Genomic DNA, 144,179 nt, shown 5'->3' on the forward strand with positions numbered 1-144,179 from the left:
GAGCAAATGTTTCTCTGCTGTTAGTGATAACTCACAAGTGAAGACGACATAGTAAATAAAAAAGTGTGATTGGTGGTAATACAGGAAGGACTACCTTTCACTATTTTACACTTACAGGATTGCAGTGCCCTGGTGTACAAACTAATAAGAAATTACTCCCCAAGGAATTCTTTTACCAGGCATGTTGTTGAGACTTAACAGGAAGAAACATATTCTAAACATAATCTGTGCTTCAGGAAAAAAAAATTCAAAACAAATATACAATATTGATAGGAATTGAATCCTTATGCTGTGTTTCCTTGTGATCTTAACTTCTTAGTTTCTTATCAGAAACATTATGCAAATTTTTAAATGTTTATTTATTCATTTTGAGAAAAAGAGCTAGAGAGCAACCAGGGAAGGGGCAGAGAGAGAGGGAGACAGAGAATTCCAAGCAGGACCCGTGCTGTCAGAGTAGAGCCCAATGTGGGGCTCAAACTAATAAACTGTGAGATCATGACCTGAGCCAAAATCCAGAATTGGACACTTAACCAACTTAGCCACCCAGGAATCTGGAAGCATTATGAAAGTTTTAATATTCCTTTAGAAAAAGCTTTCCAATTATCTATTTAATCAGAAAGACAAATACCAGGAAACCTACAACCACACAAATTATTAAATATGATGTATGTGTATTACACGAGTTGCATCTAAGAATAGCATCTCTTCAAAGAAACTTTCATGCTAATTTTTAATGGCTTAAACTTTTCATTTGAAATGAAAGAACACATATTAATATTTGGAAGGAAATGTTTCAGAATCAAAATCATAATATTAGAGTTTGTGCTTCATGCATTTATTTAACTAAACAAAAACATTTCTGAGAGAATAGACTATGAATTGGAAAGAAGAGCAATTTTAATGAAAATACATATCGTGAACTAACCTCATAACTTCCGGGTCAATAACTGAAATGTTTCAGGGAGTTATAGAAGCTAAAAACGGGCTCTGAAGGCGGGCTGCCTCGATCTGGATGTTAGTTCTGCCAACTGTAAGTCGTATGACTTTGGGCAAGTAACTTAATCTCTCATTGCCTCATTGTGCCACCTGTAAAATGGGGTAAATCACAACATTGATTTCGTACAGTGATACCTACACACGCAGAATAGTGGCCAATCCTAGGTAAGAGGCTGTTGTTTTCTAAATGTGGGGGGGGTGGGTTGGGGGTGGTGATGGCAGGTGCACAGCCAAAAACGGATGAGAGGGGATCACCGGGAAGGTGAGACTGGAGGTAATAATAGGAGCTGAACTTAATAAAATATCTGCCTCTGTGACAGGCACACAATAAAAATCATTAGCAAGTTTAGTTCATTTGTGGAAAATGCACAAACACATATATATAGATAGATAGATAGATAGATATATACATATACACACATCGGTACCTTTTCAAGATAGTAAGAGAAAAATAGAAATGTATATTGTAATAGAATTATTTACTTTATTTTATTTTAATTTTTTGAATGCTTATTTATCTTTTAGAGAGAGAGAGAGAGAGAGAGGGAGACAGAGTGTGAGCAGGGGAGGGGCAGAGAGAGAAGGAGACAGAGAATCTGAAGCAGGCTCCAGGCTCCAAGCTGTCAGCACAGAGCCCGACATGGGGCTCAAACCCACAAACTGTGAGATTGTGACCTGAGCCAAAGCCAGACGCTCAAACGATTGAGCCACCCAGGCGCTCCTACAATAGAATTATTTTTAAAAGCCCAAATAAATTTTCCTGAATGGAAACTTAGAAAGCAAAAAGCATCTAAAAGAACAAAAATATGTCAGTTTTACAACGTATAGATGTGCATGAAAGTTTAATTCTCTATTGACTTTGATACATTATTTGTGTTAAGGTACAGGGGATAGTTGCTGCTGCTTCTTTTTTTTTACACATTGTTATTCTCTCCCTAAAACTGGAAGACTTCTCAGACAACTTATTTTCAGAGCCGCACTTAAAACTATTCAAACAGATGTTTTCTCTTCCTTCTTAAATAAAAATTTGATACAAGAAGAATAATATCAGCTTCAGGATATTTTACAACTAAAATTTGGCAACCATCCATGAAAAAAGTGCCTCTTGGATCCAGTACAGAGGCCAAGAGGTTTCGCAGGGGTCTCACCCACCTCCCACTGGGTAATAAACACATCCTGGGATGAGCCTGGAACCCGCAGGAGCCTGTGAACTGCTCCCCCACCCTCCGCTCAACGCAGCATGGGGCACCTGGGAAACAGCACCTGTGCAGGTGTACACAGAGGGTGGAGCCTTTATAGAAGTCCAGGCTTCCAGACAAGCTCCAGGACTCCGTGTGAGCAATAACAAAAAACAAAAACAGAAAACAAAAATAGGAGTCTGGACACACTGGAATGGGTAAGAGAGACTTTGTCAGCATTGGCCCTCCCCTCAAGGTGACACAACTTAGAACAGAGGAGACCAGAGTCTTCCTGGCAAGGAAGAGGGAGGGTGGTGAGTGAGCCCTAGTTCCCCAGCTGTGCAGAGGCTGCTAAAGAAATCCATTTTCTACCCACAGTTACCCAGAGTATGAAATTGAGAGCTCTATGATTGGGTGAGGGAAGGCCTGGAAAGAAGCAGATAGAGTGTCAGAGGAGAGTAAAGGGGCATATCTCCTCCTGACTGCCTTCTGGACTCCAACAGGCAACTGACCCATGAGCCACGGGGAAATCTCACCCAGAGATCCCCCAACTGGCCCATGGACAGCTACGATGACCCAGGAGCCCAACACACACCTCACCTGCTCTGCAGCTGGTTCCTGTGTGTGTTCCTAAAGGAGTGGCCAGTGTGAGCGTCAGTGGGCCAGGAGTGTACACAGCAAACAGGTCAGGGTCGGTGGAAAAGGAGGGAACTGTAATCTTGAGGGTAGTGCCACCTTTGGGAAAACAAAAGAGAGATTCCCAGCTGCTTGGTACATTATAAGACAGAGAGAAGATACAGAAGCTTGAGATTCCAGCCACACGAAAGAGCAAGAAGTGTGGAGAAAGCGTATCTATACAAGGTCAGAGAAACTCTCAGAATATGGAGCAAGATCCATGGAAAGTACTTCTCACCTGAAGGCAGCTGGCACAGATTGGAGGAAGCGGCTACCACTTCAAGTGTGAAAACAGCCGTGAGAAGCACCTCAGAATGTGAAGAATGAAGGAAACACGATATCAAAGAGAGATCACACTAATCCTGCAGTGACCAAACCCAAGGATATGGAAACCTGTGGTTCATCTGATAGAGAATGCAAAATAGCTATTTTGAAGAAACTCTAAGAGCGGTAAGAAAACACAAGACAATTCAACAAAATGAGGAAACACAATACACAAACAAAATGAGCAATTTAACAAAGAGATGGAAATCACAAAAAAGAACCAACTAGAAATCCAGGAGCTGATAATTCAATGAATGAAATAAAAAATGCCATCTACATCTGCTGTGGAGGGCATCTACATCACAACAGATCAAGGAATAGAAAGAATCAGTGAGTTAGAGGATAGGAACTTTGAAATAACTGAGTATGAAGAGAACAAAGGAAAAGGAATTTTAAAAAAAGAGCAAAGTAAGCCAATGTGATCTATGCAATACTATCAAATGAGCCAAAACTCGGCATCCCTGGGGGTCCAGAAGGAAGAGAAAGAGAAAGAAGGAGACAGAGAGCTTATTTAAAGAAATAATGATTGAGAACTTCCCAAACTTGGGGAGCAGGTGGACGTCTAGTTCACAAAACTAATATGTCACCCCATTATTTCAATCCAAAATGATCTTTTGCAAGACACACTCTAGTGAAACTACCAAATGTCAAAAACTAAAGACAAAGAAAGAATCCTAAAAGCAGCAAGAGAGAAAAACAATTATAACCCACATAGGAGCCCTCAGTGGGCTATCAGTAGATTTCACAGCAGAAACCCTGCAGGCCGGGCGAAAGTGAGGTTATATATTCAAAGTGCTGAAAGAGAAAATCCTTAGCCAAAAATATTCTATATGGCAAAATTATCCTTCAGGTAAGAAAGAGAAATAAAGACTCTTCCAGGAAAACATTTCAGGGAGTTCATCAACTTTAGACCTGCCTTATAAGAAAAGAAGTTTTCCAAGCTACAATGAAAAGATGCTAATCAGTAATATGAAACAGTACAAAAATACACAACACTGGTAAAGGTTAATATATAGCCATATTTAGAAAACTTTAATTCTGTAATATGATAGTATGTTAACCACTTAACTACAGTATAAAGGTAAAAGGAAAATAATACTAAAAATAACTATACTTACTATAATTTGTTCACAAATATGCAACATAAAAAGAGATCAATTGTGACATTAAAAGCATAAATAGAGAGGGGTATGAAAATATAGATTTTTTTGGTATACATTGAAGGTAAGTTGCCATCAGCATAAAACAGGCTTTTATGTCTATAAGATGTTTTATATAAGCCTAATGGGTGCTACAGAGAAAAACATTCAGTAGATTTACAAAAGAAGAAGAAAGAAATCAGAGTATACCACCATGAAAAAAACAATTCACAAAGATAGCCAAAAAGGGAGGGAAAAAAGGAACTACGGAACTACAAGAAAGCAGTTAATGAAATGGCATTTGTAAGTCCTATGTATCAATAATTATTCTAGATGAAAATGGATTGAATTGTCAAATCAAGAGGAGCAGAGTGGCTGGATGAATTTCACACACACACACACACACACACACACACACACGCACGCACATACACACACGGCCTAACTATGTGCGGCCTATAGGAGCCTCACTTCAGCTTTGAGGACACATAGGCTCAAAGTGAAGCAATGGAAAAAGATACTCAATGCCAGTGGAGAGCAAGAGAGTGGAAATAGTAGTGATTCTATCAGACAAAGTAGAGTCTAAGCCAAAAACGGTAAAAAGACAAAAAGAAGATCATTATGTAATGATGAATGGGTAATTCATCAAGAAGCCATAACGATCTAAAAATATGCATACCCAGCACTGAAGCACCCAAACATTTTAAGCAAAAATTAACAGATCTGAAGGGTGAAATAGATAATGATGCAATAACATTTATTGCAATTTAAATGCCTCACTTTCAGCAATGGATAGATCATCTAGACAGAAAATCAACAAAGAAAAGTTAGACTTGATCCACACTTTAAACCCAGTGGACCTCATGGACATATGTAGAACATTCCATCCAATAGCAGTAGCCTACACATTCTTCTCAAATCCACATGGAATATTCTTCAGAATAAGTCATATGCTAGGACACAGAACAAATTTTAGCAAATTTAACAATACTGAAACCATACCATGTTTTCTGACAATATGAAACTAGAAATCAGCAAGAGGAAAGTGGGAAATTTTACAAACATGTAGAAAATAAACCACACACTCCTTAACAATCAATGGGTCAAAGAATAAATCAATATGAAAATCAAAAAAATACTTCAGAACACATTAAAATGGAAACACAACACGCCAAAAACTATAGGATGTTGCAAAAGCAGTTCTTGAGGGAAGTTTGTAGTAATAAATACCTGTATTTTTTTTAAAAATCTCAAATATAAAAAAATAGAAGGGAAGGGAAGCAAAAATAATATAAAAACAGGGAGACAAGCTGTAAGAGACTCTTAAATACACAGAACCAACTGAGGGTTACTGGAGGGGTGTGGGGCGGGGGGAGGGGGGAAGGGCTAAATAGGTCATGGGCATTAAGGAGGACTCTGAAGAGAGTATGGAGGTTCCTCAAAAAATTAAAAAAGGAACTACCACCTGGTCCAGCAATCCCACTTCTAGGCACATATTCAAAGAAAGTGAAAACAGGATAGAAAAAATATCTGCACTCTCTCAAGTTTATTACAGCATCACTCACATCAGCCAAGACACAGAAGCAATCGAAGAGTCCATCGCCAGGTGCGTGGATAAAGACGACGAGGTATGTGTCCAGTGGGATGTCATTCGGGGACAAGAGAGAAGGATCCCTGCCGTGTATGAGAACGTGGGCAGACCTTGAGGGTGCTGTGCTAAGTGAGGGAGGTCAGGCAGAAAAAGACACATCCCGGGTGGTATGACTGACCTGTGGAAGGTATAAAGCCGAACTTGTAGAGAGAGGGTGGGATGGTAGTTAAGAGGGTTGTGGGTGGGGGGATGGGAAGATGTAGGTCAAAGGGTACAACCTTGCAGGCGGAAGATGAGCAGGTTCTCAGGATCTAACACACGACACTGTGGTGACGGTTAATGCTATTGTAGTATATATTTAAAAGTTGCTAAGAGAGTATATAATTTTTTTAAATTTTTTTATGTTTATTTTTTGGGAGGTAGAGAGCAAGCGGGGGCGGGTGCAGAGACAGAGGGAGACAGAGGATCCCAAGCAGGCTCTATGCTGGCAGCTCAGAGCTCCACACAGGGTTTGATCTCGAAAACCATGAGATCACGACCTGAGCCAACATCAGGAGTCGGACACTTAACTGACAGAGCCACCCAGACGCTCCGCTAAGAGAGTTTATTTTCACTGTTCTCGCAGCAAAGAGCAAACGATAATTATGCGGTAAACTGCGGGTGTGAGCTAAGCTGTGGTGCTGATTGGGTTGCAGGACGTAGTGTATTGAATCAGCAAGCTGGACCCTTCTACTTACGTGATGCTACTGGTGTCAGTTAAACCTCAATAAATAAACAATAGAGAGAACCATCCTGGGGATAAAACATTTTATACAAACTTATTGCAAAAAAAAAAAAAAAGTATGAGAGGGAGTGTGAAGGATGGCAGGAGGAAGAGAACGGAGGGAACAGAGGGGACTTTAGGCCAGATGATGGGACACACACACGGTAGGACAGAAACAGCCCTTGGTCCCCGAGGGAGTGCAGGTGAATCCAGCACAGCAGAGAACAAAACAGTGTGGGAGGGTCACAGGCCACCGATGAAACAAATGTTGATCTATCGATCCGAGAGCAGCAGACGGAATTATGCAGCAGGCAGAGGTTTTCTCAAAACGAAAGCCTCGCAGAATAATTAACATGAAATGAAGGCTCACTGTCTAAACAAGCAGTGGCCTTTGCCACTTGTGATTTTTTTTTATTTTAAATTCTAATCGCTTGATTTGAGATTCCACTTCAATTTTGGCATGACCTTTGTCAGAAATGTTTGGAACAGCCTCACACACGACGTAATGAGACCACTGCTGAACGCTACCAGTGGGGGAGGATGGGGACCTTGGCCCGAGCTGCAGGTGCCAGGGGCTCCCTGGGGTCTGAGACAAGCAGAGCCGGCCCCCAGCTTCCTGCTAACTACAGACTGCTGCCTGTGCTCCTGGATTCGCCTGTGTCTGCACCTCATGCACGACTTAATGGCTAACAGAGTCATAAGTGCTTTTTGAAAAACAATTCATTTCAGGTAAGTCTTTCATCCCGAATTTAAGGGAAACACGTCTACTATTCGCTTTAAAAACAACTTGGGAAAAGCATATACTTTTGGGAACACAGGACTGTAGTGTTCCTAAAATGGTCACCTGTCAAATGATGACTGAAATTTCTTAAGAACCTCTATCTCCAAGATCAGGACTCAAGAGACATTACATAAAATCCATGGAAAATTTAAAACTTTTCCTTTTTTCTTCTTTCTTTTTTAAATGTTTATTTACTTATTTTTGAACGAGAGAGAACATGAGTGGGGGCAGAGCTTAGAGACAGGGAGAGAGAATCCCAAGCAGGCTCCGTGCTGCCTGACGCAGGGCTTGAACTCACAAGACGTGTGATCATGACCTGAGCTGAAACCAAGGGTCCAGCATTTAATCGACTGAGCCACCCAGGTGCCCCAAAAATTTAAGTTTTTAAAAGGTCACTTGCACACACTGTAATTAGATTTATGAAGAACATGCATCTATGAATTCATAAACAGGTATATATATATTAAATGTATACACATATGTGTATAGGATCAGTACGTATTTATAACATCTACAGCAACATATTTGGTTTGACTCAGTAGCAGGGCTTCACTGTGGTGTTTTGTAAACCAGTCGCTCTAGTTCGGTTGTTAAAATGTGCTGTCATAAGCCCGATGAATCAGACGGAAGCATGCTTTACAGAAGTTTTAGACACTCTATCGAATGGAATACACGGTAAGTAGATTCTGCATTTGCCCGATAAATGTGATCAAAACATAGCACAGTTTAAGAAATAATTACTTAAAGTACACCTGTGTTTCTCCTAAAAGTGTTTGAAGTTAGTGCAAAGAATATAACAAAGAATTAAACGAAACAAACACACATCAGTTAAATGGGGGGGGGGAACAAAAATACAGATTATACTCTAAATTTCTGGAATTGCTAACTGAGACCTATTTGTACAGTGAGGCATCACCTCCTCTCTTTTCCTCCTGCTCCTCATTCTTCCTCATCAATTTGAAACCTAAAGAAAAAAAGATATTAGTACTTCTTTATCGACACAGTATTTTATGGCTCTACCAATCTTCAACTTCTTAAAATCTTTCCTGTTGCACACTGGGTGATGGGCTAGAACTTCACCTTTGTGTACCTTCCTTTTACTGGGATTGGGGTGCAGATTATGTAACAGCTGACCCGTGCTCGATACTTACCAGATGCCAGACGCTGGCTAGGAACGTCCCCTGTTGAGTCAGTCTCATGATTCTTTCAACTACCCCATGTGATAAATACTATGATTATCTTCACTTTATGGATCCTGGGGTCCTGAGAGTTTTAGGTTGTAAGCGTATATGGGACATATCCAAACCCTCCACAATCAGAGCCCGAGATCTTAACTACCATGTTATGCTGTGAATGTGCCGGGCATTGAGGTATTTCTCCCAAACATTATAACTACATATAATAAACTAAAACTATAATACAGGACTTGTTCCTAAGTCGCCAATAGTCACATATTGAGTAACTATTATTCACATTAATATGTCATATACATAACGTATTAAGTTATATGGTGAAATGTCCTCTAATGCTTATTTTAAAATATGCTATTATCATCATAATTATAAGCATCATTATTTTATTTGGTTGTTTTTAAAACTCCTCAGAACGGAAGTCATTTTATTTTTATTTCAACAAATGCAAAGAAAAATTCCATACTAAGTATTTATAGTTTTCATAGCTTATTATTGCAGGATCCTAGTCTAATCCAGAATATTAGCCGAGTCTATGTAATTTTCACAGTGGACCCCTGCATCTTTCCCTGTTATCTGCACAAGCTACCACTAAATGAGGTGATGACAAGTGTCTGTCGAGTTTAGTCCACCTTGTCCCGTGCTCTGTTTGTGCTCCTGTCCCGACTCAGTGTGGTGCAGGGACGGCAGCCTGTGGACGCCAGATGAACCTGGAGCCACATGCCGTTGGCCTGTCTCCAGATCTGGGGCGTCGGCGAAAACAGGTGCTCACGGGAGGGTTGGGGGGGATTTAATGAGATAGCATGTCAAGCGATGTTGCGGGGACATAGTGGTTTCTAACAAGCTATTGTCATAAGTTTATAAACCGTATTTAGTAGTGCATGTATCTCTCTCTTGACTAGATCTGTAGCCTGGAAATTCTCCAACACTGGCCTCTTCGTTCTTGGTCTCTATACGGGGTGCAGGCTCCGGGAACGTCACTGTGCTCCAGGCCTGTGTGCAAAGTGCCAGACGTACAAACGTCTCAGCCGGCCCTGTTACTTTACGGCAGATAATTTAGGAATTAAAGCCTGGTTCAGGTTAGACCACAATACTGCAGGCATCTTGGATAAAGCGTTACAGAAAGAGGAACAGGATGTCCCTCTCTTAGGACATTTTATGAGGAAGGCGGCTTACTCCCCACCGCACCACCAATGCACATTTTAGGGACAACTGCACTGGACGTTCTCTTCGCGTTCAGGTACAGATATGTATACAGATATGACACAGGTCTGTATACTTCTAAGGACTTTTTGCCTGCAACATCTTTCTCTGTCTTGTCTCAATTGACCACTTTTACATGCTTCTCAGTTCACTCTCATTCATTTTTGTTTGTTTGCTTGTTTGTTTGGTTACTTGGCTGGTTGTTATTTCCTGACTCAACATGCAACAAAATGTAACAAAATACAGGTGCAAAGTATCTGAACACTCATGAGCTAGTGTTTGATGAATTCAGTAGAAGGAAATCTGAGTAAGTGTCGGATCCGGGAGATTCTGCATCCGTATTTGCAGCATGACTCTGCTGGTCTAGTTCAGGTAAACACACACACACACACACACACACACACACACACACGGTTTTGAGAAGAAGCTGTCCAGGTTGGAAAAAAGGTTTCTATAAGTAAAGGAAATAGGCTTTATTCAGGGATGTTCTGTTTGACTGCTTTCCAAATCTCCCATTAAGCTGGATATAAATGTAAATTTGAACCGCGGAATGGAGAGAAATCACTATTTCCCAAATTCCTAAACGTAAGCATATTCAGATTTATAGTTGTGAAACTTGGAAACCGTGAGGGAAAAATGTCTTTGAGTTACGTCCCTGGATAACTGCATTCCTTTTCCACTTAAAATCCAATGTTGCAAGCAAACCGTTGTGACATTCAACTTGAACCAAAGATCACTGCTTGGGTCAGGACCTAGCGTTTAACTCGATTCCTTTCCTTTCGGTGGAGGAAGGACGGCAGACAGAGAAGGCAGGTGACCACGAGCAGGGAAAAGAAATCAAAACCTAAATTCTCTCTTCAGAAATGCCTGGGTTAATGGCAAACGTGCAAATTGTACAGACATGAGCTCAAAATAAATGCTGAATATTAGTAATTACTGTAGACACCCATGTATCCCTCCCCGCCTCTTGAGATATAAGTACAATGCTTGGAATACACCAATTCCATAGATTCAGGGCACCCGGAAGTATTCCGAGGATTTCAAGTTTCACATGTGGATGTATTATAAATTTGCGTTTATATTTGAAGTCAGAGGCTATTTTATTTTTCTTCTGGATTCCCCACCCTCTCAAATTTCAGAGCAGATAGGAAGGGTTCAATTAAGTGGCATTGATGGTAACACGTCAGGTTAAAAGCATAATATCTTGGGCATGGTAGCATTTAAATCAACATGATTTAAATTCAATTGCGTTAAATTTTAAAAAGAGACTTTGTTATTTGGAGCAATAAATTTTGTAATTGAATTTGATTGTAAATGATCAGGGTGTTAATACTGTTATCAAGGGTTAACCTAAGAAAGGCAAAAACACAGATTTCTGGCTGGTGTTGTAGCTAATGTACATCCTGCAGGGGTGAGTCATGGAGTGTCCAGGAAATCTGAGCATCAGGAGAGAAGGTGCAAATCAAGTCACTGGAAAGCAGTACGGCTTTGGATTTTTCTAGGTGTTTAGGGGGAGAAAGCCAAACGACACAGGGACACAGCCAAACGGGGAAGAGTTGAAGTGGAAACAGAAACCCCACAGCATGCAAGGCTGCTGGAACTGCTTCCTGATCTTCATGCCTGGGAGAAAAGAGCGAGGCTGTCTTCTGCCGGTCTGTCTGCAGCTCGGATCATCTCCCGACACCAGTAGGTAGCAGATCGGTATGTGCATTTGTGCGGAGTGCGCAGACAGAGAGACAGCGGCCTGTGGCCAGGCGGCAGTGACCGCTTAGACCCTGACTCCCGTCCTGCCTTACTTGTTTCAGAAAAGAATCGTTCCAGCTAAAGGAGAGAAAAATACTACAACACTGAACTTGTTTACTTGATGGAGAAGAGAGCTAGAAGGGCCCGGCTGGTAGGACTCCAGGTCCTCTAACCTCGGACAGGACGCAAAGGGTCATGTGCCCCGGGGGCCGCCTGCCTCGGGAGAGTGATATGCTTTGAGAGTTTACCTTTGCATTCCCCACCCCCCTTTTTTCTCAACTGACAAATCCCTGACACACAATATCGCATTATCTTCAGGCGTACAACCTAGCAGTTCAATACTCCTACACATTACAAGATGGTCACCACTGTAAGCGTAAATTGTCACCAGTCGCCACACAAGGTTGTTTCAGCGTTACTGACTGTATTCCACACGCTGCGCTTTCCACCCCCCGACTGACTTGTTTTATAACTGGAAGTCTGTCCTCCTTAATCTTGTTCACCTACTTCATCCACCCCCTGCCCAGTGCCCCTGTGGCAACCATCGTTTGTTCCCTCTGTTCGCCTGTTTCTTTTTTTGTTTGCATTGTAGCTTCCACATCTAAGTTAAATAAGGTAGCATTTTCCTTTCTCTCACTTAGGATCGTGGCCTCTAGATCCATCCATGTTGTTCAAACGGTAAGATTTCATTATTTTTTATGGCTAAGTAATATTGTATTATTTATATATACCCTTTTCCCCTTATCCTTTCATCTATGGATGGCAGCTTGGGCAGCTTCCATATCCTGGTTGTCATAAATAATCCAATGATGCTGCAATAAACAGAGGGGTGCATGTGTCTTTTCAAATTAGTGTTTTCACTTTCTTCGGATAGGTAACCAACAGTGGAGTTACTGCATCACATGGTAGTTCTATTTTTAACTTCTAGAGGAATCTCCATACTGTTCCCCACGGTGGCTGCACCAGTTTGCAGTCCCGAGAACAGTGCACGTACACGGATTCCCGTTTCTCCACATCCTCACCAACGCCTGTTGTTTCTTCTGTTGTTGGTTTTAGCCATTCTGACAGGTGTGAGGTGATATCTCATCGTGGTTTTGATTTGCGTTTCCCTGATGCAAATGTATTCCCTCGGTGCGCTGATATACTTCGAGAGTTTGCTTTTGCATTTAAGTCTATTCCTGTCACTTCAGATGAGCATGTTTTGAACGTACCATCTGCATGTGTAGGCAATATTCACTTCAATACATTCAATAAAATGTCACACTGGTATATTTCTGACTCTGCCAGTAACCCAAATAAGCTATTTTCTAACCCAAATAAGCTATTTTCTCCCTTAAATGTGTTGCAGTTTCTCCAATGGTGAAATGTATCAGCGCGTTTCTTACCGGCTGAGAGTGATGTTGTGAGTACAGAACATTCTGTTAAAGGTCAGAAGCAGGATATAAGTCAGAAATGTGTCTAGTTGAATTTCAGGAGTTTAGACAGAGACATATTTTAATTGGATCAAATAGGTTATAGTACTAGTAAATCCATCTTGGATCCTTCGCAAACATGCTGACACAGTGATTTCTGCAGTCAAACAGTGAAACAACCTTATGTGCAGGTGAACTTTGAGATCATCCCGAAATAAGGACAGAAGTTTCATTTACATTTGCTTATCTGCAGTTCATCTACCTTATTTCTTGTTCTTGCTCTTCTTTACAAAATTCAGTGTTTGCCAGAGTCACGGTTTGAGAGAATTCATCCAATAACAACATGCTCAGTATCTACTTCCATGACGTTTTTATGTTTCCTTTTAGCCCACTTTTAAGAAATCTTGCAGTTTCGGTTTTCTTGGTGTAGTGGGCAGAATAGTAACTCCAAAGCACTCTGCTCCCCGGAACCTATGCATATGTTACTTTATATGGCAACAGGGTCATTCCAGATCTGAATAATTCAAGGAATTGAGTTGGGGGATTACCCCGGATACCGCAGCGGGCCCAGTGGAGTCACGGGACCCCGCATTAGAGGCCAGGTGAGGACAGGAAGAAGACAGCTGCAGCGACACAATGGTGGGCATGGGCCAGGAACTCAGGGGTGCAGGCGACTTTCAGCAACTGGGACAGAAAAGGCAGGGTGGCTCCCAGAGAGCCTCCACAATCGTGCCCACATATTGATTTTAGCCCCGTAATAGTCACTTCACACTTCTGACCTTCAGAGAGATAGGAAAATAAATTTGTTCTGCTTTAAGTCACTACATTTATGGTAAATTTTTACAGCAGCAATGGAAATCTAATCTGACTGGTAATTCATTTTGAGTTCTAAGAGTAGACCATGTTAGTCTTAATAAAAAATTGTGTAGCTCATATGAGATCGTCTACATAATGGATAAACTGTATAGGCAGAGGCTATTTTTCCTCTTATAGAGAAAATCAAATACAAATCAAATCCATGGAGCTTCAAGGAAGAATCTCTTTACCCCCTGACACCATCTCTAAGTCACTATTCCTCATTCCTTAAAACTATTTTTCTGATTTTTATAGAATACATCAGAAAATCCGGCAGACCTCAGAGAAAGCAGTGTCTGTAGTAGAGAGGCTACTAAGCAGAAAGCTTAGCAATATGGAAATTGACAAGCAGGTGAATATTCTCGCATATACACGTGGTGGCAGACACTGTGGAGACACTACTGGGGTCCTGGGGTCCTGGAAGGCACATGGTAGTCTGGGGTATGTATTTAACATCTGAGTTTGGAGCAGCAGATAGAAACTCTAACTCACAAATAAGGCCCTTTCATACAGAAGTCTCTTTCCAGTGCTGCTTGTGGTGGGCCAGGAAGAGGGTGAGACACAAAATTACCAGAAAACCTTGGGCAAACAAAGAAGAGATACCCACATCAGATGCAACAGGGCAGTTTTTTCCACACCCATTTTGAGATCTTTCCCAGTTTCGTTGTTAAGGTATAAAGTTTAAAACCAAACTCCTTACTTATATATCTTCTACATCAGTGTAGATGTAATTTTATCCCATGGATTTTAATCCTTTACTATAATTATTTCTTTTGATACCTAAATTATCCCAGATTTAGGATGGACCAAATATACTACCTTCTACAAAATAAGTGACTTGGACTTATATATTGAAACAAAAGAATTGAGTAATCATTTTAAATTAAAAAGACTAAAGAGACACGGCATCCGAATACAGTGTACCCCCAAGATTTCGTCAAACATAAAGGACCTCATTGGCGCAGTTACTAACTGAATCAGGTCAGTAGATGGAACAGAATTGAATCTCTGAGGGAAAATGAAGAGAAAATCCAATGTTCAGGACAGACAGGTATCTCCGATTCTGTGTTACAAAGAGCGAAGTCAAGAGTCCTCCCAGTCTCTCCTAGCCATCTATTGGCCTTCATTTAGAAGTTTTCATTTATTGTTTTTTTAGCAAAACTCAGGCCTTCTATTTTTACACACCAATTATCCAATTATACATGATTAGCAAATAAAATGACAAGAAGTCTAGCTAAACTCGAATTTCATTCAGCCACAAAAATAATTGGTATGCTCATTCAAAAATGGATACAATTCGAGAACATTATGCTGCGTGAAAGAAGCCAGAAATATGATTCTGGGAAGATGGCAGAGACTTCTGGGAAGGACTTCTGGGACTTCTGGGAAGATGGCAGAGAAGGGGGACCCCAGGTCACCTGGTCCCATGAACACACCTGAAAGCAGCCACATCAGTGTAAATCGCCCAGAAAACGACCCGAAGCCTGGAGGAACAGATTTTCCCAGTGAATCGCAGAGAGGAGGCCACATTGAAAAGGGTAGGAAGGCAGAGACATGGTTCAGAGCCAAACTCCTGGCAAGAATAACCACAAATGGGAGAGATGCGTGCACAGGGAAGACAGAGGAATAGACCGCACACTAGCCACCACCCAGACACCCCAGACACTGGGAAGATGAATCCCCATAACATGTGTCTGTGAGACACAGTGGAAGTAACTTTGTGAGTTTTTACAATCAGCAGAGCTTAACACCTGGAACTCTAGAAATCAATGGCTCAGCTTTGGGAGAGAGCAGCTGAGTCCCTGCCCTTAGATAACCAGCATGGCAAACAACCCTACAGAGATACAGCATGCAAGCAATCGCTTGAAAAGCCACAGGGGAATACTGGAAGATTTATTTACTAATCTCAGTGTCCCCCAGGGGTGGGGAGCAGGGGCATTTGGGAGACTTCTCCAAGAACAACAGTGCTGGCTGGTACCATTTATCTCCCCTGCCCTCCAGGCCAGATACCTGGAAACCCTGGGTAACCAGCTGGGGAGGCAGCACAAACACTCTCTACCTGGCTTCTCAACCCTGAGCCCCTGCCCAGATTCTCTCATGGATCTGCCCCACCCAGCCCACCCCAGTTGGCAGAGGTCACTCCAAAGCAACGCCTGACATGTCTCATTCTGCAAGCAGCCCTGACTGGAGCCAGCACCAGTCCAAGTGACACCTTCCCCAAGGGGAGGGGAGTCAGACAGCTGCCCCAGCAGTGGGCTGAAGGCAGACAACTGGTCTGACTGCAGGCCTCTCCCATCACAGAAATCCTCCAGGGGGATAACACAGGGAGAGTGCCCTGCAGTTTGGTGTGACTCAGTTCTGGCCAAACAGGGTGAGGATAAGCATATGATCTGATCCAACTCAAGGCCAAGGTGGCCGCAAATGGTCCACTAACATCACAAGGACAAAACCCTATCCACAATAGGCAAAGAGAACCACTGCAGACGACAGGACTAAGGAAGGTGCAGCTCAGCCACAACAGTAGGGGCACCCACCGCACACACAGGACACACCCCTGAAACAGCCGGTTCTGGAGAACAGGGGGCACTGCACTACAGGGCACAACAGGACCTCTTCTTCTTTAGGCCACTACTTGCAAGAACAGGAGACACAGCTGACAGTCCTAACACATAAAGACAGACCCAGAAAGTGAGACAAAACAAGGGTACAAAGGAATACATCCCAAATGAAAGAACAGGACAAAAATCACAGCAAGAGTCCTAAAGGAAAAGAAGGTAATTAGTATGCCTCACAGGGAATTTAAAGTAATGGTCATAAGGATACTCACTGGACTTGAGAAGAGTGGAGGACCTCAGTGAGACCCTCAACAAAGAGATAGAAAACATAAAAGAGAATAATTTGGAGATGAAGAACTCAATAGCTGAAATTAAAGATACACAGGAAGGAATAAAAAGTAGACTGGAAGAAGCAGAAGAACAGACCGGTGACCTGGAGGACAGAGTAATGGAAAGCAATCAAGCCGAACAGAAGAAAGAAAAATAATAATAAATGAAAATAGACTCAGGGAACTCAGTGACACCATCGTGTGCAATAACATTCATGTTATAAGGATTCCATATGGGATTAAAGGGGGCAGAATATTTATTTGAAAAAACAATAGCTGAAAACTTCCTCAATCAGAGGAAGAAAACAAAAATCCAGATCCAGGAGACAAAGAGAAGCCCCAACAAACTCAACTCAAGGAGGTCCACACCAAGACACATAGTGATTAAAATGGCAAAAAAAAAAAAAAGTGATGAAGAGAAAAATTTACAAGCAGCATGTGGAAAGAAGACAGTTACACACAAGGAAAACCCCATAAGGATATCAGCTGATATTTAGCAGAGACTTTCCAAGCCAGAAGGGAGTGGCATGATACATTGAAAGTGCTGAAAGAAAAAAAAACTTGCAACCAAGAATACTCTATCCACCAAGGTTATCATTCAGAATAGAAGGAGAGATAAAGAGATTCTCAAACAAACAAAACTTTAAGGAGTTTATCACCACTAAACCAGCCTCACAAGACATTCTAAGGGGGATTCTTTGAGTGGAAAGAAAAGGCTATGATCAGGAATAACAAATTAGGAAAGAAAGAAATCTCACAGTTACATGCAAATATAATAACATACAAATATATGTAGATTAATCACTTATAAAACGAGTATGGAGGTTAAAGCACAAAAGTAGTAGAATCAATTATACCCATAAAAATCCGTCAAGGGATTCACAAAATAAAAGGATGTAAAGTATGATATCATTACATAAAATGTGTATAGGTGGAGTAGAAATTTAGTTTTTTTAGAATAGGTTCAAACTTAAGTGACCATCAACTTAGTATAGACTACTGTATACACAGGATGTTATTTACATATGCCTAATGGTAATCAAAAATCAAAAATCAGTAACAGATATGCAAAAAACAAAGACAGAGGAATCCAAGTATATTGAGAAGACAGGAACATAAAAGACCACAAAACAAATAACAAAATGGCAATAAGTACATACCTGTCAATGATTACTTTGAATATAAATGGAATATTCCAATCAAAAGACTTAGGGTGAAAGAACGCATAAAAAAGCAAAACCCATCCATACGCTGCCTACAAGACACTCACCTCAGACCCAAGACACATGCAGATTGAAAGAGAAGGGAGGGAAAGTGAGGGGATTATACAAAAAAAAAAAAAAAAAGAAAGAAATCTGGGGTTGGGGCGCATGGGTGGCTCAGCTGGTTAAGTGTCTGACTCTTGGTTTCGGATCAGGTCATGATCTCATGGTTCTTGAGAATGAGCCCCATGTGCTGTCAGGACAGAGCCTACTTGAGATTTTCTCTCTCTTCCTCTCTCTCTGTTCCTCCCCTATTCTTACTCTCTCTCAAAAATAAATAAACATTAAAAAAAGAAAGCTGTAGTAGCCATATTTATATTGGACAAAACAGACTTTGAAACAGAGACAGTAACAAGAATCAAAATAAGACAGTATCTAATGATAAAGGGGACAATCTAACACGAGGATACAACAATTGTACATAATTATGCACCCAACACAGAAGCACCTAATACGTAAAGCAACTATTAGCAGACATAAAGGATGAAACTGAAAACAATACCATAATAATAGGAAATTTTAACATGGCACTACATCAATGGACAGATCATCCAGGCAGATAATCAACAAGGAAACACTGGTTTTGAGTGACACATTGGATTAGACGGACCTAACAGATAGATTCAGAACAGTCCCTCCTAAAACAGTGCACTACACATCTTTTTTCAAGTGCACGTGGAACATTCTCCAGAGTAGATCACATGTTAGGCCACAAAATAACTCTCGATACGTTTAAAAGAAGATTGAAATCATACCCATCTTTTCTAATGACAACAGTATGAAACTGAAAATAAATCACAAGAGAAAATATGGAAAGAACACAAATATATGGAGGTTAAATAACATGCTACTAAGCCATGAATGGGTCAACCACAAAATCAAAGAACAAATCAAAAAATGCATGGTGGCAAATGAAAATGAAAACACAATGATCCAAAATAGTTGGGATTCAGCAAAACCTGTTCTAAAAGGAAAGATTATAACAATGCAGTCCTACCTCGGGAAATAATAAAAATGGCCCAAAGCCATAGAATGAAGGAAATAATAAATATCAGAGAAGAAATTAGTGAAATAGAAACTAAAAAAAATAGAACAGATAAATGAAACCACAAAATTGATAAAGCTTTAGCTTGATTCATCAAAAAAGAAGAGAGAGTACTCAAATAAAATAAAAAATTAAGGAGGAGAAATAGCAACAAGCACCATAGAAATACAAAGAATTGTAAGAGAGTATTATGAAAATTATTTGCCAAGAAACTGGACAACCTAGAATAAATGGATAGATTCCTAGAAACACATAACCTTACAAAACTGAGTCAAGAAGAACTAGAAAATTTGAATACACTGATTACCAGCAATGAAATTGAATCAATAATCAAAAAACTCCCAAAAACCAAACTCTAGGACCAGAAAGCTTCACAGGTGAATTCTATCAAACATTTAAAGAAGAGTTAATAACTTTTCTTTCTCAAACTATTCAACAAATAGAAGAGGAAAGAAAGTTCCAAATTCATTCTATGAAGCCAACATTACCCTGATACCAAAACCAGACAAAGACACTACAAAAAAGAGAACTACAGGCTAATATCTCTGATTAAAAAAAAAAAAATCCTCAACAAAATATTAGCAAACTGAATCTAGCAATACATTCAAAAAGTTGTTGGGGCGCCTGGGTGGCTCAGTCGGTTGAGCGTCAGACTTCAGCCAGGTCACGATCTCGCGGTCCGTGAGTTCGAGCCCCGCGTCAGGCTCTGGGCTGATGGCTCAGAGCCTGGAGCCTGCTTCCGATTCTGTGTCTCCCTCTCTCTCTGCCCCTCCCCCGTTCATGCTCTGTCTCTGTCTCAAAAATAAATAAATGTTAAAAAAAAAAATTAAAAAAAAAAAAAAGTTGTTAACCGCAATCAGGTGGGATTTATCCCAAGGATGCAAGTGTGGTTCAGCATTCACAATTAATCAGTGTGAGACACCACATTACTAAAAGGATAAAAAAACATACGGCCATTTCAATAGATGCAGAAAAAGCTTTTGACAGAGTACAACATTCACTTATGATAAAAACTCTCTATAAAGTAGGGTTAGAGAGAACAAACCTCAACATAAGAAAGGCCATACATGAAAAACACAGCTAAAAATCACACTCAATGGTGAAAAACTGAGAGCTCTTTCTTTAAGATCAGGAACAAGATAAGTTTGTCCATTGTCACCACTTTTATTCAACATAGTACTAGAAGTCCTAGCCACAACAATTAGACAAGGAAAAAAAGACATTCACATTGGTAAGGAAGAAGTAAAATTTTCACTATTTACAGATGCCATGATACTATCCATAGAAAACCCTAAAGATTCCACCAAAAAAACTACTAGAACTGATCAATTAATTCAGTAAAGTCACAAAGTACAAAAGTCATACATTAAAATTTGTTGTATTTCTATACACTAATAATGGAGTAGTGGAAAGAGAAGTTAAGAAGACAATCCCATTTATAATGGTACCAAAAAGAATAATATACCTAGAAATAAATTTAACCAAGGATGTGAAAGACCTGTACTCTGAAAACTATGACTGATGAAAGAAATTGAAGATGACACAAACAATGGAAAGACATCCCATGCTCATGAAATGAAAGGACCAATATTGTTAAAATGTCCATATTACCCAAAGCAACCTATAGACTTAATGGAATCCCTGTCAAATACCAAAAGCATTCTTCACAGATATAGAACAAATAATCCTAAAATTTGTACGGAACCACAAAAAGAAAAGTCAAATGACCAAAGCAATCTTGAAAAAGAACAAAATCGCCATTTTGGATCTCAAGATATACTGCAAATCTATAGTAATCCTAACAGTGTGGTACTGGAACAAAAATAGACACAAAGATTGATGAAACAGAATAGAGACCCCAGAAATAAACTCATGATTTTATGGTCAATTAGTCTTCAAGAAAGGAGACAAGAATATACAATGGAGATATGACTTCAACAAACTGAGCTGAACCTGGACCGCTTTCTTACACCACACACAAAAATAAACTCAAATTGGATTAAAGATCTAAATGTGAGACCTGAAACCATAAGACTCCTAGAATAATACATAGGCAGTAATCTCTTTGACTTTAGCCATAGAAACATTTTTCTCAATATATCTCCTTTGCCAAGGGAAACAAAAGCAATATTAAACTGTTGGGACTAGACCAAATTAAAAAGCCTCTGCATAGCAAAGAAAACTACCAATAAACCAAAAAGTCAACCTACACAATGGGAGAAGATATTTGCAAATGATATATCCAATAATAGGTTGATATCCAAAATATATAAAGAACTTCTACAACTCAACACTAAAAACCCCCAAATAATCCAATTAATTCAGAGGATCTGAATATTTTTTCCAGAGAAGACATACAGATGGAAAACAGACACATGAAAAGATGTTTAATATCTAGTCATCAGGGAAGTGCAAGTTAAAAACACAAATTAAGGTATCACTTTATACCTATCAAGAGGCTAAAATCAAAAATAAGAAATAACAAGCATTGGAAAGGATGTGAAGAAAGAGAACCCTTGTGCACCATGGGTAGGAATATAAATGGTGCAGCCACTCTGGAAAACAGTATGGAATTTCCTCTAAAAATTAAAAATAAAACTACCCTATGACCCAGTAATTCTACTACTGGGTATTTACCCAAATAAAGTGAAAACATTAATTTGAAAATATGTATGCACCCCTAGGGCTATTATAAATTTATAATATATTTATATTATATTCACATACAAATAAATAATGGAATATTACTCAGCCATAAAAAATAATGAGATCTTGCCATTTGCAGGCACATGGATGAAACTAAAGAGTATAATACTAAGTGAAATAAGGCAGTCAGACAAAGGCAAATACCATATGATTTCACTCATATGTGGAATTTAAGAAACAAAATAAACAAGCAAAGGAAAAAAGAAACAAACAAAAAACAGACTCTTAAATAAGAGAACAAGCTGACGGTTACCAGAGGGGTGGGGAGTGGGGAGATGGGTGAAACAGGTGAAGAGGGATTAAGAGCATTCTCACCTTGATGAGCACTGAGAAATGTGTAGAATTCTTGAATCACTATAGTGTACAACTGAAATTAATATAACACTGTGTGTTAATTGTAATTAAATTTTTGAAAAAGCCTAGACACAGAAGGTCACATATGACACGATCTCATTTACATGCAATGGCCAGAATAGGCAAATGTATAGAGCCAGAAAGTAAATTAGTGCTCACCAGGGCTGATGGGAAAGGAGTTAGTGATTGCTAACAGGTACAGGGTTTCTTTTGGGGGTGATATAACTGTCTTGGAATTTGATGGTAGAGATGATTGAACAACTTTGTAAATATTATAAAAACCACTGAATTGAACCTTTTAAGAATGCATTCTTTGGTAAATGAATCATATTTCAATTGAAAATACATAATAAAAAATCTAAACAAAACAAACAAACACGCCCAGAAACCTCTCAGCCGGCCACATTTGGTCAGCAGTCCAGAGATGTCAACCCTTGCCCTACTGTCAACAGGGGGCACATGGGGGTGGATCTTAGAGCCTTTAGAAAATGCTGACGCTAGACCCTCCCCTCTATGACACTGATTCGGTTGGTGTGGGGTAGTGACTGTGTGCTCTCTCCAAGTGATTCTGGTATGCAGCCATGACAGAGAAACACGACTGGTCAAGAGCAGTGTTTCTACCCCAGGTGTAGCCCAGATCTTTTGTAAATCACTGTGGTAGGTAGAATAATGGCCCACCAAAGATGCCCAAGTCTGAATCCCAGGAACCTGTGAATATGTCCCTTACATGGCAAAAGGAACTTTGCAAATGTGATTAAGGAAAACCTCCTTGGATTGTGTGTGGGCACAAGCTGACCTCACAGGTCCCTAAAAGCAGAGAGCCTCTCGTGGCTGTGGTCAGGACGTGAACAGAGAAGAGACAGCAGTTTGGCTGTCTGGATGATAGAGAAAGGAGGCCATGAACCAAGGAATGTGTGTGGCTTCTAGAAGCTGGGAAAAGCAAGGAGACAGGTTCTCGCTGAGTCTCCAGAAACAAGCTGGTGGACCTTGATTTTAACCCGCGTTGAACTTCTAATCTACCAGACCTCAATGTAAGCTTCTGTTGGTACAAGTAAAAATAACAGAGAGTTTCAGATAATGCTTCTTCTTCTTTTTTAGTATAAATATGCTGCATGTAATATTTGGAATGTATTTAGACTAAATATTTATATGTTGTTTATCTTTAATTTGAATTAAATTGAATCACCTGTATTTTATCCAGTGACCTCACTAGTGTGTTTATCAAAAAATAATTTTTCAACCAAAAAGTTAATGTTTCTAGATTATGAGTTGATGATAAGCCTTGTTGAATCTTATAATGATGCACATAAAATACACATATGAACAATATAATTAATTAGCCATTCTTTCGGTGCTATGGAAAACCTTGTCATAGCTTGCTTAAGTGATCGATTTGAAAAACTGAATCCCCAGCTAAGATTTAGTTTTGAAAATGTTTTCCTGAATATAGATACTTCTAACTTCAAAATTTTAGGAAAAACACTTCACTTTTTATCATAAATACTAATTAAAATACTTGGCAGATAATATATTAAGTTACTCTATACCACTGAGACTTCTTACATACTGAACATTCACTTTTGCCAACACAAAACTCCAAATGAGACAGGGTAATTAATCACTAACTTCATTAATGTAAATTCAGCTTTGCACTTTATTTCTCAAAAACTTAATTAAGAGAGTGAAAAAAATTAAAGTAATATATAATGTAAATGTGGTTTCTCTCAGGAGATTTAAGCCACTGCAATCTTTTTACCTTAGGGAAATGGGTGATGGAATTTTACAAGTGAGGATATAAATCAATAGCCTTGTCACTGCTCTGAAAGACTACTATACTAATGACAGTAATTATTTTTAAAGGACTGTTTTGAAATGTGTGGAATTGAGCCTTAAAAATTAAGCTGTCTCTTTATAAATGTGCTCTCCCTCATCTAAGAGAATGAAGTGACTTCTCCAACCTCGTCAGCAGTGATGTGTCTGTACTGATTCATCCCTGCAGACCATCCAGGGTCTCCTCTGATGAACAGCACACAGGGGACACCAACTTGTTGGAGGTAGCTACATATATTGCAATGCCACCTGATAAATAAAATGAGGTGCCCCAGACCCGAATCCCTGGAGAATCACAAGATTTCTTTCAGCTCACAGATTCATCAATTTCTTCTAGGGGGTCAGAAGTCTTATTTTATACTGTAGATTTAGCAGGTAAATTGAAATAGGGACACACGGATGTGCTGATCTCGTGATTCCAGGCATAAAGTCAATCCAAACCGGTTGCACATTTTCAAGCTTGGAGATGCAGCTTTTCTCTGCTTTGAGTTGTATACCTGTTCCTGAAGGCTGCTTCCTATCTCGCACTTGCCTTGCAAATTTGGCAGTGGCTCTTGGTCCAAAGCAACAATATTTTCTCTTGTCACTTGGTGTGGTCTGAAGTGTGCTCCTGAAAACTCATTTCTAGTAAGGACACAAATGTATCTCCCATGTGGTCTTGCTGCAGAGCCTCAAATACTCTCATCGCAATTTCATCCTATAGTTTAAGGCAGGGCTGGTAAATTGTTTCTATAACAGGTGAATTAGTATATTTTTTCGGAGTTGTGGGTATAAGGTATCAGTTACAACTACTCAACTCTGTCATTGTAGAACTGAATATATAACTGTGACAGAGAATGGCTGTGGTTGTGTCCCAATTAATTTTATTTACAGATATAGGCAATGAGACAGATTTGACTGTATGCTGTCTATCGCAGTATAAAGTATTACCTCTTTAGAAGATCTTGGTAAATTTCAAGCCCTTTCGTAAGGAACTATATTAAGCCATGACCTGTCTTCCACAATTTATTGTGAATTTTATTAAATTTTCAGCCAATTGTCTGAAGACTGAAAAAATGCAGGACATTTTTGACAGAGGAAAAAAATAAGTTCGAGGACAAGGCCATATTCTACAAAATGTGTTCCTATAGAATGCTAATCATGTAGGACATTAACAAACATAATACAAGGGTCAATTGTAATTGTAAAGCTGTGATTTTTAAAAGTCAGCTTTCTGTACTCTGAGATTTATCAGTCTTTAATATGCTAATATATATCATAGAGCTCCAAGATTGGATTATGATATAGATTTTTGCAAAATAGTACCTTAATTTTGCAGTGTACCTGTAACCCTTAAAAATATTGATCATTAGCACAAAAACATAGTCCGTGTGGGCCACCATGCTTAGGATATACTTAGGTAGCCATGGAGGTGTAAAGGTTTAAGATCCAGAAGAACCAAAATATCTATCTAGAAAGCAGATAACAAACCATTCTTTCACCGCAGAGTGAAATTCTGTGCTTTCAAGAGCTATGATATTTTGAGCAATGAAGATAAAAACGTCATAGAGATATTTATTGTATGGTTGTTGAATGGGAATTGATTTGCAAAAATAGTTTGTATTTAGTCAGAAAAATTTAATGTCAGATGCTCATGAAATTGGACGCAGATTGAAAGAAAGCATATCTTCAAAGAGCCATTAAATAATAAATTACACATATTAGTCCTCCCTTTATCCTCAGGGGCTACGTTCTAAGACCTTCACGGAGGTCTGAAACCACAGAGAGTGATGAATCCTGTATATGCTATGTTCTTTTCCTGATACATACACACCCGAGATAAAGTTTACTTTATAAATTAGGCACAGTAAGGGATGAACGACAATATTAATAAAATAGAACCATTGTAACCGCCTCCTGTAATAAAAGTTACGTGAATGTGGTCTCTCTCAGAATATCTTGTATACTCACCCTTCTCGTGATGATGTGAAATAATGAAACTCCTGCGTGATGAGATGAACTGAGGTGAGTGTCGCAGGCGTGTGACTGAGCGTTAGGTTATCACTGACCTTCGCCAGAGGTGAATGACGTGGATGGTGTCACGTGATGCGAGGCTGCCCTTCTGATGATGTGTCAGGAGGAACATCACCTGCTTCTAGACCCGAGCAAGGTTGACCCCAGGTAACTGAAACCACAGAAAACAAAACTGCAGGTAAGGGAGGACTACTGGAATACGAACACTTATGCTTGATTAGAAATATGCTGTTCACATATCGTACAAGAAAATCTTCCCTCTTTGTCAATATTCTGGTGTCTGTTATTCTGGAAAGAATCTTTGCCTTGATACTCCCTGAACAGGAGAATGAACCCACGGTTGAATGAGAAACAAGTACTTTGCTGCATTAATATCAGAATAACGTTTCTTTTCCTAAATCCCTTTCTAATATTTCTAGAGAAATTCCACTGCACAGGTAAACATATCAGGCCAGCTCTATAAATATAATGCCTCGTGAAGAGGAAAGGCATACAATAACACTCAGTTCTAGTATGTTTGCCATGACGAAAATTACGGCCGTGCAAAGGAGAAAATTGTGATAGGCATTCATACTTTGGAATGATCATTTCCAAAAAGCTATAAATATACAACGGAATTCTGAAAATTACCTTTGGAAAATTTGAGTTACATCATGCTAACTTTAAGTATTTATTTATCTGCCTGTACATTTTTAAAATTTTCAATGAAATGTTTATAATACTGATAAGAAAAAGCTTACTTTTGCCCTGCTCCCACACTTTTTTCACTCCTTTTTGCATTTGGAGTTTTGTAGGCATTGAATGAGGCTTGGGATTTGGAACCGAGCACATTCTTCTTCTAAGTCTTCTTGGGGGTTTCAGGGGCCTTTCACATTATCTGTGATCGTCAGACATGCTTGATAAAGACTAATTCTTCAGCAGCGTGTCACAAACTCCAAAATTACCTCTCACCGCTTCTTGCCTTCCACTGACTCGTGTAATTATTTATTCTGTTTTCTAGGTCTGCCGAGGAAAATAATCTAATTCCTACCAAAGTATATAAACCAATGTTAATTTCTCCATGGATACATATTCATTTAAAAAGTTATGCAAGGGCGGGGTGGGGGGGCACTAGAGTGTCTCAGTCAGTTGAATGTCAGACTCTTAATTTCGGCTCAGGTCGTGATCCCAGGGTCGTGGGATCCAGCCCCACTTCAGGCTCTGTGCCGAGCATGGATCCTGCTTGAGATTCTCTCTCCCTCTCCCTCTGATCCTCTCCCCTACTGGTGCTCTCTCTTCCTCTCTTGAATAAATAAATAAACAAACAAACAAATAAATAAGCTATGCAATAGTAAGTTACCTAAGTCCCTAGTCCCACTTTCATTCAGTGCGGTGTAGAACTCCTGACATCTTTTTTGAAACGAGTAGTCTGCATATTCAACCATAGAATTACAATTTCAGGGTAATGATTATAGCTGCAGAGACATTGTTTTTCCTGGACCTATTCATTTTTGAAAGGAAGAAGTCCAGGTGTAAAGAGCAGAAGTCTAGAGGCCATTAAAAAACTTGTTGCTACAGTTTAGGCAGGCCAGTGTCGGCAACGGGCTACATAACTCTTGATAGATTCCCTCCTATGTATTCTGTGTTTTAAAAAAGTATTTTACATTTCGTTTTCTAATTTCCTGATGTTAATATAGAAAAATACACTGTATTTTTTAGGTTGACCCAGCATCTTGCAATATTGCTAAATTGCCTTTTTTCATTCTAATACACTGTTTATAAATTCTTTGATGTATTTTGCATATGCAATGATGTTGACCTGCAAATAATGACAGTTTTCAGTTTTTTCTTTGAATCGCTATAACTGATATGTCTTTGTCTTGCCTCGGTGCTCCAGCAATAACACGTCATTGTTGGAGAGAAGTGCAGATGATCGACGTGCTTCTTTTCTGACTTGAGAGGAAAGTGTTCAGTATTTCACCATTCAGAATGGTTTTGGCTGTACTTTTTATTATGAATGTGCTCTCTCAGATTAAGGAAGTTCTCTTCATCCTTGCTGGTTTGTTGGGAGTTTTTATCATGGGAGCATGGTGAATTTTGTCAAATTAATCCATTGAGATGATCCCAGGGTCTCCCTCTTTTATTTAACTAATGTGATCAATTACATGAAATGTTTTTCAAATGTTGATTCAACTTTACACTTCCGGAATGAATTCTAGAATCATGACGTGTTTTCCTTTCTGTATGCCGTTTTAATTTGCCAACGCTTAATTTAGATGTTTGTTTGCATCTACACGGATGAAAGGCACTGCTTTACCATTCTGTTTTCCTGCAATGTCCATTTCAGACTGTGACGTCCAGGCACTGCCGGTCTCATGACGTGAGTGTGGTACTTTTTTCTCCATTCTCTGTGTCTGATATATTGTTTCTTCCTTAGATGACTGATTGTATTCATCAATGAAATCATCTTGTCCTGGAGTTTTCTCTGTGGGGTTCTGTTTCGTTTTGTTTTGTCTTGTCCTAGCCTTTTTTAAAGTAGTTTACAAAACGAACCTTTAAACCAGTCCACCACCAAACAAGCTACAGGTGTTGATTTGAATGCTAAGAAACAATGCTTTAGTAGCACGCTTCTAATGTGAATTCAAGTCCATATTAATTAAATTTTCAGATAGTTACCATAGGAACGCAGGAAAAAGGAACCTTGTGTCTTTGTCTTTCATATGCCTGCATTTATATCAAGCTTACTCTTCTAAAGACATTGCAAAACTATCAAGAATTAATTTAAGAGATCTCTCTACATACCCCAAACTCATGTTAAATTTCCATTAACAACTATAAAAAAATGGTATCTATAAACACTACCGGAAATTCTGATATCATTTCCCTCTACTTACGATGACAGTTTGATTTTTATTTTGTGTGCCTGTAGCCGTCACGGCCCCAAGCATGACAGAGGTGGCCTCTGGACCATCAACTCTGTTCATATCAGCTTTGTTTTCTTTTGTCTTTTGTATTGTATGTATTTTTGCATCTCTGTACTTTCAACCAACTAAGGTCTTGATATTTAAAATTTGCCTAGTATAAACTGTATACAGTAATTTCTTGGTATTTTCTTATCCAATTTTACACTTTGTCTCCTTCAATAGACGGTAAACATTTAGGAAAGAATGGCTTAAGGTAGCCTCTCGGCCTAAAAGTGCATAAACTTTCATAAAGGGACAAGTTCAGTAACATTCTCAAAACTAGAATGGCATAAAGTTCAAACACGAAACAAAGAATAGAACTCGAAAGATATTTTGGATCATTTCCACGGCTATGCTTTTATAACAAAGCAGACAAAATTGTAACGAAAGTTTGGAGGAACAGACAAATGCTTTTATTCTGTCTTTCCCGGAGCAATCATTTAACAGCCAAGCTTTGAAGTAGATGCGTTATAAAGCATTTATATTTAAAAAGAAAAAAGAAAAATATGTAGGGTGCGATTGCTTTCTAATTGCAGTAGATTTCTCTTATAAAACTGTCAGACCACACAAGATAAACTTAAGAGTCGAATGAGCTCCACATATAAATTTGAGTTGAAGGCAGTGATTTTCCTACCTAGTTTTAATACATAATAAACAAGTGGGCAATAAAATCTTCAAAGGTGATTTCTAAAGGAATGATTTGCTTTGAATTATGATAATAATGAACACGGCCTTCATTCGCCTCCAGTAAACCCAGAGGCAAAAGTTACTAACACAGCGATTTGCGAATATCCCTGGCAGGCAAAAAACGACGTGTCATAGCTGCTCACCTGTCACACACAGAGTACCTCCGAAAATGGCACATCAGTGGTGAGGGGAGGCGGTGAGATAAGGCAGGGAGTCCAGAAGGTGGGGCACGGGACCCTCATCACACTTCTCCCTGTCTCCTGACTGGCTCAATGCCAACATCGGATCTGATCATTTCTGCGCTCTCTTCTGGTACGAATAAGCTAACACGTGATGTCTTTAGGAAGTGGTCAGGCTTTGTATTCAAGCGTGCAAAAAAATATAAATGTAACTTCAAAGTTTCCTGTATCAAGCTGAATATTTTATGGCTACTGTGTTTGATGGGACTACCTAGGGAGTAGGGAGTCCAGGTGAAAACGTGTTCAGGTTAAGTTTCAACGCACTTTTGGAAGGGTTTTCTCCCCCCTCCCTCTCTGTTGCTTGTGTGGCATCTCTCTTGTCGTAAGGTTCGCTGTGTTGTCCGAGCATCCGGCGGCCCCTGTCAGGGGTCACCTGCCAAGGGACGAACGTTTTCCGAGCTGGACCTCGTCGTGGGCACCGTCCACACTGCTACCCTCTTGTAACAGACCTACAGTGTGTTCCCTCTAATGTAAACAGCTGTAAACTTTGGCTCTCCCCTCACGCTCTTCTAGAAACAGGAGAGACTTGCCAGCTCCTTGGTTCATCTCAACTCCGGTTGCTTCCGTGTAGCACTCCGTGGATGTCCACACAGCGGCTGGGGAAGGCCCCGGTCGGCCTCTCTGTCCTGTCTGGAGGCCCTGCTGTGTCCCTCACCACACATCCTCCCAGAGGGCGGGATGAAGACTTTCTTCACAGAGAGACACCTCAGGGTCCTACTTCGTCACGTGGCCTCCTACTTATAGTCTTATTTCTTCACTCTCCTTGGGCTTATATGATTTTTATTTAATTCCAGATGCCTGTGCTTGAGAGGGAGGAAGGTCAAATAAGTCAGATCAGATATTCGTCTCTTCCAAATTATTGAGATGGAGCTTTAGCCTTCCGTGCTCAGACTTTGACACGCATTTTATTTTCCCTCAGAACTATTGCCATACTCCTCAAAATTCTGTTTCGGACCTTTCGCCTGTTTCTTTGCTGCTCTTCCTTGAGGGACTGAAGGTGGCCGGTTGGATTCGGTTTTGGGACTTGAGGAAAACAAAACCCACAGAGAGAGAACAAGTCGAAATGTGCCCAGTGAGAGTCGCCACCCTCTCTCCTCCCACAACCCACAATGGCTGCCCTTCACCTCCATTTTCTAAAGTAAGATACTTTTGGCCAGTGAACATCACTGAGCCTGGTACGGCACATAAGGTTGCTGGAAGTGGAGTGTTGTGTGTAGTTTTTAAGAATAGAAGGGCTGAGAAATTCCGAGGACACTTCGCTCTCTCCATGGAGTACAACAGTTCCTATCTGTGGCCCTGAAAGTAAGCAGGGAGATGGAAACGGCGTGGATTAATTTATATTCAACTTCTTGAAATAGGCTTGTCATAGATTTGTTGTTTAGGAAAACATAATAATGATTTGGGCCTAAAACTTTAACTCTCAATAAACAATGTCAAAAATAACTCATAACAACTCTTTATAACCCAGATGTTTACCGATAAATCTATTCATAAGTCTACAAATACTAAATATTGCTGAAGCCCAAACCCAAAGCAGCATCAGAGACAGAAAATACTGCAGTCAAAGGGGGGGAGGGGGCTCATACAAAGGGGAAAAAATGTTGTTAAATCACAGCATAGGCTATCAACGATTTATAGACCGTCAAATACAGCAAGTCTGTGAAGTTATTTGATCATTAGAAAGATTTTAATATAGGACAAAGTCCCATCCTGCTTTGTGATTGCATTTTTGCCTTATTATGTTTCATTGTGTTGGTTCGTTAGCAGTGCTATGAGATGGTTATCCTCTAAAGAGATAATCTTTGGCCAATGACTGAGAATTAGAAATGATTGGAAATACAACGTAATAGAATAAACAAATTTATCATCGGGGGACTGGAGTGGAATTTGGTTTTCTGCCAATAAGTCTTCATTTCTTGTCATAACTGATCTGCTAGAAGCTCTCAGAACATCATCCAAACCCTTCTGAAGACAGCCCTGTATGCATGGTCATTATCACTCAGAGACATGATTGATTTAACTTGTTATCAGATTACAACGAACGAGTTAAATGAGGTATACACGAATACTAAACCGAGTTAATTTTGTTATATTTGAAACAGAAGAAATAAAAACAGCATGAATATGCTCTTGTTATAAACAGGAACAATACACTTTATAAATTGCTGTAATTTAAATGTTTTTCAAATGATAATTTTCCATTTCTGAAATACTGAAAAATAAGATGGTTTCCATTTGCTTTCTCAATACTTTAAATAAAAACAAGTGGAATGATTGAAAGAGAACAGATCCCAAGAGTGCGTGTCTGTGTGTATGTTTGCTAACCTATCCAATCTGTCTTACTTCAGGCCCACAGACGAACTTCCATTTTCATAAATCAAGGCCAATATTTGCCCCACTTTTTCTTTTTCCTTTGTAAGTATTTTTTAAGTATTAACATGATACATGGTTTGTATATAAGGTTTGAAAAATAAATATAAACCTCTAAATTCAAAGTTGATTAGAATTACATACAGTTAAATATTTAGTTCATTAGTCTGACTAGTCATGCTGCAAAGGTTCGGGGAGGTATGTGTGACTTTGGCTACTGTAATGATCCGTGCAGATACAGAATATTCCATCATCGCTCAAAGTTCAATTGGACAGGGCTACTTTAAATAATTTGGAACTTTTTTATGGCTACAAAGTATCCCACCTTGTTGGGTACAGTAATGACTTAATACTCCTACATTGTTTTATATTTGCCCTGCTTACAAGGTGACTTCTTTCTTTTGGTTGCTGTCGTGGTTGTTATTATTAGAAACAATGCTATAATGAATTACACATAACTTTTTCACATTTTTATTTTGGAAATATTCATACACTTACAATTTTTTTCCTCGGTGGTCATAACTAAAGCTCGTAGGGCAGAATCATTGCTAGAGAACAGCACATGAGAAAACTACACCTTTAGGTGTGGGGGAAGATTATTTTGAGTTACTTTGAATTTTAAATCGATGTTGTGGGAGATTTTTAAACCATTATACACTGGCGTTTTTAAACTCTTTGGGGCTTAAGGTAACTATAAATTCCCAGTTTATTAAGTACTAAGGGAACTAACAAGATTTGAATCGTTTCAGGCTTGTGGCTTCATGCACTATGGATCTTAGAGACAGAAAAAAATCCCAAATAACCAACTTTTGTCCGGATAATTGTTCTGAATAAATCAGGGCAAAATCTAGAGTTATGGCCACTAACAAATCTTTTCAAGAGGAAACACAATCACTCCACTGTTACTCCAAAGCACATGCTTCACATAGGAAAGATTGTCGATGTTTTTGGAGGCCTCCAATATTCAATTTTATGATCTGTACATCGGTTCCATGGGCATTTGTTACATAATTACAAATTAAACTGCACATTTATGCCCAGGTACGCAAAATAAAACAAAATTAAATTGCTGTGAGGTACCATTAAAATTATTATTGTAAAATTAATGACAACAAAGCCTCAAACCACAAGGCTGACACAACACTCTGATAGATATGTTATTTACAGACCTCACGGATTTTCCTCTTCAATTATCTGCTGAGGTGCGGATCAGCTAAGTTTACAATGCCTGAGGAAACAATGGCATTTTATCGGCACGTATGGAGAGGTGAAGAAGTGGACCTGAAGAGCATTTTTCAAAGACTCTAAGACTCAAGGAAACTCCCTTGTGAGGAGGCTTTAGCCTTTTTTGCCAGGATTTTCCAGAGACCCTGATTCTGAGAGAAGGAGTTGAATATGTCAATCAAGCTTTTCCTAAACGTAACGAAAGTCGAATACGCAGAAAACACAGTAGTCTCCTAAACTAAGGGACTGTTGGTCATGTGACACAAATGGCACCGTTGTAATCCTGCTGATCCCATTGTAATCATGCTGATCCAAGTCCTCCACAGGAGTCGTGTTTACCTGGAAAGTTGTGAACTCAGATTAAGAAGCTAACACCAGCACACTTTCATATTGTATCTCATACGATTTTCAAAGCACTTTCACATGACGATAGAATTAATTTTTGACTAAATGTCAGACTTAGAGCCAAGAGAAGTGGGGATTGGGGAGGGGAATGCGTCTTGTGGGCAGCCCCAGGTCTCCTCGCCGCGAGCCCAAAGCTCACACTTACCCGTGATGTTAAGAATATAAAATCAGACAATGACTTACAATTCCATCTCCTTCAACTTCCGTGATTTTGATTTGGGCGACCATGTTAGTCATCCTCAGTCTTCTTACCTTCAAAGGGAATTAACCTGGTTAATACTTACATCATGTTGTAAATGCATGCCAAACTTTAGTGCAGATTTTATTCGGTGTATCTTTCTTGTAGTATGACTACGACATTAATTTTTATCTTTAATTTTGGAATTCACATCTGCCTCTGTCAAATTTTCATCGTTGATATCTTTTTACTTTTTTTTTTTCATCTGGGGATATTTTATTCATTTATTCATTCACACCACAAATCCCCACGAGTATTTATTATGTGAGGGGAGGAATGTGAGACCCTGGAGATACCACAGTGAACCCAAGGACAGGCTTCCACACCCTCCGGCCCGCAGACCTGTGCATGGCCTGTTAGATGCAAGGAGCAGAATGTTGTGTTTGTAAGGTGCTGGTGTCCAGGCGTTCTCTGACCTGTAACTGAACATAATCCATTATTTCTCACGCTCCTCAGGGTTCTTGCTAAGGTATCTACTTTGCCAGTGTTTTTTTTTCCAGTAAGGGGTTCTTGCTGGTAAACTCTTTGGCTCTTACATATTTTAAAATGTATTTGTTTTAACCCTGCTCTTTACAGCAAGTCTGGCTGGCCAGCGAATTTCATGTGGCCAGAAGTTTTCCTTCAGCATCTTGAGACTATGATGCCATCGACCTTCTGATGCCTATTGTTAATGGAAACTCCACTGTCGATCTGTCATTTCCTTGTATGCAATCCACCTTCTATCTTTTGTCAGCTGTACTTTCCTTTCTTGCCTCCTATTGTACAGTTAGGCTGCAGTGTTTCTAGGTTGAGAGTTATTTTTATTTTCTTGCTGATCATTCACTGAGGTTTTTAACTCAAGAGTTCATTCATTTCATTTCTGGAAAATTATCAGTCATTTTATTCTCAAATGTCATTTCTTTTCCATTCTCTCTCATTTCTTCTACAACTTCCACTGGGTGTATTTCTGAACTTCTCAATCTACTGTCCATGGCCTTTAACTTATTTCATAATTTCCTTCTTTGTCTTACTAATTGTACTATGATCCAGAAACTTCTCCCTTGGTGCTACCTTTCAACTCATTAACCCTCTCTTAAGATATTTCCATTATACCATTGAGATAATCTATTGAGAGTTACTGTGATTATTATTTTACTTTCAATAATTATATTTTTCAGTTTCAAGATTTCCTATTTGGTCTTTTTGAAACCTTTCTGTTCTTGTTTCATAAATGCTACTTCCCTCCATATGTTTTTGAGCAGTTAACATATTGCTTTTAAGTTCTCAGATGGATCTCTACATCCTCAGGGGTAAATTCTTCCAGTTGTTGAATTTACCAACTATTTTTATGATCGTATACTTATTCCCTGCTTCTTATGCTTAAATTATTTTTTAAAGAGCTATTCTTGCTCGGTGGTTCTCCTTTATCCGTACCCTTACTTTTCACATGATCTGTATTTGCCTCAGCCTCGGCCCAGATGGGTTTCACACATCCAAACCTGGTCTTATACAATCACATAAATTTGAATCTTTTTCTCCATATTAATGGTTTAATTTTGGACCTTACATGAGTACGGTATAGACTCAGTGCCTATGTTTCATGGTTACTTTGTCTCTTTACTTTTCACATATAAATTCAATGCCCTCAAAAGCAAAATCAACCCCCAAGATATTTTAATAAGTTTCATATTTTATTTAGGAAAACGTTGTATTTTTTTGGATAATCAACTTGAGGATAAATGACTAAAATGTATTAACTAGAGGTGGGGAAGGGACATCAGGTATCTCCCGGCTCTCCACAAATCTCTTCTCAGTGTTGTACTTTACGCTGTGAGGGAATCCAAAGTTCTCTGCCTCTACCTCCCAATCCCCCTATAACATTTCCACCACAGATCCCTCAGATCCATGACTTGTTTTTATGGATCAACTAGGACGTACTTAGCAATTCCGTCTTCAAATGTGAAGTTTTCTGGCGTGATCTTGTAAATGCCCAGCCCACATGCTAAGTTGGTGCCCTGAGCCTTCCCCTGTATGGGGACCCGTGATACAGAGCTGAAGTGATCGATGAGAATCTCATAAGGAAAAGTGTGTGCAGGAGGAGGAACCCCACACTGAAAGATCTGGAGAGGATGTAACATTGTCATACTTTGAGCAATGGAAATGGAGGCTTCCAGGCCTTCTGAACTTCCCCAGGAGGACCTACGGGCGGAAGCTGCATGACGCAGACCTTGCCTCCGTGGAGAAGACAGTTTGAAACTGGAAGTAACAAAAAATGGAACATGACTTTTTACCGTGCCATGAATTTCTGGTCATGAAAATGGGGCCAGACGACCACCTGGTGATGGAGACATAGACAAATCAGAAGTTTAATTAGAAGTTAGGGAGGTGCCCTCTGCAGGCTCTCTCCAACACTTTCCCTCAGATTCTAGTATTTTATTATTTAATTTTTGTAAACGTTTCTTTTTGGGAGAGCGAGTGCGCATGGGATGGGCAGAGAGAGAGAGGGACTGAGACAGAATCCCAAGCAGACTCCACACTGTCAGTGCAGAGGCCGGCGTGGGACTTGATCCCATGAACTGTGAGATCATGACCTGAGATGAGATCAAGAATCCAAAGCTTAACCGAATGAGCCACCCAGGTACCCCTAGTATTTTATAATTTAAATGCTTTAACAATCCTTCTGAAATTATCCAAAGTGATAAAAATATCATTCACCAGTAGAATTTGATTAGTTAACGTTAAGGATTTATTAACATACAAAAAATTTACTCACAGATTCGCTGGTATAGCAGAGGCACATTTCTCTTTAAACATCAACCCCACACCACCAAGTTAATGAATGCATTTGCTAAAAGACATACGAATATATATTATATACAGATGTAAGTTTTCCCTATTGTTCACATAAAAGTTGTAGAGAGTCTCTATGGAAGACGTTTGCTTCTTGTTATATATCTGATTTGCTACAAGATAGAGCATATGATAGTCTTTTCATTTCCAACAGCTTTGTTGAAAAATTGGATTATTTTTAATACTTTGATTGTTGACTCATGCTTTCAGAATCATATAGCCAAGAGATGGCTTTAAACAATATTCTTTCATGAGAATCTTTCATCTTTAAAGATGATGCAGTTCAGGGGCTCCTGGGTCTCCGGTCTGTGAAGCATCTGACTTCAGCTCAGGTCATGATCTCATGGTTCGTGAGTTTGAGCCCCACCTCAGGCTCTGTGCTGGTGCTTACGGTCTGAAGCCTGCTTCAGATACTGTGTCTCCCTCTCTGTCTGCCCCTCCTCTCCTCACTCTCTGTCTCTCTCTCTTTCTCAAATATAAAATAAACATTAAAAAAATATCTTAAAGATGATGGAATTCTGGAGTTTAGACACTACGACTTTCCCTTTCATGGAGATACCAAGCAGTGTAACTATAACCGTGAACACAGAAGTACACTAAAATTATTAAAATTTAATAATTAAAATTAAAATTAAAAATGCATTTGAGAATGCTCAGAAAACTATTTTCCTTGTCGCTGGATAAATATTACTTACTTTACTGTCTTCAGAAATCAGTTTCAAGTTTTCTTCTGAAAACTTTCTTAAGGTACTGGAAAAAATAGATTCTTGAATACAGTTTCTTTCCTCAAGCACATCTGAGTACCTAAATGCTTTTGCTCAGAAACTATATTACTTATACTTTCATTAATTTCAGCTGAATCTGAGTCATGTTGGTTCTACAACTTAATCTAAGTGTGAAAAATGGAAGAAAAAATTGAAAGAAAAAGGATATGAAATACTACTAAGAATTAATTTCCTTACCCAACCATAGTGGTTGTGATTAAACTGGCTTATCTTGTCCCTAATGTCAACTGCAGGAAATAATTTGTCAGACCACGCTCTGATTATATAGTAAACAGAAAAATAATTGATGTTGAGACTAAATCTGCTTATTAGGTAGTTGACGAGTGGCAAAAATCCATATTTTCTTTGTTCAAATAGCAAGTTAAGTGGCCCAACTGTGGGTCTTGAATCACTTTCAATGAATATGTCAATTTTATCCTAGCCTCCATTGCTTTGTTCTGACTCTGTGTCAAGATACTAACAGTCTTACATTGTTCTCCTTTATCTATCCCATTTGTGGTCATGTGTTTATACTAAAATACCAGTTGCGAAAAGACTCTTTCCCTTTTCCTTGTCATCAGTGACCTGACAGCTCTCACCACGGAGTGTAGACACATGCTGTGTCCATAGCAGATGATTAAACCTGGCTGACATATTTGCGCTTTGAGGAAACTTAAAATTATAAAATCACTTCCCTCCCAATCAATGAATAAATCACCTCTTCCCTTGCCTATGGCATGCCTTCTACCTACCAGAACAAAATAACCAAAAAGAAGGGAAAATTATTTTTTTTAACCATTGGATATACACCCTTTTGCTTCTTAGAACTATAGTGGATTGGCATGCAGGACATTGCATGTGGGTCATGAGACTAACAGCATAGACTGAGAAGCTTTGCCACATCTCTCTGTCACACACATATTTGTGGATGTGTATATTGTTTTACTTGACTAGATAAATGTTTGGATTTGGAATCAGAAAGTTACGTCTTTTTTTCTTTGGTTTGTTTTAGTTTAAGTCAACTTAATCTGGCTAAGGTTCATATTTCCCACGATAGAACAAGTGTAATAATATTTTATTCACTATGTTACAAGGTTTACAACAAGATAATGTATGTAATAGGAGGTACTCCATGTCTGATAAGATTGCTTTCATCCTTTCTGATCTGGCTAAAACACACAAGTCTTTATTCCCAGTTGGGGTTCTAAGACTGAGTTATTTGTCTTGTTCATATATTACCCAACTCTTCACTGTCATTCCTTTCAGTTTCTAACTCCTAACAATCTCATGCTTTCTTGGGATTATTGCTAGAGGAAGAGGGAGAGATTGTACCTTAAAGCAGTATCGCTCTTGTCATACTTGCTGTAAAAACATTCTTTGGGGCAAATTGGAAGGTATTGTCTCAATGAGCATTTTGTGCTACCTATTGATTTGGGTCATTTATATTGACCCTCCAGGTTCCTTCTATCTCTCTATTTCAGCATATTTCATATATATTTCAGATCTATCTCTCTACCTATCTCCTCAAATACAGTTCATAAAAGCAGAGACTATGTCACTAATTTTTTCTTGTACCCAAAAGGATACCCCAAATCCTGGTGCACAGAAGATTGCTCAATAAGTGTTTGTTTAGTAAGTGGATAAATGAAGGTACAGATGGCTGGCTGGCACGATGGGATCATTATTCTGCAATCTAGTTGGAAAGAATTGTCTGGAATCCCACCACATGAAAATTACTACATGTAGAAAACACAAAGCAGGCTTACACCATGGGACCCCCACAAAAGTGTCAGATACCTTCAACAATTTTTGTGGGAATGCCAATATGTTTTGATATCGTATTCATAATTAAAGAACACTTTTGTAATATTTATATGTATATACTGATGTCTTGGTTTTTAAAATACTTCTTTGAGCATTTTAAATTGAATCTTTTCATCTATCATGGAATTAGAATAGATACTTGGTTTCCATTTTCAGATGAGAAAGTTCACTGAAGGCATTAAACAGCTTGAACGTGTTCACTCGTCTGAGAATTGTAGCTCTGTTACTTATACCCAGCATATCTGATTTTCACTTGGAGTCTCTTTTTCTTTTTTTTTTAATTTTTTAAAAAATGTTTACTTATTTTTGAGAGAGAGACAGACAGAATGTGAGCAGGGGAGGTGCAGAGAGAGAGGGAGACACAGAATCCGAAGCAAGCTCCAGGCTCTGAGCCCTCAGCACAGAGCCCAACGCAGGGCTCGAACTCAAACGGTGAGATCATGACCTGAGCCGAAGTCAGACACCCAACCGACTGAGCCACCCAGGCGCCCCTATCTCTTTTACAAACTAGCAGTTCTGTAGTACTCAAATACTTATACCCTAATCAGTTAAAAACACATCATTTGGGTCATTGGAGACTGAGACATTGAGGTTAAAAATATATTCCCAATTAATTTTTTAATGAAATAAAATGTCCCGTGCAATTTAAAAATACTAAAATAATGTACTATTTGTACGAAAATAATGTACTATTTGTAATGTTGAACTTTTCGATCTCATTGTTTCAACCCTCTTTCTTCCTCTGAGCATTTAACTGATAACAACAATTTATTGAATATATGTAAATGATACCAGCAAAGCAATTACATGCATGGAAATATACAATCCTAGGAAATCCTAAGGTAAACATGAGGCTAGAGTGTGGCTGGCCCATGCAAAGTATCTTTGACAGTCCCAAATGATTTATTGTGTGATTAACTTTAGGAGGAATCATTAATGACTTAATGTACCCAGTGAATCTCAGAGTCAAGGAGTGAAACCTACCTGCACTAATCAATATTTGTGAAAGTAGAGAAAAATTTCATAATCAATCTTTATTAAATGCAGGCTAATCCCTAATAAATCAGAGATAATGAAACACTCTACTTCAGATCAGAAGCTCTAAGTCATAGAATAATATATGAACTCTGAATGTATTCATGAAGAGAGGCCAACAAAGAAGCCTTTTATTTCTTAAAGTTCATTACTGACAATACGAAGATTGGCCCAGTGAGTACATATTTTTCACAGTAAGACAAGGAATTTTGTGTTTTGATGGAAGGATCTAGTTCCTGATAGTATTCACTCAGGTATGCATGCTGCATGAGAGAAATTTGAATTCTCAAACAACAGGATAAAGTAAATAAACGAATGCAAATAATGGCAATGATATTTGGATAGAATTTTAAATTAATGCCATACAATTGGTATGGAGTCCAGAACACGTTTCAGCATCAATTAGGAGAAACATAAAGAAAAGTATATATATGCGGGGCGCCTGGGTGGCCCTGTCGGTGAAGCGTCCGAATCTTGGTTTTGGTTCAGGTCATGATCTCACGATTTGTGTGATTGAGCCTCACTTTGGGATCCTTGCTGACAGTGTGGAGCCTGCTTGGGATTCTCTCTCCCTCTCTCTCTGCCCCTCCCCTACTCTCTCACTCTCTCTCTCTCAAAATAGGTAAACTTTAAAAAAAAAAAAAGAAAACTATATATACGGGCAGGAAGAAAGTGAAGAGAACAAACAGAAAGATATACTTGTCTTATGCTTTCTGATTATAAGAAGAAGGAAAACCTTGGGACCAAAGTTTGGCTGAGATCTAATTGACTCTACATAGAGCAACTTTTTAAGCTGCTGTGGAGCATTTGGCTGTCTGAAGACACGTTCGCTCACACAGGAACACGCACCTCGCTGAAACGTGCGACTGGATTCACCCTCCAGCCACAGCACCCATCCTCCGGGCCAACAGAGGTGGGCATCTTTCTCCAGCCCCAGGCAGATGGCGTGGGGAAGTCAGGAGAGACTGTGCACACTCAGGACACCGCCAGGGAGATATGCCCATGTCATAATCTGTACGGGGGAAGGCGTTTCCTCGAGGGCAAAGAGGAAGAGCACTGAAGTGAAAGAGGAAGTCACCCCATGAGTCTGTGTTCACGGTGGGAACATTGTCACTAACCAAGAGCTGGTTAGAGGTACAGAATCCAGGCTCCGTCCAGGCCCATGTTGTCAGATGACGTGTTTTAGCATAGTGCCCGGGTAATTCATAAGCACGTGAACTTGGGAAAACACTGCTGTACCCCAGGGGTTCCCAGCCAGGACTCTCCTGCTGGCGTCTTGTCTACAGGCTCTGATGCCGCCGGCCTGGAGCGACTCCTGGACGTTTCTGCTTGTTTGTTTGTTGATGCCGTGCCTACAGGGTGACCAGGAAGCAAGGGCAGCAGGTGGGGAAGGTCCGTGGTGGTAGGGGCTGGGTAAAGCACACTGCTGATGAACTCACAAGTGGCTTGAGATGGAGTGCCGATGGTGGGATGATTCGGAGACGTCGAGCGTGAAGGTAGGAAGGGGAGGTGGACAGTCCGGACGGGTGGAGAGCAGGCTCCGAGGTCAGGATAAAGGAACTGAGCTGTGCGGCCGGTCCCTGGGTTTTCTGCTTCACAACCGACAGGACTCAGTGCTTCCTTCCGACTCCACCTGACCTCGAGGGAGCCCCTCCCGGAGGCGGGAAGAGCCTGCAGTCTGCCAGGAAAGAGGGGTGACTGTTACAGCGAAAGGCTGCGTAGTTCAACTTTCATTACCTGCCCCCCACCGCGACCCAGCCCCCCCCGCCACCTCGCACCAGAGGATCCTCCGCCCTCTCTCTGCTCCTGGCAGCTCGGGCTCCATCTGGTTTGATGTGCAACCATCACTCCACCAAAACCCAGTTTAGTGACTGGACAGTCTTTTCCAGAAGGCCAATTAGCTAAAAGTGCTTGGTGTCTTCTTTGTTCGTTTTGTCTTCTCTCGGTTTTTTAAATACAAGCTACAGCGGTTCCAATTGGATTACTGCATGGTTTTAACAGCTTTTGAGATCTCTATAATGTTTCCACTGTCTCACGTTCCTTTTAACCTATAGAGAGCTTTTAAAGATTTTCTTAACATACTTCTCCGCCATGTCCTTGCAGATGAATCTGGCGGGAGCTGAGGAGAGAGGGAGAAAGCTTTCGTCTGGGGGAAAAGCTGGAGAGTTCATTCAGAAAACTGTCTTTTTGATAATGTAGCCATTAGGATAATTGGCTTTTGGCAAATTAACTCAGAGAATTGGCCCACTTTCTGCAACTTTAGGCAATAAAGCTAAAAGTTTTGCCTACCAACGTTCAGAGAAAGTTCTTTTTTTTTCCTTTGAGTTATACGTCAAGTTTCTAGAAAACTATAGAATAAAACCTCGCAAGAGAAAGGAGTGACACACAGCAGAAGTCACTGTATATTTTGCAGGCTTACTGCCAATGTTGAAATATACAGTAACATAAAAAAAAAAATTAGCTTGTTAAACTAAACAAAATGAGACCAAATTCTTAAGGAGACAGTATAATGGGAACCTGGATATGAGTGAAATTGATTTGTGCTGGAGAAAATAAGAGTTCTCCGACAACAATTCTTGGAACCCCAGCAGGGACAGAGATGGTTTTAGAGCTTACTTAAAAGCAGAGTCTTTTCTGTTTAAAAGGACTTTTGTCTTCAACCTGCAAGAGAAAATCCTGATGGAGGAGTGGCCAAGCTAAGCGACCCAGCAGGGATGAGACTTTCCCAAGCAGCAGCGGTTGGCGTGACTAACAGGAATTTAAAATCAGACTGTGGTCGGGGTTTGGGGTCTGATGACGACCATAATCCTACAGCTGGGAGTCCTGCCTCTGGGAGGTGCACACGCTGTTCACAAGTGAGAGCATTCAAGCGTGAGGTCCGGACATGTCCTCGTTTGCTCCTGTCCAAGATCCCGTCACCAGTGTGTGAGTTAATCCTTGATATGTCAAAATTCGGACTTGCCTTCCGCTAACTTGCCTATTTGCCACATTGCCAAGTAGCTTTTTGAAAAATTAAACTAAAATTAAATTAGTTTGGAGGCTATACATATGTTGCTGATATAATGGAGAGATGGTTGCACTTTATAATATTGTCAACTTATTTATTGATTGAAGGTGACCTGAAAACACAATCTTGTTAAAACGAAGAGTAAAGACCCTTATTTTCCCACAGATATTCAAGTAATTATTCATATTCGTTTCCTGTTTCTTTCCAAATAGGATTAAAAATTGGGAAATAAGCAGAAGGCTCTGATGACAGCAATGTAAAATTTGCATTTCAGAGATTTATTTTCAATGTTCCATGAGGTCAAACGGACAGAGGATTTTTATAAATTTCAAGTGCACATCCTCCACGTTATCCGACCTAGAGCTTATATGCGGTCTCATAGTTTAAGGAAGTCTGTGTGGTGTTTGCAAAATACAATGTAAAGCGAAGGAGGTCAGGGTGGTATAGAAATCGGGGAGTTTTAGCTCATGGTAAGCATTTGAAGCGGGACTTTTAAGAATTAGTGGCACTAGGGGAGGAGAGGGCAATTCTGAAGGTTGCTTTTGCCTATTTTTGCCCTTCCCTGACTTGCATCCAGTGGGAAGGCGAGCCCCGCGGCAGAAACGGATGAGGTATTCTCCACGGCACGGGGCCTCAATTGGTCCTGCAGAGATGAACCTGCGTCCACCCGCGTTTCCTCATGGCGTTGCGAGGCTGCGTGCCTACCTGCCCTCACCATCTGCTTGTCACCAGCTCTTTAAAGGCCGTGTCTGCCACCTTTCAGTCTGTGGATAAAGTGTAAGGTGATCCTCTCTTCTTTCACCTGACGTGACTCAGAAAATCAGCGTGGGGAAAATCTCCTCCTAAACATTTATGGTCACAATTTTCTAAATGTTTGTTGGGGTTTTGTTTTCACTGTTTTAAAATAATGATCACAAATACTTTTCTCAGCTTTTCACTCCTACTATTGTACTTCACAAACTTACATTTACTCAATCTCTAGCCCTTTGAAATTTATGACACATTTATGCTTGGGTTACTTACCTAGCTCCCGAAGAGCGTCTCCTGAATAGAAATGGATGTTGTTACAATATCCAATAAAGATACATAAGTCAAATTGATTTACTTTACAATCTCTACCCACATAAAGTGTATAAAATGAAGTAGATTTCTGCAGATATTTGACTGCTCGGGTGAAAATTATAAGAAGTATAAGAATCATCCAGGCACAGATGTTGAAAGAGCCACTACATAAAAGTCTCTGTATCTTCTTCTCAAAGGATGAGATAATTTGCTAAATTCAAAAATTAATCGTAATACATGCTAAATCATCAGGCACGGTAACAGCTGAATTTTATGGCTTATGATAATTAATTTGGGGAAGTGGAGGGTATCACTAAATAGACCTGTGACAAGAACTTAGGATGGCGATTATTTTGGGTTCAGATTCAGCAGTCAAGGCAGATGCTCATAAAAAATTTTTAAAAAGTCAACTAGATTTATTCAAAAGTTGTACAGTCCTAAGTTTTGAGTCATGGAGCCTCAGAATCACATGGGAATTGAGGTGTGACCTAGGAGAGAAACAAACTACTGAGCCAACAAGCTAAGAGAAGCTGGATTGCGTTTTTCTCCACACCTTCCTGGCCATTATCATAGCTCCTTGTGACCAATGTCTTTTTCCAGTCTTCTGGCTACACCCTACAAGAGGATTTAGAACAATAGTTTGTAATACTGTGAGTCCCCAGCTTGCCACCCTCGGACAAAATTCACAAGAAATATGAGCATCACATCTGTCCTTCCAAATTCAAGGGAGTAACTGAAGTATCTCGTGTGTGCTTCAAATGGTTTGGACGCGTGTTTTCCTCAGCTCACGTGTCTGTCACTCCTTCCTTATCCTCACACATTGTCTGTGAAGGGATTTTGACTGAGCTGGATTCTGGCATCATTCATGGGCAATATGGGGCTTCCTTGTCTCTGAATTTGGAAGAACTGTTCTTTTGCCCCAGTTCGAGACGTGATGTTGGTAAGAGAGGAAGTATCTTCCCCCATCGTGCGTGCCCTTCCCTGTGCTCTTCCTGCTGATTTACAGAGACCTACGGACACAGCCCTCTGACACCACTTTCCCCTATCTTGGTGCAGCTGGGACTTTCTTACACGTCACTACTGTAGTCCAAAACACAACCCGACTGACACACACACACGGATGGACTCAAAATCTCCGCTCCCTTTCGGCCCTATTGTGCAATCTCTACACCAAGCCCTCGGCACCTCCCTCTCCCTGAGTTCCTGCTTTATCAAGGACACCTTTGGGGGGGGGGGTGGATGCAAAAGCAGCCCGTATGATTGAGGAATTAGAGGTATTTTTTATGATGGACTAATCTTTAGCCCCAGTGAATCTGGTGGTTTCTATGGGACAACTCAACACATCGTGAAAAACAAAACAAAACAAAGAACAAGTTAATGAAAAGAACGTTTTGGAGATTGAGTGTTAATATCTTTCTTCCTCCAGTTAATTCAATGATAAGGCAAATCTATTATCAGGAACAGTATCAGACATGTCTGATTATGCGATGGTTACAAAGCTTGAGATGTCATTGTGTGAAACTCCCAAGGCACGGACACGACTATCTTACAAACCAAACTACGTTTCCTATTACTACAATACTCCCCAAAGCTTTACACACCACCAAGAGACGGACATCTACCCTTTTCAATTATTATCTGACTTATCGTATGAGAATAAATAGACTTAATTTAAATTGAAATGCTATTGTAAGTAGAAAAACATACTATTGCATTTAGCCCTTAACATTTGTACTCTTTTTGACCATCATCCATTTTAAAATAACTGTAGGCCAGCCTTATTATTCTTCATTTTGCTGATAAGAAAATGCGTGACATAGAGAGATTGAATGAGTGACCTCGAATTACACAGAAAGTCAATGGCAGAACTAGAACAGAAACTAATGTTACTAAAAGCCTTGTGTCCTTTTTTGTTCTACAGAAGGGTGCTGTCTCTTATTTAAATGGATAACCGTAGTTATCCCATTCATAAGCTTGGAATAATTTGGTACAATTTGGTATTTCACATTGATTAAATGATTCAAAAATTATTTAAGTACAATTTACATTATTTATCAATGGCTTTGAAGATGTTGTTTTTTCCAGGCCACAAGGCAAACCCCTTGTAAAACTAATCAGTGAGTGAATATCACAGATGTCCCTATCATTATGTCCGTCAGCAGAGCAGACATTAGGCAGTTATGTTATTTACTTTTTGGGGAGTTAATGAATTTACATAACTTTCATGACTCTCTAAATTCAATCTTTCACCAAATGATTCTTGAGCACCTCCTATGATCAGACATATTCTAGGTGTCAGTAGTACCTCGTACAGAAAACAGAAAACATCCAGGCCTGGTGGAGTTAACTTTGCAGGGGCAAGGGAAACTGAGAATGAACAAGATAAGCAAACAAAATGTATAGCGTGTTACCTAGTTTTAAATAGTGTGGGCACAAACAAGAGAAAAGGGGATTGGAATCATCGGAAGTTGGAGATTAGGCACCACAGAAGGTGAGGAAAGTCCTGGAGAACGTGAGGTGTGAGGCATCTATGAGACTTCGGTGGGAAGTGCATTCCAGGCAAAGGAAGCCTTGGACGTCAAGGTCCTAGCAGGAGAGTGTGCCTCATGTGTACAGGGCACGACGGAGTTTCCGGGGGGGTGGGGGCTGGACTAAAGAAAAGACAGGATAGTTAGAGAGAGGTGATGGAGGAAAGATAGTGTGGAATCTTGTGGGAGTGGTAAGGAGTTGAGCTTTAATAAAACTCCAAGGGAGATGGGGGTAGAAAAGTTGAATAAAACTCTGGGAGTGGAATAGTAGCTTGAAGGTTTAAAAAGTTAACTCCAACTGCGGGGTTGAGAACGAAGTCCCAGACACCAAAATCAGAAGCAGGGAATTCTCTGTTTCTTATGGCTCTAGAGACACGCGTTCCTGCCATTGGATGGGTCTCTTGGAAATGAAGGTCTGTGTGCAGTGATGGTGCACAGTTATTAAAGACCAGTGGCGTCTCGTGCTGGATAAGTGGCTTGGTGTGCAGTGGAGGGCGGGGGGGAGGCGGTTCTAGAAATGTTGTCTGTGGTTCACTTCTGTTGACCACTCGTTGACAAATGATGCTAGACCTGCCTTGAGAAGTGGAAGATGAGTTTGACCAGCACAGGTGCCTCGGAGTTGAGGTCGACTCACACATAAACCAAACTGAGCGCCAGGTACTGGGAACTATCAGGTAATAATGACTGCAGTGTAGACAGACTCTGTCCTGACAGGAAGCTAGAGATGGGTGTTCAAGCAGGCAAGTAACAAGTATTCATTGTCCAAGCCCACGTTTCAAGAGAAGTCCACATGATGCTAAAACTGTTGCCATACCGTTTGGAAGTAACAAAGGAGTTCTTGCCAGATACTTACACCGGCCTCCTTGCAGATTAAGTGTTCAAAAAACGGCCCAATCCTGTGTTGAAGACCGTCGGTAAAGAACAAGCATCCTCACCCCTAGAGTGAGTGACATGGAACCAACAGTCAGGATCACTAACGGGGTGATAGGTACAAATGATCAAAAGTGTTTTCCAAATGGAAAACGTGACCTGAAACATTTCTGTCAGCACAGACTATTGGCAGAAAAGAGCTCTGAGTGCATTTCAAAAACCAGTTTTGCATGAGTTACATTATTCCATTTTTAGGTTCCTTTTGATAGTGCTTTCTCATTTGTAAGCTCTTTTTCAAAAGACTGATTAAAATTCTGGCTGCTTCTGTTCTGAATGCTTCCCTCTCACCAAGACATAAAAGCTGTGAAGTTATTTTTTTCCAGGTTTGTATCTCAATTGTCAATCTCTATGTATTTGATTTTCCAGGTTCTGACTTTTAATTTTCATCTTTCCCCCTTTATTAGCTTTGTTTAGGATTATATATCTATATATCTTTGTCTCTATTTTTCTCCCTCCTCCTTCTTTTGGATGAATACTTTTTTGAAACTCCCTGTGGACAAGGCAATAAAATTAATTTTGACAGAACAAAGATTAGTTACAAGTGTCTGCCTTTGTTTCTGAGAAATATCAACCCTAGAAAGTGTTGCTCAAATAAACAACATCCATCATTTTTATTTTGAGCTTTATTCCACTTTTGAATTAGGTAAATTAGCAGGAAGCAATCCCAAATATGTCAGAGGTCAGTGGAAAACAATCTGTGATCTCTTCAATGCTGTCGTTGTTTCTGATACTATTGTCATTGTGATTTTATAAATAGAAAAGATGACTTCATAAATGCAACTGTGTCTAACAATTAACAGATCCAAATGAAATTGTAGAAAAATGGATTTAACAGATAAATGATGGCTAAGGATCGCACCATCAGGTTCAAATGTTACAAAAATAGAATCGATTAATGAGTCTGTAAGCATTTATTTAGAACCTAGGCCTGTGACCACAGAGCATGGGACAGTCAGGAGTTCACAATGTTACCAGAGAAGCAGAAAGGAGAAGGAAGTGAGTCTCAAATGAAGGCATAAAGATCCATTACATGGTCTCATGTCAGCTGAACGAGAGCTTTAGAAGAATATTCAATTACCCCACAGAGTGTCTATTTAGTGTGCCTTATTTATTTGTTTCTTATGCTAAATTGAGACCTTTCTCCCCCCAAAGCACACATTATTTTTAAGTCATGTTAAGCTGAGTGGCATCTGCTAAAGACAAGAAATTAGAGGAGATGTCTGGGTGGGAAACGCATGATGGGGCCAGTAAGTCACAAAGACGTGGATGTCAGTGCTTTGCTGTGCGGTACTTTTAACACGGACAGTACTTCCCTTATTATTTTCTCAAATGCTTTATATACTTTTCTTTTTGGTAGGATGGCCTAAGTCACCTCTCTCTGTTAAAATATGACTCGAAAGCTCCTTCCTTGTAAGATGTCCCTAGTCCTGCCCTTATTTACTATGAGACGATGTCTATTCTGCCAGTGAATGTTTAGCTTCTGGGTTAGCAGGGACCTTGGCCCGGAGACAGGCAGTGATGCCTCTAGTTCCATCCACAGGTGACCACGCTCAGGGTCGCCTTCATATGTGTACAACCTGTGTGGTCACAAGGGTGTCCCACTTGCGAGGGACACGTGCGCTTCGTCCAATGCTCTGAAGTCAGTGCCTTGAAGGAAGTTAGCGATTTCATTCTGAACCTGTGTGATAAGCCACGTGTGAGGGTACAAGGAGGCGCTGTGCAAGCAGAGAGGATGTGTGCGGACCAGGTGCCCGTTGTCCCCGCCGCCCATCTCACACACAGCGTCTGAAGTGTCCACGTCACCAAGCCCGGGGGCTCCCAATGATTGGGGTTCAGCAACACTCAAAGGGGTGCGAGGTGAGCACGGACCTTGGGTTGGGCTGCCGTCATCAAATACCAGATACTGGATGGCTTACGCAATATGAGTCCAAAATTAGGGTGCCGAGGTGGTTGGGTTCTGGGGGGTGTTCTTCCTGCCTTCTCACTGTGTCCTCACAGGGCAGAGAGACGGAGCTCCGGTACCCCACCCCCTGCTTCACACTGGGGAATGAGGGGTCCACAGGGGAACTTGGGGACGACACCACACCGCGTGTCACATCCATGACAGGAGGGCGCTCACAATCCTGATGGGCCGCACTTTGGGCTCGAACTAGAACTTCTTTTGAATTCAGAAAGTCCTGATGTTCTCAGAAACACAGATGATCAAAGAGCACGATCCTATCTTCTTACTCATGTTACTTCCCTGGACCCGCCCACTTAGGTGGCAAGTCATGACTTAGAAGAAAAGACAAAGACAAGTCAGCCATTGTTCCTTGTCCCCAATAAGCCAGTGGTCGTGGTGGTAGAGAGTGGTTCAAGAAACAAAATGCACGGTTTCCATTAGTTTTGTGTGACATTTCTACTGTCCTCATAAAATAGATACATAGTTTATAGTCTGGAGCTCGCATATACACGTGTATATATCAGACTATGCGCTAATCTCTGTGATTCCTTCTGGGTATATGTAGAAATACTCAGATGCCTGCATTTAAAGCTAGTAGTGCTCAGAAAAACGATTGATGAAATGCATGTTAATAACTTCACATTTTAATTTTTCTTAGAACAACATCAAATAGCAAATAAAACACCTTGTGAGAGGTCACAGGTGTTATGTGACAATGTTTCATTTCAGCACTCAAAGCAGAAAATACGGAGCAGTGGTACAACCTTTAACTTCAAGGCTGAGACTGTGGGTGGGACCCGCGAACAGGGAAGGGACTGAAGCACGAGCAGGTGCCCCAAGTTACAGGTGAAGGCCGCTTAACAAACGAGGAACATCTGTGTTCAGTAACGCAGGCCTGTCTGAAAGTGACCTTGGTCTCCACAGCACTGTTTCCTTTACAACAGCCGAGGTAAGATACACTGGCTGTGTTGTGTGCCCCGGCAGCTGTGTGGAGCACAGCGGGGTGCGGGAGTCGTGAGCGGGAGCACTGGCCTGGGGTCTGCATGACTGAAGTGGCATAAAAGACTGATGGGAGACGGTCCCCTGGCATCCACATGCCCAGGGGACCTACACGCTCACTGGCTCTTCTGGGTGAGCGATATATGTTCTATCGGAGAAGGGACAGAAGACGTCCAGGAACAGGTGGCTGGTGAGTTCCCTGCATCCTGGGGTAAAGCTTAACACGTGCAGCATTAGCTTAAAACCTGTTTGGGTCGCATAAGTCCAGTGGCCACAATAACCCAGAACCACAGCTGTCCTGCCATGATGTGGAGTCAGAAATTTGGTTTGGCTTTCAGACCCTTGATTCTGTGTGACCAGTCACGATGGTGCAGCAGAAGGGACAGTGGCAGGAGGGCAGAGAGGCCATGTCCATGCTTCAGGGCCAAACAACCCCCTCTGGTTTGAGATAAAGAAATGTCTGCAGGAAATAACAGCAGATAAATACAACTTGTGAAATCGGGTGACTTCATCTTATCCCCTCAGAACTTGCAAAGTCCAGGAGAAAGACAGGGGACAATAGCTAAAGAGATTATTTTGTGTTTGTTTGTATTATCTACCTTAAGGAGACACAGTGTTTGGGAGAGAAAGAGAGAAGCCGAAGCAGCAACGCGTCCAGTGTTTGTCACACAACATACGACATCATGCACCCAGAGTCCTGCTGAGGACCTGAAAACCGTTACTTTGATCACTATGGCACCACTTTGTGACTGCTCACCGTGAAAATGTGGTTCTGAGGCCAGCTGACGATGGGCATTTCACCCCAGAGACCGGAGGCTATGGTACAAAGATCACTTCATTGAGAAGGTCCTCCAGATGCTGAGAAGTCCATTCTTGAATTTCAGATAAAATTTCTAGGGGCTAATATTTGTTTGTGGACACAGCAGAGTGGAAAGGAATGTTTGGTATTAGCAATAATTCAAAACTTGCTACAGGGTTTGACATTCAGAAATTATCATCAGTGACATGAGCAGTCACCATGTTGTCAGAGCAGGAGATGGAGTGAGGTTAGTCTTTGCAAAGGAGAAAATAGCCCTCTTCCTCCTTGGCTGTGAAGTGGCCTGTTTCGCGAAAGTTGTGAGAATAAAGATATTACTTACAGACATTAATCACTGAATTTTCAAGTCATCTGAGTTACCATCTACTTCCTTCTATACCAAGGGCCCAATATTCATTAGCATATCTTTTTCTCTGCACAAAACTAGTTTCCATAATAAAGTTGACCCTGCGACGCATGAGTCTAAACGTTCCAAGTCATATTTCAATGATTCCACCCGTACTTGGAGGCTAAAAGACCATTGACGTGAGGAGATTGGAGTGGAGTCTGACTGCCTTCCCCAACCCCGTCTCCTTTGCCTGAAGTACGGGAACAAGAGAGCCACCCTCTATTCTCAATACTCAAAGGCCTGGGTTTGCCTAATGCGTAAGATTTGGGTTTTGGTGTTAAAGAGCAGGGATTCGAATCCAACTCTGGAACTTTTCCTCTGCTGTCAGAGAAGTGACGTACTCTCCAAAACTCAGCGTCCTTGTCTATAAACAGTACTAAACTACCCGTAATTGCCTAACATAGCATTGCTAGGTGAAATGACACCATATTGAAATAGCCTGTCGAAATGCAGAGCACATAAGAAGTGCTTATCGCTGTCAGCATATTTCTCCTCTCTGCTATTGTATTTCTTACACATCCTTAAGAGGGATGTATAGAGATGAATACAAATTAAGAGAAAATGAAAACCAGTTGCTTATTAGCACCTCTCTGTCAGAGAAGCCTGAAATCTTGTAAAGATGTTGACATTATCCTATCCCTCAAATTCTTCTCAGCAAGGAGTTCTGTTTCACTACTTTAAACATTTATAATATGTGGGATCTCCATCTGTGACCCTCACTTATGAATTGAAATAGAGACAAATTTTATTTCTTAAACTATTTAAGTAGGAGAACATGGATGGAAACATGAGAGCACATAAGCCAGTGTCTTCGTCTCCCCTGATACTTAGTCAACGTTACTTTCCCTCCCTTCGGTGCACATCAACGGAGATAGTAACAGTTGGAGTACACAGAACAGTATGGCAACAATGGCCAACATTTGTTGAGCGTGTATAAAATTTTAGATGTTCTTCTCGGTAATTATTTATGTGTTAACTCGGGCAAATTTTCACTACAATCTTTTATGAAGTTTACACTATCGCCATCCTCATTTTACAGAGGAAGAATCTAGGGCGCAAAGAAGCAAAACCACTTGCTAAATGCCATGAAAATAACACAGATTCAGGATCTGGACCCACACAGACCTGCTTCAAGATACCCACGGCGCTGTAGTCAATTCATGTTATTAGAAGTAGTTTGTGGGAGCTACATATATGTGTGTGTTTATGAGAGAGAGATACAGAGGGAGAGGGAGGGAGGGAGGGAGAGGGAGAGGGAGGAAAAGAGGGAAGAAGGGGGTAAGGAGAGAAGGAGAGGGAAATGGAGAAGGAGAAGAAAACGGAAAATTAAAAGTCAGAGAAGAAATCTCCATCAAAGACGGCTGTATGGAGATGGACTTTAAAGGAGACTAAGATTCTTAAGTGTGAAAAAAACTCACGATATTTTTTTTTGTTTTGTATTAAGATCACATTTTAAAAATCTAAAAATCACATAAGTAGTTAGAAATTTGTGCAGAGTCTCATGCAGATCGCTTTAAGACAACAATGCTTATCTGGTTTACTTAAGTTTGACTGTTTTTAAATTTCTGTATTATAAAAATTTCACATGTAGACTAGTAATTTATGGTAAGTACGAATTTTGATACAAATATTTAGTTACAACAGAGGCACTGGATGGGTTGCGACTCTTATAATCCGTCTCTTTCTGTCGTTGTTGCACAATTTGAGTCCCTGGGAAAACGTCTCCTACCAAAATAGTGAAGAAAGGAGAGGTATCAGCAGGAAGGGACCCAGAGAGAATAAGTTAGTTGCTGTTCCATTTTCGATGTTCTCACAGTCCGCTCTCTGAGCCACACCTGCTTATCCCCGAGCTTCTGTTCCCCACATTTCCTGTCCCCTCTCCAAAGACCTAACAAACCAATTCCCAAGAGATGTCCCAACACTGGCCTCTGACCATTGAGTTCTTATACAGTCAGAGGTTCCCTCTTCTGACGGGTCACCTGCTGAAGTCCCCTCTCTCAGCAGAGACGTTGGGAGTTAGGTACTTTGTAAGATGCTTCTTTTGTGCAATCAACCTGAGTTTTTCCTAATGCTCAGACTGGGGTTGTGGGATTTTCAGAGGGAGATCATAGAGGATAAGTGTCATTTCCATCACATACTTTCAAAACCAATGCAATTGATCATGCTGACCTTGAAAACTTTGTTGAGGTAGTGTGGTCACACGATTCCACGTTCTGTGATACAAGCATCAGTACAAAAAAGAGAGAGAAGTACAGACTAATTTCCCTTATGAGTATAGATGTAACAATCCTTAACAAAATATTATCAAGTAGAATCCAGCAATGTGTTATATATATAAACCCTGTCTCAGGCCTCCGTGCTAAAGACACAAAGCTGGTTCCATATTTAGCAACACATCATATTAACACATCACACCATCATAGCAGTTGATGAAGAAAAGCACTTCACAAATAAACACTTTTCATGATATAAAATCTCAGAAAAGTTAAACTTGCTGAGGAACATTTACAAGATATCTATAACTAATATTATATTTCATTGGAAGAGACTGAATATTTCTCCCCTAAGATCGGAAATAAAGTGGTCTGCTGACACCACTCTTATTCCACATAGTGCTGTAAGCCCCGGACATTGCAATAAAGCAAGAAAGAGAAATATAAGGTTTACCTATGAGAAAGGAAGAAATACTCTATCTGCAAGTGACAGGATTGTCTATATAGGGAATCCTTGGAAACATACAAAAAACTCTTATGAATAACGATTCATCAGGTAAATTTTCAACAATTAAACACATAAAAAGCAATAGACACGTGGATGTTAGATATCTATCTATATAAATAATGTAATATACAAATTATATATACATATATATAATTATATATACATATAATGTAATATCTATGTAATTATGTAATATATATAATGTTATGAAATATATATGTAATTATGTAATAAATATGTATTATATATAATGTAATGTAATAATGTAATATACAAATTATATATGTATATATATGTATATGTATATATATAATTTGTATATTACGTATATATTTTAATGTATATATATGTAATGTATATATTACATATATACAAATATATATACATATATATATACTTATATATACATAACTTAAATCACTCCCCACCCATATGTAATGAGTGAAATTGAAAATGATTAAAATACATAGAAAGATGTATTTTGTTCGTGAATTGGAATAATCCATAAAGATGGCAACTTTCCCCAAATTCACATACAAGTTAAATGCAATTCTTATCAAAATCCTAGAATGAATCTTTTTTGTAGCTATCGACATGATTATTCTAAAATTTATCTGGAAATGGTGTGGAGTCAGATCACCTGAAAAAAAATTTTTAAGGTGGGGAAGGGGAAGAAATAAATTTACCTCATTTTAAGACAACACACAGACACAGCAATGGTTACAGTCTAGCAGTTGCGAAGAATAGACGCAGATCGAAGGAACAGATTAGAAATCCTAAGAAACGACCCATGTGTAGGTGCATAAATGATTTTACAAAATTGGAAAACAACTTTTCAAAACCAGTGCTGGACCCAATGGACATCTATTGGTAAGTTAAAAAAATAAAAGAATTTTGACCTAAAAAACTCATGCCTTCATACAAAAATTAATATGGATAATGGACTTAAGCGAAAAATTATAACATTTTAACAAGTAATAGGGAAGATTCTTTGGGATCTAGAGTTAGAGAAAATTTTCTTACATTTGATACCAAATACATGATCCATAAATGGAAAAATTGATGAATTAGACTTCATCCAATTAAAATACTTTGTTCTACAAAGTATCCTGTTGGGAGGATAAAACACAAGCTCCAGACTAGGGAAATAATTTGGAAACCACCTATCCCAAAAAAAGGAGTATCTAGAATAGGTGAAGAGCTTTCAGAACTCAACGGTGTTTATAAAACAAGTAAACAACCCGCTTAGCACATTTTACTGGAGAGGACGCGGGAAATAAACACATAAAAAGATTTTCGACATTATTGACCATCACGGAAGTGTGATCAAAACCATAATGAGATGTCACTTCACACACAAGAAGGTGACTTAAATTAACAAAAACAAAATGAGTGGCAATACCAGGCGCTGGCAAAGAAACCAGAATCTGCTGCTCACTCAGAGATTGCCGCTCAACGCTTGCAACCGCCCTTGGAGGGATCTTGGCAAGGAGTCCCAGGGAGGACTTCCGGGGCGCGGGTTCAAAGTTCAAGTCAGCAACAAGGTTTGGGCCCGAGGCAGGGCGGCAGCCTCTCAGGGTCCCCAGTCGACTGGTCCCCCCACGATGTGCTGCGACTTCAGGCGGGGGAGGCTGCGGCCTGGGCCCACCACCCTGGAAGCTTCTCTTTGGCAACGCGGCTCAACGGCCGGCCTCTCTGGAGCTCCAGCTTCACACGAGGTGGCCCTAAGACTTCTCAGGCTGTGACACAGCTTCCACTCCAAGATAGTGACATCTCTCACCTCCAGTCATGGACACACCAAATCTAGAGCTACAACCAGAGCGACTTCCCCTGAAGGAGACCCAGAAACTAGCTGGGCGATTCCCACACGCCAGGCAAATGAGCAAATGCCCTCGTCACCCACGTGTGAGCCGGTAGGAAAGGCTGGCACACCCTCGTCACAAACCCCACCCCTGCCCTAGTGCCCTGCAGTCATGAGGGAACCCCCAGCTCCCAGCTTCTCACTGACCACTGCAGGGTTTGGACACTGGGGCCTCAGTTTTCAAGAGGGACAGGCTCCCCAGACACCGAGCTCTGAGAGCCAGCCGGGCTTGTGATGCTGAGCGCCACAAGATGTGCTGTGCTTACCCCCCAGGGGTTAAGGCAGGGACCCCACCAAAAGCCCATCTCCCAGTCTCTCCCTGAAAAAGGCCCACTGGATACTTTAAAGCTGCTGCTTAGGGTGACATTTCCCCTTTAGCACACACGTTGGGGCTGACCGCAGCCCTCTCCAGAGGCCAGGAAGCCGGAAGATACGACCTTCACCTTGTCACTTGGGCCCAGTCACTGTGTCACCAGCATCTCCCTGGAAGGAGCTTGCACACCTTCTGGAACAGCACTGGATGAGAGCCTGAAAGGGCCGGCTGTGCGAGGCAAGGGGGATTGCCTTCACCAGCCCCAGGGACTGCAGCGGCAAACACGCAGTTACTCACACACAGGGCAGCCCCTCAGCTCTGCCCCAGGCCCGGGCAGGGAAACCAGGCACAAAGGCCACCCTCCCATTTCCTCCCTGGGAGTTGGGGGCGGCTAAATGCACACTCTCCCGGCTCCTGCCTTCCACTCAGCCCGCATCCAGGCGCTAACTGCAGCGCTCCCCTTATAGCCACTGATGGGTCTGGCACACCCTTGCGCCACTGGGAACAAAGAAGGACGTCTGGACAGCCACCAAGAGCCAGGCAGGCTGGCCGACAAGGCTCATCTCCTAGACCACCACTCCATGGAGACTGGCAGGGGGGCTGTTTCATCTAATGCACAGAAACCAGCAGAGAGTCAAGGAGAATGAATAAATGGAGATAAACAGAGGAGAACATTCCAAACAAGAGACAAGATAAAACCCTAGAAACAGACATTCATGACATGGTGATTTATCTGACAAAGAGTTGAAAATAGCTGTCCTCAACATTCTCAGCAAGGTCAGGAGGACAGTGGGTGAACGAAGTGAGAATTTCAGCAGAGATAGGACATAGAAGAAAGAAACAAACAGACCTCTTCACTCAACTATTGCAAAAATTCTCCTCCTTGGTTGGGTGTTAGGAGAGACTTCCAGAGGCCAAGTCTTGTATGATGAGCTTGCATGCCTGTGTCCTTGGGTGAGCTGGTGGGCCAGGGACCCGCAGACGGAGGCTTGCCGTGGGGGAAACGCTTCACTCACATGGTGGGGTGTGATGGGGTGGGCGGAGCGAATGAGGATACAGGAAGTATGGGCAAATTCTTTTCTCTCTCTGGGTTTTATTTTCCTTCTAATTTGAGGTGGCAGAGACTGGTGTGGATGAGGCGATTCCTAGAGTTGTATTTAATTAATGCAAAAAATAAATTAACTTTCCATAGTTTATATACAGTTCAATGTTATAGGAGTGTTTCTATAAAAAAACAAACAAAAGAGTTGCTCCTTCCAGACAAGGCAGCTCCAATGGTCGAATGCTCTCGGCACAGACAACACCTGCCGAGCCTGACTAGCCACCACCTCTGGGAGCCAGTTTCAAGGGCCCTTTTGAAAACTACCAGCATTATAGACACTCTTTTATTGTAACGTTAGTAGTTCGATAGGAAGACCACTGCTTAAATGCAATTACTGAGACAATTTCCTTAGGTTTTATGAGATGTTAATATTTTTACCATCAAAATTTAGTGAAAGTTTTAGACGATTTTATTAAGCAGCCACAAGCCAATCATTTGAACATTTCACTCAATCCCTTCTTGTGTCTTTTAGTATATGTCCGGCATTATTTCAAGCCTTTTGCAGAGGTTGCCTCACTCAATCCTTATTATAACTCTATATTAGAGGACTTATTATCACCCTCATTTTTGTCTTTTAGGGAAACTAAAGAGCAGACAGTTTACATAACCTGTTGGTAAGTAACTTTGTGCCCAACATCACAGAGGCGGTGGGTGAAGGAGCCAGACTCAACCCAGGCAGACTGGATGCACAGTTCATGCTTGTGCAGCGGGCGTGCAAACCATGGGAAAATTGTATGAAACAGACCCAAACCTTCACCGAAAAAATAAATTAAAATCATTTTATTTTCTTATGCCACCAGGGATACAGATGCTATTTTATTTTTAAAAAGTAAACCTTCTGCATGGGCAATATCATACATGGCAAATATGACATTCAGGTCACAAATAACATAAGTGTAGGCACGGAAATTTCACTGTTAATTTTGTTTGGTGTTGAGGGCGCCTAACATCTTGGTGAGGGTTACTGTATGGACTGACTCGATGAAACAGAAGAGATAAAAAGGTCAAGTCTTGACAGAGTAAGGTCACCCAGAAAGGGGGTGGGGGAAATGCAGGAAAAGAGACTAACTCTCCTTTGCCAATTTCCATTTGATATTTTTGCCAAGCTGGCACTCTTAATTTCTCCAGACCTTTAGGACATAAGCCCCGAAGTGCTTTCAAGTCAGGCCACTGGACCGAGAGTCCACGTCGGTGGCCCCACTCCCACTCTCTCCCCCTTTGGCTCATGTGGAAGGGACAATGGGCTGCCCATTCCTGGATCTGCTCAGCTGCATTGGTCCAGACAGTGAATGTGATTTGGGCTGAGTTTTAGAACATCCTCAAATCCCATCCCCGCAGAGAGACCAACCTCCAATCCTACACATGTAACTCCCTGTTTACTCTGCGGGTTCACTGGGAAATGCCTAACGTTACTACCACCTTCACCCAGAAAAGTGGAGGGTAGATAAAAGTGGAAGTGATTCTAGAGAAAGTAGAGATGCCGAGGGCTGGAGGTAGATTTTATAAAGACTGTGCAGGACAGGAACAATAAAATAAGGTCTAATTACTGGGACCACAGCTGAAGTTGTTGATATGCATAAATAGATTCCAGCACAAAGCAGCAATGTGCAAGTAGAAAGGATTTCAGTGGGTATCCCAATCTCCGCATTTTGGATTGTCTCACTGTTAAGTGTTTCTGGGAGAGAGAAACCAAGGGAGCATTCTGAGTTAGGGATCAACCTGCAGTGGGATATCTGTAGGACTTCCCACACCCTGCACACACTCCCGAGTATCCCCCATTGAGCCCTCGCACAACCGAACGCACAGACACCTACACGCCTACACATCTGATCACATACTCCTGGCTACACACACTAAAACGTGCACACCAGCTGCAGATGTATCCAGATTGGGACACAAGAAAGGGAAATGACTGGTAACCCATGTCAATAACTGAAAGGCTGGGGAAGGAGATGAATAGAATACAGATCCTGCCATTAAACCCTCAGCCCAATATGAACTCAGTTATAGTTTGAAAAAATATGGAAAAACCTCCCACAAAAAACCATTTGTCCGTTTTCCTAAACTGTGTGTGTGTGTGTGCATGCAATTTTTAGCTAATAGTAACCTTGTTAAGGAGGAAGTGAATCGTTTCCTTCTTGTTGCACACTTACAACGTTGAAATTGCATATTCTCCCTAAGGATGGGACTCTAAGTCTCTGTGTGGAAACCCTAGTCTTGGTGGTCTGAGAGGGTGTCATGAAGGCACAGGAACCCTCTGCCTTTCTCACCGAAGTTTTAGAACAAAAGCAGTATTCCTGTCTCCATACATTCATTCTCTGATCTGGGACTGCAGAGAATTTTATTACAATTCTGTGAGATGTTGTGTTCAAGACACTCGGAGAGCCAGTTCTCCAGACAAAAAGGAAATACCTTACAAAATGAGAAATTTAAAAAACTAAAGGAAATACCTTGGTCCCGGCTATTTCCGTTCCCCTCTGGTCATAGACCCGCTTTGATGGCTTAGACTCATACTGGACTCTTCAGGGGTTGGTGGGTAAGACCCTCGGGCCTCCACCGGATGTTCATCTACAGCAAATAGGAAAAATTAAATAGCTCTATCTTGGACTTGGTCATCTTTTTTGTTTTAACAATTGCTTGGCAAAGAAATTTTAACACTACACTAGTATGTATCCATTCTTTTATATGGGATTTCAACTCATGAGCAGTTAAGATGTTCACAAGTGAATTTGCATTCTCTCTCTTCTTGGCTCACCAGGCATGCAGAACATGTGGGTGGGCTTATTTCCACAAACTTGCTTAAAAGTCACTATTCTTTCTTTACTATTATGTCCTTAACTGAAAGTTGAAAACTCTAAATAATAGCATATATTCAACCAGAGCACTTTTCCCTCATTGTAAATGTGACTCTTAGGAGAGCCAGTGCACTTTGGAGTCTCTTTCCTGAGCTTCAAGCATTTAGACATTCCTCTGAGTATAAAGGATTGTGGTGTGGTGTTCCTAAGTCACTGATGATATTATTCTTTTAGCATAGTGAGTCCTTTCGCCAAAGACAGGAAATCTGGCACTGTGACTTCTGTGTGCTTGGCATTTTTATCAAAATGCTATTACAGTTTTTATGATCTTATGAAGAAGATCATGTGTGTTTAAAACAGCACATATTCGGGGCACCTGGATGGCTCAGTGGGTTAAGCATAGGACTTCGGCTCAGGGCATGATCTTGCGGTCTGTGACTTTGAGCCCCACGTTGGGCTCTGTGCTGACAGCTCAGAGCCTGGAGCCTGCTTCGAATTCTGTCTCTCCCTCTCTCCCTGACCCTCCCCTGTTCATGCTGTCTCTCTCTGTCTCAAAAATAAATGTTAAAAAAATATATAAAAAAAGCACAGATTCTTGGTAGAAAATTGAAGGTAATAAATGCTAAAAAGATGTAAATATCTCTTTTAAATGACTTAACCTTTTTTCACAATTTTAAATTATCTTGTAAATGGACATTTTTCTGAAGGAGCCTCAGTATCCCAGTGCGATGTGGAGAGTGTTTCTATCCAACATTTTAAAATCTAACAGATCCAAGAGCTGCTTCTTGAAAACACTCCAGAACTTGCAGTTTAGGAAAGACATACTTAAATCAGGTGGTAGTTAGACATTTACTGGTCATTTATCCATGTTTGGCAGAGTCCGATTGTTAAGAAAACAGTAATTTCAAATATTTGGGAATAAGCAACAGGAAGACTTTGTGCCCTTTTACAGACCCTTTTACTGCCTGGGCCTGAGAGCCCCCACTTACAGATTATTTCATGTAATTCTCCAGGAGTGTGCACTCTGACTACTTAGGGCTGGGTACGATATTTTGCAACTCTTTAAAGGGTCATATTTAACTTTAGAAAAGTAACAAGAGTGTAAATTATCTTTGCACAATAGCGAATCAAACGGATTTTCACCAGTTGAGACGCAACTGATTTCTGCCCATGCTTCCCAAGGGGACACCTTTATTGCCAGTAGGACATTAACCAGTGTTGAATCCATGGATCAAATCTGATTCCAGCGTTCTTTCTTTCCATGTCTGTAAGTAATTTTGTTTCTCCTACACTCCTTTGAACCAGCATTGTCCTCTAGCTGATCCCCTCATTCATGATTTAACTAAATCTTTAACACTCGGCTATATTATATTTTTAAGAGAGTCGTGTTCTTTGCCTTTTGAAAGTCATATTTTTCTCACCTGCTTCTCCTCTCTTTAAATGATAGATACATACGGGGCCTATAGTTGCCTGCGCATTTCCACAATGCTACTTCGGGGCCCACCCCTTTTAATTACTCGTTAGGCCTCCCAGTTTTATTCCTCAATGCTACGCACCCTCGGTTACCTTCAATATCTTCAATTTCCTCAAAACTCATAATTTCTAAGTTTTTTTTTTCCTGTTAGGTTTCCCCCTAAACATTAACTCCTGCTACCTGGCCACATTTTAGGATGGATGACCTAGATTGGGCTCACAACCAAATAGGTAGGTCTTTCTTTCTCAATATATTTTTATTTTTAGGCATACTTACAAGGGTTTCCACATTTCTACATTATACACGTCTTCCCTCATGTTTTCTACTACTTTGTGCCAGGCTCATTTTATTATCGTCCTGGTCCAGTTTTCTTTTTCTTTTTTTTTTCTTTTTTTCCAGGTAAATCTCTAAATCCATTTGGAATTCATTTTTGTCACAGTGAGAGAAAAATAGGTTCAATAATGTCATTTCCTTGTTTTTCCTCGCTTATCCCAACACCAAGTGTCGGCAGCCCAGCCTGTCCCATGAGCTGAGTCACACACCGTGACGGCTGACCGCCAAGCACCCCACGGGAGGCGCTTCCCGTTCACCAGTGTCCAAGCCACATCCTGTCGCAGAAGCCGGTGCACCCAGGGCAGTCCCACTCAGTGATGGACTTGCATAGATGCATGCGTAATACATGCGTAACGAGTTTATAGCCATTCTGGTTTACGTTTTCACAGAGGAAGATGTTGTGAGTGGGGAAAATGGCATCATACTTCCTACCTCGGATCAAGATTGCCACGGCGTCTGTTAGTAAACAGGAAGGTACTGGGTGTGAATGGAGGGACAGCAGAGGAAAATGGAGAGCTGGAAAGATATTTAGCTCAGGTACGGAGAAGCCTGGAGAAATGAGAAATGCCTCTGCCATCCATGTGATAACACCCTCTGGTGACCAGTTTGACCATATGGCCCACATTCAACATCCAGCCCTAATCGCTGCTGCCCTGCTTCGTGCTGTGGTGCCCCCGGTGCATATAGCGGTTCCGTAGATGAATTAATCTCACAGATCGAGGTATAACTATTCCAGCATGTAGCTCTTCCCTCACCATTATCTCTACATTGATTTAATTGACTGAACTCATGGAAGCCAATATTTTTTCCATTAAAGCGTTTCACAATCTGCTGTGCTCTGCTTACAGTGGGGACTTCAAATAAACTGTTGCATTCAAAGCCAACTCTCAAAGATGGCCATGAGCAACTGGACTCAGTGCATCCATGCCAAAACCCACAAATCTTCATTTTAAAAGAAAAAAGAATTATTTTGTTTTGCAGAGAGAGAGAGAGAGAGAGAGCGCAGTGGACTGGGGCAGAGAGAGAGAGAGAGAGCGCAGTGGACTGGGGCAGAGAGAGAGAGAGAGAGAGCAGTGGACTGGGGCAGAGAGAGAGAGACTCCCATGCAGGCTCCACGCTCGGCACAGAGCCCAACTTAGGGTTCAATGCCACGGCCCTGGGATCGTGACCTGAGCTGAAATCAAGAGTCAGACGCTCAACCAGCTGAGCCACTCAGGTGCCCCTGTCTCCATTCTTAATAAGTACTATGCATAATTGTGCTTACTCTCGGTACCTCAAGGTTTCTCCTGTCTTCCAAGATTTCAGTTCTAGACCACTGCTATAATTTATCAAATTCTCCAATCAGCACTAAAGCCAAGGAAGCAGCTGTTTCATTCGCCCATAAACTAGGTCCCAACCAGGTTAAGTCCAAGGTTTAAGGAAGGTGAAGTTTTTAAACCATAGTTTTGGATAAGGGCAAGTTTTTCAATCCAAATGGTAAACTGGATTTTGTTGTTGTGTGTTTACCTTCTCTCACTGGGCAGAAACCATGTATAACAGTAGGTCACAGTTACAGACCAGGACTAAGCACCTGGGTGTTCAGTCCACACGGGAGGTCGGGGTTTCGGTGCACAGACCACAGCAGAGTCCTGGGGTCAGACTGAAGAGGGGACACGATATTTGAGCCGTGGAATGGCACTGGAGCCGGCAGTGGCTCTCGATCCCAGAGCCCAGACCGCTGCCTTCTACCCTGGCTTTGAGCGGCCACGTCATGTGGTGGGAGAAGCCCTCACTGGCTCGCTCTATTTTCCTCAGTGAGGCCGGGATCTCTGAATCTCTCTGCAGACCCTCAAAGTTTCGGCAGATTTTTTGGCATTGTCTCCAAATCTCCAGCTTCTACAAATGCCCCTCAGCAGTGCAGCGTCCTTCAAACAGGCCGATGGTTGGCGGGAGTTTCTGTCATTTTGGGGAAGTAGAACCAATAATACGCCACCCGTTCAATAACTAATAATATCTCCCATAAGCTCTTTCTTTATGTGACCCAGATTATAATTCTCTAAAATTAGTCTCTTCTCTGAACACGTGAGACCATTTTTGTGAAAAACAGTGTATAGAAATTGTTACCACCTTGACCTTAGACCACAAAACAAAACTATTCTTTTGGTTAGAGCCATTCATGAGAGTAGAATTATGAGGAAACACTCGATCAGAAGACTGAGAGCCACCAAAGGGCATGGACCCATTGAGTTCTTATTTTACTTTGAGCCCAGTGTTCTTAGATTTCAGGATTTAGGAATTTTTCTATTTATATTCTCATATCTCTTTAGTAGGCTATATTTTTCATACGTATGCACACCTTACCAAAGTGGGACCAAGTAAGATGTTGGTCTCCCTTTCTGTTTCTACCTCTAGTATTGACCAGATAATTCAATCGGGGAAAACAACGTGCCTTTGTTTTCAGCTGAGCTATTTTCTTTTTGATGACTTTGGTCCTGCAGACCCTAAACAAATCTGCTCTGCTTCTTACCGGTTGCTTTGCTTTCCTTCTATTTGCTTCATTACGTCCTTGAATTGATTTCTTTTGTCTTGGGTACATTCTGCTCTGGTCTTTTATTTCTCAGAAATAGGCAGGTGACAAGTATAAAAGGAAGAAGAGAATTTATACCTATTTCCTTTGTTTCGGAGTTTACCACCCGCTCTTCTCCCACTGCATCTGACAGTAAAATTACTCACTTCGACTCCCGTGTTAGTATTGACGGTGTTTAGGAAAATGGTGGTTTTCCTGCAGGTCTCTTGTTTGGGCTGAGGAGTAACTCACAAATCTGTTTTCACTGCTCATTTCGTCCTCTTGTTGATGCCACTATGAAGGTGAGCGTGTTCCATTTGTTGAAGCTGAAATTCAAATTCGAATGAAGGCAGTACATACCCTTGCTTTGAGACAAACCTGCCACTCTTCTAGCTAGATAGTTGGTCCCTCACATGGAAAAATTCGGGAGTGGAGGCCTCAGTGTCCCTTGATTTTACCAGAACTGGCCAGGAATGAATCCAACTATCAACCCTCCAGCAGATTTTTGGTAAGCACAAATTCAGCACCTGATAGTCTCCTGTGGGGCTTGGTATTATTCTGTGGTTAGATTCTAGGACCTGGAGCTAAACACGTGCTCTGCCATTTACTAACTTTGGACCTTGAGTAGCTGGACTTCAACTGCCTCAGTTTCTCACGATGTAAGAACTGTAACCCTGCACCACAGGGTTAAATAAGATAATGCATATCAATCATTTCGAATAGTTTCTAACACAGGCCAATCACAAAATAAAAGTGAATTATGAAGCTATATACTGAAAACCATGGTAGGTATGTGACGGCCCGCAGTTTCTTCAAACATGATGTCTCTTGAGCATTAAGAGCTCAAGAAAAATAAGCTTACCTGAACATCATAGGTGGCATCAGCATGAAGGGCAGTCTTGGATTTTTGCCCAAGCCCTATCTTTCTCTTTCTCCTCTGCCTGCCTCTCCAAGGAATTGCAATTTATGCGAATTTTGTTAAAACTTACATTGGACGCGAGACAACTTAAATCTCCCGAGTAGCTGTTTGTCCTCTCCGAGGTTCTCCTCTGACTTGCATGCTAAGTCTTTATCTCTGTTCCTTTCTCTCAAGAACAGTTCCTTCTGAAGCCTCCTTCCCATAGTCTGGACCAGAGCGAGTCACGTTTTGTTCTCAGACAGCAGACCTGTTTAGCAAGTCAAAATCTCTGCAAATAACCTGCTACTTTCTCTTGTTCCACAAGCTGGGCCCAGGAAGGCATACACCCACAGGAAGGCAAACAGCGACGTGCGAGGGAAGCAATCATGTGCCCTGAGACCTGAGAGGTGGAGTGATTTCTCTAGCTGGGGATGGCGGAGGGTAGGTTCACAAAGTAAATTGCACTTGTGTGGTGTGCAGTGAAGGGCTCACTCAGCAGGCATGGGGGGTGGGACCCTGCACGGGGGGGGGATGGGGTGGGACCCTGCACACTCCAACAGACGTCTGGCCCTCCACCAGCTTCTGGGAGATAGTCTCTAAGCTGTTGGAACATGCTGCCTGATGAAAGTCTTTTCCCTGGTACAGAAAACAAGGACCCTGTACTATGTGCCTTTTTTTCTTTACAGGGTTTCCTCTGGACTCTTTCATTTCAAAAAACTGTGGCCATGAACAGAACAGCTTTTCTGAGTTCTGCGCGTCTGTCTTGGGTGGTCTTGGGGACACCAATAACAGCATTTCGCTTGGACTTTCAGTTGGACCTCAAAGAATGAATGTAATTTCAGGAATGTTGAGATGAGCTGAGCAGAGGATAGAAACAGTGTAACAGGAGCAGAGGTTATCAGGAGGAAATCAGAAGAATTTAGGAATATAGACAAACACTGCACCACATAGAGGGATCAGTGAACAATTCAGCCAGACATTTATTTTAAAAGTCACTACATTATCTCCAGAGGCTTAGTAGCAGAGACATAAGATTCAGTGAAACGAAGTAAATCAAGAACAATACAAGGCAATGAATAGGCACCAAGTGGACTGAGCTACCAGAGTCCAGGAAGCTGCGGTCAGCGTGAAAGAGTGTGATCTGAAAAGACTTCATGAAGATTTTGGGTGTTCTAGAAAGATGCCGTTGGGCTGTCGCAGCTTAATTCTGAAAGCACTCTTCTCAGCCTCGTTTCAACATATACTATAAATGAAATAAATCATTATTAATTCAGGTGGGCAAAGCATACAAGAAAAGTCTTTAGTCTTTAGTCAGTGTTGTCTCTGATACCACTGTTTGAACTAAAATGATACTTTGTAAAAACACATTCAATCCTTATTATTCAGAAGTTCTGTATTTGCAAAATGGCCTACTCACTAAAATTTATTTGCAACTCCAAAGTTATACTCGTGGTGCTTTCCTGGTTGTTTGCAAACAGGTGCAGAGCGGGGAAACATTTGAGTCACCCACTACTCACACTCCCAGAGGAGGCAGAAGAAGTTGACCTTCTGCCTTCTTGTTTCAGCTCTCACACTGCAGACAAGTGTCCTTCTCATGGTCTATGTAGTGCCGTATTTTTCACATTTTTGTTCTTTGACAGGTGATTCTGCTGTTTAACATCACCCTGAGTGTAGTGCTTAAGTGCTGGCTGGTGTTCCCAAGTGCAAGGAAGCTGTGATGTTGCTTACAGAGAAAGTGTGTGTGTGGGACAAGCTTCATTCAGGCCAAAGTAATAGCCCACTGGCCATGAGTTCAATGTTAATGACTCAACGATGTGTATTAAAGAAGTTACCTTTAAACGGCAACATACATTAAGACATGGTTATGTATTGATCAGTTCACAAAAATGCCATAACAAAGGCTAACAGGAACCTAACCCTGTATTTCTCCTAAAAGCAATGGTTCGGCGTTCACTCATTCAGTGTTTGTGGTGACTTTATAAATAATCTAATTTTCACAAATAATAAGAATTGACTATAGTTAAAATACTGTCTTCTGCAAGAAGTAATCACGAGAGGCTAGGCTATACTTAAACTCAAGTATAAGTATAAACTCATGTTTAAGTATAAACTCATGTTATTAACTATCCTTCTTTTATATTCTAACTACTGGAACAGAAAAAAATTTACTAACCAATAAAATGTATACTTTACAATTCACTTAAATTTTCTTTACTTAAAATTGTACGTAAGGAACATTTTATGCAGCTTGCAAGCAACAAGGAAACCAGAATAATTTCTGTGTCATGAAGAATTCTGCAGTTTAGTTCTGGCAAATTAGGTAATCTGGAAGACCGCAGGCAGCTATTGGCTAGAATTTTCCATCACAAACAGGAAAGCACTTGGCATTTTTTAGGCATACTGGAGGAATAGAAACTTCTTTAACCAAGTCTTTTTGCAAATTATCTCCATTAAAAGGAGCGATTTTATGCTTTTGGAGGTAAATATTTCCCTTTTTTAGTGGGTATTTATCATCATTTACACAACACAACTCAAAGGTGATCCTGAATCACAAACAAAGCCCCTAAGGCTAGCCTACAGGGGACTCATTTGCACAAAAGGGCTGCCACCTCACCTTGCATAGCACAGCTCAGTACACAAAGGAAAGAAGCAGTGCAGCAGGTGGTGAAGAGGATGAGCCTTCCTGTCAGACTTACTAGGTTTAACCTTGGCCCTTACTAGCCATGACCTTATGTCACTAATAGGCTCTAGATCTTAGTTTCCCAGCTTGTCGGCCAGGACTGTAACATTTATTTTGCACAATTGTAAGAATTAAATTCTATATAAAGTACTCAGTACAGCCACATAAACCTTCAACAAGTGCTTGCCGCTGGTATTCTCGTTTGGCTCCAGCTGTTCCTGAATGGGAGGGCCAACTTGGCAGGGAAGATCATCAGGTTTCTTTTAAAAATCCGGAAATTTAAGTTGTAGAGAAACTTTAGCGAATACAATATACCTGATAGATCAATTTGCCCATAAACCGGTAATTAGCAACTGCCCCTTTATAGATAAGGAGAGCCCTTCCGATGCAGTAACACTACGACTAAACGTCTAAAGTTAACTTGTACAGTTAACCTCCTCCTCAAGGAGGAGATGTTTAATCACATCCACTTTATTTTGTTGATTTAATAGGAATAAGGAAATAAATAAGAATGATGAGGAAAACCCACCATCTGAAAGACCAAAACATTTTCTTCTTGTGAAACCACTCTAACGGTATTCTGCTTTAGCTGAATCACCGGGAAGAAGTCTAATTCCCTCCCTGTCTGCCTTCTTGGGGACACTGTTCATATGAATCACAACTTTAAATAAGTGGACAGCCCTCACCCACCTGTGGAAACTGTAGAAGACAAGAAGTCAAACAACTATCAAGGTACGGTCTTATATGAACACACATTTTTTATTACTTTGGCAAATTTCAAACATGGCGGCAAGGGCGGTTGTATCGGATGTTAGTGAGATCTTCAAGTTTGTCAACCAGTGAAATCTGAAAACACGAAGAAGGAGGAGGAGGAAGGGAAAGCTTTGAACAAGCCAAGCCAAATGTATTAATCTTGCTACATTACTGCAGTAGGAGAAAATTACCTGGATAGGGTCTCAGTGGCATCCCAGAAAGAAAACATCCCGGAAGGATATTTATAAAACTGCAAAGCCAGAGCTTGGTGGTTTTCAGGCAGGTGTTTCAAGACAGAGAATGGGGTAGGACTGTGCAGTTTGTAATAGTTCTACATCAGCTGGCACTATGGGCAAGTGTTTTGAAGCAGTTCTCGATAAGCAACCAATTAGTCCTCGTAAATAAGCTACTTCAGTTGGTTTTAGTCTTATCTTTGAGGAGCAAGTATTTTCTGGGTCTGGTAGCTCAGCTGATTTTTCTTGTTTTCAATATTATTTAACATATAGATGGAAAAGTGTGGCCTGTCCGCGTATCGTCCAACACAGAGGCAAGAAATTAGGTTGACTTCAGTTTTCAAGTCGCACAGTTAGAAAGGGCAGGCTTTTATTTTAAGTTCAGATTTTTCTTCCTACAAATTCTCTTAAGGTGAACCATTTTTCCTGAGGCACGTACTGTTATATCTAGTTACTGAATCCTAGGACAATAATCACTTCTGTTATTGCATTTTTAAATGAGTTGTACGGTGAAATACTTATTGGAAAATCGGTCTAGTGAACCATCTGCGCAGTGTGAGCAAATAAACCTGGCTGTAAAAAAGAGCGAATCGTGGCATAAATATTTAGTCGAAAAGCATGCACTTTTAAAAAGAGAGAGAGAAATAGTCAACTTCCATGAACCACTGTCTGCCAGCGAGGAGAAAGAATAGGAATCACCTGCCCCAGATATTTCAGTGCTGATCAGATGTTACTTCCACGTTTTTCCATCTTAAGTCTGGCCAAGTGGGTGGAACTGAATTAAGCAAATAAATATCCACTCGCACAACTTTTCTGTTTGGCGGGCGTTAGCCTCGTTTTCTGGGATTTCAAGCAAACTATTCACGCTTTCGTCGGTCATGCTCACAGCAAAACATTGGTTTATATGCACAGCTTTCTTTCTTAAAAAGCTATTGCCTGCTACTCGGTAAACCCTTGATATTTATAAACAGAATAGTAACTGATGACCTTATTGTACCTACAAGGCTATAATTCACTTCAAAGTTTTCTGCTGAATTTATAAATGCCAAGAACATCTTTTGAGTGCTTTCATACTGGTTTTAAAATCCTGAAGCTAAGTTTAGAGCGCTGGAATATTTGCTTTATATACATCTATCTGTTCCCCCCAACTGTAAGCATTAAAATGCTGTACATATACATAAAAGTTGTCCTCTGAGTCTTTAAATATTTGTACTAAAAGGAAGGAAAGGAGTTTCTAGTGCAAATTTTAAAAGACTGCGGAATCACTTTTCTGTGGCTGGAAAGGAAGACCAGTGGAAGAAAATTGTCTTTTGAATCCTTAAAATTATATTGGTCAAATGATGGAAGCCGAACGCCCGAGTGACGGTCATTTCCTCCTGTGGCTGCGGGCGGTGACGTCACTAGACCTCAGGGGCCAGAGGAACCACAGGCTGGCCTCCGCCCAGGCTTCTGCGGCTCACAGGTCTGCCCTCGGCTTGCTGTTGGCTCACTGCACTGCGTCTACATGCTGGGAACACAGTTATCAGGGGCTCTGGAGAGTCAGACCTCACAGAAAAGCCTGGGATGCACTGGCCTTGCTCAAGGGCCCTCCCAGGACAGCGATCTGCAGCCAAGCCTGGAACGCCCAGATACTGGTGCAGCCCCCGGTGGGGCAGGTACAGATGTGAGTAGGCGGAGGGTCAGCTTTGGAGAAGGGACAGATGTTCTGTCAACAATATCAGAAATATTTTTTAAGTTTATTTTATTTATTTTGAGAGAGTGGAGGAGGAGCAGAGAGAGAGAGAGAGAAGGAGAGAGAATCCCAAGCAGGCTCCGTGCTCAGCGCCGAGCCTGACGTGGGGCCTTGATCCCGTGACCATGAGATGACAACTTGAGCCATATCTAGAGGCCCCCGCTTAACCGACTGAGCCACTCTGGCACCCCAACGGTATCAGAAGTACTGTTTTCGTCTCATCTGGAAAACACAACCCGCATTCTTCTCTGACACCTGCATCAGTTATACAGTGTTGGTTACAGTAACAGAAGACTTGACTCAAACGGGCTTGAACGGTATTGGTAGAGATAAATAGAGACAGCATACGGGAAAAACTCAGAGGAAGCTCTGGTGTGATCCACGATTCAGCGATGTTCCTATGAGCTCGGTTACTACGGGCCCCTCTGCTGTGCGTCTGCAAAGTCAGTTTCAGCCAGAGGAAGGCTGAGCCGGTGAACGCACGGCCGTGCGCCTTGTAAGCTGTGCTATACGCTCTCGGACACAGAAACCTTTGCACCACTATGCCCACCAAAAGCCCTACTATTCACTCTTACTTGAACAATTTAGACTCGTATCTTCCCCAGAAGTAGCCAGGGGCAGACTTGGCCAGGAAACTGGAATGATCTATTTGGTGTGTCCCCTACTTTTGGAGCCTGGAATGGGGCCAGATGAATAACTAGCATAAGTTGGGGGCCCCTGGGAACAGGCAGGGAGAAAATTCTTGCCAGAAAGTCACCTAGACCATCGGCCACATGTCCAACCCCATACGGTTCTTCATAAGTTTTTCCATTGCTACTTTATGTTATTGAAATGGAGGATACCAAATTTAACCAAATTCATCACTGTTAGGGCTAAAAATGTAATTCATTCTTTCTTCCTTCCAGGGAATCAAACAGTAGTGAAATGCTGGGGTTGACGACCAAATGTCTAATATTTCAAGGAAAACTCTTAAGTTTCAATTAGAAATCGTAGTTTAGATGTGAGACTAAGTTATTCCTCCCCTCCCTTTCCTGTTCTGAATCCTTGGGAAGGCACCTTTGAATATTCCTGGGAGAGACCCCCCCCCCTTCCCAGATGGCACCTGACTCCCTGGGAGTCTGAGGACCGCAGCCCACCCCGCCTCCGGAGGCTGCAGGAGACAGGAGGAGTCGGGAAGAAGCCCTGACTTACAGCACAGCGACCTGTCCCAGGTGCCACTCAGGGACCAACCAGAGCATCCTCTCCCTTCAAAGGGAAGGGAGTAAAGCAACGACTCCTCATGCCTCCTTTGCACAAGGACAGAAGGCAGAAAGCTCCTCTGCTCAAGATTTCAGTGAGGAAAGAGACAACTTCTACAAACTGTCATTGTGTCACTGCTTTAAGTAACAACTTTCTTGCTGGTAGGAAATGTGATTATCTAATTAGATACCTTTCTGTTGCATCCCCCGTGCGTGGTGCATATCTACACCCACCTGGGACTTCTGTCTTTTCTGTGACCGAGTTAGAACACAGGGAATGGAGGAGGGGAGAAAGCAGATCAATAACTGAGCCCACGGCATTGGGACCTTCGCTGGAGCTAGAGTAGCAAGACGGGAATCAGGCAGAAACAAATTACTCAACCAGTTAACTTACTGTATTGATTACACGATGATAAACACACGCACATGTTCATTACAGACAGTTATTCCTAAGGCCTGAGAGTTTATTGATCCATTTGAGAGTGAAAACTTTGCCTAAAAGACTTTAAGTTCTTTTCCTTCATTTTTTTTTTTTTTTTTTTTTTTTGTCTTTCTTAGATGTAATCCATCAATAAAACCCACTTTATGTGCAGTGGGATCATGGTGCTCGGTAAAGAAATAAACAGAAAGTAAAACTTTGACCCAATTCCTGAAAATACAATTCAGCCCCTTTTCACCTCTCCTGCCATTATTCAGGATTGATTGATTGATTGGTAAAGAGATCTGACTCATCGTCAGAGGCAAGAAAGCTAGTCTCACACCAATAAGCAGTCATCGTATAAACCAAGACTGATCCCTGGAGGCTTTATAAAAGTGTATTTTCTTCATGCTCCCCCCTAGTGGAATTTCCTGACCTCCTGACCTTACTATGGACTGCAGTATTTCGTTTCCAAGATGCCTGATGGAAAGGAGGAAGCAAGGACGCACAGGACACATGGTGGTTTTGCTCTTGCCTAGATTAAGTGCTAGAGTCAAAAATATTACAAAGTAAAGACTCACAGGACAACTTAGGTTTTTAAATGTAGAACCGTTGGTCAAGAATAAAGGCCAGGTGGTATATGATTCCAGTCACATTAGGTCAAGCTTCAAGGGAACGGACGGTCTTCAGTAGATGTTGGAAGAATCATTTCAGGACCAGCTCCCGCGTAGCACGGAGGGGCCTCTGTTTTGCCCCCGTTTCACCACCGTATTGTTTTCTGATTTCAGCGAAAGTCCTCTGACTAAGGGTAATGTTCCTCTTCCTCTTACTATGTGGTCAGGAGGTATCTCACTGGCCCATTCGGTAGGTCTCTAACTATTCTCAGAGGTAGACCTTACTAGGTCTGTCATGGAAGCTTGAAGCTATATAGTCCAGATGATTTTTTTCTTGGGAAATTCACAAGTGCACATGACTGGACTATGGTTTCAAGTATTCCAATTTAATACCACGTATTAAAAAGCAAGTTGATATCAACAGTTGAAAGAGAAAATTACAATTTTCCTTTAAGGAGAGGAATATCAGTGGTCCCTGTGTGAATTTCTTCTTTTACAAGGGAGAAAGAAAATAAGATTTTGGGATTTGATTTCTAACAAGATGCCACATCTTGTCACCTCAAGTAAGCAAATTAAATGACTCCTTGCCTACACTGTATTTATTTTGTTTTGTGGATATCTGTGTTAGTCAGTCACTGTACAGTAATTATTCTAATTACCAAGTATATTCTAAGAACATAAATCTCATTACTTGGTGGTCATGATGGTAAATCTAGGTACTTCTGTATTTAACAGGTATGTCAATTCAGGCCCATGCAGTTATGATTGGAGTGTTATTAAATATTAATAGTCACATGGAAGTCTCATTCTAAAATAGAATTGGAAATGAACTTGGGCAGAAAAGTTAATGTCTCTACCTTTCTTCTGGTTCCCGCTCAAGTTTATTAATGGACCATGGCATTGAATAGATGTATGTTTGCATAAGGACACCATGTCCTTGTGACCTCCAGGGTGTGTTAAACCAAAGTCCCTTCAGGTCTGGGGCCCATGTGTGGAGCTGGGTATCTAACTCACTAGACAGGTTGGCAATCTGTTACCGGCAATCTGTTACCGGTGCTCCCAAGCCTTGCCATTCACGGCCCGTGTGTCTCCCCCTCTGGAAGCTGGGTGGGGCCTGCGGCTCACTTGAACTGCTAGGCTATGGGAAAGGAACACTGCCCGGTTTTGGACAAAGAAGGCCTTGAAGATCCCGCTTTTGCAGTTGGGTGTCCTGCAGGAGACCCAGTGTGGAGAGAGACCCTGGGGGACAGGAGGCCCTGGGCCGTTCCAGAGCCCCCCTGGAGCTCAGCCTGACCAGACCCCACACGTGTCTTAGTTCCCATTGTTTCTCCTCAGGTCTACACAAGGCCAGTGAGTGTGAGAGAGAGAGTGAGAGAGAGAGAGAGTGTGTGTGTGTGTGTGTGTGTGTGTGTGTGTGTGTGTGTAAAACTGGACACAACACTTCGCAGTTGCCACAGTGACTTTACAATCTGCTCTCTGGCCGCACATTGAACACTACGGGTTGAATGTATTTTTGTCTGAAACGCTTCAGACCAACTTCACCATCCCAGTTCTCAATGAGTGGATATTGCTGAGAATACTGAGGGAGAATAGTGAGTTAATCTCACTAGATTAACTTTTTAAAACATTGTTTACATACATGCCAAAAACACTCCAGTACTCGTTATATTTAGTGTAAATTAACTCTTTGTGAGACTAAGATATGAGACTAATGTTTTCCATACCATGAGCTCATGATTTCGAAAATTCCACAGGAAATACTTCAGTATTAAATTAGAAATTAAACACTAACTCCGTGGTTTTTCAAAGTTTAGTACATCAGAATCACCCGGCATAATTGTTGAACGTGACCAGCGTTAGGCCATATACTTCTAGCCCCTGCCCACACATACACAACTGCAGAATTGCGTTTAAACATGTCTCGAAGCTACTTCTTACTACTTAGCAAGTGAATTCGTGGGGATAATCAAAATATGATGTGAATAAATTACAAGTTCTCTCTGACTAGAGTTCTTGTGCTTGTTCAGTAAGAAATCTGGTTGCAATAAAATGCTGTTGCAACTTTGTGTCTGTATACTTGCAACCTCTTCACTTTTGGCTTTGGTGCTTCCTTTTCATTGCCTTATTTTTTTAAGATAAATGTTTATTCACTTTTGAGAGACAGAGAAAGAGAGAAAGAGAGAGCGTGAGCAGGGGAAGGGTGGAGAGAGAGGGAGACAGGATCCAAAGCAGGCTCTGTAAAGACAGCAGAGAGCCTGACGCGGGGCTGGAACCCGCAAGCCGCGGATCACGACCTGAGCCGAAGTCGGACGCCCCACAGACTGAGCCGCGCAGGCGCCCCTGTTTTCATTTCATTATTAAAGTTGACTGGAGTTGGTTGTAGTTTCAATTGCTGTTTTTCTGTTTTAAAAAATATTAATGTTATATTATGTTTATTTAATACCTTGTGAGTTCTTACTTAACAGTGTGTAGAGATACATGTCTTCAGCAACATAATTTTTAAGCTGCAAATTTTATTAAATAGAATTTTACTCTAATATTAAAGTGGCTATATACAAAAATGTTTTTAAATTATTAAACTGTAAAAAATCATTAATGATGTGTTACCTATACATTTGTGGTGTCTTAAAAAGTTATATCAAACAACATTAAAAAAAATTTTTTTAATTTATAGGGGGCATTTTAGTAATTTAAACAAGGTGTTGGATTTATATCCATTATTAAATGCTTGTTGAGTAATTTATTTATGTTGGTGTAAAAATGTTACTATTGTTCATGTGAAATGAAAAAACCTTTTTTTTTTTTAATTTTAAAGAGAAAGGGAAAGAGTTGTATTCGAGCCCCAGTTAGGACAGCTGCACAGAATACACAATCTTCACAAAGAAGAAAGTGCTCCCAGGAAGGGATATTTGGTGTAGGGTTATGTGTGTTTTTTACGTAAAGAGTTACAAAGCATTATGATGAAGCACATTCCAGAAAGTTACAGACTTTACGTTATGTTTTTAGTATGTGCAAGACTGTATGACTTTAGTCTTACGGGATCTAGGGAGGTTTGTTTGTTCTTCTTATCTTTATGTTTGGAATGCTCCTTTTTGCTTTTTTTTTTTTTTTTTAACGACACAGACATACAACGTGTGCTCAGCCAGAATCAAAACCCGGGTTTTGAGGCTTTGCTGAGTCGGTCTGACCTTGGTAAGTGTGACAGAGTGAGCTTCCCTGGAATCCCAGGAGCAGAGCCCATCACCACTGAAAGTTGAACATTTCCTCTATCACTATTAGCATTTCTATTATCATGAACTTTTGTCATGGGATATCAAGGATGTTGAAAGTAGCAATGTTCTGGAAGGAAACAGCACCTCAGCTAGGCAGCCATAATAGAGTTTACTGTTTAGGGAAACAGAGGACATATGATCCAGGCCTAGTCGTCGTACCTGCGAGGACTTGAGATGCAGGCTGGTGTGGTCATCGGGGCCCAGACAGGACAAGGAAACAGAAATGGCCTCCTGCCAGAGCAGAGACTTGTAGAGGGCTAGCAAATCAGTAGGGAGGGAGTTAGGAGAATAAACACCCAACCCTCACTCTCAGGCTGGTGTCTGTCTCCTAAAAGTGCTTCTCTTTATTCTACTCCAAGCCAGATGGCAGAGGGCCCCACTGTGTGCTCTGCAAAGGTCAGCCACCCATGCACAGGGCGTTATGAAGAAGGGTGAGGAATGGACCTGGGAGAACAAATGGGAACACTCAGCACTCATGGGAGAACCATTGTCTTAATAATTGGATGTTCATATAACAAACTAAATATGATGCCATTAATGTGTTCATATATTTCATTGGACGTACATCACAGGACTGACTCCACTGCAAAATTTAGACATTCGTCTTTCTAACAGCTATTGGTCTCATAGCATCTTGGATAACTTCTAACTAAAGAATTCTACTAATTCTTGCCAGTACTTTTAAGGAATTTCTCTCATTTTCCAAGGTCACTTTATACTGATTGTATATCTTTGTTTAAGTTTATTTATTTATTTATTTTGAGAGAGAGATAGAGAGTGAGCAGAGAAGGAACAGAGAAAGGAGACAGAAAACCCTAAGCAGGCTCCACACGGTCAGCACAGAGCCTGATGAGGGGCTCGAACCCACAAACCGTGAGACGATGACCTGAGTGAAAATCAAGAGTCGGACACTTAACTGACTAGCCAGGTGTCCCCGGACTGTACATCTTGAAGGAATGAACAACTCTATATACTTTGGAGCCAAATGAAAATTTATCAGTGGACATCGTTATTCCTTTTGCAAATCATAGATGAAAGAATGACATTTAAAAAGCATCTCAATGGGCACTGAGGAGGGCACTTGTTGGGATGACACTCAGTGCTGTCTGTTAGAGATGAACCACGGCAATCTACCCCAAAACCAAGAGCACACTTTACACACTGTATGTTAGCCAATTTGACAATAAATTATATTTTTAAAAGTATATAAATAAATAAATAAATAAATAAATAAAATAAAAAGAATCTCACTTGTGTAAACTTTCAGAAGTATTTGCTCATGATACTAACGAAGCATGGATACGATAGAACTGAAAAGTCACGAAATAGTGTGTGTCCATCCTCTGCCAATTTATTTTACAAGAACAAAAAGAAAAAGTAATCAATTTTCCTACAGTTACGATACAATAGCTCGTAGCTTACTTGATTTGTAACCTTTATTTTGTGATCTTTGTCTGAGCCATTTGAGGGTCTTAATCAGAATGACAGTCTAGCTTAAGTTGGTATACAACAACTAATCTTATAAATAGATTTAGAAGAGAAAGGGGGTGAAAAAATAGGAACTTCAAATTTTACGTGGTTGGATTAAAAAAATGTATGTGATTAATGGGAGTCTCACCATTAGCCCAGTGGAGTCACGTAAAATTACCGGGGATCATACGGGTTTATAGACCATCCTGTAGTCAAGTGTATACCGGACAAGAAGCCAAATAAAACACCTCAAAAGTTATTTCTTTGTGTGACTCAGTGATCTGGTCAGATAATACAGGCAGATGGCCCTTTATTTTTCTCTCCTTAAAATGATTGTGTTCATGAGACTGCCCCTTCCAGTTTAAAATACTTCATTTACTCCCTGGTGTGATTCCATCCTGTGCAGCTGTTCTCTGGAACAGAAGTCGTTTATCCCCATCCGCCCTCTCTCCCACCTAAATGCATGCCACCATACCATGGAAGCTTTGAAGGAAATGGACATGAGTCCCAGAACTACCTTTTTGGTTGTGAACTGAAGGCTGACGATGATTATCACTTTAATGTGGATAAGGTTGGAAACGAGCACCAGTCATATTTAAGAATGGCCTGTGCAGGGGCTGGTGCAAAGGAAGGATTGAACGTTGTTGAATCAGAGGCAATGAATTACTATGGCAATCCAATCAAAATCACACCGGCAACTTTGAAAATGTCTGTCCAGCCGACGGTTTCCCTGGGGGGCTTGGAAATAATACCACCTGTGGTCTTACAGTTGAAATGTGATTCAAGGCCTGTGCACACTAGCGGACAGAACTTTATAGCTGTGGAGGACGATGCAGAGTCAGAAGAGGAAGAGGGAAGGGGATATGAAACTCCTTGGTATATTTGGAAAGCGTTCTGCTCCTGAAAGTGGCAGCAAGTTTCCACAGAGAAAAGTAAAACTTGTTGCTGATGAAGGTGATGATGATGATGATAAAGACGATGATGAAGAAGATGATGATGAAGAAGATGATGATGAAGAAGATGTGAAGATGATGGTGATGGTGGTGATGGTGACGAGGAGGAAACTGAAGACAAGGCTCTAGTGAAGAAATCTATACAAGATACTCCAGCCAAAAATGCACAAATATCAAACCAGAGTGGAAGAGACTCAAAATCATCAACACCAAGATCAAAAGGTCAAGATCCTTCAAAAAATAGGAAAACATTCCCAAAACACTGAAAGGGCCTAGTTCCATAGAAGATATTAAAGCAAAAAATGGCAAACAAGCATAGACAAAGGTGGCCCTCTTCCCAAAAGTGGAGGCCAAATTCATCAATTATGTGAAGAAGTGTCTCCAGATGACTGACCAAGAAGCTATTCAAGGCATCTGGCAGTGCAGGAAGTCTCTTTAAGAAAACAGTTTAAGCAGTTTGTTAAAATTTTCAGTCTTGGGGCACCTGGGTGGCTCAATCGGTTAGCTTCTGACTTCGGCTCAGATCATGATCTCACGGTCGGTGAGTTTGAGCCCCGCATCGGGCTCTGTGCTGACAGCTCAGACCCTGGAGCCTGCTTCGGGTTCTGTGTCTCCCTCTCTCTCTGACCCTCCCCCGGTCATGCTCTCTCTCTGTCTCAAAAACAAACATTTAAAAAAAAATTATTTTCAGTCTTATTTCATTTCTGTAACAGCTGATATCAGGCTGTCTTTTTTATACTGCAGAGTGAGGACTTTCCCTGTGACGTCTGATCAATGTTGTCCAGGTTCCATTACCAAGAATGTGTTGTTCAAACTTCCTGTTCGTTTTTAAATATGGAACTCTACCCTTTGCTTGGGTTCTGGTACATACGGGCTGTTAGACAGGATGTGGTGGTGGTCAGACAAATAGAAATGGTGGGGAGACAAAAATGTGCATGTGAAATAAACTCAGTATTTTAATAAAGCAAAATTAAATCATTTAAAATTTAAAATACTAATACTCCCCTGAATTCATATTTCCCTTTCAAAAACTATAAACCAAACACATGCTTCTTACAAAAATCCCAGATAGCACGAGTCCTCCTCAACCAGTGATGGAGCAAATCATATATTTAAGTCAATTTTAGCCAATATTTAATCCAACTCGCTGGGCTGAGAAGGTGTGCCTTCTTTCCTTTCAGTTCTATTTTCCATTTCTTGGATTCTTCATGGTCTGTCTCTTTTTTTTAAAGAATATTACCTATTCACTGTTAGACTCCTTCCAATTCAACACGGGGACTCTGTGTTTTCTCCTTAAAACCCATGGTTCTCTCTGACTGGCAATATCAACATCACCTGGGAACTTGTTACAAATGCGAATTGTCAACACAGAACAATTTAATCAGAAAATCTGGAGACGGGGCTCAGATTGTTTTGTTTTGTTTTGTTTTGTTTTGTTTTACATGCCTAGGAATGACCTTGTCTCTCTTGTCCACTTAAATTCTTACAATTCTTTTTAAGATTTGGTTCAGATACTACCCATTTATAACATAACTGTAGAATCTTCCTCTGGAGGAAGATTTTTGTTCTAGTGATGTATTTCTCCCTTGTGCCCGGCACAGTTCCCCAAGCACAGAACACACAATTAACAATCCATAGGGCTAACGCTTCATTATACCTTTGAATTATCTGCAAACACATAAAAATATGAATGAATATAATAGTTCAGGTAACTGCACGAAGCATATAGTGTTTTAACCCCAAGAATTCACGGTCACCTGGTAAAGCAAACGGGAGGTAGACCACCAACCATTGGAAGACCTCGTTAAAGAGTTTGAACTTGGCCCACAGCCTCCAGGTAAAATTTGAGGCAGGGCAGAATGTCGACTGGTTCATGTTCTGCTAGGATCGCAGCGGGGCTGAGGCTGGGACGGGCCAGCACTTGAAGAACTTGACAGGTGTGTACACACACTTAGGGGGAGGGCCTTCCAGGCCAAGAGAAGGGTTGTTTATATTCTTCCTCTTCCGCCCTGTCATGGGGCAGGGTGCTGAGCAGCGGTGGCTGTCCTGTGGATCATGTTCCAACACTTTTAAACCCGGGGGAGGGAAATGTACCAGGGGAAGGCAGGAACAGCGAGGGGGAAAATATTTTCCAGAATGCTGCAGGTCATCCTGGGACACGCAAGATCAGTTGACAAGTGTGAGAATCGCAGAAGCCGAAAACGTCGCGCCTGTCTCCAAGAACAATAGAAAATACAGACGAGGAGTAAAGAAGACATTCGAACGTGAGATTCGGTCGTGTGCAAATGGAGAAATTTCCAGGTGCGTTTCTCTGCGTTGTAGCCTCCTGCCCCACAGTCTACGGGAGCAGGTCTCGCTGGCTGACGTTATGGGATCAAGACTGGGGAAATACTTGAATAGAGGCTCCGGATTAGAAAAAAGTAACTGAAGCATGCCTGGGGAAGAACAAGTCCTATGAGGAAAACGGACATCCTATCACTGACAAACACGTGGGACACACGCAATGTTTACAAAACTCAGAACACCACCACACACGTTCCCCTCGGGAAGACGTAGCAGGACCCCAAGGCCCAAACAGGAATTGCCTATTTAATTGTCTCATGTATGCGAGACTCTTAAGACAAGCAGCTTCTGTAACACGGTCACATGGTCGATGGCAGGCTGGAATAGGGTCTGAAGGTGAAAGAGCGACTCGGTTAACTGTGGCCAGCAGACAACAGGTAGAGAATGATACCAACATGTTTAATTTTCACTTTCCATCTAGCAGGAGCGTGTAAAAACCGTTTCTGACCCCGTGTTTGCAGTTAACTGGCCATGAGCCGTGAGAAACAGCCTAATAATGACGCTTTGTGTTGCACGCTGTCAGGTGGATTTCCTCTGGCGGCATCGTCACGTCCAGGGGCCGGATCAGAGGGGCCCCAACGACCATCCGAGTGGACGCGCATTTTGTGACGCGGCCTGAAGAGTGACTGCTTGCGTGCGTTTGAAGGATGAGCTCCGACAGCTCGTCCTCGAGCTGGTCTCAGCTTCGTTTCCGTGCTCCCGGTGTGTTCCTCTCATTTCCTGCTGGAAAGGCCAGGAAACCCGTGTGCACCCTGAGCGTCCGCACGGGAGTCACTCCCTCCGTGCTCCCACAGGCTAGGATGAGCATCCGCCGGTACTCCTTAGTTCGAGATCACCTTTGATCGTCTCTGGTCCTGAAGGTAGGATATTGGCACAGAAAATAAAAATTAACGATGACGTTGACTGCAGTGAGGATGGGAGCTTTAAAAATGGCTCGCCTCTTTGGACATTACAGCGTCCCTAGCACGTAGGTATGATTTGGGGTGAATATCAGGACACGGCATCTCAGAAGGATTAAGGAACGTGTCTAAGATCAAACAGGAAGTGGGAGAGCCGAGATTGGAACCGACCTCTGTCAGAGGCTAAAAATCCTCTCCCGATGTGTCCAAGAACTGACTCACCGTATCATGATTCACTTTACCAAATCTGTCAAATCTGTCATTTACTGTAATGGCTTACAACTTCCTTCATTAACAGTGCCCATGTCTTATCCAGGTGACCATGTTTTCTCTCTTTGGCTATACTTCATGCTTTCCAGAATATTTCACTATATTTATTTGATTTAGTGGGTGAAGGACCGTTTCTGCTACAGCTGGGAAGGGCTAGGTGGACATGCGTGATTTGCTGGGGGGAAGAAGTCCTCATTCCTCTAGTGCACCTGTTACTGTTTCCTAGAAGCAGAAAGGGTATGTGTTAACGGCTGTCATCACCATATCACCACAGTGCTGTCAGGACTCCCCCTGGGATGTCACAGCGCGCTTTTATTTACCCTTAAAAACGTGCACATCCTAGCGTATCCTCAGTGCTGTCTCTCTTGTGTCTACAAAACAGTACGCTTTGGCCGATCCTCTCATTCGGATTGTCTGTATCTTGTTTGCTCTTCCTGAAAGAGCATTTATTTATCATTTTCTCTACTCCAAACCTTTTTCCCATGTATAGATTGCCCTCCTGAAAATTTTCTCCCTTCCCCCTCAATCTGTCCCTCCCTCCCTCCTCTTACGGTCATGCATAAAAAGGCTACCACAGCTCAGAATGTGCTCATTTTAGCTAAAGAGAATCATATCAGAATGATGTGTATGAAGAGCGTATTTAGTTCACGAATAAAATAACAGCCTTCTTTCATCGCTTCAAGTTTTGTGTGATAATACAGGATTAATTTTGGATTTAAATAATACTAAAAGAGGGAGAGAGACTTTTGTCAAGATGAAGTAGGGTTTTAAGTGATTGAGAACCCTGCCTTGGGTTCTCCGTGCAATCTCAGAACCAGAGAGATGAGTAATACTTTCACCTTAATTTCCTCAGTGTGTCTGTCACATTTATATTATTTTCCTAAGGTCTTTCTACTGATAGGAAATTGGAACAACGTTAGTGACATCGGATGGTGAAGATTCAATTTTCAGTCTTCCATCAGACACTTTAGCTTTTGTTCCACAATACAAACTTGGTAGGGGAGGGGTCTAGTCAACAGCTTATCTGGCTTTGCCCAGATGGGATGTAATGGTGTCTTAAGTGATTTATGTTCAGAGTGCTCCCCTCAAGGGAGGGAAGCAGCTTTTGAAAAGAAGCACAGTCTTTTTAATCTCTAACTGGGATCTAGAAGGGTTATTGTTTCAATTTGAACTCAAGAAATAGAAGATTGAGGTGGAAAGTATTGGAATATTATACTTACTGGTGGTTCATTGAATGAATGCGTGTGTACACACACACACACACACACACACACACACACACACAATCAGTGTTTTGTCTAATTGAAAATTAAATATCCCAAGTTTTATAACTCTACCAGCATCTACTGTAAGTCAACATTTCATTAAATCAAACATCCACCAGACTTGGGCATGCTTTGGCACAGCTCAGGGAGATGCTCACAGCCAGTCTTCAGATAAGTCGACGCATGTGCAGAGGAGGCCGCCGGGATCTATGTACGTGACCTTTATGTGAAGCAACTTATCCGTATAGAAGAAAAAAACACATTAGCTAGATCAAATGAGAACGGTTCCGTGTAACAAAAAAAGCAACAATTTACGGACTGCACTGATGGCCTTCGTCCCAAGGACCTTGTATCCGGCGGCTCTGAGGAGAGGCCGTGGTGACACAGGCCCTTCAGCCTGGCTGTGTGGGTCCTGGTGCTGAGCCACGGCCCCGCTCCCCTCGGGCGGGAGGGTCCTGTTCTTTCCCGGATACTCACCCAGTGGATTCCATGATGTATCCAGAGCTTCGGCTAATCTCCACTGTGGTGTGTTTCTCTGTTCAGTGCACTATTACTCACACCCCTATGCCAGTAGGTCAAATACTCTGGAGGCCTCACATAAAGAATCTCTAGGTGAATGCTGTTTAGTGTGTGTTAGAGTGAGAGCCAAGATCTTCACATCCAGGGCCACTTCCCCAAGCCCGTCAGCTTGCTTCCTCTCTGGTTTCCTTGTCTCCGATGTTCTAAACCTTCTTCATCCATGGACCAGCCGGCCAAGCTAGTCACGGCTCCCGTGAGTCAGACTATATTCCTACCTTGGCTATTCTGTCTACACAAAATGGGTGAAATAGCGTGCACTGGGAGGATTCTTCCCTACCTGCTGTTCTTTAGGACCATTCCTGATTTTGGGTTCAGCACAGCCCTCACCCTTTATCAGCTTGCGTCCTATCCTGAGCAACGCAACTGTTAAGCAAGCTTTGCCTTTTTCCTCCTCCATCAGCCAATCATAAGGCAAACCAGAGTGGATGTAAGTTTGAGCTGAAGAAGAAGCCACAGAGGGACAGTAGTGGACACCAGGGAGGCTGCCTGCTCACAGAGCTTATCTGTGTCCTTTCGTGCTGGTTTGTGCCCGATCTTGAACATACCATTTCCTCCTCACTAAATGTCTGCTGCGCTAACCGTACCTTTGACTTGTGGGCTCTCACAGAAACGATTGTGAACCAGTTCTGATCACATGGTCATTTGATATGTCAGGATCTCCATTACTACCAGGTTCATAGCTCTTGAGAAATATTTTTGGATAGTGTACAATTATGTGCTGCCAGTGTCCAAAACTGGGTCCATTAGCCTAGAGCTCTTAGCTATTATTTTCATACTGGGGATGCCAGGAGCTCTACACAGGGAATTTTCCAACTGCATAGAGATCTCTCGTGTCCGTTGAGTTGTATTATTCAAATAACAGGGCCACTTAAGTTGCCACCTGGACCACAGAGCCCTTTTGTATTCTGAATCCCACGCAAAATGGATGGTTTTCCATGTCTGTCTTCATCTGCTCAGGCTGCCTCTATAACAAAATTCCATATAGCCTGGGTGGCTCAAATGGCAGACATTTATTTCTCACAGTTCTGGAGGCCGGAAGTCCAAGATCGAGGTATCAGCCAATGAGGTTTCTAGCTTGCAGACGGCCACCATATTGCTCTGTGCTCATATGACTGCTTCCTCGTGAGCATGCAAGAGAGCTCTGGTGTCTCCTTCTTGGTCTTCCCAGAACACTAATCCCATCATGAGGGCCCTACTCTCATGGTCTCATCTAAACCCAACTACCTCTCAAAGGCCCTCTTTCCAAATACCATCACCCTGGGGGGCAGGCCTTCAATACATGAAGCTGGGGAGAAGGAGACACAATTCAGGCTATAGCGATGTCACTTGGTCAAAGCAGTAAATGTGACACAGCTTTGTTGACAAGTTTGGAACATGCTGTCTCCAGAACCAGAAGATTACCAGGTATTGTGCTTCTTTCTGAGTAAGATGACAACACAAGGCAGAGACTTTTCCTTTACTTTGGAGAGCATGTCCCAGTATCCCTTGGACACCTAGATCACTAAAAAAATCACTGATACGTGAAGGTTTTCAACCCTTTTTTTCCATTTCCATGGTCTAGACCGCAGGTGTCTTACCAACACCTGCAATGTATTGGCCAATTCTTAGTCATCTACTTCAACCAACGACATGCCATTGACTGGATGACTAATGTGTTGTTCGGCGGATTGTACAGATCTTCCGGATGCATCCAGATTGTATTTTGAGAGAGGGCAGGAGAGTTATCTAGCTCTGAATAACATCATACAAATGCACTGTTTTCTGTCCCATGAGACCGTGAAATGCATCTGGTCCATCCACCTCCATAAGGATGGAAAAGAGCACATTTGTCAGACTTAAGAGTTAATTACTGTATAATTGAGTCTATGATGTAGTCCCAATTTCATGCTCCATCCTGTACTGGTTTGACACTCCCCATACCAGTTTCCATACAGACTATCCTAGCTTTTACCGCCGTGCAGCTCTTCATGGTACAGCCTGTGTGACTCCCACTTCACCTTAAATCTGTGATTAATTACCTTCAGCTTTCCATTGTCTGTCACTGATCTATCAATTACCCCCACAGTGTCGTTCAGTTCCTTAGTACTCATCATTCATATTTGTGAATTAGGACATTGCACTTGCCAGTACATTGCCCGCCTCAACTATCTCCCCTTCGTTCAACACTAGGAACCCCTAACAAACGTGCACCTCCAGCATTACAAGGGCTGCCATTGCTCCGTCTACAGCTACGATAAATCTTCACTTTCACATGTCACTGATGTGGGATCCACGCCAGTGTCTCACTTTAGAGTCTGCTTCCTGAGCACGCTTCTGGTACCCGCGGTCTTACAGTGGAGTCTGTAAGATGGAGACGTGTGCTGGATCAACGCCTACGGGAAGGAAGTATCATTGGGAGGTGCCAGGCTGTTGGGGCGGTATGGCAGACGGTCCTAATCAATCTCACAGGCAGCCTTGGACTTGGGATGGCCCTTCACAACCTCCCTGCTCTGAGGAAGAGAGCCAGCCCAGACCAATACTGGGATATGGGATAAGAGGACAATGGGTCTTTCTGGCCGACGGAAGGTTCCAGAGAGGAACTCAGCCGAGCACTGTTGGTTCCCAACACACTCCGAAGCTGGGGGAATCAGTACCTGACAGAGTTGGGGACGGCATTCCATGGACTCCCAATACAGCAGCTTTAAAGGACCCCATGAGAGTGAGAAATGAAAAATCCTCATTATTTCTTCTTTTTAAAAAATTTTTTTAATGTTTATTTATTTTTGAGAGAAAGAGAGACAGAGTACAAGCAGGGGAGGGGCAGAGAGAGAGGGAGACACAGCATCGAAGCAGGTTCCAGGCTCCGAGCTGTCAGCACAGAGCCCGACACGGGGCCTGAACTCACGCTCTGCGAGATCATGACCTGAGCCAAAGTCAGAGACCCAACCGACTGAGCCATCCAGGCGCCCCTCATTATTTCTGATGAACCTTCACCCCGAACCTGTGTGCACATCAGCGACAGAAAGTAACTGAGTCGCCGCAATCCTGGCTGAGAAAACTGCTGAGGAATAGAGAAGTTCTCCTCCAACAGGATGGAGCCAGAGTTCTAAACGGAGTTATCACAGATTCTATCCAAGTGGGGACATTCTATTCTTCCCCTGTGGTCGTGGCTGGATGCTTTCTTGCCTGGCTATGTCTCGAAGAATCCTCATTGCACATACACATAGAGGTAGTTTATGATTATCCTTTCTCTTCAACCAAGGTAACTTAGTTTTTACAGGACAAATGGTATTTAGGGAAAAATGGGAAAGCTTTGCCAAAAATCTTTTCAGGATTGTTTATTAGTCTTGAATTTTGCTGCTTCTCTGTATTGTCAGGTGTTGGCAAATGTTTTTATTATCACGATAGAATTAACATCATAAATGTATGATGCATAACACTGACTGATCCTTGTTCAGGGTTCATTGTGTTTCAATTTCCTTGACAAATTAAATAAATGTCATCAATATTACTTCATGCAATGTGTTTTAAGGAAGCACAATTTAGTCAATTAAGTTTACGTCAGGGCAATATAATATTTTAACTTATTTACTTAAACACAAAATCAAAATTGACAGACGTAAATTTGCATTAGTAATAGCACACGATGTATCATTCTTTATAAAAGCCACATCTCAGCATCTTCTGGACATGTGTGAAATATAATCTATTCTGAAAGACTATATTCTCTCCATTTTTCCCCAGATTGTTGGCGCGGAGACATTTTAGAACACTAATTGGGCTTACTTTGTAAATCGTATATTAAAGGTGATCTCTCTCTAATAAGCACATGGATAGTATCATGCAAAATTACTTTTCATTTAATTTAAGTGCTTCAATTTACGTGGTTGACATAATCCTGTAGCTTCACATTTACAGCTGGGATAAAGCCACTCTTTATTCAAGAATTTTTTTCAGCAGAATGGATTGCATTTAAATGTAAATTCAGTTTTATGAAGCTTAGAAAACCTGTTTTTTGACATGGAAATTTTTGAAAAAGATAAATGAAGTGAACTGATGTAACACAGAACAAGAATAATCCCTCAAATCTTAATCAGTTAAAGAGGGGATATAGTTTCATAAAATAGCATAGTATAGTAAAGTCAGAGAAAATTTAAATGTGATAAAGAAAAATAAAGAAAAATTATGTCACCATTATACTTATGTGAAAGGAAAGAACTAACTGACTCCAAATTATTACAGCAAATCAGCTGCTAGAATTTTCTGAAGCTCTTTATAGCAATATTATCATTTTTTGCACATACCTTTTTGTGATCTGGTATTCCTCCGAGAGGATACTTTTTGTTTTTTTATTATTAAAAATGATAATGTGATGCTGCTAGAAACTGGGTATGTCACAAGCAATCTGCTAAGGGACAGGTGCTATCTTGAGATACGTACTTAGATGGGACACACTAGGAATAACACTTAATACTTGGAGATAGCAAAGTAAGAAACCATCAAAATAAAACACACAATAGTTCTCATCTTAAGCATACATTCAGCTGAACTGATATTCTAAAATTATTAAAAGTCTGCTCACTTTTGTAGCTGTGATAGGTTACATAACTTTTAAAGAGCACATATTACCTTTATAGATCACATAAGTTATTAATATTTGATCCATTTACTTGCTAAGTGAAATAAAATGTATTTATGTTACCTTTGTGTTCCAAGGAAAAGAAAGAAGGGTCCTACGGAAATGATTTTGTTATTAGGTTCTACACTCACACGGAGGGTGACATAGAATTAATGTCAGAGTTGTTAACACCAATGGCAAGCTTCAGGCTTTCAGTTTATGGAGATTTCCCACTTTTGCAACTGTGTCTAACTTACTAAAGCAGGGGAGAGCTGGTTGCTTAGCAACATTTGTATTTCTATTGTTTAATTGCATGAATTGTCAGCATATCAATGTAGAATTTACCACAAAGTAAGAGCGAGAACAGCAGCACACCCCTAATGCATTCCTGGTTTTACCTGGAGTGTTGTTGGTCGGCATGACAGACAGGAGAGAAAAGTGTAATTTGAAGTATCTGTGGTATGGTCTAGGGATTTGACAAGTGACTTATGCTGCCTTAAAATCAGAGCAATGAATTAAAAAAAAAAAAATAGTTTTTGTTTAAATGCCAAACAACTAAAAGCCGGTCACATTTTCCTTCCTGTGGCAAGAAAACTTAGCTGTACAATATTTTAGAATCTAAAATGCATACCTTCAAAACATTTATATTGACCAAGACATCAAGTTATTAATTGTGTCAAATATAATTCACAGAAAGTGTCTGAATATGCTACATAAAAAACAACCAAAACTCATGTAAATTTATTCAATGATGGTTCCGCTCTACTTTGGGGAGCATTTTATACGGCAGGGATATTAATGTGCACTCTTCCATTTATTAGGAAAAAGACTGAAGCCAATAGCTCTGCCTCCTTAGCTCCATTTTCAAGTCAGGGTACAAATGGTGTGGGATTTAATCACCGCTCGTGTAACTGAAGCTTTTCCCTCTACGGAACTTACTCGTTTGGGGATGAAAAGCCCTACGTTCTATTTGCTTTCACTCGGAATTCTGGGGAACCTACAGATTAACAGATAGATCCTGTTCAGAGGGTCTCCGTGGAAGGCACACGTCTTGAAGTGACCACATTTTCTCATTTCTCTTTGTGACTTAGCACTGTGGTAAATGCCTGGGTGCAGCCCTCAGGACTTTCTGAGACACACTGTTACAACATCAAGAGTGGAAGCCCCTGAAATTCTGCTTCAGCGTCACATGACTTGGTCTTGTCAGGGTTAGATTTCTACATAAATATGGTGGGTTGGATAGACACGTCTGCCTCCACCTGCACTGAGTCCCACCAGCGATAGGAAGTGACTTTTCAAAGGACAGATTATCTCGAGAAAAAAGAGAAGAGACCAAAACGTTTTGGAGACTGAAAAACAGAGGACTTGTGGTGATTTACCCAGCAGTCCTGAATCCTAATTAGCAGTGGATAAAGCTGGAGAAGTCACTCTACCTCATCCCCACAAGACCCAGAGATTAGTAGCACCTAGGATAGACTTCTGGGCAAACTGGGGATAAACCAGAATGCTTACCTTAAGTTGCTTTTTTTTTTTTAGACGCTAAACCCCCCTATGGCTTCCTTCCTTTGAGAATCTGGATGGTTACTCCTCTCTGATGTGACAGATTATTAGGGGTGTGTTTTTCTAGAAAACATAAAGCAGAATGGAGACCAGAAGTCACTGTTGAAGGAAAGCAGTGCCATTAAATCAGGCGTTGACTGAAATTGATGTTGTGAGTACTGGGTTCCCACCCTCTTCTCCTCCTCAGCTCCCAGCATGATGGCGGCACCCAGGTAAGAAGATGTTGTATCGCGGATTGCAGGTGCAGACGGGACATCACCATCCAAAAGGAAAAACACTCAAATGTACTAATATTCCCTCCATGAAGACACAATCCCAGGGAACCCTGCAGTCAACAAACCCACCTATGGACACAAAACTTCCAATCAGCTTTTCACTGGCCCTCTCATGTGTAAGAGCAGGTGGATAAAGATCGCCATGCCCTTAATTAAACCTCTATATCAAATCAGAGACTAAACAAAAGACCAATGTGGAGGAAAGAGAAGAAACCGAGAGCACGCTGTGGTAACATCACTAGAGGAAGGAAGCATCACGAAGCAGGAATGGACTGCTACGTAAAAAGAACATCCCAGAGACATGGCTCGGACCATGGAACAGGGATGCTTCAGGCGCCACGAGGGGACGGCTGGCTGTCCGGCTGCAGACCCACCAGCACACCATCCAGATGTCAGAAGGACCCCGTCCTTACTAATGAAATGGCCAGACACCCCTGAATCGATGCAGTGTTTCTCCCAGAGACACGCAGCACTGGGCCATGTCAACGGGGTCGGGGGCCATTCCTCACCCGCCCCTTACCAGCCCCAGAGGAGGCAGGGAGCCCGACCGAGCCCGGCAGATGCCATTTGCACAGGCCGGGAGGCCTGCTTTCCCACCATCCACAGCTTTGCCGGGAGCATACCACTTACCCTTGTTCTCCCAGACCACTTACTAGAGCACCACCCTCAACCTCGCCTGTATCCAGCGCGGGGAAGAGTCACACGGTCACCTTACTCATCTATCTCAGCTGCCTGTTAGCTCCAGGGTCCACGCGACAGCGAACAAAGTCCACCAGACATTCCGCTGGTCAAGTCACCGAATCGGAGCTGTTGAAGGATCCCGACCAGGCCCCCCCCACCGCTGGATGGCCAGCAAGCTCTGTGCGGGGCGAGCGCTCCCTGCAAGGCTCTTCTCCACAGCCAGGACCGGGAGGCCCTCGGTTGTCCCAAATCCAGCCTGCGCCTGCCACACGCAGTCACCCCTCCTGTGATTTCTTCCAGGAAAACTCCAGCGAGGGCCAGCAATGAGCCAAGGACCGTGCGAGGCCTGGAGGATAGAGCTCTTAGCTACGTTGATGCCTTCCCTCTGAAAATCCCCTAGTAAGTAATTTTTGAAAGGGCATGCTTAAATTGCTGAAAAGAGAATTACCATAAATGAGTTCTCCATTTCTGCATTGGCTTTGTTAGTTGGAAAGAAATTGTTTTACTAACGAACCAAAACAAGCCATTAAATTATGTGAATTCACCTTCTCTGGATGCCTGGAGGTCCAGTAGAGAAGCTTATTCTCTGGCCTAGAGGGGGTTCGCACCATATCTGCCTTCCCTAACATGTCTCAATCCTGGGATCTTAGGGGCCAGTAAGTCGCACTGAGTGTGGTGACGGTTGACCATCAATCAGAAACGTTCCGTCTTCTCCTCGAGGAGATCCCTCACCGTATTGTCACTGCTTGAGAACAGTGGGACTCTGTCCTTCCTTTCAGCTCTGGGTCAGCTCCCATATGCCGCCAATTCCGTGATGGCGATGAACGGGTTACTCTCCTTTGCCTCGGCTTGTGCGTCAGAGCAAACGAATCCTCCGGGGGGAGAGCCAGGCTCCAGGGGAGGCGTGCTCTGGGTCCTGGAGAGAGGCCGTAGCCACGTAGCCCAGTGTGTGGGCTGCACACAAAGTACTGACTGACGTCTGGGGGTGGGGGGCGCTTCCTGCAAGTCTGATGTCAGAAGCCAGGACGGTCAGATGGCCGTGACGTGCCCCTCATATGGGAGGTGCTCGGTAGTGCCACCCTGAAGCTCCTGGACGAGTGCTGGGTAAGTCCTACCTCCTGGAGGACGAAACCAGCCCCGCTTTTCCTTTAGTGTTATTTCACATTACTCTGCATTTCAAAAGTCCACGTGTACGAAATGGCATCTTATTTTGATTTCTCAGAGCTTAAAAATGATAAAAAGCAAAATGATGAAGTAAAAGATACTGGTTCTTATTTTGTTTATCAGCCAAGCACCACATGAATTGTCAAAATGTTGTACCAGCACTTAAAGAGTGAGATACGTGGAGCGAGGCTGAGTTGCCCAAGTTACATCACCTGTGGCTCTTTTAGACCAGCTGCCAGTCAGCCAACCGGTAGGCGCCAGCCCGTAACTGGCTACAAACAGGTGACTGAGCGAGAAAGCCCACCCACACGGGCAGCTAAACCCACAGACCCGTGAACCAATTAAGATCTCTTCTTTTATGCCCCTGATGTTTGAGTTGTTTGTTATGCACCATTATCGCCGCAACGGGTAACAGGTACACTTGCATGGCTTAAATGTTGCACTTACCGGCACGCGCACAACTGGTCTACCCAGATTTGCGAAGAGACGAGAAGGACGGATGGGGCAGGGTTGTGAGCAGTCGCTGGAGATGAGCCCGCAGGTGAAGCCTGGCTCCTGGGCAGGGTGTTGGCCGTGCTGGGATCCCAGGGGGAGGGGAGCTTGGTTAATGTACTTACCAGTAATTTGTCTGAAAGTATATATTATACTTCTATTTATATTGTATATATACTTATGATATAGAATTCATATGTGTCATACACATTGTACTTGTATCAATATTGTATATTACACATGAGTATATAATTCACTGGTCAATACACCACCATACTTGGTCTGTTTAATATTCACAATTGTTTACTGAAAGAGGGAGCAGATTTCCATTTTATAAGGATGGAGCTTTGAGAGGTCAGGTGTGGGCTGGTATCGAACTAGCAAGAAGAACCCGAAAACATTTCCAACTCCCCAAGTCTGCACCTTGTTTGTCACGGCATCGTATCGATTCCTATTTGAAATACTTCATTCCCTCAAATATTCCACACACATTCATTGGTTTGGGCACTTCTGAGGGGAAAAGGTCGTTGTTTTATTGTTGTCTGTCTAGTTGTTTTACGCATTTCAAGAAGGACACATTCAGAGCACCTGGGTGGCTCAGATGGTTAAGCGTCTCTGGCTCAGGTCACCATCTCACGGTTAATGGGTTCAAGCCCCGCGTCGGGCTCTGTGCTGACAGCTCGGAGCCTGGAGCCTGCTTTTGATTCTGTGTCTCCCTCTCTGTCCCTCCCCCACTCGTGCTCTCTCTCTCTCTCTCTCTCAAAAATAAATAAACATTAAAAAAATGTTTTTAATCACTCAAGAAGGACACATTCCCAAGATTCGGTGTATTAGGAACCAAATTTCCTCACTTGGTTGATACTGTTCATCCAAAGCCCCTTCAGGACATCTTTACATTGAGGTTCTGGGTCATACGTCAGAGTTAACGTTCAATGGAAAACTGAGGTCAAAGGGATAAAAAAGGGAAAGAGAGGGAGAAGGGGTTAGAGAGTCAGGAGCTGCATTCAGAGTTAGAAACGAAAACTGCAGGAAAGCTAGGTTCTCATGTCTCACAGCTGACAGGCAGTCGGGGCTCAGTAGCAGTGAGCTCTCCGGCAGTATCCTCGTTTCACTACCTACTATCACAGTACACATCATACACTCCCATCCACACACACATACAGGGTCTAAACCACAGAATCCTGTTTAGTAGGAAGGTCCCCGTTCTCCATGTAGCCTGTGCTAGTGAACACAACTACAATTAAACAGAATGTGTTTAGGAAAATTCCTTGGCAGTCATGCACTTGAAAGCCTTCTTATTTACAACCTAAATGGGGTGGCTGTTAAAGAAAATTGTAACACAGTATTAAATTCTTATAGCACTGCTCCCCACCCTAGAAAAGAGGCTCAGCAAAAATGCCTCTTTGTTTTCCGTGAGTTTCGCGCTGAACTTTGACGAAAGAAATCAAATGTAAAGCAATCTGTGGGTTATTAGGCATTTGTACAAATCCAGATTAGTTTTTGACCCGGTTTATTTCCTACAGCCTCACAAACACGGAATTCCAAATCTTCAGCTTGCTCCCTACTCCTAACCCACGATGTAACTCATTATTTGTTAAGGAAATACATTTGTTAGGGAAATACATAAGTAAACATTTGAATGTGGCATTAAAGAGTGCATCAATATTTATTCCTGCATACCTTGTACGAATGACTGTTTGATTCCTGTAGGCAAGTGACTATATCTAAAATGAATTTGATGGGGTGTTTCAGAAAATATTATTGGCTAGACCCATTGCTTGGAATAGAGATAGATGGACAGAAATGCACACATACACATACATGAAATACACTTTTTATCTCTGTAATCACTAAAACGTTACTAAGACACTACTGTTTTCGCATAGTGTGCACATTTAGGAAAGGACTGTAGTCCCATTATAAAACAGGGGGTGATGGACCTGTTGTCCGTACAGCTTCCATAGTGTATGAATATTGGCAAATCAGGAAGACTTCCTAAAGAATATGTTCTTTTCTTGCTTTTATTGCTATCAGTCTGGCAATTATTCAGCGGAACTGCCCTTATTTTCAGTTCGTTACAAGGCCACAGTCCTGCCACAGTCCATAGATTCTCCAGAGCTGCTGTAAAGTGCAGTCACACAGGCAAACATTTTTTGTTGAATGTATTTGTTTCCTGTGACAGAGTTGATATATTGTGGTTTGTCTTTAATATGATATAAAGACGGCTGCTAATAGAAGTTTGAGAAAAACACAAACGAGTTTCCTTATTTACTTATACCAAGCTGTCAGACTATTGCTGGAAAATATTCATTGGGCAAAATCCTTTACTCATGTGAAAAGGGATCCCTTGTATAGTTCTTAAATATAAAAAATAGATAGTCAGCTGGAGCTGGCCCAGTGGCTCAGTCGGTAACACGTCTGACTCTTGTTTTCGGCTCAAGTCATGATCTCGCAGTCTGTGAGTTCAAGACCCGCTTCGGGTTCTGTGCTGAAAGTGTGGAGCCTGCTTGGGATTCTCTCTCTCCCTCTCTCTCTGCCCCTCCCCTGCTCGTGGTCTCTCTCTCTCTCAAAATAAGTAAACAAAAAATATTTAATAAATGAATACATTAAATAAATAAATAAATAAATAAAAATAAAAAATAGATGGTCAGCAAAAAGATAAAAATAAACTTGCAAAAGCAAGTCAATCTGACATCAGTATGTTTGTGTCACTTAACATTCTTATAAAGAGGGCACTTGGGGTGAGCACTGGGTGTTGTATGTAAGTGATGAACCACTAAATTGTACTCCTGAAACTAATATTACACGATATGCTGACCAACTGGAATTTAAATAACAACTCAAAGCTACAAAGAAATGTATAGAATTTTGTAAACAATTTATGAAACAAATTACACTATGAAAATATCACATTGTAGTCTTACAGCGTATTTCTATTAAAAAGGTAGAAAGTTTGGAAACTATAATACGTTAAATTAATATAAATTTATGAAACCTAAGAAAACCTCCTACCATGTGATTTATGTTAGTATCTACCGAAAAATAGTTAAGGATTTTGCATCAACAATGTGCAAATATGTGCTGAAATACAGTGACAATACTAATGAGAACAGTTTGGTACAACTCCGCCCTGAGATATCTAGTGGAAATGTGTTTATATTTAGGTCAACACGTGTCGCATTCCCTGCTATTCCATTGGCAATATCGTCATGCACTTACTGTAAGGTTATGACAGCAAGTAAAATGCACCAACTATTTATCTTTTTAAATGTATTTATTTAAATTCAAGTTAGTTAACATACAGTGTAGTATTGGTTTCAGGAGTAGAACCCACTGACTCATCACTTGTATACAACCCCCAGGGCTCATCCCAACAAGTGCCCTCCTCAATGCCCATCGCCCATCTAGCCCATCCCCCACGCCCCTCCCTCCATCAACCCTCAGTTTGTTCTCTGTATTTAAGACTCTCTTCTGGGGGGCGCCTGGGTGGCTCAGTCGGTTGGGCGGCCGACTTCGGTTCAGGTCATGATCTCGCGGTCCGTGAGTTCGAGCCCCGCGTCGGGCTCTGTGCTCACAGCTCAGAGCCTGGACCCTGTTTCAGATTCTGTGTCTCCCTCTCTCTGACCCTCCCCCGTTCATGCTCTATCTCTCTGTCTCAAAAATAAATAAACGTTAAAAAAATTTTTTAAAAAAAGACTCTCTTCTGGTTTGCCTCTCTCTCTGTTTTCATCTTACTTTAGCTTCCCTTCCCCTATGCTCGTCTGTTGAGGGTCTTAAATGCCACATATGAGTGAAATTATGTGATACCTGTCTTGCTCTGCATGAATTATTTCACTTAGCGCATAATACACTCTAGTTCCATCTACATTGCTGCAAATGGCAACATTTCATTCTTTTTGATCGCTGGGTCATGCACCATGGAAAGAATTCACTGTTTTCTCAATGAACTGACGTATCACTCATTAAGTTCTGGTCACTAGGCAGGCTAATATGGTTTTGAAAAGATGATTCTGTCCTCAGAAAGCTAAGATAAAATTGCAGCTGACAAGGGGAGATGTTTACACGGAGACACTTCATACTGTGGGATTGGGGGAGATTTGGGGAGTGGAGGGACAACAAAACTCAAGGCCCGTGAGGTGCAGGAGGGTCACGTGATGGGGAGCAGACCAGGAGCCGGGCACAGCTCATGCTCTGCAGCTGGGAGGCATATTTCTCCTTCCTCTTTGGTTCCCATGGATGATGGCCACGGATGGAAGGGAATTTTCTCTTTCCACTGTAAACACCGCTGGTTTCCAAGTGCTTAATGAAGAAGTTGCATTGGTGTATATATGTGGACATTTTCTCGGATGTGAGAGACACCAGGGACTGCGCGGTCTTAGCCTGCACATTCGCCCCTTGGGCTCCGCTCGCAACGTAACACATTTCACACGGGGAGCAAATTATCCCCCGAAAGACTGAAAACACTCACTGAGTGAAGACTTGTTCCACATATGGAAAAAGAAAACTTTTGAGATCTTACACTTTTTGAGATTTTTTTTTTAAATTAACTTTTCCCAGTAATTATTCATCAAGAGGTGTTTCAACACATGAAACGTTGACAGTCCTGTGTTGTTTGTTTACAGATATGCTTCCGTTGCCGGCCTGTTCGGAAAACATTTAGGAAGTTCCTTCAATTGCTTTGGAGAACATCGCAGCCTCCTATTGGCCACTTCAGAGCATGTTGTCTATACAGGATTAACACGATTTCATTTTGAATCACTTTGTTGGTAACACCTACTTTTAAGGAGCAGGCCCTTCACTCTATTTTTTTAAGACCCACCAGATGTTGTTGTTTAAGGGGAAAAATTGCAAGGAATAGTGAGTAATTCCTAGAGATCTCATGCAAGATACAGTGAATACAGTATTGTATTATAATCATTAAACTTGCTAAGAGACTAGATCTTAATTATTCCAACCACTAAAAAGAAATTGTAATTATATAGTGTGATAAAGGTGCTAATTAGCACTATAATGGCAATCGTATTGCACTACAGAAATATGTCAACATGTACACCCTAAATTTACACAATGTTTTATATCAAGTATATTTCAATTAACAAAAAAATAAAAGGCCACCCAAATTCCTGAGGATTATAGCTCTTGGTGAAATTTATAATTTTGATCAATATTAAAGCGAAGCATTATAACTTACATAGACTCATACAATTTTATGGCAAAAATGACTGATTCCTAATGTAACTATTAGAGACAAGAGAACACATTCAGAGAAGTATATTTTGGGGCATTAATTGCCATGTATTACAGAGAATCTTGCTGCTTCTATCTTTGGTTGAAATAGTTTGAAGAATATACTTGAAAACACCAGCCTTTAGGACAGAATTCAACCCAACTTGACAAATATTATTGTTTAATGGAATGAAAACCAATTATGTCAAGTACAAAAAAAATTACTATAATTTTACATTTGCAGTGTTATCCTAGATAACATAATAGAAATATCTTATTCAACTGTTTTTATGAAGACAATTTTCCCCAATCTGATGTTGTTAAGGTTTTTTTAAAAAAAGATAAAAGGTACAATCTTCATATGTTACAAACAACTCCGAGATCAGAAAAATATCTAATCTTGTTTATTAATTTCATATCATGTTTCGCCTTGAGAGTGGTTTCACACAAAAAGATAAAGTAATATCCACTCTGATTGTTGTGTTTCCATGGTAACAAGCAGACAATAAAATAGTTTCTTGTAGTTGTGTTGTTTTACTTACTGGCCTCATTCAGGTGGGCTCCCAGTTTTCCCCACCTTGAGGCGGTCCCTCCCGCCTGAGGGGACATCTGCGGGGGTGAGGCACCCCTTCCCATGGCCTGCCTCGGGAGCAGTCCCCCCCCACGGTGTCACCCACGGTGTGACTCATGGTCTCCGGGTGACTGTGCTGTTGCCCTCACGGTCGCTTCGGGTCGGCTGGGTGGACTGGAGGTTTCCTGAAGAAACAGCGATGGCTGGAGCCTCGCACATCTTTATTTCCTCTTCTCATTTCCCCCCTGCTTTGTCCTGGCCCTTCCCCTGCTTTCCCCACTCTGATGAGGCTGATACCGATACTTCTGTGCCACTCAAAACCTACACCTGCTGATGCCATTAGACCTGTGTCACCATTGAAATGAATTACGGGCATCAGTTCCTCAACCAGGACTCGTTTGGAACTAATTACACTGGTAATTCCCAGTCGTATTCCTTTAGCTCTGTCTAGTATTCCAGAATATAATCTGGAAGGTGATATTTTAAATACTTTTTAATGATGCAGGATGAAAGGATATTAAATCTGGCTCTAATTAAACATAGTTTCTCTAAAAGCAGGGACTGTATTTCATAAGCCTTCATTTTTCTAATAAGGGGCAATTTAGTTCATTTTATATATAGATGTATATGTAATATATATAGTATATAAAATATATTATTTATTTTATAATTATATTAACTATATATATATTAACTATATATATATATTAACTATATATATATATTAACTATATATATTAACTATATATATTAACTATATATATATATATATATATATATATATATATATATAGTTAAGGGTGAGGCCTGGTAGGTATGCAATTCATGTTTGTAATTTCATCAGAAGCGGTTTAAAATTTTCTTCTCTGTTGTAAGGAGACCTGTATTTCCCTCTGAGATAGAAGAAACTTCACATCAGCCTCGCTCACTTCACCGAGTTGATTGGATAAGTCTGTCTCTCTACCCTGTTCTCATGAGTCACCGTCTTGTGTTTCTTTCTGTCCTTGTGCCTGTTAATTAGGCAAATCAAAGCTTATAGCTTTGGGATATTTTAGTGGCATGAGTAAAACTTAAGTTTCTTTTAAAAAGGCCATGATAATAACATTATCTGATTACTTTAGCTAATATAACCAAGACAAAGGCAAGAACATTATAGGAAAAAATATGCACGTAAATTAAACACATCTCAGGCCATCAGAAATATGATCTTATAAGTATTTTATACTAAACTTGCAAAATTAGAGGATAATGCCTCAGTGACTTTAATGATATTTATTTAGAAGGATAAGTTTACCCATTAATTCGGTAAGAAAAAATATAGGGAGAGGGAGACACTTAACAGGGCAAGAAAATTTTTAAAAGATAGGGAAAAACTCAGACGATAAAAAGTGTTCTCTGTCAAGTATTTCTATTTGCTCAAACCAGGAAAGTCCTCTCCTGCCGGCAGCAATCAGCCTCAGACGGATGATAAAGGCCCTTTCACACTTAGGAGAGCGGCCTCGGGTGCTCAGGGCCTGCTCCCTCAGTACAAGAGATGCCCAAATTGTTCTTCACAATCCATTTAGTGGTGGCGAGAAAGAGACAACAGGAAACAAATCACAAGGCAGAATTCTTACCCAGCAAGTGTTAAATTACCTTTCCTTAAGAAGGACTTCCACATCTCCTTTTACTTCATGGAGTTCATGCCATGCCTTGTTCTCAGAGCTCATCACACGATAATTTCTGTGGTTTTACCATTTTAAAGACAATTCACATATATTCTCACAGAGAGAGGGAACGCGGTGTTACAGGCAGAGCTAAAGTCATCATGAATGGGTTGGGGTTCAAATCCTAACTGCATCAATCATTTGTCCACAGACAGTCCCCCTGGATTTTCTTGACATAATTGCTTTATGTGGGGGGGAAAGGGGTTGAACTAAACAAATTGCACCATCTTTCAAGTTTCCTCAATCTATCAGCATCTTAAAGTAACATTCATATTGAAAACGGCACTGTCCACCACGATGAATTTGTTGCCTGTGGTATCACAGGCACTCATCCCGTGTGTGCTGATGGCAGCCATGTTTGTTCCCAGCCGCTGCTTAGCAAATCGCTAGAAACTTCGTGGCATAACACAACACACATCTATGACCTAACAATCGGGAGTCTGGACCCCACTCAGTTGGGCTCTCTGCTCAAGGTCTCACGAGGCTGAAATCAAGGTATTTGCTGGGCTATGTTCTTGTCTGGACACCCAACTAGGGAAGGGTCTGTTTCTGAGCTCCTCAAGTTGCTGGCAAATGTGTCTCCTTGTGGCTGTAGAATTCAGGGCAGCCTGCTTCCCTCAGAGCCCACAGTAGAGGGGCAAAGTCTCTGCTTCTTCAAATCTCTGCCTTGACAGAAGGCCCGGGGCCTCCTTTATGGGCACACCTGATTGCATCAGGCCCACCCAAGAAATTCTCTTTTGAGTAACTCAGTCAGTTGATTACGAATCAGCCTGAATTACAGGTGCAAAATCTCTTCCCCTTTGCCATATACCAGGACACAATCCTGGGGGTTTTATCATATATCATGCCAATCTTGCCCTATTTTATTTGCTAGATACAGATTGCATGTGTGGCCCACACTCCAGGGAAAGAGAGGTGAGAACCGAGGGAGAAATCACAGGGGCCTCTTTAGGGTATTTCCACCACACCAGCTCTGTAACAAGCACTGTGCTAACCCCTACGATTAGGAAATATGAGTAAGATGATGCACTCGTCCCCCCAAGAGTATATAATCTAAAAGCTGGAGACACAAGTAAGCATGCCCTCTAGTGCACGAGGGGAACTGACACCGTGATGGAAGGGACGTGAAGGAGTGGCTCCTTTCTGGCTGGAAACACGAAGGAATGTGGAGGCCCTGATGGGCTTTCAGGGAAGGCGATGCCTGCACTGGACCTGGAGGTGTGCTCACAGACGAGCCGGACATCACATTGAAGGCGTGAGTGGAGAGACGTCAAGACAGGTGAGGCGGTGAGGCGTTGTGCCCTGGAACAGTGGAGTTTAGCCCTGCTGTCACCAGCGTGGCAACTACACGTGAGCGTGGACAGTCCGTGTGCAGTGGACAAAACAGGTGTGTCGTGTTTTCTGTGTGGTGATCCGGGGGTTCCCAGATCTCCACTCAGCACTGACACTCTTCGTCCTCAGCTCCCAGGACCTCTGGCTTCCGAGGACTCAAATCTGAGTGTCCCTGCGGAAATCCCTTCTGCCGAGGTTGTGTCCCACCGTGAGCTGCTGATGTCCAACACCGGGTTCCGCGGCACTGAGGTCCTCGCGTCACGTCCATACGAGTCATCTGGATGGGTGAGTGTGACATGTCCTCTGAAAGGAGGCTGTTCCCTCACAATATGGCTTCGCTACGCCCTCATCTCCAAGAGCTGGCATCTCTTTATGTCCCACTGGACGCGTGACCTCGTGACGGGCTTTGTGAAGAACACGGCAGAAGTGGTGTTCTGGCATCTCTAGAACACACATGCCTTGTGACTTCTGCCACACCGCTCAGGGCACCACACTAAGAGTGCGTTGTAAAGGGGCGCCTGGGTGGCGCAGTCGGTTGAGCGTCCGACTTCAGCCAGGTCACGATCTCGCGGTCCGTGAGTTCGAGCCCCGCGTCAGGCTCTGGGCTGATGGCTCGGAGCCTGGAGCCTGTTTCCGATTCTGTGTCTCCCTCTCTCTCTGCCCCTCCCCCGTTCATGCTCTGTCTCTCTCTGTCCCAAAAATAAATAAAAAATGTTGAAAAAAAAAAAAGAGTGCGTTGTAAAGAGGCCGGGACGAAAGATGTCACCGAGAGACCTCCCTGCCAGCTGAAAGTCGCCGCAAGAGCTCACCCAGACGAAAGCAGCGGACGAAGTACCCGACTGCCAGTAGAATCAAGGGAAGTAACGTCTCATTTGTACTTATGCTAAGTTTTGGGATCGCTTGCTAAAAAGCTATAGAAAACATATCAACGTCTCCCAATAGTACTGACACGCATGGCATTGGTTTTGGGACAGGGCAGCGGGTGGAGATTAGAAGGACGATAAGAAAAAGCCTATTATTGGTATTGTTGGAGGCCAAAAGCCATGAGGTACCAGTTACATGATGCTGGAGAAAAGGGACCCGTGATCATGAATGGCTAAGCAAATGGCAAGATCCTGGCAAGTAACTTGATCATTTGCAAATGTGACTAAGAAATGATGGATCTAATATTTCCATAGAAACCTTAGGTTATAGAAATAATATAGGTTTTTGTTTGTTTTGTTTGCACTTACTAATTGCTAATTGCTAATATCCAGGAAGAAGAAAATGATTCACTTTGTAAGCAAAACTTGGCAAACACGTAAAGAAGTCACACTTGCAGGATTGGAAGATAAAACTGTTCTCGTCTGCTCTTCTGCAGCCACCAACAGATGTTCAAAGTAAATTAGAAGTTGGAAAATCGGGGATAAAGAAGGCTGGGGAAAGGGCAGGTGGATGGACCTGCAAAAAGGGTGCAAATCAGTGTTCTGCTTGTTCGTGTTCAGTGAGCTCCAACACGGAAGAGGCACGAACAGTCAGGTGATGCCTGCCCACACCCAGGCCTGGAACAAGGGGGTCTTGACTGGAACGATCACGGTGTCAGGGAGGAAGCTGCGTATGAATGCAACAGCACGGGCTCCCACTCACCAAGGCTTATCCGGTTAGTGCTTTGCCAGCGACTGTCACCCAGACTACGACACGACACCATGACATGACACTATCTCTTGTGGGGACCAATTATGCATCGGGTAGAAGATGCAGGAAGCCCACCTTGACCGATATTGACCTGCTCTAAGTAGAGATTTGCCTGTTGCAGACCGTCTGTAAATTCTCCTATCTGGGCATCTTTATTTTTTTTTTTTTTTTTAATTTTTTTTTTTTTTATTTTTTAATATATGAAATTTACTGTCAAATTGGTTTCCATACAACACCCAGTGCTCATCCCAAAAGGTGCCCTCCTCAATACCCATCACCCACCCTGTCCTCCCTCCCACCCTGCCCTCCCTCCCACCCCCCATCAACCCTCAGTTTGTTCTCAGTTTTTTAACAGTCTCTAATGCTTTGGCTCTCTCCCACTCTAACCTCTTTTTTTTTTTTTTTTTTTTTTCCTTCCCCTCCCCCATGGGTTTCTGTTATGTTTCTCAGGATCCACATAAGAGTGAAACCATATGGTATCTGTCTTTCTCTGTATGGCTTATTTCACTTAGCATCACACTCTCCAGTTCCATCCATGTTGCTACAAAAGGATATCTGGGCATCTTTAGAGCATTTGCTGCAAAAACCCTCAATTCTATAGAATGTTGTATCAGTCCAAGGTTTCCATTTTCCAGCAAAATAGGTAGAAATGAAGGCACACAATCGCAGAGGCCACCTGTCCTGTGACAGACTGCATGACCCAGGAGCTGTCACCCTGACAGACAGATCCACTGTTTAAATGCCCCCCTGGAGGGGCACCTGGGGGGCTCAGTCGGTCAAGCATCTCGTCTGACTCTTGATGTCGGCTCAGGTCATGATCTCAGGGTTGGTGAGTTCAAGCCCTACCTCAAGCTCTGCACTGATAGCATGGATCCTGCTTGGGATTCTCTCTCTCCCTCTCTCTGCCCCTCCCCCACTTGTGCTATCTCTGTTTCTCTCAAGATAAACTTAAAAAATATATATTTTAATAAACACATTTATTTATTTATCTGGAGCGCCAGATTCGAAATGATATCCTACGAGGATGAATTGCCACCCCCAGCACATGGGCCCCTGAGGACGACGGCACTGGTGCTGCTTTGAGCAGACAGAATACCTGAGTCCCGTGACGAAGGGGAAGGTCTGTCACCTCTCTTAGCTCTGCACTTGGCACCACGGCCCCTCTCTTACTCACGACTTTGTCCGGGGCCCCAGCTCCAGAAGGAAAATCATCAGACCCAGGGCAGAGCTGGTGCCCCGACCCGCAGTGGACTCCACACCCAGGAGCACGTGAGGAGGGCACGAGCTCGGGCACAGGCAGCGGAGATGGGGCGATGAGGACGTGTGGCACTCCGGTCGTCTGGGGTGCCTTTGGCTGGCCACTGGCTGCCGGGGAAGATACACAGCAGGTCTGGGAGGGGGAGTCTAGGCCCACCGGGGACCGTGGGACAAGCGGTACACGAGGAGCACGGCCGGCTGAGGGTGAGGGGACCCTCACACGTTGTCCCAGGACAAGGACGGAGCAGTCTCAGCAAACTCGTCCCCGTTTGGGCGAATGTGTTCCATGAAGCGTGTCCACCGAAGCTGCACAAACGGTCTGCTGTGCGGGGTCACGGATGCCTGCGGTGCTGCGGGGCCGTCCTCGCTGCAGAGGGACCTGTAGGCCACCCGGTCACCCCGTGGCCCTCGTGTGAAAACAGGAGCCGCCCCATCACAGTGACCCCTTGCCCGTGACCGTGAGAAGGCCAGTCCAGTCCAGACCCACCCCGCGTCCAGCACCTCTTTCTGCCCCAGCCCGTCCCTTCCTCCTCATAGAGTTTTCACTCCAGGAGCCCATCCCAGTCACTTCCACCTGCTCGTCCCTGTCCAGCCTTGTTTCAGGGCCCCACCGCTTCCAGAGGGTTCTATACACCGTACTGTGAGAGCTAGAAATCCAACAGGGAGACCCTCTTCCTTTGCTTGGAAGTGACAGCCAAACCACGTGAAAGGGCTGCCTGGGGCCTGGGGGCTCGGTTGGTTGAGTGACGGACTTTTGGTTTCAGCTCAGGTCATATTCCCATGGTTCATGGGATCCAGCTCCGCGTCGGCCTCTGTGCTGACAGTGCAGAGCCTGCTTGGGATTCTCTCTCTCTCTCTCTCTCTCTCTCAAAATAAATAAATTTAAAAAATAAACATTTAACAGAAAACAATCTGAGGAGCATGACAGTGAAGAACTCTTCATTTATCCCCTTCATATTTTATGCTTTTTCTCTTGCTGAATGTCTCAGTGTCCTTATTCGGCACATCTGGGAGAAAATGTGGCCTGTTACACAGTCCCTTTAATTGTTGAAATGGAATCAGCGACCTTCTTCACTGTCACTAATGTAGAGATTCACTGTCAAGGGGTTACTTCTGCACCAAGGTCACTGGCGAGAGAACGTGTTTCCCGATTGCTTCTGGCACAGTGTGAACGACGTGGGAAACTGGTGAGCTGGGGAGTGAGGAAGCCCCAGAAGCAGTGCTCGCAAGGAAAGGGTGATCTCCAAGGTGGTCGGGGACCTTCCTGAGCATTTTGTTGAAAGAATAGATCAGAACAAGATACATATACCTAGAGGTGCTCTGTGCAAGATGTGAGGAAACGGATGTCCTTCTGTGAAGGATCAGACATACTGAGATGATAACCAGTTAGGCTACTCTAATGCACGAAGTTCAAACGAACATGAAAATAATCAAAGCTGTGCCCTGGCTAAAAACTCACATAAATATCTGAAGAAGAGTCTAACGTGAGGTGTTAGACAAAAAGAAAACCGACTCTAAGTGCCAGAATATAAATATCATAGCAGCTTCTGTGCAAACAAAATACTCTGAGTGTTCATCACTGTCTGTGCAGCATAAGCTGAACAGGGACCTTCCGATGCCCACTCCCCCGGGGCAGCCAGGACCCTCGATGGAAGGGCCGACAGGTGGAAGGGAAGGGGTGCATCTCTGGGCCTGACAGTGATGCGGAATCCATAACATCCCTCAGCTCGATTGGGATCTGGCTTCTTTGTTCTCTGACCTCCCTTTCCTTATAGCCTTTACTTCAAAAACCTCGTTTTTGTCACTTCTGTCTCTGCCCCTTTGAGATGTAAGTCTGCAGAAAGCCGTCAACAGTAAGTCCCAACATTACCTTGCTTACTCCTCCATCCTCATGGGGCCACACGGCCAACAGGACTGCACTTACACGGATACGGATATGGCTTCACGGCCTTGGAACGAAACTGTTCTCCAGTATTTGTCCCTTTTGTCCATGGCTGCTCTGAGGACCATAGCTCTGTTTTCCTGGGTCCATGAGCGATTGGGCTAGGCATCCAAGAACACGGACAGAGGCAAGTGAAGTCCACTTTCGGCAATTTGCATCATGTATTTAGAAATATTTTTTAGAAGAAATAGTAAAAACTAACTGAAAATGTAAGAAGAACCAAACTAAGGGTGGGGAAGTGGGGAAGCTTTCGTGATATTACATAGATTGCAACCTCCCAGAACTTGTCTCTCTACTTCCTGGAAACACGACTTCTGGGAAGGGGTTGGGAGGGAATAGAACGGAAGACTGGTGTGGCCTCTCCTCTTCTCTTCCAAGCGGCTCGTTCTACGTCGATTTTTTTTTAAGTTGTTGCAAAGCACTAGCATTTTTCCTTCCAACTTTAAAGTTCGATTCTTCAAATAATTTATTAATTTGTGATCACTAGATGTACTCAGTGAGAGAGTTTAACAGCAAAGAAAAAAATGCATGTTTTGTATTGATATATATTATCTGTTCTCCCCTCTGAAAGGAGGCCAATATGATAGTGGGTCGTGATCGCATAGCTCGAGGACTGTGCATGTGACGTGTTCACAATCAGTGTACCCGGGGAAGCTGGTGGGTAGGAACCACACCAACAAACGTTCCCAGTTCTTGAATCTGGATTTTCACTCTTCAACCCGGGTTTATAAGTTATGCCCCGGATTCAAATAGTTTCCAGTGTTCATAAAAGACTTAAATTAATCCAAATGGTATCTCCGTCATGTGTGTATTAGAGATGACAGCCGGGATGAATTTGTCTTACCATACCAGGAAAATTTCATTTACTTCAGCAAACACAAACAATAGCTGCATTTGAAAACAAATAAGTTTAAATAAGAACTTTAATTAAATAACATTTGCCTACAGTGTGACGCAGGGTGAAACTGAAGATACATGCCCATTTGGATATTCTCTGCAGAGAGCCTGGTGGAGTGGCTCACAAGCAGAGGACACAGTCATCTGAGCACTTCCTCACTGCATCTCTTGACAGTTGATGCTGGGACAGCCCAGAGAGGTGGGCCGGGGAAAGCCGGGGCTTCTTGGATGATGCCATCCCTGCGTGGTCTCCATGTGGTCTCTCCGGCACGGAAGCTTCAGAGAGCTAGAATTCTGACCTGGTGGCTCGGCGATCCCACCAACCTTGTTCTGAGAGAGCCACGTGGATGCCATATTGCTTTTGGAAACAGAGCTGTGAAAGTCAGGTGACATTAGTCCTGCTGTGCTGCCCTGGTCCCCGTGGTCACGAGGATTTGCCCGAGGAGAGACACCTTAGCCCTCCCACTCTGAGGGGAGGAATGTTAATGTCATGTTTCAAGAACATTGAGGATGGGGTGCATATTGGTGCAATAATCTTTGGTCATGCCCACTCGCGTCAGCTTCAAGTAGCTTATTTTTACAGAACACTGCAGTGTTCTGGTTAAAGGGTTTGTGGAAATTTTTTCTAAAGTTACCTTAATCTATTAGCAAACATCAGCTGATGTGATACATATCTGGAGTGCAGCATTTTATACTATCTTCCCAAACTTTATGATGAGATAGCTCACTAACGTCTTCTCCATTTTTCAGATTAGAAAATAAGATTTCCTAAGGTAGATAATTTTTCATAGGTATATGGGGGATGCACATTTTGAACTCATATTTGGCTACAGAGTACTTGCCCTTAACCACCCTCTACACCATCCTGGTCCTTCGTTTAGGGAGACACATTCCAGGCATAAGTTGATTTACCCATGATCACACAGTTCTGGGGCCATTGACCCAAGACCGGTGCGTAAGCCTCCTGAATCCCTGCCCGTACCAGGCTGTTTCTAACGAGTAATGTAGAAGTGAGGAGCCTTGATGGTTTACTTGCAAGAATTTTTTGGAAGGTGACATAATGTTTAAATGGATCAGAGTAGGGCCAGAGTTTACTCTGGATAATAAGCTGGGCAGGCAGCCAGATCCTTGATGATCAATTCTCTTGATGGAAATGTTTACAAAATTGCTTTTATTGCAGTCTCTCAGAAACTGTGCCAGTATGTGCTAATGCACCCTTGTTACCTCCAGGTGGTGCCCTCAGCTTTCCAGAAAGCCCTCAGCTGACCCCAGCCAATGAATGGAGATTCAATGGGAGGTGGGCACACCCATTCCTGGCCACCTCTCACCCTTTTGACTTTCCTGTCTCCCTTCAGCTTTATAAGGCCTTTCTGGTCCTTTTCTTCTATGAAAATTGGATTTCAATGAAACAAAAAGAAAACTGAGTAGTTTTTAACTACCATAGTATGTATGTGTATGTGTGTGTATGTGTGTGTGTGTGTGTGTGTATATATATATATATATATATATATATATATATATATCCGTTATATCACCTGAATTTCAAAACAACCATTTGTAATAAAAACAATTTAACCCATTTTTAAGCTAAAACATGAGAGTGTGAAAATAACTTGCTACATATCATACAAAGACAGAGAGAAGATTTGAACAGGATATTTTTGACCTAAAAAAAAAAAATTGTTGTTTTCAGTTTCCAAATTCGCTCATTTTATGTAAAATAAATATGACTGGATTCTCCTGGGAGAGCCCTGATTGAAGTTTATTGTCCTGGAATCATTGTGATGAATGGGCTCTTTCACTCTCAACACGTCTCATAAGGATAAAGTCAGCCTTCCTCGGTGCCTCTGGAAAACCAAGCCTAAGCCATTATCTCCCATCCTGGTGCCCACCAGGTGTTGGTCTGACGCTTCTCTGATTGGATGGAACATTTTCTTTCTGTAGAGGAAATTCAGATGTCACTGTGTATGTGGACGCACACACATTTTCCTTCCTCGAGAGTTCGTGAGTGTTTCCATGGCCTCACAACCCGAAGAGTGATGGAGACACCCCAAGCCCTCCTAGACACCATCTAGGTGTCCCAAACCCTCTCCATTATGCTTGATCTCAGTCTTCAAGCACCCGGCCCATATGTTTCAGGTAGAATTTGCATGGTTGTAAATCACAAAACTGGACTCACTTAAACCAACGGAGGAATTTAACATCACATGACTGAGAAGCTCAAAGGAAGTGGTCTGGTGGGGCCACTTAGAAACCAGAGCTTCCAACAAGCTCATTAGTTCATTTTCCCTCTCTCTCTCTCTCTCTCTCTCTCTCACTCTCCTTCTCTCTCTCCATTATTTGCCTGCTCTTTTTTCTGTATGGCCTTCATTATTCTTCTCAAGCAGTCTCGTTTAGTGTGGTGACCAACAGGTCACAGGCAACTCCAGGCTTACTTTGCACAAATTATGCCTCTCTTTACCAATAGTACCAGTAAATGCTCTGGGGCTGATTCTTACGGGGATGATTTGGGTCCCATACTCATTTCTGAACCAAACTTTGGGGTCAGGAGTAGGGAACATTCTAATTTGCTAGGCTTATCATCATGTGCTCAGCCTTGGATCTATAAACTGACATTATTTCGAACCTGAAGATGTGGAGAGTGGGAGAACGGTGCTTCCCTGAAGAAATACGAATGGTGGGGGAGCCTGGGTGGCTCAGTTGGTTGAGCAACCGACTTCAGCTCAGGTTATGATGTCACTGCTTGTGAGTTCGAGCCCCATGTCGGGCTCTGTGCTGACGGCTCAGAGCCTGGAGCCTGCTTCGGATTCTGTGTCTCCCCCTCTCTCTACCCCTCCCCTGCTCATGCTCTGTGTCTCTCTGTCTCTCAATAATAAATAAACATTAAAAAATTTTTTATAAAAAGAAATACGAATGGTGAAGGGGGGCAGGTGGTGGAAAATTAAACCCTGGTCACACATGATCTGCTTCTTTGCTCAAGTTAAAAAATATGCAAGTGGGAAATGGGGTGGAGTTTGTGTAATCAAAAGAGTGTTATTTTTCCACAATGAAACAAGCTAGCACCCATCATAGTCAGTTATATTTTAGGGGAAAAAAATGGGTATTTCCATGTTTTTCCAGACTTAGGGCTCTAATATTTCTGTCCTACTTGTTCTAAATACCTGGCACGTGTCTCTCCAGCTCGGACACACTTGACATTCTATGTTTGGACATGATTCCCCCAGCACTCTCTGCCTCCAAGCACTGAGGCTATGCTTAAGAGACACTCCTTTCCACTTTGCCTTCTGAGGTACGTCTTGACCAGGTGCATGTGTCTGCTTCTGTAGGACACCAGGAATGATGGCAATTCAAGGTTTCAGGTTTACTAAACACCGGCACTTCTCGTCTTGGTCTCACCCTGCACCTCCCGTAGGCATCTAGGCAACATCACAAGACTGGTGAACAGTGCAGATCTATTCTTAGATCTTAGTATGCTCTCTTAAGAAGAGATTGAAAAGAAGATGCATTTTCTTGGGAACAGTGCTTCATTTTACAGAAAATCATGCCATCGGGCATGCAGATTTTTTTTCTGCTGGAGAAATGATTAAGGAGTTCAAACCAGCTTGATTTATTTATGATACAACAATTTATTGAGTGTCTCCCTTATGCCAGACCCATATTTTCTATAGCTAATTGCAAAGGGTCCCTAGTCTCAGATGATAATCAGAGAAAATGAATTCACACCCGGCAGATGTTCTTAACAGGGGTGAATATCACAGTTGTACAGGGAGCTTTATAAAAACGCACATGCCTGGGTGTGGTGCCCCAAACGGAGGAGGTCTGGAGTCAGTCTTGAGTAGTTCAGCTTTCTAACCTTCTTTGTAGTGACTTTTGGAAGACGTGCCTCATTAAGTCTGGATATTTTTTCAAAGGTGCTCCAGCCAGAGCAGCTCCAAGATCCATCGGGCCCTTTCCAACTCCACATAGTGAGTAAGCAGTGGGTCCTCCACTCAAACACATACTCCTTGAAGGCGCGATGCAGACAGAGGTGATGGTGCAACACTAAGAATTTCACCCCCTTTCATTCCCACTCTTTGCAGACTGGTAGCGGCTTTCCGAGATTCCTCGGGATTTATGGAATATTGGCTTTGTGGGGATGAAATACCCAAAATGGTGCAGATAAATGAGTGGTAATTAGCTCTTCTATTTTGTTACGTTGAGAGTTAATTCATGGAGTTTGCTGTTGTTGTGGTTCTAAATTTGGATCTAATATATTTCCCAAACATTATTACTGTTATGGTTGTTTGTAGGCAGGAAACCACTGTGCAGAGTCATTAAAATGCCACCATTGTCCAGGGGAGTCAGAAACACCTGTAATTGGAATTCAGACCTACTCCTTCTCCTTTTTCTCTTTTTTATTTAAAAGTGGAAGAAACCCAGTTGAGACAAAAGGGGAATTTATTAACACATGTAACTCAGAACAACCAGGATTAGGGAAAACAAATAATGTGCTGTTTCTCCCCATCTCCTGAACTGTATATGAAGGGAAGGAGGGGAAAAATGGCTACAGTCAACTTGAAGTTTGCATTGTCCCAGTGTCCCAGTCTCAGGAAGAGAAAATCTTCTTTCCCAAGTAGGTGTATGGAAACAAAGAACAGGGCTCTGCTCGTCCAAGCTTGTGTCAGAAGCCCAATCCTTGGGACCATCCACCATGGCTCGTCAGCGTGACGCCATGATTCAAAGCTCTGCCAGAATGATGTGGAATGGATTAAGGAGACATGGTTCCCCTGAAGTGTGTGTGTGTGTGTGTGTGTGTGTGTGATTGCGTGTGTTTGCACGCGTGCAAATGCACACACATACTGACGAAGGGTTGATGCTGGAGTGGCTCCTAACAGAAGAAGAAAATAAGATGCTGAGGGTAGCAAATCCACCAATGTGCACGGCACATATTCTGAGTACGAGTTGTCCAAATGAAGAATGTGCCTTTGCAGTAGGCTTAGATCTAGAAAGGAGGATTCCTCAGCACAAACTTTGTTCTCAAGGGTGGTATACTACAAAGCCGACAGGATTCGCAGAAAAATATTGGCTTCATTTTATTTTTAAGAGAAGATCTTACAGACACTAAAATAAAATACAGAAACCAAATACTTCATGTGCTTGTACTATCCAAGGCTTGTATATCCAAGGGCTTTGCCTTTATTGCAGCTTTCCATTTGTCACCACACAGCCCCAGATGGCGTTAGTGCTCCAGTGCGTGTTTCTGAACTGAAATGCACGGTGTGATGTCCTGTCGTGCTGTCCAGCTCGTTCCGCCCCAGTAGCCCAACCCAGAACAGAAAGCCCCTGCTGATGGACAGCTTCCTTCTCTCAGTGTTCTCTTCCTCCTCCGGCCTCGAAACTGCCCTCTACAGTACACGCAAAGAAGCTCAGTCTTCCTCAAATAGCAAGCAGAACACGCTTTCTGTCACCTTTTCCTACTCGGGGGCATGACGCATAAAAACAACCCTGCCTTTCCAGTCGCCGTTTTAAAAATACTTAAAAATCTCTCAAATACAGTTGAGTTTCACCCTTGATGTCAAAGGAGATTTGCTAGCTTATTTCTCTGATTATTTCTTCTTGAAAATTTCTTATGGACGTAATATCTCAAATTCCAGTAGGTAGCATTGTTTTCCCAGAGTAATATGGAACTAATTCCAATTGGATGAAGGACCTGAACATATACATCTTATTCCAATGTAGGATTAGGATGCCTAATTTAATTCATGCTTCTGCTTTTCATGAGCTGTTTTCTGTTGGGCAAATTACTTTTCCGTTCATGTGTCAACTTTTTCATCTGTAAAATGATACTGCTATAATTATGTTACAGAATTGTTTTGAGAATTAAATTAGTAATGAACTGGATTGGTACAGTGCTTAGAATAGCGCCCAGCATGTAATAAGTATGAATATGTATTAAGCATTCTATATGTTGTTGTAACTGTAATTATTATCATTCTCATTATTGTTAGGCTGTTGTTAAAATTCAATATGCAAAGAGCCCATTTAGATAGAAACTGAATAAGCAGATGTTTAACCTCAGAAGGGAGATAGTTGGACTATTTAACCCATCTTGCGGTAAAGTACGTAACAGAGTGGATTGGTCAGCCATTGTACAACAGGGCACCTTTTTTATTTTAAATTTGAAAGAATAAACATTTAAAAAATAGGAGAAGTGACTAAGTGACTTTAGTAACTGAAGGTATTGTGTCATCTTCAATAGTAGGAAGCTTAACCAGGAAATAACTATAACTTGAATTTTTAAGAGACGTACAAAATGATGCCTCCGCTTTTGATTATCCACCAATGTACTGTTACAAAATGTGAGGATTTCTTCGGCATATTAAGTCAGTGGGAATAACAGTGCACCTGGGAATGTACTAAAACCACGACAGCAGGAGAGCATGATTACCTCACTGGAGCTTGATTGAATTTTCACTGGTGGGCCCTTCTTGATGGAGAGAGCTGAGATCCTACGGCTACGAAACACATTAACCCAGCTATAATATGCCACGATACAAATAGAAGGGATTTTTTTCTGAGATGGGGGGGAGTAATTTTTTAAAGATAGAGATAAATTCTGAGGGACACTATCTTATTTTATTTTCCATTTTATTTTACTTCAAAGCTTATTTATTTTGAGAAAGGGGGAGAGCAAGTAGGGGAGAGGCAGCGAGAGGGAGAGAGAGAATCCCAAGCAGGCTCCATGCCGTCAATGCAAAGCCCAATGTGGGGCTCAAAGCCACGAATCATGAGATCGTGACCTGAGCCGAAATCGGGAGTCAGATGCTTAACTGACTGAGCCACCCAGGCGTCCCTGAGGGACGTTATTTTAACTATAAGACCATTAAAATCACCTTGACTTTATATAAAATGTATTTCTTTTAAAAATGAAAACATTTATGTCTAGATCCTTTAGAGACATCCATTCGTTAAGTGGAATATCTCACCTGCTTTGTTTTTGTCCTTGTTCATTCTTCATTTTTGTTGTTGTTTTTCCATCTCATGGAGGGTTTACATTCCAAAAAATTGGTTTAGTGGTATGTTTGAAGGCCAGTTGTCATAATTATAGTAAATAATAGGATACTTTTAATTGTCAGGAGAAAATTAGTGTACGTCTTTGTAAATCAAGGACCGTCAAACACATGACAATTGCATTCGTGTTTGTGTGTGTGTTTCTACATCACGTACACTCATAGAAAAATTAAAAATGCTTTTGTATGTCTTAATACCCAGCAACTTTGTATGGTATAAGCGTAGCACGCACAAAGGCAAGTATCCCCATATAGGATAACACTGAACACTGAGCCCAGACAGGCTTTCAGATACAGCAGAGCAGGGAGACTCAAATCTTGTTGAACGACTCACAGAGAGGCTTGCTTACCTAATTTTGCTGTATTTGGACACTAGCCTTCATGATGACATGGTGACATGGTGCTGTCATCTACGCATGACGGTTCTTGAAATGCTTCCTCAATTTGGGATTTTGAGAATACGTGAAAATAATTTCTGGAGAGTGTGCTGACGATAATATATCATTAAGAGCATAACCTAGTCAGGGCACCGGGGTGGCTCGGTCGGTTAAGCGTCCCAAACTTGGTTTCCGCTCAGGTCATGATTGCCCACTTTGTGAGCTGGAGCCCCAAGTTGGGGTCTGTGCTGACAGCGTGGAACCCATTTGGGATTCTCTCTCACCCTCTCTCTCTCTCTGCCCCTGCCCCACTCGTGCTCTCTCTGTCTCTCTCAAAAATAAATAAATAAACAACAATAAAACCAACCATAACCTGGTTTACACTGACCCACAAAGGATATGGAGCAAATTTTGGCACCAGTGTCCCGTCCCTCCTGTCCAAGAATGTCGTGATGACCCTCAACCTGTTGACTGAGGAAACAGCCCCGATCTGATCTGGTATCATCGTCCTCCTCTTGGTACCGTCCCTTGTTGTATTCTATACCATCCTGGGCATCTGATTGTCTTTTCTGGGCTCTGCTTGGAGGCAGGATGTGACTGTTGCACTGCAGAATTTGGCTGGGTATTCACAGACACTGATAATTTGTCATACTTCAGAAGGAAAATATGAGAGTTTTAGGACAGTGTCTTTTGAAATTGATTTCCAAGCAAGAGTTTTCTTCCTTCAACAGACTTTTCAACACACTGGCAGCCTGCTTCCCTACGGATTTCAGGATGTCTGCAAGAAGCTTTAGTTCCCGGACCTTGAGCCATGTCTGTTTTCTCTGGTCTCCCCCAGCCCGGATCTCCTCTGCCCTCATCAGCATTCTTCACACTGCGGCCATGAAAGCCTTGTTTCAGAACATTTTTGATAGAAAAACTCACTTTTTGTCTGAAGACAGCACCGAAAGGGTTTGCTCATAAATATTATCACACAGGCATTCATGTCAATATTGCAGAAGATACAAGTATGAAAGTCTACAAAATAAAGAGAATAATATTATCTTTTAATGAAACGATGACTCTCAACCCTTAACTGCTGAAGTCATTGTAGATTAGCAGCTAAGATGACCAAAGAAGGAATTAGGAATTTTCATCACTTCATCCACCATCAGAGAGATAACAAGTTAGACGCGGAGGGATCATCCTTAGGTGTTTAGCTGGGAATGTACAACTTTGGTGGCGTCAGCTTCCTCAGTTTTTCGATACAAATTAACCCCTAGAAAAGAAAGTGGAGTTATTTAACCTGGAGGTAGCATGAGGGAACCAGCAGACCATCTGAAATTTTAATAGCACATGCAAGATTGGGATTGGGTTTACACGTGAGTTACATCAAAAGCGTCCATATATCTATGCATATTTTTAAAGGTGTCTGTCATCAACGAATGTTTAAGGACCATTCTGACAGTTCCATAGCCAATGACGTAGAGGAAGAATGAATGCAGAGAGAATCCTTCTGAAAATATATGTGACATGAGAAAGAAAACCAAGAAAATAGTTTAGTTACATGACAAAGGTAATCCATGTGAACAAATAAAATAATCCAGCATCTGCTAAGTGTCTCATTAATTTAAAAAAATGTTTAATATTCATTTATTTTTGACAGAGAGAAAGAGACCAGAGCATGAGCAAGGGAGGGGCAGAGAGAGAGGGAAACATAGAATCTGAAGCAGGCTCCAGGCTCTGAGCTGTCAGCATAGAGCCCAACGTGGAGCTCGAACTCACGGACCACGAGATCATGACCTGAGCTGAAGTCAAATGCTTAACCCACTGAGCCACCCAGGGGCCCCTCATTAACTTTTAAAATTCCAATTTGTCAGACACTGAATTTTCATCTGGTCAATTAAAAATGAACTTTTAGGTCCAACAGCAGCAAAAAGGATGATGAACAACTACATAATATGGTTAGGAGGATAATATGAATAAATGAATGTAGAGCTGTGCTCAGGACACTACTTAGAACCTGCTATATTCACTATAAATATTAACTGCTGTTATTACAAAAGAACAGGTTATGCTTTTCTATGAACGTGTTCAGAAAATAGAAAGATTATTTCTAAAATCTGTAACGTATAAATCCACTGTGCGCCTGTTGCCTTGTACTATTTGACTGGGTCTTTGTAGACCTTGATCATTGGTCATCCTTCTGAACCCAAATCGCATTTCAAAGGTTCCAGTCTGGTTCAGAATCCCGATAACAACTCCAAGGTGTCCTTCTGATCACACCAGGAAGGACCATGTGAAGAGTATGAAAAGATAAACTTCAGACTTGGACGAATATTTGGAACCACGTATCCAACATAGGACTAGTATCTAGAATATATAAAGAACTTTCCAAACTCAATAGTAAAAACACCAGACACCAATCTGTCAGAAAATGAGCAAGGGGCATGAATGAGTCTTTCACATAGAAGCGTATATAGATGGAAAATGAGCCCGGGAAAGGATTGAAAGCGTAATTAGCTGCCAGGGCAGTGCGGATTGAAGCCACAAGGCTCTATCCCTGCATACTCACCACAATGACTATCCTAAGCGATGGTGACAGCATAGAACTCAGGTGAGGATGCAGACGAACTGAATCACTCCCACGCTGCTGGTGGGAACCTAACAGTGTGTCACTCAGGAAGATGGTTAGGTGGTTCCTTATAACCCGAAATGTCAATCCACCACATGGTCAACAGTGGCCCTCCTGGGCGTTCACCTCAGAGAAATAAAACCGTGTGATCACATAAAACCCTGTGCGCAAATGTCAATAGCAGCTTTATTCATAATAACCTGAAACATGAAAACAACCCACAAAGGAAGATGTTTAAATAACCTGTGGCCCACCCATCCCTTGAAATACTTCTCAGCAATGAAAAGAAACTAATTATTGACACACACGAAAACCTGGATGAAACTCCTGAAAATTATGCTAAATGGAAAAAAAAATAAAACAGAAAAAGAAAGACACAATCCCAAAAGTTACCTCATACGTGATTCTGTTTATATGACATTGTTGCGACGATTCTGTTTTGGGCTGAATTGCCTCACCCCCAAATTCCTAGGCTGAGGCCCTAACCCTGAGTGCCTCCAGGACGTGACTGTATTTGGAGACAAGACCTTTAAAGAGATGACTTAAGGGCACCTGGGTGGCTCAGTCAGTTAAGCGTCTGACTTCAGGTCATGATCTTATTGTTCATGAGTTCAAGCCCTGCGTCGGGCTCTATGCTGACAGCTCAGAGCCTGGAGCCTCCTTCAGATTCTGTGTCTCCCTCTCTCTCTGCCCCTCCCCTGCTCACGCTCTGTCTCTCTCTCTCTCTCTCAAAAGTAAGTAAACATTAAAAAAAAAATTTTATAAAAGGTGAGTTAACATGAGGCCACTGGGTCAGGCCCTAATCAGATGTGGGTCCTTATGGAAAATGTGGACACACAAGGAGACCCTCAGAGTTCACACGAGGTCAGAGTGAGCCAACAGAGGCTTCCAGAAGATTCATACCTGCCAACTCCTTGATCTGGGACTTGTAGCCCCTCATCATGAAGGAAGGGTTCCGGGCTCTGACTACACCGTGCTTCATACACTATCCCGTGTAGACACATGACGAGAGTATGTAGAGCTAAACACACACGCACATACTGAATACAAGTAAAACTGGGCAAATCTTGATAAGATCCGTAGTCTGAATTCATGGCATCATCTTGGCTGTAATATTATACTATGGTTTTGTAAGATGTTACATTTACAGGAAACTAAGTAAAAAACATACAGACTCTCCCTGTATCATTTTTATAACTGCATGTAAATTTAAAATTGTACTAATAATTTTTTTATTAAAAATGACTGTTTAAAAATAGGGACACTGCGTCTCTTTTTTAATGATTTATTATTATTTTTTATAAATTGTGCTGTTATTGTTTTGGGGATTTTTTTTTTTTGCCAGTTTATTTTGACAGATTATTCAAAGGTAGACAAAAACAAAATAGTCTTGATCTGAGGAAAGGAAAGCGTAGGTTAAGCATCCAATTTTGGCTCAGGTCATGATCTCACGGTTCATGAGATCAAGCCCCACGTCAGGCTCTCTGCTGTCAGCACAGAACCTGCTTGGGATTCTCTCTCTCTCTCTCTCTCTCTCTCTCTCTCTCTCTTTCTCTGTCAAAATAAATAAATAAATAAATAAATAAATAAATAAATAAATAAACTTTAAAAAATAAAAGCTTATTCATCATTGAACTATTAATATAGTTTATTCTATTTACAAATTATGGGGGGAAAAGCCTTCTTTTACACTGTGGTTTGGCTCTCAGCTAACAAATTCCAGTTTGGATGTGGCATGTAACCTCACTGCCAATGTTTGTTGCCTCCTTTATTTAGAATCCTCTTGAATTTTCCATTGAGGTCTACACCCACAGGTGAAAGAGAAATCACTCCACCGTATCTGTATCAGGTGAGAGCCAGTCTCAAGTCGATCTGCCCAAACAGTCCACATCGTGATATCTGCGGGAGTCTTCCATTGTGATGTGAAAAAAAAATCACCTCAAAACTTAGTGGATTAAAAACCAAAACCAAAACAAAAACTTAGTGGATTAAAACCACGAGCGTGTATTTTAGCACCATTGGACCAGGAATCCCGGCTCAGCTGTTTCCCTGGTGCCCGACCTCTCACAAAGTTGAAAGCAAGATGTCGTCTGAGGGGCGACTGGGTGGCTCAGTCGGTTAAATGTTTGACTTGGGCTCAGGTCATGATCTCGCAGTCCGTGGGCTGGAGCTCCACGGTGGAGCCCCTCTGTGCTGACAGCTCAGAGCCTGGAGCCTGCTTCAGATTCTGTGTCTCCCTCTCTCTCTGCCCCTCCCCTACTCATTCTCTCTCTGCCTTTCAAAAATACATAAACGTTAAAAAAATTAAAAAATAAAAGATGTTGTCCAAGGCTGCACCTGCCTGGAGTCGTCACCCATCGGTGTGGACAGACCTCAGGGCCTCAGTCGCCTCAGAGCCCGGCCTTCCTGGCTGGCCTGATGCAGGAAGCAGCCACATTAGGGGAGGGCCGCCTGACAAAGAACTGAGGGCCGGCCCTGGAAGCCGAGACCCTCGGTCTTACAACTACAAGGACCATAGTTCAGCCAACAGCCACATAAGCCGGGACAAGAATGTGCATGCAGCCTTGAATGAAACCTTGTCTTCTGGCACCTCGATGGCTGCCTGGTAAGAGCCTGAAGCAGGAGAGCCGTCAGGCTGTTCTCAGACTCCAAACCCACAGACACTGCAATACACGTATTTCTGTTTTAAGCTGTTAAGTTTGTGGTCATTTTTCTGCAAAAATACAAAACTAATACAGAGTCTGATGCCTGCAAATACTGAAAAATATGAGTGCGGCTTTGGAATCTGGAAGTAGGCAGAGGCTGAAATAGTTCTGAGGCATGTGATGGACGAAGCCCAAATTACCTTGAACAACTGTCAGTGCAAATACGGACTTGGAAGTCGCTGCCCACGAGGGCTCAGAAGGAGGGAACACCGTGTTGGAAACTGGAGGAAGGGAGGCCCTTCTTGTACAGTGACAGCTAAGCCTGTTAAATGGTCTCTTCCAGGCGTAGGAGATGCAGAAGCAAAGTGGGAGAATTCCACCCTGATTTCCTGCTGTTTGTAACAAAACATGAAAGGAGAGAGATTAATTGAGGGAAAACCCATTAGACAAACAAACAAAAAAAGGGCTTGATGGTTTAGAAAATTCTCAGTTTCTTCATATGGAAAAAAACTGTTAAAATCAAGAAATGGCTTCTGAAAATGCGACATTGAGAAAAGGGATGTGCCAGTGAGACCCCTTAACAAAACCTCGGGAAGGGTGAAGGGTCATTCTGAGGCCCTTTCAAGGCCTCTCCCTCAAGCTGCATGGTGTCTGGGGATCTTGAGGGTGTTGCCCCTGGGTCATCTCGAAAGGACCCAAGGATGGAGAAAGGATTATCATGAAGACACAAAAAGTGTGGCTGTGGCCTTTGTACAAGAGAGGGAAAGCTGAAATCCAGTGCAGACCCCCAAAGTTCTTGAGAGAACTGTTTTAGCAGAGCAACTGCCACATTAACCTGAAAATAAATGACAGAGCACAAAATGGCGGGACCTGTTCGACCCTCAAGCCGCCATTAGAGCAAAGCAGGTATTCAGCCACAAACGGGTACAAACCGTGTTTTACAACTGTTCTCCCTGTGCTCCTTGGGTGACCCGGGAGACAGCTATTCAGAACTCTTATTTTGCAAAGGCTTAAAAAATGTGGAATACGTTTTTTTCCACTGAGAAAAGTCGCTGGAAGAACCAGTGGCTGGGACAGTCATCTACCTTGCTCTCTGCAGAGCTCTTCAGAGTGTTCCTGACGTGGTCAGGAGTCTTCCCAGGACTTTCTGAGAGACATGATGTCATGGTCCCCCTCCATGGGTGGGGTGGGGGTTGGAGGAAATGATAACCCAGCCGGCTTTCCTGATGAATAGTTATTATAAAAAGGCTTTACGAAAAGGCTGGATTGGTAGAATGTCTACTAACAGCATGTGTTTCTGCAGAAATCTCCAAGGGCAAGCGGTCAGTGATAGAGAGCACAACAAGAATGCAATTTACAGACGTGGTTGGTTAAGTCAAAGCCAGGAAGCCTTCCAGACCGAGATGGGACCAACGACCATAACTATTGCTGAAACTTTGCTCCCCGGATTACGGTCAGTGCTCTCACTGGGAAGAGTGGTGTTTCCCAGGTAGTTGTACAGTTTATTAAATTTTCATTGGTCTGCATGAGTCATTAAATAATTTCTTACTTAATGAGTTCTGTCTATGTGCTAGTTTAAGCGACTAAAATATAAATTAAATTATCCGTGTATAAAAACTGTCAGTGACTTCTTATCACATTCAGAATAGCATATTTAGTAACCGGTAAGATTGTACAGAATATACCAACTGCCTATATTGTCATTCTTTTTTTTCTGATCCCTTGCTGACTATGCTACAACTTTGTTGTTTTGTTTATTGTGTCTGCATTGGGACCCTCCAAGTGGTCAAACTGTCACATCAGGGTTTTCTGACAATACGGTTTTCTCTGGCTGAAATGCTCTGATTTATCCTCCCACCGCCCCCCAACACACACACATACACACACTCACACACTCTCATACTCATACACACAAACACACCCTCGCATACTCTCTCTCAAACTCACACGTGCGCACACACACACTCTCACGCACCCACACACACTGACACACACACACACACACACACACACACACACTCACAGGATTTTTTAAAAACAACCCCCACCCGTCATTGGGCAATGTCTTCAACTCTTAACATAAATTTCATCTCCTTATGAACGTTCTCACAATGTGCTTTGCTTTCGTTGTGCTAATTGTATTACACCATTACTGTGAGTTCTTGGCTGTGTATCTGTCATTGCTACGACACTGTAATTTCCGTGAACAGAAGGATTTTGACTGTTTTGTTTATCATGGTTACTCGGTGTAGGGTATTGTAAATGGAATATGTAGAATATTCGATAAATATTCCATAAATGGATCATGAAGAGATATTTTGTGCAAATACACATATACACATATATTCATGTTTAATATTTCTGGTAGCATGCTTCCTCCCCTTTTTTGTATGGGCCTGGTATCTTTTTAATGTATTAGAAATTTAAAAATGTCACTCCTCTGATGACACATGGCCAATTCCCAGTCAGCCATGACCCCTTTGCCTCAAGCCCTCAGCGCCTAGCGTGGGAAAACCCTCGTCAGGGAGCTGAGTCCTGGAGCAGGAAGTCTGCCTAATGTTAGAACCAGTAAAACAGCCTTCGTCGCAACCGTGGCACGGAGATTCGCGAGTGTTCTCCAGTACTTATGCCGGTGTAAGTCTTGCTCTTGCTGACTGCCCCTCTCGTGTTTTGCCCTGAAGTCCTCACCTGTTATCTCCCTGCGGGAAAGGGCCCACAGGGCCCCCCGTCGCGTTGGAGCCTAGGGCAGCAGCGTGCAATGCACCGCCTGTACAAAGGTGTGGTGTTGGGAGAAGGGGGTTTGAATCAGTTAGGATTTTATCTCTGTATTCCATATCCTGGCAAAACATACCCAGTGCTGTCAGCCTCTACTTTTCTGGCTTTGTTTTTGGTTTTTAAAGCTGTATCTACCGTCATAACGTGGGGGGAGCCAGGAAGGAAGGTCCCTTCAATGCACTCTTTAATTTAGTTGAGAATTCCTTCTCTTTTTCTAAATTCCAGTGTTCTCGTGTGCAAAACGAGTAAAATATGTGTTTGCCTAAAGCCAGAGAACTGGAGCAGACCGTGCGTAACGGGGCCTCTCACTCCGGCGCCCCCGACCCCAGCCTAAGGAAAAGGCACATCCAATCAGAGCCCCCTGCTTATGCACAGAACACAGGGCATGCCTTGCTGTCACGACCAGTCAAATAAAGTTCAAACTGAAGCTACAAAACAGAACTTGGGTTTGTTAAAAGAAATTTAGATGAAAAGCCATTGTAGGCGTATCCCCCTTAAATACTGTTGTCCGTGCTGCAGCCAGTCGATTTGTCATATTCGTGCTGCCCTGTGTAAGAGTGCCTACAAGTGGAAAGCCTTACTTCGAAAATTCAACAGAGACTTGCATATTTAATTACTCAGGCTTTCAATTCACCTCTCGAAGTATGCATTCTCATGCATAAATAATACACCAAACTCAAGTGAATTTTCCATCGTTTTACATTCTACTTTAAACAGAGTGGGAGAGAGCCAAAGCATAAGAGACTCTTAAAAACTGAGAATAAACTGAGGGTGGATGGGGGGTGGGAGGGAGGGGAGGGTGGGTGATGGGCAATGAGGAGGGCACCTGTTGGGATGAGCACTGGGTGTTGTATGGGAACCAATTTGACGATAAATTTCATATATTGAAAAAATAAATAAATAAAATAAAATAACTAAAATAAACAGGGTCTCAACGCCTGTGAATAACACAGGTCTTTAACGCAAAGAAAAAGGCTCCAGAGTCTTTGCACTTCTGGGTGAATGGATGTGACTCAAGCAGGCAGAGTAGTCTAAGAGCCGTCATTGTCTGATGGCTGGTGGCTGCTTAAAACGCCCTGAGTTGATGACTTTATCCCTCCCCTGCCAGGGAGCAGATGCGGACTTTGGCAAGAAAAGAAGCCAAATGTTACAGGATCTGTGAGAGGCCGTGAGCACTGAGGTCTTCTGGTCTGGCAGCAGAGAGGTGGGGGACCAGAGTCGGGCTGCCAGGCTGCCGTTCATGGGCATCAGCCCCTCTTACAAAATAAGGCGTCTCTGAGCGATCACGTCTGAGCCCTGCCAGCAATGCTGTGCAGGGGCTGGGGGCCTAGGCATCTGCCCTGGTCGCCTAGACTCAGCTCCAGCTCTGGCTTACCCCCAGAATCTCTACGATGCGTGTGCTAAAGTATTAGCTGCCAGGACCCATTACAAAAAATGGGTCTGTAGTGGAACCCTGGGGTCTGAATTTTTTTTTAAACCTCGCCAGAAGCCAACACAGATTAAAAAAAAAACCCAATGAACTTGGCAAAGGCCTGAAATGAATGATCTATCCTATGCCTCAGAGACCCTTTTTAGAATATATATACATATATAATTCTAAAATTAATATATAAAATTATAGAAATGTAGAAAACTTGGAAAATATAAGAAAAAAATCCCAAATCATCTATAACATCAAAATATAATATAACTACTATCAACATTTTTATTGATGTTTTCTTATTTCTAACATATGCCCTATTACATAAAGAATATATAGTCAAACCTGGGATGGTGAGTAACTTGTTCTGTGAATGTTCCACAAGACAAGCAAACATTTGTAATAAATTTTAACTTGATAAATGAGCAATGTCTTGCAATACGAGTAGTATGTGATGCCCAATGGTTCTGGAATTGGTTCTGAGCTAATGGTTCTTGAAATTCGCTTTGATGTACAAGTGCTTTGGATTACAAGCATGTTTCCGAAACGAATTATGCTCGCAAACCAAGGTTTTACTGTATTCTATGCAGTATTATGGAAATAAGCTCATATATTATGCTATTACTTTCAGCTATAATAACATTTTCTAGTACCCTTAAAAATTCTTTAAAAATAGAATGCAATGATGGCATTTTTTCCATACTATAGGATTTGTGTGATGAGTACTATTTGTCCCGTCATTTAAACTTTTTATATAGTTATGAGAAGGACTGTGATAAATACTTCTGTCCCTCGGCGTTAGTACACTTCTTTCCTCATTTCCTGGAGTAGAAGGTTCAAGAATTACACTGCAGCAGAGAAGCTTTGTGCCCCGCTGGCAACACCATGCACGTGTGGCTCTGCCCCGACAACGTGGAAGGTCAGCAGGAAGGGGCAGGCTGTGCAGGGAGTTGTTCAAGCACATCTAGTAGCATCCTGGATCTGTCCTCTGGAGAGGAGCAGGCCGAAGAGACACGACCTCAGCAAGGCTGGGCTTGGTGAGGAGGAATGTTAGGGCTGCGTAAGGAGAGCCGGTAACCCGCTTTCCTGCCTGCTGCCTTCCCTTCCTGGCTGTTCGCGCACCCGCGGGCATTTTCAGAAATCCGTTGAATGCTTGGTTGACAATGGCTGATGGTTGGCCAATGCTAGTTTCAGGTGTATTTGAATTTTGAAAATAATTGATACAGAGCTTTTATACGGAAATGCAAACAATTTCTCAATGTCTAGTAGACGACGTTGAATTTCCCACTTCTGACGTAAGCGATCGCGACCAGCTGTCTACCAGACTGGGAATGATGTGAGGTACCTTTTCACGACTTTTCCTTCATTCATGTAAATACTATTTTTATTTCCTTTGATTTCTGGAGATGTTTCCAGACCGTTTCAGTGCAGGTCTGACTAGGAAATCACTGTTGAATAGGTGACTTGATGGTAAGGGAAGCCGCCTGCTCTATACTAGTTCGCACATCCCGGCCCATGGACGGAAGTCACTCTGGAAGACCTCGTTTTATTTTATTTTATTTTATTTTATTTTATTTTATTTTATTTTATTTTACTTTAGTTTGGTTTAGTTTAAAGTTTATTTATTTATTTTGAGAAAGATGGAGAGGGAAGGGCAGAGAGAGAGGGAGAGAGAGAGAATCCCAAGCAGGTTCCAGGCTGTCAGTACAGAGCCCCATGCGGGGCTCAAATTCAGGAACTGTGAGTTCATGACCTGAGCAGAAACCAAGTGTTGGATACTTAACCCACTGAGCCCCCCAGCCTCCCTGGATGACCTCATTTTCGTAGTTGGTGTTTAATAACACTTTCCAGGGGTGCCTGGATGGCTCGGTTGGGCATCCGAGTTCGGCTCAGGTCATGATCACGGTTTGTGAGCTCGAGCCCCTCGTCGGGCTCTGTGCTGGGCATCCAAGTTCGGCTCAGGCCATGATTTGGTGGTACATGATTTTGAGCCCTGCGTCGGGTTCTGTGCTGACAGCTCAGAGCCTGGAGCCTGCTTTGGATTCTGTGTCTCCTTCTCTCTCTGCCCCTCTCCGACTTGTGCTCTGTCTCTCTCTGTCTCTCAAAAATAAACGTAAAAAAAAAAAAAAATTAATACCACTTTCCAGACAGGGAAGTCGGTTTGCCTGGGAAATCCAACCGGCAGGGTGGGGAAGGATTACAAGTGAAATGGGGATAACCATCAATCGGCAAGTGTCTGCAGTGGAAGATAGGCGGGCAGACTGACGATGGCCGCACTTCGTCTCCTGGGAAGGGCTTCAGGCTCCAGGGGCTTGAGTCTTGTCTATACCCCATGCGCGTGCCTCCTGTGCACAGAGAAAGGGGTCCTGCGTGGACCATCCGTCTGCAGCGTCTTTGAATTATAAATGCGAGCTGGGCTCAAGTGACGGCATGCTGAAAACACCAGCTTTTTGATGAGGAGACAGGATTTTGAAACCAGAAGGGCCTCATCAATCTTCCACTAAGATCTGTCAGGTAGCACAGGCGACAATTAAATCGTTCTCAGCGAGGAGACTTGTTCCAGAATGTACGGTTTTCTCATTGTTCCTCCCTCCACGACCCCCTCACTGGAGAAAGGGCCTGAAGACACGCTGTGAAGAGGGTAGCCTGAGGCTGTAACTAAGTCTTGGCCCTGCTACTTTGCACTTGCATTACTGGGACGAATAAATACAATTTGCAATCCAGCGTTTTAGTTATGCACTTAAATATGGACTAGAAAGTCCCTCATTTCACAGTTAAGAAAAGTCCAGATAATCCATGTGGCTTGCCTAAGGCCAAACGGCTGATCTGGGGCAGGGCTGGCCCTGGAACTATCTCCTGACCCCAAGCCCATTTTGTTCATCAAACAGTACCGCCACCTGCTTAGGGTCTTGGATGCAAATAGAATAGAATATCAGCTGCTACAGCAATTCGCAAGTTCTGGAAAAGCCAGAATGCCTTTCGAGGACGGTCGACCTGTGTGGATCCAAACCCGGACCCTGTGCCAGGCATCCTGGAACCCTGCTGTCACCATACCAAATGCTTATCCAAGATGGTAGGTTGCTTTTCTAACAGCAGCAGCCCGCATACCATCAACATTGCCAGGACATTCTCTATTCCATCCTGAATATATATGGCAAAGCATTTTTTACTGCTTGTCATCTTTTTAAAGGTGTTTTTAATCCAAAATATCTCCCCAAACTCTCCACCTCGCATCCCTTGTTATCGTCCATCACCACGAAGGACCCAGGCCTGCTCTTTACGCCCCTTCTTCTTGATGTGATTTTAGTTCCTGCAACTGTCTATGCACACACCGACGCCACAGGCAGGGTTCGGCTTGGTGTGGTTTGGTGTTAATTTACCAAGAAGTCCAATCCCTCGGAGCATCACCCTCATCCTCCTGGATCCACGTCTGCTTTCTTCAGCAGCAGTTCTCATTCTGCAGGAAACCATCGTTTCTTCTCCTTCAAAGGAACGAAGAAGCGAGCAGTTACGTGACAGGAGTTCAGAGCTTAACTCAGAGCGAAAGTTAGCGTTTTTCTCATCATTACAATTCATCCAATTCCTCATCCTGATTCAAACTGCTTAATATGTTCTGTGTATTTTTAAATATATTCCCAATGATATTTTATGATCTATGGCTATGAAGACTTAAAACTTTGTTTCAAATAATGCAGCTTTTCTTTATATATATTTTATTTTTGCCAATGCTACGTAGATACAAATGACATGATATGAAGCTAGAGAGTCTGTAATCACGAGGCCCAAAATGTCACTCTTAGTGAATTAAATATTTAGAAAAGTACATTAAGTATATCAGGGCTCATGAAGTTTCTATTTAACTCAGCAAAATGGCAATGCATTCTTTTTTTTATAAAACGAGAAAATGCCTAAATGTATCCCTTAGCAACAAATATCTTCACAGAAGAACTTGAACATTGAGAAAAATACAGAGATTCTTAGTCTGCTCTCTATTGTAACAGTTTCATGTTAAGCAATCATCATGAAAATCTGAATAATTACACCCAAATAACATAAGTTAGTACATCACACTGAAGCACTTTTGAGTCCTGCTAAAACACTTCCGGTTTCTGAATTTGCCTCACATCTCTTCAAGCCCCACCAGTGGCTAAAGTCTGTACCCCCAGACCCTTCCCACCACCCATTGTCCCCCAGACCCCTCCCTATCTCCCATGGTACCCCAGACTCGTTCTCACCACCCATGGTGCCCCCAACTCACTGACTCTCCTGCTTTCTGCCTCAGCAACAATTCAGCCCTTGCAGGGGATCATAGAAATCCCCATTAAATGTCAGGAATAATTTCATTAAGAGAGGTGTCAGGCCACTGTTATGAAACACTTATCAGAGAAAGCTAAATAAATTGTGGGAAATATAATGTTATGAGTGGGAGATTTAGTATAAATTGTGGGAAATATAATGTTACAAGAGTGGGAGATTTAGTATCACCAAAACGTGTTTGCTTTCCCTGGAGTTGACCTGTTACCTAGATGGAATTGCCAGCAAAATCTTGGGGGAGGGGGGCGTTTGCCCAAGAAAGGTGAAAGGCTAATTCTTACATTTATATAAAATACAGACATAATGGTTAAGGTAATTTTGAAGAAGAAAAAAATTTGTAGCTCTTAAAATTCCCATATGAAGTTTTACTATAAACCTATGGTAATAAAAGTGCTGTAGATAGAAACACAAGGATAGAAACATAGACCAAGAGAGCATAATAGAGTTCAGAAATAATGCCGTACACAGGTGGACATGTAATTTGTTATGATGGTGACTCTGAAGAACACAGTCAGAAAAGGACAGTTCCATCAACGTCCTGTATAAAATATTAAACATTGGCCCCTTACTCATTTTATAAACAAAATCAATTCTATGCAGTTTTTACACCTACATTTTATTGAGTTTATTTATTTGTTCTGAGAGAGAGGAAGAGAACATGAGTGAGCAGGAGAGAGGCAGAGAGAGAGAAAGAGAGAGACAGAGAGTATCTCAAGCACCGCTGTCAGCACAGAGCCTGCTAAGTGGCTTGATCTCAGGAACTGTGAGATCATGACTTGAGCTGAAATCAAGAGTCAGATGCTCCATCGACTGAGCCACCCAGGCATCCCTAGCTCTAAATATCTGAAAAATCTAAAAAGTTCCTTGACCTTAACATAGGTAAATAATTTCCCAACAGGATACAAAGGGCAATTACTGTAAATAAAATCACTGATAAAATAAACTACTGTAAAATTAGCATATTCACTCATCAAAAGACACGATTTGGAGACTGAAAAAAAAGCAATCTACAGTGTTTGAAAAGATTTGTAATACTGAATATAAGTCACAAAGGACTTGTATTGATTATATGAAAAAGACTTCTACAAATCCATAATGAAAAGACAGACAACCTGATAGACAGCCGACAAGAGAAGAGGATTAGCACTTCATAGAAAAGGTGATCTAAATCACTCGTAAATGTGCATTCAAACTGATTGACATTGGGGAGGCACAGATTAAAGTCACAGGTCTACACCTGCACACGTCAGTCAGAATGGGTAGACTTAGAGGCACTGACAACACTTAGTTTGGGAAAGGATGTGTAGCAAGGGGACTCTCACCTGCAGCTGATGGAAGTGCAAAAAGTGTATCAACTTAGGAAAATTATTTGTGGCTCCCTAATAAAGCTGGAAACATAGCTCAGCTTTCTACCACTAAGTATATTTCCACAAATATGCAGATGCCACAATTATTGCCATGGAGTTGCTCACAGTTTTTCATCCTTATCTTCTAAGGTCTTAAGGATCTGTTGTGATGTCCCCTCTTTGATTCCTGATGGTTTCCCTTTCTTCCCTCTTTCTCCTCCCCCTTCTCCCCTCTCTTCCCCCTCTCCTCCCCCTCCTCCTCTTTCTTCTTCTTCTTCTTCTTCTTCTTCTTCTTCTTCTTCTTCTTCTTCTTCTTTTCCTTCTCCTTCTCCTTCTTCTTTTTCTTCTTCTTCTTCTTCTTCTTCTTCTTCTTCTTCTTCTTCTTCTTCTTCTTTTCCTTCTCCTTCTCCTTCTCCTTTTTCTTCTTCTTCTTCTTTTCCTTCTCCTTCTTCTTTTTCTTCTTCTTCTTCTTCTTCTTCTTCTTCTTCTTCTTCTTTCTTCCTCCTCCTCCTCCTCGTTCTCCTTCAATATTTCTCAGCAACTGCTCTGCTCTATGCTTTTACAGTCTCCTGTCTATTGTCTCCATCCTCCCAGTTTAGCTCTTGACTATATAGATCCAAGTAGCTTCTGCCTTCATCAATATTCCTTTCCCCCTGGCTCCCAGGTGTCTTGGAATCCCAAAAATCTGGGGGCCTTAACCTGAAAGCACGTAGCCTCCTCCTTAGAAATCATAGAATTACAAGAATTCTTTTTATCCCTTTCATATTTAGACTAAAATTCCAAATGTTCCTAGTAAAATTTATATATGGGAAAAATAACGATGGGAGACAACAGCATCCACCAATATGTCGTGATTTGGATTTTCAGACACATTTGGGAAATAGAGCCTACAGAGAGAGGGAGAAGAAAAAACAAATCATGAAATGTTTAATGAGGAGACTGTCATTTTTTTCTTGAGAGGTAAGCACAGTGCCAGACTCCAATGTAAATGAAAAGAAAGGATCTGGATAAATGGTAAAGAGGCCTCAGTAAGGAAAAGGGAAACATTTTATTTTCCATTTGGCCCTGTGCTAAATTGTTTATTCCTGATCTCAAGACTTAGAAAGAGAAAAAATGTGATATTATGCAAGCTTTAGCTCCCCTTTTATGAGGTCTGATTATTCAGAAGAGAAAACAAGAAATTAGGTGGCAGGTAGATCAAGTATTACTATTAAATCCACAAAAAAAAAGTTTGGAACATAGACTATCTTAGAAAAGTCTACATTTGTAAAGGTATTCATTTAAAATTTTTCTATTGTCAAACTGGTCTTGTTAATATCATATTTTTTTTTCAAAGTGTTTTGATTTTCTTTCTTTCTATTCCTTATTTTCTGATAACTTAGAAATATTCAGGGTCCCTAAACCGAGAAATTTTTGGTCATGTCACAGCAGTTGCTTTTCATCAATTCTTAGTCTTAATGGTTTGCAACATCCGCTCGTGGCTCTTTGAGTACGTTTGCATCCGTTCATGACTCAGTCAGGTCAAGCATGCAAGTCTGAAACCCACTGGAATGGAGCCGTAGTAGAAATTCAGTATTTCCACTATGCACTAGGCTTCCCCAGAAATGGAAACAGGCACACAGATTATGTTACAAGCCTAGAAGGAGGTGTGCATTGGTGGGGAGAGAAGAGAATTAAAACGTGCGCTCAAAGTAATGATCGTAATGTGCTAACATGACACCTAATATCCCATGGGGAGAAACACTAAATGCCTTCATAATACTACGGTGCACATGATTAACAGCCTTGGATGTCAGTGTTCTCCTAGACCAAGTTAAGCAATTTAAATCCAGAGTAATTTCAGAAGATCTCAATGGCAAACACTGGCAGAGTCCCAAGTGTGTTTTATATTATGTTGCATGGGAAACGACGTCAGAGACAAGTTCGATAATCTCAAGGCTGAAATTGAAGAATTTTAATTGAAAATTTTTTTAAATACAAGGAATGTGTGAATAAACGTTCTAGGCAAATAACTTCTTCTAAAACTGTTAGTTCTATTAACATTACATATTATATCTTAGCATAATCAATACTTGCAATCATGATACGATATATGAGATCATCTGTTTACTCATTACAAATGCATTTACTGTATAGTTGCTATGGAAAAGTTTTTTGTTTGATGAGGTGAATATAAAGATCCATGAAGTGCATTGATCAGGAGTTCATAGTGTGTTAGATTGGTTTACAGTCTTGTGGCCACTAGGGCCGTTGGTTGATATTGGAGAGAAATAGCAGGACGGAAGTACCGAGCTCCCTGGCAGTGAGGCACAGAGCTCGTTAATGAGATGGAAGAGGAAATGTCTTGTTACATGAAGTCTGTGACTTTACTCTTCACACGGAAACAGATGAAGTTCCAAAGGTGGACGCCTCATCAGCCTGGATATCTGATTTAAAAAACAAAACAAAACATGTCAAGCGGAGCCCTCTGACACCTCAGATGACTACGAAAATCTGAACAAAAACTAAATTAACATTTGCTGCTCTAAGCTTGGGTTTCCTTGCTGCCATGATAGCATAAATGAATATACCATTTTCCTTTTCTTTTGAAATCCTAGGTATCTGCATCTCCAGGATCCGCACCTCTCTTCTAGACGGTTCTGTCCATGAGCTCAGCTGGATTCCGGATTCCCAGCTACCAGGCAGCACGTCCAGAACCACCTCCATAGTCCCACGCGTGGGGAGAGTTGCTCACCTGGGGATGAGGTGGCCACCAGAGGGGACAGTGAGCGCGCTAATGAGGGACAAACCAAACAGATGTCAGAGTGTGGCTCAGCAAAAGAAACGGGGGAAAGAAGAAGGGACTGGAAAAGCGTTATGACTGCGGGAGAGACTCGGGGCCCCTGGAGGATGAGGGTCCAGAGAAAGCACTGTGTCCCTCAGGGTCGTCAGCAGCGAAGACCGCCTGCCACTCGCAGGGGGCCAGGCAGCTTGTAACGTCTCTCTGCTCGCCTCGTCTGGCCCCACGACAGCCTTTTGAGGCTGGTACTGTTACTCCTGCCACTTTAAGAAGGAGGGCAATGAAGATCAGAAAAGGTCTCCTCGGAAGAAGGAGGACCCGGTCCCCTCAGGCGTGCCCAGCGGGCACCCAGAGCCGGCGGCGGCATCTATGTCCCTACTTACAGTGACCGGGAAGAAAGCTGTGCGTTTTCTTCTGCAGGGAAACGTGGAGAGAGTCGGTCTGTGCGTTTTCTCAAACCTGAGACTTCGCTTTTCGTCCTTGTCCTGATTTAGTTCCTACGGGCTGCGTCGGCCCTTTTTCCAGCCCCACTGGCACCGGTGTGACAAACACCCAAAGGTGAAGAATTCTTCCACCGAATCGTGGGCTCAGCCCGAACCCCGGGATCTTGGCTCTCCACGAGGGACACGGGGACCATTACACCCCAGGGGCTTTTACAACTCAGAAAATGACGGAGAAAAAGTTTTTAAATTGCTTAACGGCTGAACTTACTCTTTCAAGGAGCAGTATGCATATTTTACCTTTATTCTTAAATAATGGATTTTTTTTTTAATTCAGCATTTCTGAGAGCAGTCCCTAATTTTTTCTTATTGCCATTAGGCTTAATTTTCTTCAACTAGTGCAGCTGGAGCGACAGTCTGAATGCCGGCCTGCCGGGTCCCGAGAGTCTATTTTGCTTCAGGCAGTTCTCGCAGAGCCTTACCCTTGGTAAAGGCACTTGTTTCTAATACTGATCATTACAAAGTTGATTTCTGTGGACGATGCCGCGTCTCAAATCCGCCCGCACCCACGACCCCTGACCCAGCCGCACCCGCCCTGGAGGCCCAGCCAGTAAAGACACCAGCACGTGGGACACCTTCGCTTTGCAGGACGTTTGCTGTCGCCAGCGAGGACTCCGCATCTGCTTGCTGACTCCGTGACTCAGGGGTAGCAAGACTTCCTTCATTTGGTACAAAGAAAAGAGCTACCGGGTCGACATAAAAATTTATCGATTCGGTGCAATCCTCAAACTCCCCTGATAATCTGTGTTTTATCCCACGATTTCACAGCCCAGAGATGTGCTCTGCAATTATGCGAGGCCCATTACATCTTTGCCAATGATGTGTCAGCGCGGCCCAGAGCAGACACGCTAAATGGCTTTCTTTTACTAAGCCGACGCCAGACATTGGGGAGTGACTACCTCACTCGGCTTAAAAAGAAAATGAATTGAAAAAAACCTATTATGTCTGTCATGGTTGTAGGAGTGGGCAAGACAGGCTGAATGTATCACCATTTCTCAAAGACATTTGGAATGTGAATTAACTTCTAAAGAAATCCAATTGTCTCCATTTTTTGTATATGTGAATTTTATATTAACAGACTTTCAAGTTATACATTATAATATATATGACCTTGTAATGTGGCTTAAAATTTGAATTTGACAATAGAGACAAAGATGCTGACTCGTCTAGAAAAAGTAGACGGTCAAGGAACTGTTAAGTCGAGTGTCTGTGTCCCTCTCTGGTCACGCTCACTCCTTTAGCAGAGACCGTCAAGGACAGTGAAGGAGGTGACTCCTGACCCATCTGTCGGCCACAGCTGAGGGTGCCCTACGAACTCCCCCGGTTCTTCCACGCCCAGAAAAAGAGAGAAATGTGCGTTCAATGGGCAGAAGAAAAATCCTCATCAACAAGTGAGAAGAGAGTTCCATCTGCTGTCCATCCACCCCTGCTGATTCTGCCAAATCTCATCATCTTTAGGGAGTAATTTTCATTTCCTTGTTTTCCTTCTCCCTGAACATTCTCATTAGCACTAATGCTGGGTCTTGCTATAGAATTATGTATTTATGATACATTGATCCATGTGTGATCGGCAGTGTAAACCCGTGCAAAGCCAATACAGTCTTTTGTAGGCGCTTACATGGAAACCATTAACGCAATTGATATTAAATCAATTTGAGAAAGACATTATAGTTTGCTATGCATGCTTTTTAATTATTTCTTTCTTTTGGAATGCAAAACAACTAGACGCTGATTCAGACTGTAATTCCATAGATGCTGGTTTTCAATACTAAATATTCTTAGTGGGAAACAAACAACCAAGGACATTCCAAAACAATATACTATGTGGTCTATAAATAGGAATAATCTTTCAACAAAGCAGGAAGATTATACACTTTCCTGGGAAACTATTTGCTTTGAAAGTACTTAATGTTTAGTTTCATATTTCTTATGAGTTTGGCCACCAGTATGACCAAATTTGGGTTTGAATGTTAGCTGTGTGACCTGGGTTGTCCCAGAACATTTCTAACCTTCAGGTTTTGCTTTGTCGCCATGTATCTTAGAAGGTTGCCCCGAGGCTCAGAAGACTGGGGGGTTCACTCCGTACATACGACCGGCTTTGCACCCACTCGTCCTCACTGACTGTGCAGCCCAGCGTGAGAGGTGCTGATCTCTCATCACTCAGTAGCCTTCGGAACAGTCAGCCTGATCCCAAGACCACTCTCCTCCGGTCATTTCCACACATGGGCCTTTCAGAGCCCCACGTACCCTTCTGTGGCCCCTCCTGCCCATCACCTCTGTGGGCCTCACGCAGGAGTCCAGGCTCTGGGAGCCTTGTACACTGTTTCAGTGGCCTCGGTATCACCTGTACTCAAGCAGTAACTACAGCAACACTTAGCCACTGGGTATGCATTACTCTCTCTAAGCCTCAGTTCTTTCACGTATAGAAGAAAAATAACGTTAATACCTGCCCTGTAGGTTTTTGTACAGGTAAAAAGAGATAATGAAGCCCTTAGCACAATACTTGGCCTGTCGTGTGGCTTGGTAAAAGCTAGCTAATTGATTCTTCTTGCTAAACAGCTCCATTTTTAGAAAGTTTCTCCTCATCGGTCTTCAAAGGTCGCCTCACTCCCACATACACTCAGGTTTCCTACTTACCTACTGGAGTACCATTGGGTTTTTAAGTCCCTCAACATTGGACAGTTCTTCAAAAGGTGTCTCCTAATAAAAATGCCCAAGCATCACCGTAGAGTTTGCTTTAATCATGAACAAAATACTATTTATATTAATTAAAATAGGCATTCCTCTCCAATGATCTTTGATAGTTTTAATTTTTTAATATTTATTTATTTTTGAGGAGGGGAGGGGCACAGAGAGAGAGAGAGAGAGAGAGAGAGAACTCCAAGCAGGCTCCAGGCCCTGAGCTGTCAGCACAGAGCTGGACACGGGGCTCGAACTCAAAAGCCGTGAGATCATGACCTGAGCGGAAGTCAGACGCTTAACCAACTGAGCCACCCAGGGGCCCCTAATCTTTGATGTTTTTAAAAGGTAAACATTTATTTTCAAGTCAAGGATGGTTTCTCCCCATTAGCAAAAATCTGTAGAGAGACGCTGATGGAGAACTAGAGGAGTGCGGAGAACTGCTTAGAACAGGTCAAAGGAAAAGTCGCATCGGCATCTTTCCATTCATGTTCCGTTTCCTCCACCAGTTGTCTTCCAGTTTCCAGAGTACACGTGTCCCATGGTCTTTGAGCTACCTTACAACTGTGTCGATTGTAGAAAACTAGGAGCAATACAAATTATTCTTGTCCACAGAAACGCACATTGTGTCAGAGGAATATAATTGATCATTGTCTGATGGATTTTGACCCACTTCTGATCAATTTATAGCTTATTCCAGCATTCCTTACTTGACTCCACATGTGTGGTAATTTGATTTTCCCTTCGATCTGGCTATAAGTCATTGGTTCCTGCAATAATTAATGAATTCAATAAAATCTTTGACATTGCAAAAAATGTATCTCTTTCAAACTATGGTCGGGTGCGTGTTACCAGAACTCGCCTGCAAGTGCCATCAACCCTCACAAGCATTTATTGGTTACATCTGTTACCAGAGCTAAGCACCCACAGGGTTGCCCTGAAAATGCCAGCCCCCAACTCCTGCGCCAATTAGCGTAGATAGGCACCAGTTAATCCCTGCTGGTCTCTCTTGAGAACACCAGGCGTATTTCATCTCCTTTAATTATCGCAACGACACCATGAGGAAAGCAAAATTATCACCCCCGTTTCGAGATGAGGCGCACGAGGCAAATAACTTCACAAGGTCACATGCTCCACACAGGGCGGGGTTACGATACAAACCCAGGCAGGCAGACTAGGGATAGTATCTGTGCTATATTTCCTCTTAAAACAAGAATTTAAGACCATCTGCTGGGATTGGGATGGTGACTCAGTCGATGGAGCATCCGACTTCGGCTCAGGTCATGATCTCATGGCTCGTGAGTTCAAGCACCGCATCAGGCTCCATGCTGACTGCTCAGAGCCTGGAGCTTGCTTCGGATTCTGTGTCTCCCTCTCTCTCTGTCCCTCCCCTGCTCGTGCTCTGTACCTCCTCTCTGTGTTCCTGCCCCATTTGTGCTCTTTCTCTCTCTTAAAAATAAATAAACATCTAAAAACACCATCTGTTGGGGTTTTACACGAGGTATGAATGTTGATGTCAGCGTGTTGAGCTGCGTATTTATTTGTTGAATTGAGTCCCGTAAACATTGCCATTACTTGCTGCTTTTTCCCCCCTTTTCCTCCATTTGGGTGTTCATTCCACCCATGCTTGGATCTCACATGAAAACTTTTTTTAACTGTGTCAAAGTGAATCCTATTTCAGGAGTTCAAACTTTCTCCTGGAGTGCTTTTTCTATGTTTTTTATTGCTTGAACCTCAAAAGAGGTCATAAGCAAGCACTTCCCAGAAATTACTCACGCATAAAAGGCCAGTGAGTGTAGTTTAAAGACAGTTTTTGCAAAGATTTGCACTGTGAAATGTTTAGCTACATCTGAGCCAGAGAAGTATGCCAAGCCATGAATTTTCTCAAAAATCTTTCTTTTATCCCATTTATTGGAGAACTACAAAAAAATATCGGTAGGATTAATTCAGAGTCTTTCCAAATTTCCTTAAAAACAAGGGAAACCTAGTAGTTTCATAATACTACATGAATAACATAATAACACATGAAAGACTCATAATAACACATGAAACATGCACCCATGTGTTTATTTAGTCATTCAACCAACATTTACTTACATAAAAAAGTAAAAGTTTGAATTTTGGCTCATTATTTATTAGCTGTGAGATCTTGAACAAGTGGGTTGATGGCTTAAGTTTCTATAAAATAAGAATACAAGTGGTACCACTCTGCAAGGAATATCTGGGTCATTTAATGAGGAAATGCATCACAAGCACATGGCAGGATGGCCAATACAGAGTTAGTTATTAAATTCTTCTCATCTCATAGATTTCTATTGTAATGTACCCAGAACTTTACTGCCATGTGAGTAGGAAATGCCACAAAGTCCACCTGTACTTGTAGTAGTTATCTACTGCCGTGTAACAAATAGTCCCCAAACTTGCTACTTTAAACACAACAGACTTACTATTCCCGGTTCTGGGGGTCAGGGACTGCGAGGCAGCTGGCTTATAGTTATGCTCAGGGTTTCTCCTGTGGTTGCAGTCACCTGAGGAGAGGGGCTGTCTTACCAGCCTACCGGCCACGGAGGGAAGAACTGCTCCCAAGCTGACTCCCGCAGGTTGGGGCGGGATGTTTCAGTTCCTCACCATGTGTGCCTGGCTAGGGCTGTTCACGGTATGGCTTCCCCAGGAATGAGTGACACGGAAGGGAGAAGGGGGACCGAAAGAACAGGATGGAAGCCGCAGCGCGTTCACAGCTACTCTTGGAAGCGGTGTGTGTCCGTCTGCCGTGTTCTGTTGGTCACACAGACAGAGCGGACAGAACGGAGGTGCCCCAGGAGTGCGCGGATGGCTGTGAGCTGGGACCCCCGCAGGCTCTGGTGGAGGCTGGCTGACACTCTCAGTTCCCCTGTTAACAAGACTTTAAAAGGCTCCCTTATTTTTCTGAGTGGGAAGTTTTTATTCTTGTCTCCCACCATGCTGCCAAACGTCCCGGACGCCCTCCCCTGCCTCCCAACACTCCTACCTGGTCTTGTTTCCCATGACTGTCATCTGGAGGTTGCATGTGCCTCCAGACCACACAGTTCCATGACTTTTTTCTGCTAAACTCCCCTAGTCACTCCTTGCCAGGGATTGAAACCCTCCCTCCTGTTCTAAGTCCCTTCCAAAATCTGTCTTCTGAGCAGGAATCTCTCACTCTTACAATGGATGACGTCTCTTTTTCTGAATCCCGATTGACCTCTCTGTAAACGTCTTGTACGGCAATTTCCTTATGCCAATATTCTGATATTTCTGTTTTCCTCCCATCCTCATAAATGGATGGGGTGAGGTCATGAGACCCACTCGTCTTTGAATCCCCTTTGTTGTCTGGCACACTGTGTAGTGGGTATAACGCCAACCTCAAATATTCGGACTAGTTGGACTAGATCCGCTAACGCCCGCTGGTGTGGAGACAGAAGTAAAGGAAGCAAGTGGCAAGACCTTCAGTGTAACTGAGTTTTCCTACTGTGGTCAGTTCCCTTCGCTCTTGCCAACATACGGGCAGGTAGCGGGCTCATTAGGTTAATTTTAAGGATGTGGATTCGGCTATGATACTGAATGGATCAGCACGTTTTACTGTGAATAACTGTGGTGAAATGTCATTCACTGGGATGCGCTTAGGCAGAGAAATGTTCATTAAAGGCAATGAAGACCAGATAATAGCGTTAAGTGTCTCCTTTTCACTCTCCAAGCCTACTTTCTAAGGATGGCTATTGATCGGAAAACTTAGCTTCTTAAAAAAGGCCCCCCGTATTTAGGACTGCTCTATTAGAAAGGGAGCCAAACTCAAGCAAACCGTAGGGTGGATTTCAATTCCAGAAACTAGTGGGTGGGTTTTCTAGGCAAACATAAAAACAGAAACAGGTACAAGCTTTTGATAACTGCTGAGTTCTAAAGGGCCTGGAACGTGGTGTGCATGCCGTTGAAGGGGGGGGGGGGGGCGCGGGGATCAGGGACTGCTCCCTCCCTTCCCACTTCCTGATTTTGATGCTTTTATAATTGAATAAGCACACAATAGACTATCTAATATTATTGTATACGATTTATATGATTTTATACGATTTATAGAGGAAAACAACAGCGATACATAGTGTTAGGCAAATACCGTATTTGCTCTAAGTTTGTAGGATTTCGTTTCCAGGTTCAGGCAAATTTTAATAAAGCTGTGATTGTAGGGAAGTGTAACTTAGCTCTTTCCAAAGATGATTTAATATACATTTCTGAAGTCTGTGTCATTATTGAACTGACAAGGAGAAAATAATTTTCCTATTTTATGAAGGTTCACCTTCTTCGTATGATGCTTTACAAGCTCGTGTGTTCACTGTGCTCTAGCCTTATAACAAATATCCGGGAAGTTCTTTCTTCACCCAATGCAGAGACTTGGCAATTTTTCCGAGTATCTCCTGGATGTGACTGTTCCCTACCTCTGGCTGCTAAGCTGGTCTGAAATGGATGTTTGGGCTGATGCTCCTTGGTGGCACTTAGCGTCCGTGAATTCCCAGGATCTGTCTCTGTACTCCCTCTAGGAATGACAGTATCTGTTTTAAGCCGGATAGTTTGCATACGTTGTCTCTTTTTATTTTGTTTTTGTAATATATGCACGGGCAAGAAGAATTTCACCCGTACGTAAGATAACAAAATTGAGTATTATTCCACGTAATCCAAATAAAAATATCTTCCTATAAACACAATAAATACGAGTGAAGAAGTGACAAAAAGAAGGTGTTTCTTTAACTATGTTCAGTTTAATTTGGTATTGGAACTTTTGTGTTGAAACTGAATCCTTCCTTGGAAATTTCAGAATTAAAATTAGTAACTTTGCTCTCTTTTCTAACTATAATCCACTGCCCCCCACTCATTGTAGTAATGGATCTCCCTTAACACAATACTTTTAACTGTTAGACTCCAGTCTTAGCAGCATTGCAACCAGACATTGATTTCAGCTATAATTTTATAAATATTGAAATGTACTAACAAAAAAACAAATGTAACTCACATATTTGCTATCTCTTATTTACATACAGATTTTCAGCTGTATGGAGCCTTCTTCTGTTTAACATAAAATTGCATTTATTTTGTAAATACGATTTTATCATTTTATATCTTTTCTTCTTCTTCTGACTTATTTCGACGTGAGCATTTCCCCATGACACACTTTAGTTCTAGTGCCCTCCTTCATCCCCATCACCTGTTTAATCTCAAGACATACTCGGGGCACCCGGGTGGCTCAGTCGGTTAAGCGGCCGACTTCGGCTCAGGTCATGATCTCGCGGTCCGTGAGTTCGAGCCCCGCATCGGGCTCTGTGCTGACAGCTCAGAGCCTGGAGCCTGTTTCAGATTCTGTGTCTCCCTCTCTCTCTGACCCTCCCCTGTTCATGCTCTCTCTCTGTCTCAAAAATAAATAAATGTTAAAAAAATTTTTTTAAAAAAGACATACTCTGGTTTCCTCTGATATTTAAAAACATTCTGTGAGGAAGTTAGAGGGAACTGGCATTCCTAGTTTAGACATGAGGAACTGAGGTGTATTGCTTGAGAAGCAATACATACAAGGTCTACAGCTTGCTCTTGGCAGAGGCCCGCCTAGCAGCCACGTCTCCGTGGCACTAATGTATTTCCAGTAGGCCACATGGCCTTGATTGGCCACTTTCTCAGATACGCTGAGCTCAACACGGCATCTCCAAATGTGGTATTTTCTGAACTGATCGTTTAGGATTGCTCTCGCAGGCTAACATCACAAGAGTCTTACGTTGTAGACTTTAATGGTGATTTCAGTTCAGTACTTTTTGACTTCAAAAATTTCCGAGTAAAAATGCTACTTGAATAGAACAGTATTTTTCTGTCATCAAAGAGATTAAAGAGGAAAAGACATCTCAATATGGCTTTTAAGTTCGAGATTCTAAACATTGGGTTCAAACCAATTTCTTTGCTTTTGACCTGTGGAAAGCTTACTTTCTGAGAGTGGGTCGTGACTAAATAGGAGCTTAGGTGGCCACTGTTCTCTAAGACAGTCTTCCTAACCCACTTTCTTATACGAGCTGCTTCCCTGAAATGATGAGATCAAGTAAAGTCATTACAGCATTTGGCCACCTGGTGAGCAATGGACCTCCATTTGTAGAGGTAATATTAAGAAATCCACTTTAAAACGCTCAGTCTCATTGAGGGGCACCTGGGTGGCTCAGACAGTTAAGCATCCGACTCTTGATTTGGGCTCAGGTCATGGTCTCACAGTTTGTGAGTTTGAGCCTCGCCTCGAGCTCCGTGCTGACAGTGTGGGGCCTGCTTGGCATTCTCTCTCCCTGTCTTCTCTCTCTCTCTCTCTCTCAAAATAAATAAATAAACATCAAAAATAAATAAACTACTTGGCAATGAGAAAGAATGAAATCATGCCATTTGCAGCAACGTGGATGGAACTGGAAGGTATTATGCTAAGTGAAACAAGTCAGTCAGAGAAAGACATATCATAGGTTTTCACTCATATGTGGAAATTGAGGAACTTAACAGAAGACCTTGGGGGAAGGGTAGGGGAAAAATAGTTTCGAACAGAGAGGGAGGGAGACAAACCATAGGGGACTCTTAAATACAGAGAACAAACCGAGGGTTCCTCAGGGGTTGTGGGTGGGGGGATGGGCTAAATGGGCAAGAGGCATTGAAGAAGACACTTGTTGGGATGAGCCCTGGGTGTCGTATGAAAGCGACGAATCATGGGAATCTACTCCCGAAGCCAAGAACGCACTGTATAACGCTGTATGTTAGCCAACTTGACAACAAATTATATTTAAATAAATAAATAAATAAATAAATAAAATGCTCAGGCCCACTGATGCTGAGCACTCCTGGAAAGGTTTTTGAGAGGATCATTAGTTGGCTCTCGCAAACCACACGCCAGGGCTGCTTGAGGAGGAGAATCCGATTGAGCGTGCCTACATTTACCATGGAAATGTTGGTAGGATTATGCCAGTAAGACACATTCTCTTTTCTCTGTCAAAAAAATAACACGGCCAAATTATTATCCAAAAAATATACTCTGGAAGAATACTTAAGTAGTCTAAGGTAAAAGGTAAAACTATATCATGGAATAGTCTCTAAGCAATCTAAGATAAAATGAGGAGCGTTCTACTATCCTAATCTTTGTCTTGATTTTAACTCCAGGAAAATCTAAACCTGCAGACAGTGGCTTGTATTATAAATTTCTAGAAGGAAGTTCCCATCCCATGTAAATTATAAGTTTCTCGCTATAAATTAACAATCAGGATCCTAGGGGCGTCTGGGTGGCTCAGTCGGCCCAGCCATCTGACTTCGGCTCAGGTCATGATCTCACAGTTCATGAGTTTGAACCCCGCGTCAGGCTCTG

The 144,179-nt window shown here is 42.1% G+C and overlaps 1 pseudogene; it reads left to right on the forward strand.

Annotated features, from left to right (window-relative positions):
* The first annotated feature begins 79,212 nt into the window (after positions 1 to 79,212).
* Positions 79,213 to 80,018, forward strand: LOC122202312 (annotated as a pseudogene).
* The last annotated feature ends 64,161 nt before the right edge of the window (positions 80,019 to 144,179 follow it).

The sequence above is a fragment of the Panthera leo genome, chromosome D2 (genome assembly GCF_018350215.1).
Source record: "Panthera leo isolate Ple1 chromosome D2, P.leo_Ple1_pat1.1, whole genome shotgun sequence".
In the NCBI taxonomy this organism is placed as follows: Eukaryota; Metazoa; Chordata; class Mammalia; order Carnivora; family Felidae; genus Panthera; species Panthera leo.